We start from the raw sequence: 144,179 nt of genomic DNA on the forward strand, positions 1-144,179 counted from the left end.
GTATGACTGATAATTGACCGAGAAGTAAGCTAAATCTCAGTAGACATAATTGGGCGTTTGGAAGTTAAACTTTTTTATAGGGCTCTTTTTCAATTCCAAAAGAGAGGACGTTTGAAGTATTTTTTTTTCAAAATGCTAGAACTAGATAAGGAAGTTTTCTGTAGGGCGCTGCTACGCGTCGGCCGGCGAATGTTTTGGCTCAGGAAATTTCTATCATTGCAACACATGTCGTGTTGCAGAAAATTTCTGCAATACGGGTCATGTTACAGAAATTTTTGCAACATAAATCAAGTTGCAGATTTTTTTTGCAACATATGTCTTGTTACAGTTTTTTTTTTGCAACAGAGGTCTGGTTGCAACTTAGTTTTTTTACGACATAGATCTCATTTTAATTTAATTTTTCTGCAACATAGGTTTTGTTGCATTTTTTGCAACAGAGAGCTTCTTACAGAAACTATTTTAGGGGACAGTGAGCAGCGAGTAGAGGTCATGTTGACCGAAAAGAAAGGAAAGATGAAACCGCTCCAACAGGACACGTGTCGCGCGAACGAGCCGGGGATCGCACGCGAGCGTCCGACAGTTGAAGCCAAGCATTTTCCTTTTCTATAACCTTAAGAAAAAGGTAGTTTTGTTCTAGTTTATTACTCCGATCAAGAGCAAGAAATCGTTGATTTGGGATTGGACATAGAACGTGGACCCATCGTAGAGACGTTTAGTTCAAAAAAGAAAGGATGGTCAGCTCCGCCCAGAGCACGGCACCGTGCGCGGGCTCTCCTCCTGTGGGCGCGGTCAGCATGATTTCCACCTTGAATTTCGCCTTCTCTCCCGCACCGCCAAACTCCAGCGTCCACGGCATCACGGACACGGCCACGTTGCTTGGCGCTGACCACGATGCCCGGCATCGAAAACGAGGCCCGGTTCCATCACCGAATTTGGGCTGACATGACCCAAGGAGTTAATTGCACAGAAGTACCATAATAGGCATTACATGCAGATTGGTATCAGTTTTCGTAATTTTTATGTGTCAGTACCAAGTTTGAGGCTGACCGTTACAAAAAGGTCTAAACCGCGTATAAACATGTATTGACGGTGTATCTGACCGAAGGGACCCGCCCGTCAGATTCCGCAAAATGGCTTGAGGCCATGAAATCTGAGATAAGATCCATATATGAGAACAAAGTATGGACTTTGATTGACTTGCCCAATGATCGGCGAGCCATTGAGATTAAATGGATCTTCAAGAGGAAGACAGACAGTGATCGTAGTGTTACTATCTACAAAGCTAGAATTGTCGCAAAAAGGTTTTCGACAAGTTCAAGGTGTTGACTACGATGAGAGTTTCTCACTCGTATCTATGCTTAAATCTGTCCGAATCATGTTAGCAATTGCCGCATTTTATGAAATATGGCAAATGGATAAACAAAACTGCATTCCTTAATGGATTTATTAAAGAAGAGTTGTATATGATGCAACCAGAAGGTTTTGTCAATCCTAAAGGTGCTAACAAAATATGCAAGCTCCAGCGATCCATCTATGGACTGGCGCAAGCATCTCGGAGTAGGAATATACGCTTTGATAAGTTGATCAAAGGATATAGTTTTATACAGACTTGCGGTGAAGCCTGTATTTACAAGAAAGTGAGTGGGAGCACTACAACATTTCTGATAAGTATATGTGAATGATATATTGTTGATCGGAAATAATGTAGAATTATTCTGCAAAGCATAAATGAGTGTTTGAAAGGAGTTTTTCAAAGAAAGACCTCGGTGAAGCTGCTTATATATTGAGCATCAAGATCTATAGAGATAGATCAAGACACTTGATAAGTTTTTTTCAATGAGTACATACCTTAACAAGATTTTGAAGTAGTTCAAAATAGAACAGTCAAAGAAAGAGTTCTTGCCTGTGTTACAAGGTGTGAAATTGAGTAAAACTCAAAACCCGACCACGGCAGAAGATAGAAAGAGAATGAAAGTCATTCCCTATGCCTTGGCCATAGGTTCTATAAAGTATGCCATGTTGTGTACCAGATCTATTGTATACCCTACACTGATTTTGGCAAGGGAGTACAATAGTGATCTAGGAGTAGATCACTGGACAGCGGTCAAAATTATCCTTAGTGGAATAAGGATATGTTTCTCGATTATGGAAGTGACAAAAGGTTCATCGTAAAGGGTTATGTCGATGCAAGTTTTGACACTAATCTAGATGACTCTAAGTCTCGGTCTAGATACATATTGAAAGTGGGAGCAATTAGCTAGAGTAGCTCCGTGCAGAGTATTGTTGTAACATCCCAAATTTTCAATTTGGAATGTTATACATAAATCATCATTGCATATCATGTTTTATTGCATTTTGACAAATCCTCGATAAATCCTAAGCAACTCAAGGACCCTCGGAGAGAGTTGGGGATTTTCTCGAATTTTCTTATTTGATTTTTCAAACGAGGATTGGGAATTTTAATTATTTTTCTCTCCGAAAAAATATTTCATTCTAAATGAACGAGAGGAGAAAATATGACTTCTCCAAAACAATTGAAATACTGGAGGAAAAATGTTAAAAACATTATTTGGAATTTATTTGGATTTATTTGCAATTTTTATTGCATTTAAAAATATGCATGTTTCAAAATATTTATTTTTGATTTTAAAAAATGTTCACCCTATTCTAGATTTTCTAACTAGACGGGGCAAATTTATTTCGTATTTTTCTGATTTTTATTTATTTTTCTATGCAATTTTCTTCGCGGAACTTATTTAAAAAAACGCGCTTGCCCGACTGGGCCGAGGCCCAGCCGAAGCCAGGCCGGCCCGCCTCGTCGCCTTCCTCCTCCCGCACGCCGACGCGCCGCCGGAGTCCGCCGCCCGCACGCCTCCCGAGCCCGACCCCTTCCCCAAGCCTCCTAGCCCCCCTCCATATATATAGCCCCCCCCTCCGTTTTCGCCGCCACCATCGCCGGAGCCGCCGCCGCCGCCCCGCATCCCGCGCCCGCCGCCGCCACCTTTGCCTCGCCGCCCGCCCGCCGGAGCCGCCCGCCCCTCGCCCGCCGGAGCCGCCCCCGAGCCCCGCACCCCGCCGCCCTAGCGCCGAGCCCCGCACCCCGCCGGAGCCCCTCGCCGGAGCGAGCCCGTCGAGGTACTGTCGCCGCCGTTCGTCGAGTTGACCGGTTTTCTGAAGAAAAAAAAACCTTTTTTTAAAAAAAAACCCTAGATCGGTTTTTTTTGGTTTTCTTATTTCACGAGCGTCCACCGAACCGTTCGTTTTAACGAACGCGTTCATCGGTTTTTCCCTGTTAACGAACGTCCGTTATTTAACCGTTCGTCCGTTTTTCTTTTTCGTCGGATTTTTCCCGTTATTTTCTCAGATTCGATTTCCGATCGAAATTTCGAATCTGTTTAACTTCTCGCTCGTTTATCGGAATCAGGTGATTCAAGCGCCTAGAGTTTCGTCTCGAAATTCTCTTTCCGTTTAACCTACTCAAACAAGATTTTGCCACAGTAAAATTTGACCTAGATCCAGATTAGCAAACGAAGTTTCTTTCTTTAGCCGTTTGACTTTCGTTGCTTCTTTCGAGTTGATTCTTTTTGCAAACCGGAGTTCTTAAGTTGAACTTTCTGGTTGGATCTTTCTATCGAGTTTTACCTGTGCATTAGATGAGTACTGATTGTATGCTTGTTTGTTTTGCGATAGAGTACCCGGAGTGTGCCGCTTGTTACTTCGACTCGTTAGCTTTTGCGGATCATCAGCAAGGCAAGTAACACTTTGATCATACCCCGTTCATACCCAGTTTTTAATGCATTAGATCTGTTTTCCTCAATCACATTGCATGATTAGGATCTAATTAAATTTTTGGGTACTGGGAAGTAGTTGAGGTAGTACCTATTACCTGTTTTCTTATCAAACCCTTGGGAGTTACTTCTACGTTGCTTTTATTATTGCCATGCTATGCTCGTAGACGTGGATTGGGTTTGAGAGATATTCATGACAGATGTGAGTGTTTAATAATGGTTTAACGTAAGGTGGCAACTAAAACTCACATCTGGGTGGATTGAGACACCTGGAGAACCCAGTGTTGTCTGTATGTATAAGGTCCGCCACCCAGGCTCAAAGGGATCATAAGATTGTTCATACTAGAAACTTCCGTGTGCAGCCACAAGCTATTATGGGCTCTAGCATAGCTGAGTAGGTTACAGGATCTCTTGAAGAGGTGGACTAGCAGATGTAGGGGATCTCTTGAAGAGGTGTACCGGTCCATCCAGAGTAAAGAGTGATTGTTTCTGAAAGACTGTGTCTCGGTCATCCGTTTCTCAAACATCATGTAGTGCGAGAATCAAGCGGAGGCGATCGAGTCTTGTGGGGAAAAGTGCACAAACCTCTGCAGAGTGTACAAACTGATCATGATTAGCCGTGTTCCCGGTTATGGACAACTTGAGTATCTAGTACCTGGATTATCATTTGAATCTCATCACCGTGATACTTATAATTAATTTTGTTGGGTTAATGATGTTACTTAATTGGGATTGAGTTGGAGGTACCCTCTCAATGTTTCAACCACCATGATAGTTAAATAAAATTATTCCTTTGTAGTAGGATAAAATTGGCTTTTCGCAAAACTGTAACCATAGAGCTTTCCACCAGCCATATATGCATATAGAATAGCATTATTATTGTTCATTGTTCTCTATGTGTTACATTGCCAGCATATTCCATGTGCTGACCCGTTTTCGGGCTGCAACGTTTCATGTTGCAGACTTTTCAGACGACGAGTAAGGTGCCTTAGGTCGTGGTCTTATACTCAGTGATGCCGCTGGAGTTGATGGACTCACTTATCTTCCAAGTCTTCCGCTGTTATCGTTTTTAGATGGCCTTAAGCCATGTTTATCATACTTAATCTCTTTGGAGATATTCGATGTAATAAGTGTGTGATTGCTACTCTGTTATAAATCCTCCATTTGTACTGTGCGTGTCAGCATTACTGATCCAGGGATGACACTGGTGCACAGCAGCACAGGCCATTTGAGGTCTGGTCGCTACAAAGTTGGTATCAGAGCACACGCTGACTGTAGGACACGACCACTAAGCTTAAGCCCTAGAAGAACTTCTCTCTTCTCATTTCTGACTCCTCTCCACTTTCTACTCTTTAGGAATGGCGAATGCAAGGAGCAAGTTCATGCAACCCGACGAAGACACGCCATTTGGACGACACTTGAAGGAAGTCACCAAGTACTTGAACATAGGAATACCAAGCATCACCGGAACCTACAACGCTACATTACCTGAAGAGGAGAACTGGAAGATTCAAGTTATCATTCCAGGAAGAACGTTTGCGCCAATTACGGAACCCATAAGAATGGGTTTTGAAGCACCAACTTGGAGTTTAGGGAAGAGCATGGCCGCACACATCGCCATGGGACGCATTGGAGAAGTCTACCACCAGGAGCTTAAGGATACGATTTATCAAATTTGTGGACGTCGAGACGCGCAATGGGAGATGATCAAGACCAAGAAGGATGGATCAATTGCAGCTTTCATCCAGGAGCAGAACCAACATATTCGACGCCAGGAGAACCAGATATGCACGGACAAGGAAGAACTGAAGAAGGCATTCACGAAGATCAAGGAACTCCAAGAAGAACTCAAGACTACACGCGAAGATTATTTGGAGGAAATCAACGCGCTAGTAGGGAAGATTGACGACCTGGAGAATAAAATTGGATCATTCGTGGGAAATCCAGTGCCAAAAGCAGAAGTCGACGAATGCACTTGTCCGGATAACTACATCATCATCGACGACACCGACTCGGAACCAAGTGAAGACGATTGGATTGATGAAGCTGGAGCAGACATCATGGAGTCTTCAACGGATCAGAATTTTTAGTAGACTACCATATCAGTAGTAGTTTTCCCCCATTTAGTAGTATAGTTCAAGCACTTTGTAACGCTAGTTAGATCGATTGTTTTGCCTTGTTTGGATTGATTGAGTGATATTGATTGAATTTGTCTCATGAGCATATGGGTAGTGTTTTCTCTCTAGACCTCATTCTATTCTTAATTCTCATCTTTTCTAAACCCATCAGATGCCTCCGAGACGCGACACCGGATTTGTTTTCCCGCCAGAGATCACCCAGTTGATTCAGCAACAGAATGCCTTGATGCAAGTGTTAGTTCAGAACCAAGGCAACAACAACAACAACAACCCACCGCCACCACCACCTGTTGATCACCTAGCCCGTTTCTTAAGGCTAAACCCGCCGGTGTTTTCCAGTAGCACCGAGCCGATTGTTGCAGATGATTGGCTCCGCAAAGTTGGAAGGGAGTTGACCACTGCAGGATGCACAGATGCGGAAAGAGTGCGTTTTGCCGCACATCAGCTTGATGGACCCGCAGCCTCATGGTGGGAGAATTATACAGCCACGCACCCTATTGACACTGTCACATGGGACCAGTTTCAGCAAGCTTTCCGTACAGCACATGTTTCAGCAGGAGCTATGGCTATGAAGAAGCGTGAGTTTCGCAACCTACGCCAAGGAGGTCGCACCGTAGGCCAGTATGTGGAGGAATTCAGTAAGCTAGCACGTTATGCACCAGATGACGTTGCTACGGATGCTGCCAAGCAGGAGAAGTTTCTGGAAGGATTGAATGATGAGCTGAGTATGCAGTTGATGGTAGCAACCTTCAACAACTACCAGGAGCTAGTAGATAGAGCTCTCATGATAGAAGGGAAGCAACAACAGATCGAAAACCGCAAAAGGAAGTATGGACAAGGGAAGTATAATTCTGGAGCCCAGCAGAAGCCACGATTTACCCCGAAGCCGGGAGGACAGTTTCAGCATACCCATGGAGGAGACAGTTTCAGCATACCTGTTTCTCTTGGACTTCTCATACATATCCCACAACTTGGACAGTGCATTCTCCATTGTAGCTGGCCAAGATGGATCAACCCATTCAACTAGTCCACAATTTTTACCATCCTGTTAAATTACAGTGTTAAATAGCAAGATATGTCAAGATGAGTTCTTTACTAATAACAAGTAGGCACTGAAGGAAATATGCCCTAGAGGCAATAATAAAGTATTATATATTTCCTTATATCATGATAAATGTTTATTATTCATGCTAGAATTGTATTAACCAGAAACATAATACATGTGTGAATACATAGACAAACAGAGTGTCACTAGTATGCCTCTACTTGACTAGCTCGTTAATCAAAGATGGTTATGTTTCCTAGCCATAGACATAAGTTGTCATTTGATTAACGAGATCACCTCATTAGGAGAATGACGTGATTGACTTGACCCATTCCGTTAGCTTAGCACTCGATCGTTTAGTATGTTGCTATTGCTTTCTTCATGACTTATACATGTTCCTATGACTATGAGATTATGAAACTCCCGTTTACCGGAGGAACACTTTGTGTGCTACCAAACGTCACAACGTAAATGGGTGATTATAAAGGTGCTCTACAGGTGTCTCCAAAGGTACTTGTTGGGTTGGCGTATTTCGAGATTAGGATTTGTCACTCCGATTGTCGGAGAGGTATCTCTGGGCCCACTCGGTAATGCACATCACTATAAGCCTTGCAAGCATTGTGACTAATGAGTTACTTGCGGGATGATGTATTACGGAACGAGTAAAGAGACTTGCCGGTAACGAGATTGAACTAGGTATCGAGATACCGACGATCAAATCTCAGGCAAGTAACATACCGGTGACAAAGGGAACAACGTATGTTGTTATGCGGTCTGACCGATAAAGATCTTCGTAGAATATGTGGGAGCCAATATGGGCATCCAGGTCCCGCTATTGGTTATTGACCGGAGACGTGTCTCGGTCATGTCTACATAGTTCTCGAACCCGTAGGGTCTGCACGCTTAACGTTACGATGATAGTTTTATTGAGTTTTGATGTACCGAAGGAGTTCGGAGTCCCGGATGAGATCGGGGATATGACGAGGAGTCTCGAAATGGTCGAGACGTAAAAATCGATATATTGGACGACTATATTCGGACTTCGGAAAGATTCCGAGTGATTCGGGTATTTTTCGGAGTACCGGAGAGTTACCGGAATTCGTATTGGGCCTTAATGGGCCATACGGGAAAGGAGAGAAAGGCCTCAAAAGGTGGCCGCACCCCTCCCCATGGTCTGGTCCGAATTGGACTAGGGAAGGGGGGCGCACCCTTCCTTCTTTCTCCTTCCCCCTTCCCTTCTCCTACTCCCACAAGGAAAGGAGGAGTCCTACTCCCGGTGGGAGTAGGACTCCCCCCTATGGCGCGCCTCTCCCCTTGGCCGGCTGCCTCCCCCTTGCTCCTTTATATACGGGGGCAGGGGGCACCCCAGGGACACAACAATTGATCCTTGAGATCTCTTAGCCGTGTGCGGTGCCCCCCTCCACCATATTACACCTCGATAATACCGTTGCGGAGCTTAGGCGAAGCCCTGCGTCGGTGGAACATCATCATCGTCATCACGCCGTCGTGCTGACGAAACTCTCCCTCAACACTCGGCTGGATCGGAGTTCGAGGGACGTCATCGAGCTGAACGTGTGTAGAACTCGGAGGTGCCGTACGTTCGGTACTTGATCGGTCGGATCGTGAAGACGTACGACTACATCAACCGCATTGTGATAACGCTTCCGCTGTCGGTCTACGAGGGTACGTGGACAACACTCTCCCCTCTCGTTGCTATGCATCACCATGATCTTGCGTGTGCGTAGGAAATTTTTTGAAATTACTACGTTCCCCAACAGGCACTCCAACCAGTACCAACAATTAGGCAATCTAAATAATGAGTGCTTACTAACTAAAAGCAACTAGGCCAGCAGTACTTAATAACAATTTTTAATGAGTGCTTCCAAACCCATGCACATGCTTGACATATAAACAAACCTCACTTGTCCACACTGTCACATGCTGACATATTAACAAATGACCTCACTTATCCACACTGTCATATGCTCACATATAAACAAATGAACATGCCACAACACTCTGCACATATGCTCACATAAATACAATGACTTCACTGAGCCAATAAGCATTGGGCACATATTTAAACAGCCTAACTAACAAGACAGATCTGCTAACTACCAAAATCGGTACTAAACAATGACCAATATGGATGCCCACAACAGCTAATTAGCAGAAATTTGACACATACCTTCACAGCACAAGCAAGGAACCTCCTGCCAGTATGGATGCCCTCGAAAGCAACAAGTCTTTCTACTCGCTTCTGGTGTTCATGGCTCAAAACATAATCATTGCCCTCGAATTCGGAGTCATCCGTGGTAGCAGGGATCTGCACGTGCAAAGGAAAGCAAGAGATTTGGGAAGGAAACTTCAGATCTAGCTCAAGAGGAAAATCCCCAAATCCAAACCCTAGCCCTATTTCTACCAACTCACCTTCACGATGCCGTCGTCTGAACCTGAGGTGGAGTACTGGTAATACCTGCCGTGCTCACCTTCACTGCTGTCATCATCCTTACTCCAGGAAACCATCGCGACACGGTGGCGGCGGCGGCGGTCGGAGATGTGGACGGGTCAACGGCGGCGAACGAGTGGGAGCAGAGAGCGCGAGCGAATGACTTGGGTTGGGATGGGTGGGCCTGTAACGGCCAGCGGGGAGGGACCGGTCAACGGGTTCCGGCTCGGCCCGCGCACAGCGTCTCACGGCGTGAACTAGTGTAACGGTTGAACAGTTATGCCACGTCGACAAAAGCAGGCCCCACCTGTCATAATCCCACTTAAAATGAGCGAACCGAGCGACTTGTGGTTTCTGCAAAAAATTAGCCTGGGAATTAGTGTTTTTGGGCACAAAACTAGAGACTTGTGATTTCTGCAACACTAGCCTTCAATGTCGATGTTTTTTGCAATTCACTCTGTGTATTATCCTGTCTCGGAGCTTGTAATAGTGTAGCTAGTTTCTCTTTTATTTGGTCAGTATAGTTCCTAAAACAGGCGGCAAGATTCATTAAATTCTGTCTCTCTCTGTATATTTCGACGGTACACACTGGCAATGCAAAGAAAACATTCCTCGGCCGTTAAAAGTCATAAGTTGGTCACCTAAAGAAAACAGAGTTTCTATAGTGATAATATAACGGCCGATGCTACGCATCATCCGGCTGATCCCCGCGCCGGATCAGCCGCCTCTCCAGCCACTCGATCGGTTCCTCTGAAATCGTCACCAGCCGTGGGATCCACGGAGTCAGCTTTCCTTTGCATGGCTCCAGCCGTGGCTGGTTTGCCGCTGAAGCAGCAGCCTTTTTTCTGCTTTGGCAATCGGGCCCATGGGACCTAGCTTCAGAACCTAGCTAGCTCTTAAAAAAAGGCTAACACGCTGTTGTGCGCAATTCTAGAACAACTTAACCTAGCTAGTTTGCTTTGCATGAATCATTTTCTCTCAGACCTACGGTGTATGGGTGCAGTAGCTTGGTAAAAAATAAAAGAAAATGCTATGCGCCAACCGGTTGGTCTTTTGAACAGCCGGCCGTCACATAGTCGTCTAATTTATTTTTATTTTTTGATAAAAGATACTCCCTCCGTCCCATAATATAAAACGTTTCTTGACACTAGTGTATTATCAAAAAATGTCTTACATTATGGGACGGAGGGAGTAGCTCTCTCTCCGATTTCCATTAAGAGAAATCACCAAGTCTTACAGAAAGAAAAAAGAAGACGCAAAAGCTACTACAACAATCTCCCCGGCGAGCACTGGCTGTTGAGAAAGAGGGGGAGCCATCCCCCCCCCCCACATTTTTAGCCCCCAAAGCAGCACTACAAGTGCTTTGCAACATGAGTCATGTTACACTCAGGGGTTGCAACATGACTCATGTTGCGCTCGAGGGTTTTGTTATAAAGATGTTGCGACTATAACTTGGGAGATTTTGCGACGGCCGCAATGTCGGCGATGTTCACTGCAACATGAGCGATGTTGTGCGAGGACGATCGTAACTTGGGATATGTTGCAACGGCCGCAATGTTGGTGATATTCACTGCAACATGGGCGATGTTGTGCGACGACGACTGTAACTTGGGAGATGTTGCGACGGCCGCAATGTTGGCGATATTCACTGCAACATGGGCGATGTTGTGCGACGTCGACTGTAACTTGGGAGATGTTGCGACGGCCGCAAAGTTGGCAATTTTTTTGCGGTGTGAGTGTTTGCAACGCCCGCCCAGTTCCAAATCTCCCCGAGCGCACCATCAGTTGCAAACAGTGAGTGCAACATGACTTGTGTTGCAAACGGTGATCGCAGCTAAATAACTAATGTCAACAACCAATTGAGTGGTTTTCGATCGCTTTGAAACGTCAAGTGTTTCCTTGCGCTATTCCGTGCGGCCGACTTTGCAGCACGACAGTCTGGGTTTTCCGTTGATTGCCTTGCAACGTCAAGCATCCGGCTTGATCCATTCAACGTCGCGTGATCGACTTTGCAACACAGCAATCCTAGTTTGATGTCGATTGGTCTTGGACCGTCAATGTGTCCACCTTCAGCATGCAGCGCCATGCGGCGGGCTTTGCAACATGACCGTTCGGTTTTACAGGAAAAAAACGGTGAACGAATGGGACATTTTGTATGCCTTCATCATTACAAGTAGTCATCCAACTTTGCAACACCACACGTCTAGTTCGTAAATTAGGGGCACCCTCTCGATGTTGTTTATGATCAACCGGGTGTACATAATTTGGCAACTAATACAAATATACAACTGCTCAATCTTTGTACAATAACAATAACCATGGTGTTAATTCTCTAAATGCTAGTGGTGTCTTGTGGTTACTCCAACTGGCTATGTGGCAGCATATTATATTAGCATGTGGAGCGGCGGTGGAGATCAAAAGAACACATGCATGCAAAAGGAATCTAGCTATGGCAGCAAAGGGGCACACTCGTGTAAAAAGGTCAGGGACCAGCACATGTAGTTCAAAATGAACACAGACGAAGGGAACCCAGGGGACCAGAGTGCACCCGCGTCAAAATCGTGATTAGAGTAGACGATCTGACGGCCCAGCGCTGCGACGCGTCCGTCAAATCCGACGGCACGGGAGGAGGCTTACGTAGATAGAAAATCAGTCGGTTGATTCTAAGAGTTTTCCTAATATAAATCGGTGCGGCAAGGCGCTTGCTTGCTTTAGTGAACATTCAAGCTCGACCAATAACAGAAGGCGGCCAAATTTGGAAGCTAGTATAAAATTCCTAGAAACAATATGAGCGTTTTGTCTAATTCAAAGTCAGGCCTTTTTTTGTGTGGGAAAATTCGAAGTCAGGCCTGTCTTTGTGCTCTCTTACGGTCCCAACTCTGGTGGCGAAATTACAGATCCGAAATTTTTGAAATAATGGCCATATACCAGCATAAATTCTTGCGCTCCAGATTGTTTTTTCTTTGTTTGCTTACCGGTTTACATGTCTTATGACATTTTATTGTGTGGCTAACAAATGTGCGAAGGCAGAATACGTCGTACCTCAACTCAAGGGGACGTCGTACGTGTTATAGGTAGGGGCATACATCCCTGATAGCGCATACAGTTGAGGTTGTTACAGGAGAGATTACATCTTGGCTAGGATTACAAAGATGAGATATTCTCTAACTACCTAGCCGGACTACATAGCAAAGATAATGAAGACGTCCTGTCGTGTATGCTTCGGTCACGTACGGTATAAATCACGTTTAACAACAAAAACTGCGGAGAGCTGCGAAAGCATCTGTTGTTTCGAGTTGAACCTTCATGTGTTCCTAAGCTTTGTATTTGGATGGTGTCGCGTTTTGGATTGAAAGGAATAAGCTCCAGTGTCCAGTCTAATCCCTGCCCACACGCTTACAAAACAGTAACGGAGGAACTAGTAATAAGCACGAGCAACTACGAGGATGAGATCGGTTGACTGATAATTGACCGAGAAGTAAGCTAAATCTCAGTGGACCGTGACTGAGAAAGAAGCTACTCGTACTACTAAAAAGTAATAGGGTTTCTGATTACGTAACCTTAGTCAAGTTACATCATGATCCTTGAGCTAAACCTCAGCGGACTGTGACTGAGAAATAAGCTAATGAGATAATAGGATTTCCGATGAAGTGACCCAAGTCAAGTTGGCATCATGATCCTTGAGCGCGGGTCAAATTACATCATCCACCTGGTACCGAGCCAGCATAACCGGGCGTTTGGAAGTTAGACCCTTTTATAGGACTCTCTTTCAATTTCAGAAAGGAGGACGTTTGAAACTTTTAACAGGCGTAATCGTGAGTCAACAAGTGATTCGAACTGTGTGTAAAAAAAGAAGCATTTTTTTCTTCAAAATGCTAGAACTAGATAAGGAAGTTTTTTATAGGGCGCTGCTACGCGTCGGTCGGCGGATGTTTTGGCTCACGAGCCATCGGATCAGGTGGATTGACCGAACGAGCGTCATTTTCTATAATTGCAACACATGTCGTGTTGCAGAAAATTTCTGCAATACAGGTCATGTTACAGAAAATTTTGCAACATAAATCAAGTTGCAGATTTTTTTTGCAACATATGTCTTGTTACAGGGTTTTTTTTTGCAACAGAGGTCTGGTTGCAATTTAGTTTTTTTACAACAGAGATCTCATTGTAATTTAATTTTTCTGCAACACAGGTTTTGTTGCATTTTTTTTTGCAACAGAGAGCTTGTTGCAGAAACTATTTTCAGGGACAGTGAGCAGCGAGTAGAGGTCACGTTGACCGAAAAGAAAGGAAAGATGAAACCACTGCGACGGCACACGTGTCGCGCGAACGAGCCGGCGGATTGCACGCGAGCGTCCGACAGTTGAAGCCAAGCGTTTTCCTTTTCTATAACCTCGAGAAAAAGGTACTCCCTCTGTCCCATAATATAGGACGTTTTTGCAAGCTAAAATAGCTTGTAAAAACATCTTATATTATGAGACGGAGGGAGTAGTTTTGTTCTAGTTTATTACTCTGATGAAGAGCAAGAAATCCTTGATTTGGGATTGGACATAGAACCTGGACCCATCGTAGAGACGTTTAGTTCAAAAGAAAGGACGGTCAGCTCCGCCCAGAGCACGGCACCGTGCGCTGGCTCTCCTCCTGTGGGCGCGGTCAGCATGATTTCCACCTTGAATGTCGCCTTCTCTCCCGCACCGCCAAACTCCAGCGTCCACGGCATCACGGACACGGCCACGTTGCTCGGCGCTGACCACGACGCCTGGTACGTCGCCGCGCCCGCCCCAACGTTGGTCGCCGTCCTGCTGAAGCGCATCTTTCCGGAGGTCGCGTTGGCGCCGAACGTGGCGATGAGCGACGACTGGTTCACGTTGTTGCTCACGTCCCTTTTGGACGAAGCCGAGCAGTTGTACGTCGTGGACGACCGCGTGATCACCGTGATATGGGCGACGGTGTAGTTCAAGGCACAGAGAAGTGCGACAAAGTCCCGCGGCCTGGCATAAAAAACGAGGCTCGGGTCCATCACCGAGTTTGGGCTGACATGACCCGAGCCCATGGCCAGTGGGCTTGCCATGCCGTTGCCGTTCCCGCCGTCGGTGATGGGACGGAGCAGATTGTTGACCGCGCTCGCCGTGGTCATCATCGCGGACTTAATCATTGCCGGGCTCCAATCTCCATCCGGTGGTCGATCGCATGGAGACCATTATCACGGCACACGATTATGTTGTTTCTTTTTGCCGAAGGTCGAAGCAGAGTGGAGGAGTTGCACGCCGACCAAACGTCATTGTATACCAGCTTCAGTTCAGAAATCCAAGCCTTCGCTGGGTATGATGTGGCTCCGACGATTGTGGTGATGGCATGTGTTGTATCCCCGTAGCTCACGGTGCCGGCGAACAGTCGCCGGCCCACCGTGCCGGCCGCGATAGTGAGCACCCACGGGATGTAGCGAACCCGCCGTTCCCGACTGACGCGGACACAAAGATGCCGCGCTCCATGGCAGCAAAGGAGGCAATGGCCACATGATCCGTGTACAACGGCTCGTTGTCGAAGCTGAGGGAGATGGAGATGACGTCGACAACCAGGTGCAGAGCTATGTGTATTGCTGAGGGGGCTATGGCCCCCCGCCTAGGACAAATTCCTGAAGACTTTTTTTTTCTAGGGACATAGTTAAAAGAAAGTTTTCTCATTAGCCCCCACAAACATGCATGTTTTACCTTTTGCCCCCCCTAACATCCCAGTCAAGCTAAGCCGTTCAGCCTGTAAGAAAGGACATGCATGTTGTACGCGGCGACATGGGCACGTGGAGCAGTTCCACGCACCGTGCCACGCCCGTAAGAAAGGACGCACACGACACAGGGCTGCCCGCGGCAGTGGACGCCGTGTGCGTGTCGTGGCCGTCGTCGTCGCGCCTCGAGTTCAAGGAGATGGTGTCGTTAGGGTTCATGGCCATGTAGCCTCCATTGAAGTAGCGAGCTCCGATGAGCTTCCAGTTGCACGTGGTGGCGGGGAACGCGACGCCCGGCATGCACGCCCCGCGCCACCGGGACGGAACGGGAGGCATCCTATCGTCGTGGAAGCTGCTGCTCTCGGGCCAAACGCCGTTGTCGACCACGCCAATGATTAGGCCCTCGTCAAGGTTCGTGGCCGGCCAATGCCCGACGCCGGGGCGGAGGCCGAGGACAGGGCCGGTCCTGAGATTTTGGGGGCCCGGGGCGAAATTAGAAACCGGGGTCTCTAAATATAAACATGGTGATGATACAATTTCAACTTTGTAGAGCTTTTCTCAACATAAATTTGAGCAAGTTTGGAGATTTTTGCTTGAAGAACATACTATAGACAAAATATAAATATACAGTAGGAATCACGGACATTTTTCTATACAAATCGTTTGGGACTACGCTCCACTTGATTCATCGCTCCATTCGTTTGCAACATTAGAATTGGCCTCTTTTTTCTTACTTTACCACAGTCCTAATTAGTCCAACAAAATTAAGAACCAATTTTTTCCCGAGAGTTAATTATATAGCGTATTGGGATGTTTCCGCATTTTGTTAATGACTTCGCAAAAAAATGAAAGTAATTTTACATTGCAAGAACCCATCAAAAAAATTTGCTAGGCAGAGGGAAAAAGAAAAATTCTACGAAACTTTTCTTGTATCAAGAATTTTACATGGTATCTGTATACCTGTATCTGTATGTGGCAGATCGATGTAGTATTCATTCCCATACCCAGCTCCGAGGATTGAAGGCGACACTCAAGGGCGACCAACGATTTCATCCAGTCTGCCAGGAACAGGAACAGACCACAAGTTAAAGCTATCATCACGGCAGGATAGAGATCTTTTCTCACCGTGGTAATCGGTCAGCAGATCGAAGACGATGTAGACCTGCAGGAAGCAGCGCGGCGTACTGTTCCGGCTCGCCGGAGGGTGCTTTGGAGTCGGCGTACGCCGGTACCCACATATTTCAGGGGCGATGGAGGAAAATCCAGGAGACGACGACGCACAGAGGAGAGAATATCATATGATACCACCATTCAAGTGATACATCTATTAAAATATTGATAATTAATTGATGGTATCATGTGATATTCTTCTATGATATGCACATGATACCACTTAAGTGATGGTATCATGTGATATTCTCCCATGATATGCACATGTTGTCTACTAAATTGTTTTGAGAGGAAACATCCCATGATGCACCGGGCCATAAGTTAAAATATTGATAATTAACTAAATCTACAACTATTTCACTATGCATGTTAAACTTTGCTCTGTTTCTTTCTCTGCTTTTTTGAGGAACTTTCCTTTGTTTCTTCACTTGGAATGCTAGTAAAAGTTCTCTAGGATTGGGGATTCTTGCCGCAACGCGCGGGTTATCTTCTAGTTGGTTCAAAATGTGTGTTGCAGATTTCTCTTCCCCTTTTCTGTTCCTCTTCACAATTTGTACCGTCATCGGCCCATCATCAAAGAAAATCTCACATCCAGTACACATCACATGTGGCCCCTGAAAGTGTCAGTTTCTTTGCTGATGTACCCATTGCAACGACCCCCTCAGCAGCTGGGGGTGGGGGGGGCAACGCCCCCCTCAGCGGTGCATATAGCTCCGCCAAGGAGGCTCCGTGGGTGGTTGGGTCATCCTACCTACAAAGCTAAGTCAATATCACATGGTGCCAGTATTTTATTAGGAAAAAGATTCCCTTTTATGGGTCAGATAATCCAAATTGTACGCAGGTAAAGATGTACTCCTGCACGAGTATTTTGCAGCAGCAGCAACAACAACAACAGTTGAAGAACGCTTAACTAAAAGGATTTTACCACTGCACGATGTGGCCAAAGGGCTGGGGTGGCGGTGGTCTCTTTGGGTGCTCAGGATGATTCTCTTTCATGTGAGTATATGTTCGGCCACTGAAATTTCACGCATGGGTAGTACCAACAACGACAGTAGGTCGCGCAATTGGTACTACTTCTGGCTATGAAAACTGGTGGGTGTGCGTGCAACTAGCTCATGAGAGAAAGCGATGCCGGTGACACTGGCCACTCAGTAAGCGGTTGGGTTTTCATGCCTTGGTCACATGCAATCTTGCAAGAGCGATCTCGGACTTGATGATAACAACTTGGCCATTACCGGATAGCTCGCTATTGGTTGATACGGGCAACGAGTGAATTTTGAACGTGTTGGCAGGCTGTATGGAGAATGTGGGGGATATGATCATTTTGCTCATTTTGGCGGCTTGGGTTATTTGCGATCGGATATAGTTCATGGGAAGAACGTCCCTCCTCCTGAAGTCATAGCCGATTTTCCTGCAGAGCTATATGATCTCGCTAAATCTTGCAAGGATGTTTAGCATTGAGGAAATTATCAAAGGGAAAATGCCTATGGTGGCCAATGGTCAAGTTCCACAAATAAGAGAATTGCGTCTGCTTTGTCATGTCCTCTACCGCTATCGAATAGAGTAGTCCTCTGAGTGGATAGTGCCTTCTTGGCTGCTCATGGTACCGCGACACGTGCTCATGATCCTTAGGAGGCACAATGAAAGTGTGATATTTTCTGCATACTTGTCCTTATTTAACTGCAATGATGCCTTGAAGACGGAATTCATGATTCGATGTAGGGCATGATGTTGGCGATACAACATAGTGAAGGCCCAATCATTGTCCATGATGACTCCTCAGAGGCGTTGGTGACACTCTCCAGGGAGGGCTTGACACGTTCAACATATGGTCATATCATTGTTGGGTTACTATCGAGAGGTAGAAGCTCCTCAATACATGGCCGTCCTCTATGTAGCCATACAACAGTGTTACATTCATTGTGACTGTATAACACAATTCGATCTGCTATAGGTTCATTGAATAAACTCTCTCTCTCTCTCTCTCTCTCTCTCTCTCTTCCATCAAGTACTTTATGGAAGAAAAAAGTCCATTTTTACTCCCCTGAAAAAAGGGTGGTTCGCATAACCCCCTGAACTTTTTTCAGCTCACTTAACCCCATAATCTAACCAACACCCTTTGAAAATCATCATTAGTGGTTTTGCATGCGTGGTTTTGCTCACATGGACAAGGTCAAAATGATTTGTTGACTACTGGGGCCATTACTCCCGTGCCACCATCGTTGATGCGACGATGATACATGGAATGGCCATCTAGGCGTCTGTTTGGACCGGGACTTGGCCCTATGGGATCAGCAAGCAGTGCGGCGTCCGACTAAGGAGTTGGGCATGCTCGAGAGGATCCAGAGCATTGCATACAAGGACCTCCAACGGGTATGGGCGACGGACTGCGCGTGTAGGCTACAGAGTTGAGAAAGGAACGGAGAGGCTGCGGAGGAGTAGGGGGGCTCACCTAGGGGGTGCTGGCGCAGGAAGGGAGACTGAGGGTGCTCTATAACGACGCCATGAACGCTGAAGGCGGTAGCCGTAGCGCCGACTTGCTGGGAACGGGCTCGGGGTTGCGGGCCTCACCGAGAAGCTATCTAGAAGGTGTGTGAGGTGGTCCCGGGTCAAGAAAGGGGTTGTGGGGGTCGGGGGCGCTCCGGTGATCATGTATTTTGGTGAGGTGGCTAGCAGCAGTGGCGAGGAAGACTATGATGCCATGCCCGATTGGGGTGGCTCGGCACAATGAATTTGGCAGAGTTAACGAGGCAGATGTTTCGAACATCTGGCATGTCTCTATGCTTCCTTAGGCCACATGCACGGTGACGGTGGTCGTCGACCGAAGCTCGGACGCTCTCTAATGGCTACATATGTGGCAGGTAGGGGAGGGAGAAGAGAGAGCATTCCCCACTGGTCAACAAACCGCTTTGACCTCATCCATGTCAGCAAAACCTCCTGTGCAGACCCATCAATGATGATTTCGGAATGAGATGGGTTGGATTAGGGGGATAAGTGAACTGGAAGAAAAGTAAGGGGTTATGCGAACCACCCATTTTCTTTACATGAGTAAAATGGACATTTTTCTTTTGGAATAAATTACTTTCACCTCGCAAAAACCTTTATTAAGGAGTCCCTCCAGATTACAACTTTTTTTGAGACACCCGCCAGATTACAACTAGATGGAAATTAATCAGTTCTCATCTAAATGTTGTCACAGATGTGATGAGGCCCATTTGCCCCACCAACCCCGTTTTTGTGTTCGTCTGATTGATGGTGTGCATGTACAAACCTCCTATGCAACGCTGCCCAAGAACGTGGGCTGGTGCTGGTCAGTCTCTGTTTCGTTCGCTGGTTGTTTGGACGGTCCTCTCCTCCCTTGTTCGCTCGGTCCATGGTTGACTGGTCAAGTTTACTTTTGAAACAACGTTAGATCTATTTTTTGCAAATAAAAACAGCTCAGGAAATTGGAAAATTTTGCAAATTCCAAAAAGGTTCATGATTTTTTTTAAATCGCGAGTTTGGAAAATATGTGGATTTGAAAAAAAAAATCATGTACTTTAAAAAGGTTCACGTATTTGAGAACAGGTTCTCAAAATTGAAAAAAATTCAAAAAATTGTGCATGAATTTAAAAAATATTCACGAATTCTTAAAAGTTTGCAAATAAGAGAAACATTCGGTAGTTCCATGGATTCAAATAAAGTTCATGGGTTTGAAAAAAGGTTCACATGTTCCCAAAAAGAGTTCACAAAACTTAAAAAGTTTTTGAATTTGAAAAAAAGTTCACGGATTTAACAAAAAGGTATGTAAAATTCAGAAAAATCACAATTTTCTCTTGAATTTATAAAATGGTGATGAATTTCATAAAAATGTTCACAAATTTGCAAAAAAATGTTTGTTCAAAAGATTAACAAAAATCATAGGTTGAAAAAGGTCCATCAAATTGAAAAAAATCATGCATTTAAAAAAAGTTCAAAAATCAAAAAATCTTCATGAACTTTTAAGAAGTTCAAAAATATGATGATAAATTTTTTGAATATATAAACAAAAAAATAAAGAATATAAAAACATAAAAATAAATTGAAGAGAAAAAAGGAAGAAACAAAACAAAAGCTAGCTCATAGAAACCAGAAAAAACCTGGACCCAGTAAACCATGGAACCATCTAGAAGCTTCCCCAAATAGGGCTGCACCAGCAACTCGTGGATGCGGCTGGACCGTTGTGTGTGTACAGGCGCCCGTCTTCCTTATAATGAGACCTAGAAAACCGTCGCGTCAAACAATGCATGAGATAGGCCGGCCCAGGCGCAGGAAACCACAGCCACGTTTTTCTTTCACGTTTTTTGTTTCGTTTTTTTGCTTCTTATACTTTAGTTTATACTTCCAAATATTATAAATAAATAAATTTCAAAATTGACATAAAACATTTCAAAAATATATATTAACCAAACATTTGAAAAATGTTAGTTGTGTATAGAAAAAATGTTTCTCATGTACACAAATATATATGATGCTTGTGAAAAAAGTCGATCATGTATTTTAAAGATGCTAGACAAGTAAAATCCAAGAATTTAGAAAAATGTTAAACAAGTATTTGAAAAATGAGAATCAGGCATTCGAAAACTGTTAAATGTGCATTGAAAAAATGTTGACCATGTATTAAAAAAATATTAAATTTGTGTTTGAAAAATGTTAATCAAGCATTTGAAAAAAATGTGAAATGTGTATAAAAAAATTGTTGATCTTATATTAAAAAATTGCTAATCTAGTATTTGGAAAATCTTAATCATGCATTTGAAAAAATGTTAAATGTGTACAAAAAATGTTGAACATGTATTAAAAAAGTTAAACTTGTATTATATTTTTTAGTTTCTAATTCGGAAAATGTTAAATGTTTATAGAAAAGAGGTTGGCCATATGCTAAAAAAATTTATTTGGTATTTAAAAAATGTTAATAAAGCATTTTAAAAATGTTAAATACGTATAGAAAAAATATTGCCCATGTGTTAAATTAATGTTAATCTTGTATTTAAAAAATGTTAAACGTGTACTAGAAAAATGTATTACATATATACCAAAAGTGTATAGAAAAAGAGTGAAAACCCGAGAGAAAATAAAAGAAAACCGATGAAAAACAAGGAAAAGCAAGCAAAAGAAGATAAAAATAAATAAAAGGAAAACCAGGTGAAAAACAAAGAAAAACCGGTTAAAACAGGAAAAAATAAAAACAAAAAAACTCAGAAAACCAATGAAAAACCTGCTCTTTTCCTTCAAGTTTATCTCGACCTACTAATTTAGCACCAACCGGGCAGTGACTTAGTGGCTAGCAGGGCTACCCCGCGAGCTCCCTTTTTCTTCTAGAAGAAGAAAAAACACGGGCTAAGCCCAGGATGGAGGAGAGTGTGGGCTAAGTTGCAAAAATACTAGCAAACAACGCTATAAGCGTTAAATAGGATATTGCATGCATGTATTGTTGGAGGTTTTCGGCCTTTGTTTTTGTGTGAGCAAGCCCAATTGAGTCGGTCCTTTGTGTTGTCTGTGTTTTTTCTATTGTCCAAACTTTCAGTTGCTCGAGAACGCCTCCTAAAACAAAAGTTGATCGAGAACGATGGAATGTACAATTGATTGTCATATTTCTTTAAATAATATAATCAAATACTCCATCCGTTCACAAATATAAAACGGGAAAGCTAATTTCCTGCCGGCAGGAATTTAGCAACAGGCACGGACGATTTGCGCCTTGTTCGATTCCCATCGCGTGGTCGCGATTCATCTAGGCGCTTGAAGACTATCTTTGGGCTGCCTTATTTTAATCTCGGAAACAAAAGCGGTGGTCCTCTGAGCGCCCTCCCCCACACCCCGTGGTCCTTTTCACATGCAGTGCACACATGCAACCGATTTATGTGCCTTGATTAAGGCTGCACATCCCATGGTCTTTCCCACATGCAGTGCACACATGCAATCGGCTTTTCTGCCACGATTAAGGCTGCACACCCCGTGGTCCTTCCCACATGCAGTGCACACATGCAACCGGCTTCTCCCATGATTAAGGCGCAAGAGGGTGCTACGTATCAATCATCAGATGGCTTGGGCACAGTATGAGTGCTACAGTGCACCCTGCCATGCCTTCTGCATTTTTCACTGTGGTGTTTTCACAATGGAATATACTGTAGCATCCTGCACATGAGCCAGTTCATGTCTGCAATGCATGCAACACCTTCCCTTGCATATCAAGCTGCAGTTTTTTTTAACTCCACTAGAAAAATACTTTTTTGCATGGGCATGGTGTGAGGCAACGCACACACTAGCATGTCTTATCACCAACTCAAGTTTTGTTGGTTGTTGTCAGTTTGGACAAGACGCATCAATTTGAGTGGCTAAGTTTACTATACTTATGATAATCGACAAGCTAAAATCCGAACCACCTCATTTTTGCAACAGATCTGAACAATCTCCTCGTCGTCAGGTCGAGAAAAATAAAGGTGCAAGAAGGAGGATCAAAGACACAACCTCTTGGAATGAGGTGCATGGAGCTAGCCAACTCACCCACCATTAGTTGTTCTCAATAGTGTTCAGATCTTTCTTATACCACCATCTTGCTAACTTTGACACGAGGTGGGGGAGTTAATGAAATGTGGCCCGATATGTGTAAATAACATGTTAATAAACGCACCATAGACCTGATAATATGTACAAACACCGCGATAACTATTATCAGAATTTCTTTTTGATAAAAAACCTGATATCTTCTGTGTAGATAACTTGGTAATATACGCACAGCCAAGCTGGTAACTGACATACAAACATCACGGCAACTTTTTTGATCTGGGGAAAAAGTTGTTCAAAAATATACCACATGTATTTTCTATGTAAATAGCATGGAATACATGCAAAACAAAGTTGATAACCCACGTAGAAACACCGTGATTTTTTTGACCTGATTTTTTTGTTCAAACACCCCCCAATAATGTTGTGTGAATAACATGGTCATTAACGCATCGCAGATCTGATAACTTACATACAAACATCCTGATAACTCACACATCACAGACCTTGTAATTTATGTACCTTGGTCCTGATAACTTTGGGGGGGGGGGGGGGGGTGATCAAGTATCCCTCCAATAACTTTCGTGTGAATAGTATGGTAACTCACACATCGGAGACCCGATAACTTATGCACCCAGGTCCTGGTACTTTTTCTTGAGGGAGGGGTGATGAAATATACCCCCGATAACTTTTTATGTGAATAGCACGGTAGCTCACACATCATAGACCTGATAACTAATGTACCCCAGTCTTGGTAAATTTGGTGACCGGGTGGGGGGAGGGTGGTTGATGAAATTTCATATACCCTTGGTAACTTTTTGTGTGAATAACATGATAACTCACACATCGCAGACCTGATAACTTATGTGCCTTAGTCTTGGTAACTTTGGCGACGGTGGTGAGGGGTGGGGGAGGGTTGTTGATGAAATATACATTCGATAACTTTTTTGTCAATAGAATGGTAAGTCACACATCATAGACCTGATAACTTAGGTATAAACAATTGTGACACCCAAAATTTTTTTTGTTTGGTTTTATCAAATTCTTTATTTGATTTGAAGGAGGTTATTTAAAATTTTCTTCTAAAGGACTCCTTCTCAATTTTTTTCCTTTTATGACAAGTATTTTCCTTGAGTTCATCCAAAGCTTGATCTTTGGTCTTGGAGGTTTTTCATCTTGTGTTGACTCAACACAAATGTTTTTCATTGGGAAAGTTTTTGAAAATCTTTTCTTTATAAAATAGCTCTATGGCTTATGGGGTGATCCTTTCCCGTTCAAAACCTGTCTCTTGCCATAACCTAAGTTGAAAACTCCTCCCAAAGGCCATCTCCCCACTTTGTGTCAAGTCAAACTTCCAATCCAGCAAGTTTAACTTCCCCATGATTTTATCTCCATTTATTTTTAATCAAAAATCTTTTCTGTCTTCTATTTTGGCCCTTGGAGATTTGCAAAGGAACCACTAGTTTTCCTTTGAGTTTTGCCTCCAAACAAGTTTCCCTGGCTAGTCCTTAGAACCCTCAACCAAGATCCAGGAAGATCCACTGGTCCCCAGTTCAAAATTTTCAAAATGTGCTTGCTGCAAGTTTGGGCCATATTTGCAAAATTTGGTGAAATTCATTTGTTTTCTCCTCCTAAAAATCTGAGAAAATTCAGGCAGCCTCTAGATGCATCAAGAGGTCACCTCACCAAGTCCCAGCTCCAGAAAAATTTCCCTCGTGCCCAAATCATATCGTCGAACACCTGGCATGCACTGTACCTGTCGAAGTTCAGAGTTTCAGAGAAACAGTTTCAGTAGCAGATGTCGTTTTCTTCAGAGACTCTCTTCGATCTCGACAGTAACTGCAGTGGCACCTTGCGCCCTGTTCCTCCTTCTTATCCACCGCGCCGCACGATCGCCTGGACGCTTGCGGGCGTCGGCGGCGAGCTGGCCGAGGTGCATCGCCCCATGCGCGGCGGCAGCAGCGCCCGCTGCGGCTACCAGAGAGGCGCAGCGTGGGACTGCGCCGTCCAGCACCGCCCAAGCCACCAGAGGCCACCGCGTGGCCGTCCCCTCCTCTGTGCACGCTGCAGAGCCGTCGTCGTGAACTGGGAGGCACGGAGCGCGCTCCCTGCCGCCGTCGTGCCCGTACGGCCGTTCCGTCGAGGACCGAAGCATTACCCAAATCCGACCGAGGTTTTAGCTGAGAAACGGTGCCAGTGGACCACCACGGTGATGCCAAATCACCTAAACCTCCTGCCCAACCTCTGCCTCGCCGTAATTGCTCGCCGGCGTTATCCCGTTCACGGCCACCTCCTCGGATCGCCTATAAAAGGAGGTCCCGAGCTCGAACTCGACCACGCACCATCACTCCACCCCACAAGAACCACGCCAAGCCACTGGGAGGGCCTCGAGGAGGTCATCTTCCCCAACTCCGTCCGCCTCGACCCGCTTCGGGATCCGGCAAGATTCGCTCCAGTGCGTGCACCCCTGCCTCTCAACTCATGCCCGTAGCCTCCTAGTGCATCCACCTCTCTAACCCGCGCCCTAATTTGGAGTTTGCAGCACCCACCGGAGAGTTTCATCCTCGCCTGAACCACCGTCCGCCGGAGATAAGGCCGCCGTCGCCGTGGTGCTCGCCGACGGTCAAGTCCACCACCCACCGACGCGGAAGGACACCCTGAACCCGTAGGTACCCTCCGATCCCCCTACCTCGCCATGGATCAACGCCGGCGACCACCGCAGCCTTCGGGCGCCGGCGAGCCCTGTTCGGAGTTTGAACCTGACGGGTGGGACCCCCCGTCAGCCTCTCTTTCTTTTCCTTCGAACCGTTTTCTGAAGGCACCTTCGGGCAAAGTGTGTTTTCCTTCTGGGCTGGATTATTTCGTACCGAAGCGTTTTCTGCTTTTTCAAACAAGCCCCTGGATCTTTTCTGTTTCATCACAGATTAGTCCTTGGACTAAAACCCCTATATCTTTTAAACAAAAGATGCTTTTTGATTGATTCTTTTTTTGTCAGTCTTATATTTTTGTGTAGTTTTTTTATAGTATTTATTTGGAAAAAATTTGGAATAATTTTTATACACGCAACGGTATTCACGTTAGTATACGGTTTCTTTATACCGTAGATACCGGAGGAGGTGGCGGAGCCGCGAACTTCGCCGAGCTAGACTCCGACTTCTCCGAACCAGGCAAGCATGTTTGAACCTTTGATATGATGGGTGTTTTGCATGTTTGCTTGAATAGTTTGTGCATGGCATATGGGCATCGGTGAGTGTTACGTTGCATGCAAGGCAACTACCCGTGTTCTTCGAAGTTTGATGTGATCTTTTGATGGGAAATGACCTGATCATGTGGTGACATGAGAGGTAGTAAGATGGTATTGTTGTAGCATGCCAGTCTTATGTCAACCGTTAAACTCCGACGTTAACGTGGACCGAGCCACGTTACCGTTCGTCCCCTTCCGTGCTGCCACATGTTTTCTGCAAAGAATACGGTTTAGTAAGTTGCAAACCTCTTTCCTTGTACACACCAAATAGAGGGGCCGGGATGAGGGTTCCATGGCCCTGGATTAAAGCCAGTCATCCGGTCAGGGGGCATGGGTGTTTCCGGTTGGGACCGAGAGGGGGGCACCCCTTAGAGCGCGCGATATAAATTTGATCCCATGCTACGCGAGGTTGTAGCCTCCCCGTCTCAAGGTTTTTCTTGAACGTTGCTTAGGTTGATTCCTGGCAACGGAATGTGGAATGGGTGTGTACTGGTTAGATGTGTTTCTCCTAAAATACCGTAAACGGAACTAGTCCCTTGTGGCTACAGAAATCCGTTGGCTGTGGTTAAGAGTATAAACTCTGCAGAGTCAAAACCTTCCGAGTCATCGTGTCCATGGTCAAGGACCTGGGTCAATGTATCCAAACAGTATCCATACCAGTCTCAGTGTCAGTCCCTGTGTCAGTCTCCGTGGAAATCCCCGGTGAACAAGCTTGAGTGGTAAACCCGGTTGAATGTTATTCCTGTGGATGGACTAACCATTTTATTATTTCGTACCTGAGTATTTCCTTGAGATGATTTAACTTCATGAGCTACTGGAATATCGAGTTATGAAATATAAGCCCTTTATGTGATGTCGCTCAGACGTCCGACTGTGGCACTCTTGTTATTTACTTTTGATATAAGCCCTTTATGTGATGTCGCTCAGACGTCCGACTGTGGCACTCTTGTTATTTACTTTTGATATAAGCCCTTTATGTGATGTCGCTCAGACGTCCGACTGTGGCACTCTCGTTATTTACTTTTGATATAAGCCCTTTACGTGATGTCGCTCAGACGTCCGACTGTGGCACGCACTGTCGTTTATATTCCATTATAAGCCCTTTATGTGGTGTCGCCCTGACGCCCGACTGCGGCATTGTTAATTTATTTGTACCCTTTCGAGGAGTCATTTCAGACACTCGATTGGCCTTCAGTATTACATTGGGATTTCGGGAGGACTACCGTCCGACTTCCTTTTTATTTCCCATGCAGTGCAAGATTATTATCGGAGTGTGCATTATTAATCTGCTCATGTGCATCATGTTTGCATTTGTTATATCTTATGTCCAAACTGTCTTGCGAGTACTTTCATAGTACTCACCTGGCTTGTTGATTTGGCCAGATGTTGACGAAGGCGATCTCATGGATGATGAGTTTGAAAGCAAGTCCGACGCCTAGAGGAGTCCCAGTCAGTCCCGTGCGATCCTGGATTTGGTCACTTGTATTATATACGCTTCCGCCACCCAAATAAAATTCCTCAAGCCTCACTCCGACGCTCGATGAGCTGTAAGATTTAGGAGTCCTGTCACCCACTTCACTGTGACATATCCGCCACCACTTTTATTACGAGTCAGTAGTTATGCCACCATACCCCCTTGTGTCATATCCACCTTTATGTATAATATCGGCGTGCTTGTAATAAATTGTTGAACAGCCTCCGCTCAACCTTGTATTATATTTAGTACTCCTGGATATTTCTGTAATCAAGAATTTGTCTACCAGTAAGAAGGATTCTTCTCTACTGGTCCGTTAAAGGGATCGGGTTCTCAATAAATGTTTTATTGGAAAACCGGTCATGACAAACTTGGTATCAGAGCCAGGCTGACTATAGGAAGCCACTAGGTGCGATCGCTAATCGGTTATTAGCGTTTTTAGTGCTTTTTCAGCATTTTGCAAATGTAGCTATTTTCTGTTAGTCATCATAAATTTATGATTTGACTATTCGGAATTTTTGCCTACTTTTGTAGATGGCTGGCAACGACTGCGAGACACGGGTGTTCGCCAATGTGCCTGAGGGGTTTGTCAAGCTTCTCGTCTCCATCACCAAGCTCACGATCGGGCCGTCGACTCGTCCAGAGTTCACACTTTACCAGCACAAGCTCAGCGACGACGTGTCTATGCACCAGGCCGGGGTGAAATTCAAGGAGGACGTTCTGTGTCTCGTCACTTCCGTTTTGTGGGAAGGGCCATGCCTATGGAGAGGCATGCCATGCAGATGGCCGCCCGTGAGGCGATAGCTCGTCTTCGGGATGTTCTTCCTACAATGAAGACTCGTCGCTACCGCTACCTCCCATGCCATGTGCCATATACTTGTCACTATGCATTCGCCTGCCATAGGGGAGAGAGAGATGAGGCTATCGAGATGCTTGTTGAGTATCTCAAAGCTCTTGAGGCAGCTTTCGACAACCTCGTGGACGACCTTGTGGCTGCCCGTATGGACTCAGTTCAGGGCTGTTCCGCCAACAGGAGGGAGCTTCTCCACATGGCACCGCCACTGACTTTCGTCTCGTCCTCAGCATCCTATGCACCTGCCATTTTAGCCACCGCTCGCCGTCTGCCTACCACTGAGGAGTTTGACCAAGTCATTGCTCCTACTCCAAGTAGAGCTGCACCGCCTGTCGCACCCGCACCAACTCCTCAACGCAGTGCTGCGCGCCTGGAGCCTATTAGGGAGGAGGAGGAGGTTGAGTCTCCCGCACCTCTGGGTCTTACCCTCGGCAGGCCGAGGGAAGTTTTCACCATCTCCGACTGAGTGCGCCTAGCAGCCGTGTGATGTACCCACTTGTATGATATGTTTATATGTACATAGGTTTGGTGAGAAGTAGTTTGTGTGCGCATCATGTAGGAACTCGGAGAAGTGCACTAGCCAAATAACATGTCAGGAATGTGTACGCACATCCTGAGTGATGTATTGTATAATTACGAATCGCGTGTAAATTATGTACGGAGCAGTCCCTCTCCATGCGCAATCAAGTATTTTTCTTGAAAAATCTTGGGGTCTTTTAAATTTTCGCCTTTGCAAAATTTTCCTTGTGCCACACAGTTCTTCTCATGAGTTTTGCAAAAAAATACCCCAGAGTGGAAAATGCCTCGTCCCTGGACTCGTTCCATGCCAAACCCACCGGAAGAAGTTTATGGGACCCAGATAAGCAACAACTTCACACAGGGGCAGTCTAGTCAGCAGGGCAGCGAGGCAGCATTTTCTCAAGTATGCCGCCTTTTCGAACAAAGCCAGCAACAGCATCAAGAAATGATGAATCACGTTATCAATATGGGAAATCACTGTGAACCATACCAGCCGCATTCCAAGTTGTCTGAACTACAGAAGACACGTCCTCCAACGTTCGCTCACACTGATAGGCCGCTTGAGGCCGATGATTGGCTTCGTGACATCGAAAGGAAGTTGATTATTGCACAATGTTCAGATCGTGAGAAGGTGCTTTATGCACCTCACTACCTCACTGGAGCAGCTGCAGCATGGTGGGAAAATTTTCTACACATGCACCCCAATGAACATAACATCACCTGGGAAGAGTTTAAGGAAGGTTTTCGTGGGGCGCACATCCCCAGGAGCATTATAAAGATCAAGAAAAGGGAGTTTGATGACCTCAAGCAGAGAGGCATGACAGTGACTGAGTACAACAGTCAGTTTACTCAATTAGCTCGTTATGCCTACGATGAGCATATGACTGAGAACAAAAAAATGGAAAAAAAATTGGACGGCCTGGCGCCAGCACTTAAATGCCAACTGGTCGTACACACCTTTCCAGATTTCAAAACACTGGTTGACAAGGCTATTACATTGGAGAATGAGTGCCGCAGCCTGGAGGATATTCGCAAGCGAAAAAGGGACAAGACAACTCATGCTCGCAACAACCGGAGCAAGACTGATGTTCAGAGGAATGAAGCGAGAAAATCCACGACCACTGCTCTAAGGCCAACCAAACATTTTCATTCAAGGGACAAGGACTTTACGTACTGCCCAGGTGTTACTTGCTATGCTTGTGGAGAGGAAGGACACTATGCCAAACAGTGCCCAAAGCCGAGGAACTCGGCCCCCAAGCCGAACAATGGTGGAAATAATCCAGCCCCCAGGCGTAACAACTTCAACCCCAACAACAATCACAAGAAGGGTCACTTGAACCATGTGACCAAGGAGGAAGCACAGAATGCCCCAGATATCGTGCTCGGCACGTTCCCTGTCAACACAATACCTACCACGGTTTTGTTTGATTCTGGAGCTTCTCACTCGTTCATTTCGAAGAGTTTTGTTTTGCAACATGGTTTTCCGATACTCCCTTTGAAAAAGTCCATGATCATCAAGTCCCCCGGGAATAAGCAGATCACTCAGAGTTACTGCCAAGGTGTGATTATTGAGTTTGAAAGACTAAAGTTTCAGGCGAATCTCATCGTGTTGGAAAATAAGGGACTGGATGTTATCCTAGGAATGGACTGGTTAACCACCAACAAGGGATTTATCGACTGCTTCAATCGGACTGTAATCCTCACTCACCATCACGGCAAGACAATAAAAGTTGCAGCTCAAGAGAGACCACGGTCACGGCAACCAAAGTTGAACAAAGTGGACATTTCAGAATTAAGGAAAGTTCCAGTGGTGTGTGAGTTTCCTGACGTATTTCCCGAAGAACTACCAGGCATGCCACCAGACCGGGAAATAGAGTTCAGCATTGAACTAGCACCTGGCACCACCCCCATTTACAAGAAACCTTATAGAATGGCACCCTCCGAGTTGGTAGAATTAAAGAAGCAACTAAAAGAATTACTGGACAAAGGATTTATACGAGCCAGCTCCTCACCTTGGGGTTCACCAGTATTATTTGCCAAGAAAAAGGATGGGACACTGAGATTGTGTATAGACTATCGAGCTCTCAACATGGTCACCATCAAAAACAAATATCCGATGCCACGGATAAATGATTTATTTGACCAGCTCGCACAAGCCAAGGTGTTCTCAAAAATTGATTTAAGATCGGGGTATCATCAATTAAAGGTACGGACAGAAGATATCCCTAAGACAGCATTCACCTCCAGATACGGATTATATGAGTTCACAGTAATGCCGTTTGGACTGACGAACGCCCCCGCATATTTCGTCCACCTCATGAACAAAGTGTTTATGAAATTTATGGACAAATTTGTTGTGGTGTTCATTGATGATATTCTGGTATACTTAAAGACACCGGAAGAACATGCTGAACATCTCAGAATTGTACTGGGAGAATTAAGGAAACATCAATTATACGCCAAATTTAGCAAATGTGAATTTTGGCTAAGACAGGTTGGTTTTCTAGGCCATGTACTGACCCAAGAGGGCGTGGCCGTAGACCCGGAAAAAGTCAAGGCCGTTCTTGGCTGGAAACCACCAGACAACGTAACAGATGTACGAAGTTTCCTAGGAATGGCTGGATATTACCGAAGGTTTATTGAGGGATTCTCCACCGTGGCAAAACCAATGACACAGTTACTCAAGAAGGATAAGAAATTTGTATGGACTGAAGCGTGCGAGAAAAGCTTCCAAGAACTCAAAAGGAAATTAACAATAGCACCAGTTTTGGTTGTGCCGGACATACACAAAAGTTTTGAAGTGTATTGCGACGCATCCCGGAAGGGCCTCGGATGCGTATTGATGCAGGACAGCAAAGTTGCCGCATATGCTTCCAGGCAACTATGGAAGCATGAAGAAAATTATCCTACTCATGACTTGGAGCTAGCAGCAGTCATCCATGCACTCAAAGAGTGGAGGCACTTTTTGCTGGGAAATCGTTGTGAAATATATACGGATCATAAAAGCCTTAAATATATTTTCACACAACCAGAACTCAATTTACGACAACGACGCTGGTTGGAATTAGTCAAGGATTATGATGTCGGCATTCACTACCATCCAGGAAAAGCGAATGTAGTGGCAGACGCTCTTAGTCGGAACCCCAGCTCGGGCAACAACAGTCTACAGAACTTGAGGCCTGAATTTCAGCAGGAGTTCGCTAAACTCAACATGGTGATAGTCACTGAGGGCAACGTATCAAATCTGGAGATACAGCCCACCCTAATGGAACAGATTAAGAAGGCTCAGCATGGACATCCCAGCATCGAAGGTATAAAGAGAAAAGTGAGCCTTGGCAAGGCTTCAGAGTTCGTCGTAGACAATGAGGGAGTATTATGGTACGGGGACAGACTTTGCGTACCAAACATTGAGGACCTCAAACAACAAATTCTAACCGAAGGCCACACCGCCCCATATTCAATCCACCCTGGAGGAACCAAAATGTACAAAGACATTCAGGAAAGATTTTGGTGGCACGGTATGAAGAGGGATATAGCCACGTTCATTGCATGTTGTGATTCGTGTCAGCGCATTAAAGCCGAGCACCAAAAACCAGCAGGGCTGCTACAGCCAAACAGGATACCTGAGTAGAAATGGGATGAGATTGGAATGGATTTTATCGTCGGACTACCTCGATCACAACGCGGAAATGATGCCATATGGGTCATCACAGATAGGCTAACCAAGGTAGCACATTTCATTCCCGTGAAGACGACCTACTCCACTCAGAAGCTTGCTAAGCTTTATCTCTCCCGTATAGTTTGTCTGCATGGAGTCCCAAAGACCATAATATCCGACCGGGGCACTCAATTTGTCTCTAAATTTTGGGATCACTTACAACAAGCTCTGGGCACTCAACTAGCATTCAGTACAGCGTACCACCCCCAGACTGATGGACAAACTGAACGCGTGAACCAAATCCTAGAAGACATGCTGAGAGCCTCTGTTCTCACCTATGGAACCAGTTGGGAGGAAAGCTTGCCATATGCCGAGTTCGCATACAACAACAGTTACCAAACCAGCCTACAAATGGCACCTTTTGAAGCATTGTACGGACGGAGATGTCGTACCCCATTAAATTGGTCAGAAACAGGTGACAGTCGTATCTTTGGCCCAGGCATGCTCAAGGAAGCCGAGGAGAAAGTTAAACAAATCAGGGACCGACTCAAGACAGCTCAAAGCCGACAAAAGAGCTATTACGATCGAAAACATCGTAAGATCAGCTTTGAACCCGGTGAATATGTGTACCTACGAGTGTCTCCTATGAGGGGCCTGCAACGGTTCAAAATTAAAGGAAAGCTGGCCCCAAGATTTATTGGACCCTTCTGTATAGTTGCATGAAGAGGCACAGTAGCCTACCAGCTAGACCTACCCAAAAAGCTGTCGGACGTCCACGACGTGTTCCACGTTTCACAGTTAAGGAAGTGTGTGAGCAACCCAGAAAAACATGTATCTCATGAGAGCATTGATATGCAACCAGACCTCACCTACAGAGAGCGGCCAATAAAAATATTAGAGGAGTCTGAAAGGAGAACCCGTCAGAAAACAATCAAATTTTTCAAGGTTCAGTGGAGCAATCACACCGAGGATGAAGCAACATGGGAAAGAGAGGATTTTCTTCAGGTAGAGTACCCACATCTATTTGAGGATCAGCTGAAATCTCGGGGACGAGATTTTTCCTAAGGGGGTAGGTGTTGTGACACCCAAAAAAAAATTTGTTTGGTTTTATCAAATTCTTTATTTGATTTGAAGGAGGTTATTTAAATTTTTCTTCTAAAGGACTCTCCTTCTCAATTTTTCTTTTCTTTTATGACAAGTATTTTCCTTGAGTTCATCCAAAGCTTGATCTTTGGTCTTGGAGGTTTTTCATCTTGTGTTGACTCAACACAAATGTTTTTCATTGGGAAAGTTTTTGAAAATCTTTTCTTTATAAAATAGCTCTATGGCTTATGGGGTGATCCTTTCCCTTTCAAAACCTATCTCTTGCCATAACCTAAGTTGAAAACTCCTCCCAAAGGCCATCTCCCCACTTTGTGTCAAGTCAAACTTCCAATCCAGCAAGTTTAACTTCCCCATGATTTTATCTCCATTTATTTTTAATCAAAAATCTTTTCTGTCTTCTATTTTGGCCCTTGGAGATTTGCAAAGGAACCACTAGTTTTCCTTTGAGTTTTGCCTCCAAACAAGTTTCCCTGGCTAGTCCTTAGAACCCTCAACCAAGATCCAGGAAGATCCACTGGTCCCCAGTTCAAAATTTTCAAAATGTGCTTGCTGCAAGTTTGGGCCATATTTGCAAAATTTGGTGAAATTCATTTGTTTTCTCCTCCTAAAAATCTGAGAAAATTCAGGCAGCCTCTAGATGCATCAAGAGGTCACCTCACCAAGTCCCAGCTCCAGAAAAATTTCCCTCGTGCCCAAATCATATCGTCGAACACCTGGCATGCACTGTACCTGTCGAAGTTCAGAGTTTCAGAGAAACAGTTTCAGTAGCAGATGTCGTTTTCTTCAGAGACTCTCTTCGATCTCGCCAGTAACTGCAGTGGCACCTTGCGCCCTGTTCCTCCTTCTTATCCACCGTGCCACACGATCGCCTGGACGCTTGCGGGCGTCGGCGGCGAGCTGGCCGAGGTGCATCGCCCCATGCGCGGCGGCAGCAGCGCCCGCTGCGGCTGCCAGAGAGGCGCAGCGTGGGACGGCGCCGTCCAGCACCGCCCAAGCCACTAGAGGCCACCGCGTGGCCGTCCCCTCCTCTGTGCACGCTGCAGAGCCGTCGTCATGAACTGGGAGGCACGGAGCGCGCTCCCTGCCGCCGTCGTGCCCGTACGGCCGTTCCGTCGAGGACCGAAGCATTACCCAAATCCGACCGAGGTTTTAGCTGAGAAACGGTGCCAGTGGACCACCACGGTGATGCCAAATCATCTAAACCTCCTGCCCAACCTCTGCCTCGCCGTAATTGCTCGCCGGCGTTATCCCGTTCACGGCCACCTCCTCGGATCGCCTATAAAAGGAGGTCCCGAGCTCGAACTCGACCACGCACCATCACTCCACCCCACAAGAACCACGCCAAGCCACTGGGAGGGCCTCGAGGAGGTCATCTTCCCCAACTCCGGCCGCCTCGACCCGCTTCGGGATCCGGCAAGATTCGCTCCAGTGCGTGCACCCCCGCCTTTCAACTCATGCCCGTAGCCTCCTAGTGCATCCACCTCTCTAACCCGCGCCCTAATTTGGAGTTTGCAGCACCCACCGGAGAGTTTCATCCTCGCCCAAACCACCGTCCGTCGGAGATAAGGCCGCCGTCGCCGTGGTGCTCGCCGACGGTCAAGTCCACCACCCACCGACGCGGAAGGACACCCTGAACCCGTAGGTACCCTCCGATCCCCCTACCTCTCCATGGATCAACGCCGGCGACCACCGCAGCCTTCGGGCGCCGGCGAGCCCTGTTCGGAGTTTGAACTTGACGGGTGGGACCCCCCGTCAGCCTCTCTTTCTTTTCCTTCGAACCGTTTTCTGAAGGCGCCTTCGGGCAAAGTGTGTTTTCCTTCTGGGCTGGCGTATTTCGTACCGAAGCGTTTTCTGCTTTTTCAAACAAGTCCCTGGATCTTTTCTGTTTCATCACAGATTAGTCCTTGGACTAAAACCCCTATATCTTTTAAACAAAAGATGCTTTTTGATTGATTCTTTTTCTGTCTAGTTTTTTATAGTATTTATTTGGAAAAATTTTGGAAAATTTTTTATACACGCAACGGTATTCACGTTAGTATACGGTTTCTTTATACCGTAGATACCGGAGGAGGTGACGGAGCCGCGAACTTCGCCGAGCTAGACTCCGACTTCTCCGAACCAGGCAAGCATGTTTGAACCTTTGATATGATGGGTGTTTTGCATGTTTGCTTGAATAGTTTGTGCATGGCATATGGGCATCGGTGAGTGTTACGTTGCATGCAAGGCAACTACCCGTGTGCTTCGAAGTTTGATGTGATCTTTTGATGGGAAATGACCTGATCATGTGGTGACATGAGAGGTAGTAAGATGGTATTGTTGTAGCATGCCAGTCTTATGTCAACCGTTAAACTCCGACGTTAACGTGGACCGAGCCACGTTACCGTTCGTCCCCTTCCGTGCTGCCACATGTTTTCTACAAAGAATACGGTTTAGTAAGTTGCAAACCTCTTTCCTTGTACACACCAAATAGAGGGGCCGGGATGAGGCTTCCATGGCCCTGGATTAAAGCCACTCATCCGGTCAGGGGGCATGGGTGTTTCCGGTTGGGACCGAGAGGGGGGCACCCCTTAGAGCGCGCGATATAAATTTGATCCCATGCTACGCGAGGTTGTAGCCTCCCCGTCTCAAGGTGTTTCTTGAACGTTGCTTAGGGTGATTCCTGGCAACGGAATGTGGAATGGGTGTGTACTGGTTAGATGTGTTTCTCCTAAAATACCGTAAACGGAACTAGTCCCTTGTGGCTACAGAAATCCGTTGGCTGTGGTTAAGAGTATAAACTCTGCAGAGTCAAAACCTTCCGAGTCATCGTGTCCATGGTCAAGGACCTGGGTCAATGTATCCAAACAGTATCCATACCAGTCTCAGTGTCAGTCCCTGTGTCAGTCTCCGTGGAAATCCCCGGTGAACAAGCTTGAGTGGTAAACCCGGTTGAATGTTATTCCTGTGGATGGACTAACCATTTTATTATTTCGTACCTGAGTATTTCCTTGAGATGATTTAACTTCATGAGCTACTGGAATATCGAGTTATGAAATATAAGCCCTTTATGTGATGTCGCTCAGACGTCCGACTGTGGCACTCTTGTTATTTACTTTTGATATAAGCCCTTTATGTGATGTCGCTCAGACGTCCGACTGTGGCACTCTTGTTATTTACTTTTGATATAAGCCCTTTATGTGATGTCGCTCAGACGTCCGACTGTGACGCTCTTGTTATTTACTTTTGATATAAGCCCTTTATGTGATGTCGCTCAGACGTCAGACTGTGGCACTCTCGTTATTTACTTTTGATATAAGCCCTTTACGTGATGTCGCTCAGACGTCCGACTGTGGCACGCACTGTCGTTTATATTCCATTATAAGCCCTTTATGTGGTGTCGCCCTGACGCCCGACTGCGGCATTGTTAATTTATTTGTACCCTTTCGAGGAGTCATTTCAGACACTCGATTGGCCTTCAGTATTACATTGGGATTTCGGGAGGACTACCGCCCGACTTCCTTTTTATTTCCCATGCAGTGCAAGATTATTATCGGAGTGTGCATTATTAATCTGCTCATGTGCATCATGTTTGCATTTGTTATATCTTATGTCCAAACTGTCTTGCGAGTACTTTCATAGTACTCACCTGGCTTGTTGATTTGGCCAGATGTTGACGAAGGCGATCTCATGGATGATGAGTTTGATAGCGAGTCCGACGCCTAGAGGAGTCCCAGTCAGTCCCGTGCGATCCTGGATTTGGTCACTTGTATTATATACGCTTCCGCCACCCAAATAAAAGTCCTCGAGCCTCACTCCGACGCTCGATGAGCTGTAAGATTTAGGAGTCCTGTCACCCACTTCACTGTGACATATCCACCACCACTTTTATTACGAGTCAGTAGTTATGCCACCATACCCCCTTGTGTCATATCCGCCTTTATGTATAATATCGGCGTGCTTGTAATAAATTGTTGAACAGCCTCCGCTCAACCTTGTATTATATTTAGTACTCCTGGATATTTCTGTAATCAAGAATTTGTCTACCGGTAAGAAGGATTCTTCTCTACTGGTCCGTTAAAGGGATCGGGTTCTCAATAAATGTTTTATTGGAAAACCGGTCGTGACAACAATGCGGTAACTTTAGACCCGAATAAAAAGTTATTGAAACATACCAGGTTACTTCAGTGCAAATAGCATGGTAATGTATGCACTCGGAGCTAATAACTTAGGTATAAATACCACGGTAAATTTGACCCAGGGGAAAGAAGTCATTGAAAACATATCTCCGGTCACTTATGCATAAATAACATGTTAATATACATATAAGAAAACGTAACTTTTGACAAAAAAGGGATCAAAACATGTCAACATGAGATCTAGTTTCGAAGTTCTCATCGCGATGAATTTTTTATGTGAAAACAAATTTTCAATCAGAAACGACAGTTTGAGCTATAAAACATTTACATTTTCGAAATAGCGAGAATTTATAATGACATCAGGTTTCCTGTGCTCTACTGCATTTGCATGTGGAGAGAATGTTGGAGGAGTCATTTTTATGCCCCGGTAAGTTTCATATAAACAGGACAGTAACTAGAGTACCACACAGGTGATAACTTATTGAGCATAGGTCTGATAACTTTTGATCCTCAAAAACAAGTCATCGAAACATACCAATATGGGATCTAGTTTCGGAGGTCTCGTCACGACGAATCTTTTATGTGAAAACGGTTTTTCAATTGGACCAACGATTTGAGCTACAAAACATTTTAAAGTTTCATTTCTAATGGAATCTTTGCTGACATCATCTTTTTTTTTTATCTACGTGCGCTCCATGCAAATAAAAGAAGATGTGCATGTGAGATTGCAGCGCAACACTGCATGCGAGATTGCACCGAGACGTGGAATCGAGCAAAGAAGTATACACGCGATCGTCCGAATCTGTCGCTAACGACCAGTCAACTGGTCGTTAGCACAGTCCAATATAAAATATTCTGACATTTTTGTCAGATATATATAGACACGCTTTAGTGTGTTAATTCTTTCTCGTTTTGGGGGGAGTTAATTCTTTCATTCATTCCGTATGTAGTTCATCATAAAATATTCAAAAAAATGTTATATTTGTGAATGGAGGGAGTATACAACTGCATCGGTCCAACGCAGACCCTTCAAACGGACACCATATCTGTCTGTAGACCGGTCCAGGCCGGTGTTCGGACACTGATACCGGAGTCGCTTATTCAAAGCTAGCTGCATTTCAAACGGAATTTAACTAAAACAAACAAATTTGTTGCAAGTTTAAACAAACGGGACGACTTTCATTCAAACTTAAATGATTTTCATCTAAACCATAGCAAAGACATTACATTTTTTTACATATATCCGCGGAGACGGTCTAAGTTATTCTAACCTAGTCTAAATGATTGTTGACTGCAGCGACAACTGTTTCCCACGACATGGTCCGGCAGCAAGCTCGTCAGCCGTCCATGAGCCCCGGGATGTGAAACTTCAGGAGGAAGGAAAGAATAGCATCCGCCTCTGCGAAGCGGGCAAGCTCACCGGCTGTGAGGGCCGGCAAGACGGTGGTGGTGGCCTTCTTGGGACCCAAGCGGCGGTGGCCTTCCATGTTTTACTCTTCCTTGCTATCGGTGACGGTCTCGTCATTTATGTCACATTTAATATGGATCATAGGTTGCATAATTTATAACCGTGTTTTTGTGTGTGAAGTGCGACATTTATGCCAATTGAAATACAATGGATCAAATGAAAGCTTTCAAGGTGGCTGCAATTTTGATAGAAGTTTCTTTGCAAATAAAGAGTATGATTCGACATAATTAACACTTTGTTCGGCGCCATGGTACCGGGGTTTGTGATTCAAATGCAATTGCTCATATATATATATATATATATAATTTGACAGTAAACTTGCAATGGTCAACCGCAAAAAAAATTGTTGTGGTATTTCTGATGATGTAATTAACATTACATCATAAGTCTCGACATTCGACAAAGGATTGGTATATGAGAATTTATGACCACAAACTATTGAAGTGCAAATCAAACAGGCGACACACGGACGATGGCGTGCAGGTACAAGTCGTTCTTCCTCCGGACGGTGATGCCCATGTCCTCCACCATGTCGACCTCACCTGGCTTCAGCCCCGACGGGAGCTCCCAGTCGAAGTGGTAGAGAAGTGCGGCGAGAACAATCTCCATGCTGGCCTGTGCAAATGTCATACCAGGACACATCCTTCTCCCCGCCCCAAACGGTATGTACTCGAAGTCCGTGCCTTTGAAGTCGATGATGCCAGACTCGAACCTCTCTGGCTTAAATTCCTCGGGGTTGTCCCAGTGCTTAGGGTCCCTACCGATCGCCCACGCATTCACAAGCACGGTCGTGCCCTTTGGCACGTCGTACCCTAGGATTTTGCAGGACTCCATAGCCTCCCGTGGAATAAGCAGCGGGGCTGGTGGATGCAGCCTCAATGTCTCCTTGATGACGAGTCTGAGGTATTTTAGGTCAGCCAAGTCATCCTCAGTCACCATGTGCTTTTCTCCGAGGCAATCGCGTACTTCGGCCTGTGCTTTCTGCATGACGTTTGGGTATCTCATGAGCTCCGACATGGCCCATTGGAGTGTCGTTGCGGACGTCTCACTCCCGGCACTAAAGAGGTCCTACAAAGATAATACCAATGTGTGCAATTTAGGATAAGTATAGGAATTACGAATTGAAAACTCGATGATTTTCACCCGTTGTCTTAGTGACATGTGGTCCCTAGAACTAAAACCACATGCCAGCAAGTCATCGAATCGCCATCCTAAGTTTTCAACGAAGGGAATCGCGGAATAGTAAATCTTGAGTTCGAAGTCACGTGGAAACTAAAAGATATGATCTTGTTGCTTCTCGCAGGTTAAACCTAAAGTATAGGAACTGAAGCTAGCTGGGGAGCTGTTACACTCACCAGGATACTTGCTTTGATGATTCCCATGGTGAGAGGCACCTCGAGGCCGCCTTCTTTCTGTATCCTCAAGAGCACGTCCACCAGGTCCTCTCCATCCCCCACGGCCCTCTTGTCCTCGTGTTGCTTGATGGCATACTCCATGAGCTCGAAGCTCTTCCGGTGAACCTCCTCGGCCATCCGCGCCGTGCCGCTTATGAAGTTGGCGAGCCACGACGACGGGAACAGGTCGCCGAGGCTGAACCCGGTGACGAGCTTGACCCCCTCCTCGAGGACCTGCAAGAACTCCTCCCTCCTCTGAAACCTGTCCCCGATCATGGTGCGCACGGCGGAGTCGGTGATGAGCACGGCGATCCGCTCGCTGACGTTCACGAGCTGGCCGGGCGGCGCGGCCGCGATGGCGGCCACGAGGCGGCCGACCTCGTCCTCCCGGATCTGGCGGAACGACTGCACGCGGCGCGCGCTGAGCAGCTCCAGGATGCATATCTTCCGGAGCTGCCGCCAGAGGGCGCCGTAGCGGCCGAAGACGAGCCCTTGCCCGTCGGACATCATGATCTTGATGGTCGGGTTCCACGGCCGGCTCGCCAGGGCGACGTCGTACGTCTTCATGACCTCGCGCGCGGCCTCCGGGGACGAGGCGACGACGACGGAGACCTCCCCGAGCTTGAGGTACATGAGCGGCGCGTCCAGCCGGCGCGCGAGGTCGGCCATGACGCGGTGCGCGAGCGGGCTGCTGGCGAGGTGGTGCAGGCTGCCGATGACCGGCAGCCGCCACGGGCCGGGCGGCAGGCGCACGGCGCCGCCACGCTTCCTGCTCAGCTTGAGGAGCAGGAGCGGGAGGAGTAGAGCCAGGAGGAGGCACAGGTAGTAAGTAGCTTGCTCCATGACCGGCAGTGTGAGTTTGTGTGATCACGGCGCGTCAGGCAGGTCTTATATTGACAGAGGCGGGTTACTATCTTGAGCGGTGAGCACGCTACGACGCGCGTGAACAAACAAATTTGCGTAGCTTTCGGTGTGCGTCGCACACGCAGCTTGTCCAAGCGTTTCCCGATGCGAACATGGTGGGCATCGGCGTGGCCGATACGAGATGCCACTTTGGCGTTGCACGCCGGCATGTTATTTTGTATGCAGTGACACAGCTTGTCATAAGTAGTAGTATGGTCTGTAAGTATTCGTGACTGACAGTCAGTAACACGTTAGAACGATTCTCCAGCTTGATCAGCCTGCCGATTCAGAGCCCACACATGAAATTTTGAGAAGCTGCCACGTCACACACACCATCGACTGGTGACAGCTGATTGCATGCATCCTGTAATTCTTAGACAGTCCCGTTTGCGATTGACACCTCAACAATGGTCAGGGGATTTGGGTGAAGGGCGCAATCTTTCTGGAATGCGCGATAGGATAGGAATGCTGAGGCGCTCGTCCGTCTTCCTTCGCGTCTAGACTCCAGATCGAGTAAATTGCACACAAGTATTATAATTGGGGCATTGGAAACAGATTGGTATCAAGTTTGGTAATTTTTACACGTCAGTACCAAGTCTGGGGCTAGACGTTACAAAAAGGTCTAAATCGCGTATAAACGCGTATTGACAGTGTATCTGACCGGCAGGGCCCGCCTGTCAGCTGCTGACGTGGCATTTTTTTTGCAGAAACCCCCCGCACCTCCTTCGTCCTCACGCGCGGCGGCGCCCGATCTGGATAAGTCGCAGTGACCTCCGACTCGCTTCCTCCGCGGCCCTGGCGGCGGCGGCCAGCCTTGCCCTTCCCGGTGCATCGCCAGAAGAAGAAGGCGAGGAGCAGCGAAGCGGCGGCGCCGAAGACCCCGGCAGCATAACGATGCCGAGGCCGGTGCCCCCAAGGCCGCTGCCGCAGCGCGAGGACACGGGGTGGCCGCAGAGGCCCGAGTTCCCGGAGAAGGAGTCCTTGGAGAAGGCAGAGCCGAGCTGGGACGGGATCTGGCCCTCGAGGCGGTTCCCGGAGAGGTCGAGCGCCTTGAGGCGGTCGAGGCGCGCGAGGGAGGCGGGGATCTGGCCGGAGAAGGCGTTGTCGCTGAGCTTGAGCGAGTTGAGGAAGCGGCAGTTGGCGAGCTCGGAGGGGAGCGGGCCGGTGAGGCGGTTGCCGGAGAGGTCGAGGTTGACGACGAAGGGGATCCAGTCGCAGAGCGCGGGGGGTATCTGGCCCTCGAGCGCGTTGGAGGAGAGGTCGAGCATGTTGGCGGAGCGGCAGTACTGGAGCGCGGGGGGGATTTTGCCCTGGAGGCCGAAGCCGGAGAGGGAGACGGCGAGGATGCGCGACTCCTGCGGGTTCCAGCAGGAGATGCCGGAGAAGTCGCAGACGGCGCCCGCCGAGGTGTTGCTGGTCCAGGAGGTGAGGCGGCCCTCGGGGTCCCTGAGGTCGGCCTTGACGCCCTTGAGGCACCGCGCGTCGTCCTCCTGCGGCTCCGCCGCCGACCCCGGCGCCGGCTGCGGCGCGGCGGGCGGGAGGGTGAGGGCTAGGGCCAGGGCTAGCAGAAGGAGGTGCGGGGGGTTTCTGTAAAAAAAATGCCACGTCAGCAGCTGACAGGCGGGCCCTGCCGGTCAGATACACTGTCAATACGCGTTTATACGCGATTTAGACCTTTTTGTAACGTCTAGCCCCAGACTTGGTACTGACATGTAAAAATTACCAAATTTGATATCAATCTACTTCTAATGCCTCAATTGTGGTACTTCTGTGCAATTTACTCCTCCAGATCAGATCAGGCGACGCACCGAGTGCACAACCGGAGGCGGACTTTCCCTACAAGGGAAGGGGTGGTCCGTTTTGGCTTCGGTCCCGTTTGCATCCACACACATGTAATTTGCGCGGGAAGCTCAATTGGCCGGATGCATGCATGCAGCCAACCGAATGGATCGCGCGACGTCGACCGGTGCCGGCCAGGCCGCCGCTTTCGGAAGGCCGGCCGGCCGGCCGGCGCGGTGACCCGATCCTCTAGCTAGCCAAAACTCCCGATCGAGCTTGACAACTACGCAGTGATCGATGCCCAAAGAAAAGAAAAGGACAAGTAGGTACTCCCTCTGTTTCAAAATAGATGACCCGACTTTGTATTAGTTTTGTATTAAAGTTAGTACAAAGTTGAGTCATTTATTTTGGAACGGAGGGAGTAGCAGCGACTCGGTCGGGCAGCAGCGACTGATGAGTTCTCTAATCTGTACAGCCACACTCATCGATGGATGGATCTTGCTAGCGGCTTAGCACTGCACAACAACGTTACGATGGGATCGTGTGAATCTTTTGGTGCTCGATCGACTCGGTTTGATCCGTCCTGAGGCTACCGTTTCCTGAGTGCTCTTTTTAGCTTCCTGAATCCTCATTTGTCTACATCGGTACTTGCTCCAAAACCAAATTCATTGCAACAATTTTTGATTCCGGCAATGTAGTCGATATTATGTACTCCCTCCGTTTCTAGATATAAGTCATTTTAGAGATTTCAATATGGACTATGTATGAAGCAAAATAAGTGAATCTACATTGTAGAATATGTCTATATATATCTGTATGTAGTCCACATTAAAATCTCTAAAAAAACTTATATTTAGAAACGGAGGATACTAATATAATGGCTATCACTTGGGCAGTACTTTGACCGAATCCCCTGCAATATAATAGCAACGGAAATTCTATATGGCTGACGGATGACATGGGAGGTGGTCCTAGCGAACGATATGTTCGCACCAGGAGGAGCTATCGAGCGAACTGAATCGTTCGTTGAGAGAAACCCTCCTAGCGACCCCCTCCCCTTCCATGATGAAAAGCAGTCGCTAAGGCGAACCAAAACCTGTGGTTGCATGGATGTAAATATAACAAACAGAGAACAGAAAATGCCACCACAAAGGCAAATTGTTGGAAAAATTCATAAATGATCACATGGCAACTTGTTGGAAAAAGTTTTACTTATCACAAGGATGAATTTTGCAATCATGGTGCTTGGAAAAAAAAATCTACAATTTGCCATGGGATATTTTCAAAACATTCCTAAAAATATCCATAGGGATAACTATTTACAACTTGTCATTGGAAACTATTTTCGGGAAAAAATGCCATGTGTACAAACACAAAAAATCTTTAAAAGTTGCCATGAACCATATGGAACATTTGCCATGGATATTTGTTCTTTATTTTTGCCGTGGACCAATACAAAAATGCCACGTGACAGTTCCAAAAAATGGTAAACTAAAACAATTCTAAAATCACCATACATCATAGAAATAAAAAAGTTATAAGACAAAGAAAAATTGGGCATTACTAATTAATAAAATGGCCATACTCTAAAGAACAAAAAATGTCATGCTACATAAAATAAAACTGCCACGTTCTACTTAATAAAAATGCCATTGTCTGTTTACTGAAAATGCCATGCTCTAAAGAAATAAAAATGGCATGCTATCTAAATTAAGTATGCATGGTCTACTTAAATAAAAATGTCATGGTCTAATTACTAAAATTTCCATGGTAGCTCAAAAAATTTACCATAGTCTAAATAATAAAATTGACATGCTCTAAAGAATATAAATGCCATGCCACACAAAATTGAAATCGCCATGGTCTAGTTAATAAAAATGCCATGGTGTAATTACTAAAAATGCCAAAGTACCTATAATAAAATTGCACATGTCAAGATAATAAAAATGAACATCATAAAATCCGATTACCGTTCTAGCAATCAATCACCACTATCTACCACTACGAGACATGGCAGATCGGCACTCTGCAATACTACCACTGCTCATAGATGAAGGAAATATGCCCTAGAGGAAATAATAAAGTTGTTATTTTATATTTCCTTATTCATGATAAAGGTTTATTATTCATGCTAGAATTGTATTGATCGGAAACTTAAATACATGTGTGAATACATAAACAAACACCGTGTCCCTAGTAAGCCTCTACTAGACTAGCTCGTTGATCAAAGATGGTTAAGGTTTCCTAACCATGGACATGTGTTGTCATTTGATAACGGGATCACATCATTAGGAGAATGATGTGATGGACAAGATCTGTTAGCTTAGCATAATGATCGTTCAGTTTTATTGCTATTGCTTTCTTCATGTCAAATATATATTCCTTCGACTATGAGATTATGCAACTCCCGGATACCAGAGGAATACCTTGTGTTCTATCAAACATCACAACATAACTGGGTGATCATAAATATGCTCTACAGGTATCTCTGAAGATGTTTGTTGAGTTGACATAGATCGAGATTAGGATTTGTCACTCCGAGTGTCGGAGAGGTATCTCTGGGCCCTCTTGGTAATACACATCATAAGCTTGCAAGCAAATGACTAAGGAGTTAGTCACGATGTGATGTATTACGGAACGAGTAAAGTGACTTGCCGGTAACGAGATTGAACTAGGTATGAAGATACTGACGATCGAATCTCGGGCAAGTAACATACCGATGGACAAAGGGAATTACGTATGTTGTCATAACCGTTCGACCGATAAAGATCTTCGTAGAATATGTAGGAGCAAATATGGGCATCCAGGTTCCGCTATTGGTTATTGACCGAAGAGGTGTCTCGTTCATGTCTACATAGTTCTCAAACCTGTAGGATCCGCATTCTTAACGTTCGTTGACGATATAGTGTTATATTAGTTATATGATTTGGTGACCGAATGTTGTTCGGAGTCCCGGATGAGATCACGGACATGACGAGGAGTCTCGAAATGGTAGAGAGGTCAAGATTGATATATAGGACGATGGTATTCAGACACCAGAAGGGTTTTGGGATGCACCGGGTAGCCATCGGGTCACCGGAAGGGGTTCCGGACACCCCCGGTAGGTGATATGGGCTTAACGGGCCAAGTGAAAGTACATGTAGTCCCCATGTGTTGTTTTGGTAATTAAATGACAATCCTAATGGACTAATGTTTGCATTGAGATATACATCTGAAGGAAACTTCCATTTGCAATGCATGAAGAATATTGGATGAATTGGTGGATGAAATCCATCAACATAAATATATGCACCGAGACTTGATAATGAATGACAATTCCTATGAAGAAACAATGACATCAAGTTATATAGGAAGGTTTGTTCCATGGGTGATGCAAGAAGTATATTGAATGGATTCGGAATGAATGCCATATACATATAGTTGTGCATCAAGATTAATCATGGAGCAAAGATAAATGTTGACCAAGATGAAGATCGAAGATTGAACTCAAAGATGGTCAACACACAAGCACAAATCATGTTCCACATGAGATCTTGTGATATGGTAAGAATTTGTCAAATTGCGCTTTGTGTACTAACCCATACTATGTGTTGTCTATGTTTTGAGGGTTAGGTGATTCTCATGGGCTCGCATCGAGAGAGAGATTTCAAGTGTCTATGAGAGGATGACATCAAGTGTTGATGATCATGGTTAACAAGGGAAAGTTCAAGATAACTATCCTGAAGGATTACATGCTTGAAGCTTGTGGATGATCACATGATGGAAGAGTGAAGATAAATACAAAGCAAAGCTTCCCACATTGTGTATGGGGAGCTACTTGAAGACTTCACCAATATCTTGCCATTCAACTTGAGCCAAGAAGAAACATCAACTCAAGCTCAAGTGAAAGTCTCGAGTCAAAGGTATTAGTTCCTTCAACGTTAGTGTTGTGGAGTGATGACCACCGAAGGAACACATACACTGAAGAATGGTTTCTCGATAGCTATGTAGTGTAGCTATTTTATGATTCTTGAGTTATAGTTATCCCGCACTATTAAGAGGGGATCAAAGGGGTTCGTGATAGATTTGCTCAAGTCAACATCTTCTCTACACAATTCCACTCCTATCCTATATACCAAAGAAAATCCAAAGCCAAATAGGTTACCCAAATATATGATAAAACCTTTGCATATTTTGCATCCTCCATTTTGTTTATTCTTGGGTGGTTCTCTATGTGTGGAGCTGGGTTTTTTCCATAGCTTCAAAACAAGCTCAAGATCATCAAAATCGGAGTCCGGATGTAAAAGTTGTGCATGTTTCAGTTTCAGCGCTGCAGCAGTTTGGTTTGGCCGGATCATCCGGGTCCTCTCCCATGTCATCCGGGCTTTGCCTGGATCATCCGGGTTATTCGTAAAATTCACCACACTAACTTATTCCGCTAGCCGGATCATCCGGCTACCCACCCGGATCATCCGGGAATTGCCCGGATCATCCGGCTATGTCCCCGGACATCCGAGTATCCACTTCAGCACATTGTATGTTGACCTTCCCGGACATCTGGGCATTGCCCGGATCATCCGGGTATGCGTCCAGATCATCCGGGCAGGTCAACAACTGCGGGAAATGGCTCTATTTTCTTGGGGGTATAAATATCCCTCTCCCACTCCAGGAGAGGGTTGACCACTCCATCCAAAATCGCCCCAAGAACACAAGTGGCTCCCTCTCACTTCTCCTACACCAAATCTTAGATCTCGGAGAGATTAGTGAGTGTTCTTGAGAGTTGTTCCAATCAAAAGATAGATTCTCTCCCTCTCCCTCTTGTGACCAAAGCAATTCGTGATTTGAGCAAGTCTTCAGCATTCCCCACTTGATCTTGTTACTCTTGGAGGTTGGAGACTCCTAGGCGGTAGGAGTGCTCCGGTGAGGAATCAACTTGTGATTTGTCCCTCGGAAAGTTTGTGAAGGTTTGGAGGCCGCCTCAAGGTCTACCACTAGTGGTTGGGAATCGCCTTCGTGGTGATATCTCAAGGAGAATAGGGTGAGCCTTCGTGGTGTTGGTGTGCCTTCGTGCTAACACCCATCCCTCCAGCGGTGACTAGCTTCCCTCCAAGGAAGTGAACATCGGGATACGTCCTCGTCTCCGTGACTTTGGTTATCCCTAACCCTAACTCCTTACTTGTGGTTTAATTTAGTCTCTTCACCTTGCATTCACTATATCTTGTTGTTCTGATTGTATTGTGTTGGCTATTCCCTTGAAGAGATTATTTAGGCCTACACTTTATATTCACAATTCATACTTGCTACCATTGATATATCTTGTGATTAGTGTGAATTGCTAACTTGTGTCATTCACTCTCATATTTTGTGATATTGCTCAAGTAAGTTTGTGTAACTTACTTGTGCTTGGTAGTATCCTCGTCATCCTCGTTATATTGTGTTGGTTACCATATCGTAGAGATTATTTGGGCCAACACTTTATAGTCCGCAATTCATACTTCCTACTATTGTTCTATATTGTGCTCAGTGTGAATTGCTAGCTTGTAACATCCATTTCCATATCTTGTGACATAACTTGTGTAAGCTTGTAGTGCTTACTTGAGTTTGGTTGTATCATTCAATTCCATATATTGTGATACAGTTTGTGTAAGCTTGTATTGCTTACTTGTGGTTGTGTGTATTATTCATTTCCATATCTCGTGATATACATTGAGTAAGTTTGTGTAACTTACTTGTGCTTACTCATATCCTCGCTGTTCTCATCTTGTTTATCCTAAGTTGTAGTGCACTTAGTGAGCCTAATATATTTCTGATTTGTGCTTGAAAAGTATCCGCTTAGTTTATTTCCGCATTAGGATATAGCCAAATCCGTAAAAGTTTTTAAAACGCCTATTCACCCCCTCTAGGCGACATCATGGTCCTTTCAATTGGTATCAGAGCAAGGTCTCTCCTTATTAGGCTTCACCGCCTGGAGAGTATCGATGTCGACTAATGATTTAGTGCACAACAACACTTTTTATTTGGATGGCACAAATTATCACCTATGGAGAATTCACATGCTTTGTCACTTTCAGTCCATGGGTCCAAATGCTTTGCGAATTGTTCTTGTAGGAATTTCTATTGCAAAGGATGGACTTTCTCCATCTATTGAGGATATGTATCTTGATTGTGATACTTCTCTTATCATTCATCGAACTTTAACCTTTGAAGTGTTTAAGGCAGTCACGACTTGCAAGTCGGCTCATGAGACTTGGACCAAACTTGAAGATATATATGGTGGGTCCAAACTTGATGAAGATAATATTCTGTTTGGGGAGTTGATGGAGGAGTTCTCCACATTTTCAAATCAAGAAGAGCTCTCTATTGCTTCCACCTCCGATTACTTGCACACTTCAATATCTTCCACTTCACCAACATGTGGCATGCCACAAGGTAATGACTTGGTGAGTGAAGAAATATCTTTTGATGATGGTGTTAAGCTCATTAGTGATGATCTTCCTTGTGTAGATGCTAGTGATGTATATTATCTGGACTTGAGCATATCTAGCACCACAAATAGTACAAATTATTGTGTTGATAGTCCATGCATATGCGATAAGAATTCCTCAACAAATATCTGTGATGATATGCTTGATCTCCCGTGTTGCCATGATAGAAATGTTTTGGTTTCCTCTAGTTGTTCTATGACTAACAGTGTAGAGGAAATCAAGAAATATGAGGCACGCTTAATTGAAGAAGAACCCTCTTCTCCAAAAGAATCATCATCAACCTCCTTTGTTCACTTGTGCCTCATGGCAAAAGGTAATCATGAGGTATCATCTTCTCTTAGCGATAGCGATGATAGTTGTAATGAGGATGATGATGACTTGACTCAAAATCTCTATGAGATTGGGAAAACGCTTCATAGAGCTAAAAATAACACTTATAAAAAGTTCCAAGATGTTCTTGCTTGCTTTGAAAAACGTAATGATTTATTTCTTAACGAGCAAGCTAAAAGTGAACAACTTGAACATGAACTTGCTAAGGCTCATGAAATGCTTAGTGACTTGAGGTCTTCAAAAGAAGAGATTAAAGTTACTCATTGTAAGCTTAAAGAGGATTTTGAGCTCCTTCTCCTTGAATGCAATAGTGTCAAGGGAGAGCTCATAAAACTCTCTAAGTCGCATCAGGAGCTTCAATCAACTCATGAGAAGTCACTAAGTGCTACTTGCTCCTCTCATATTGACAATGATGTTTGTGCTACTAACTCGATTTCATGTGAAGCATCAATTTTGAAGGAGAATGCTGAGCTATGTGCTCAACTTGCTTTGGTAACAAGCAATTATGGGAAATTGAAAGAAAGTCATGAAAAGCTCTCGGACACTCATGAGGATCTTTTAATCTCTCATAGTAAGCTAAAGTTAGCTCACGAGACTATGGTCACCGAGGTAAAATCTTGTGAGTCTCATGTGAACATTAGCACATCTACTCTAAATGCTTTATTGCCATGTACTAATCCTTGCAATTCATCCACCTCTCATATTATATCCACTCATGATGAATTGCTCACCTTGTCTTGTTGCTCTAACCATGAAGTTTCTACTTCCACTAGTCCTCTTGTTCTAGTGTTGAGACTAACCATGTAGAGGAAATTGATGAGCTCAAGGCCCAAGTCACTAGTTTGAAGAAAGACATGGAAAAGTATGATATTGGACATAATTTTCACTCCAACAAGACGAAGTACAAGAACAAGAAGAAGGGACAAGGGTAATACAAGAATTCGACTAACATTACTTGCTTCAAGTGCAAAAAGATTGGACATCATATGAGATCTTGTCCATTGAAGAAAAGGGCTTATAATGAAAAGTTACATGGGAAGCAGCCTCAAGTTGAAGAACGACCACTATCCATGATGAAACATGTTATTGCTCCCCAAGTTGAGAAAATGAAGAAGAGAAAGGGGAGTAAATGTTGCTATGTTTGTCGTCAAAAGGGACACATAGCTTCATCATGCCCCAATGGTAACATATTTAAGCCTCCTATAGTCAATAATCATTATTCGCTAAGGAAGGATATTGTTGGCAATGTGTCTGCCAAGTTTGTGGGTGCCCAAAGTAGTTTGGAAGTGGATAAGACCATTTGGGTTGCCAAACCTATTGTTACTAACTTCTTAGGACCCAACTTGGTTGGGGACCATCAAACTCAAACTTGATCAATAGGTGTGTGGAGGGCATTGGAGACTTGGCTAGTTCATGAAGAAAAATGATTCTCACCATTCATTATGGTTCAAACAAAGTCAAGTGAATTATCATCATATTTGTCATTCCAATGCTTCTCGTGGCGGTAACTTGTATTTATATTGTCTACATTGAAAGTTACTAACCCCATGCATGTTTAGGTTTTGTTCCTAGCATGTGTTTGTATATGTTGTGCCTCCTAATATGCTTGATTCGTGTTATCTAGCATGTGTAGGTTGCTATGCACAACATATAGTTGTGTGTGTGGTTTCGAGCCTTTATTGCTTCATTAGTTGAATCTTCCTTGGCTCTTTTGAGATATTAATGGATCATCACATTATGGGGGAGTGCTATGTTTTACGCATATCACAAACCTTAAATGTGTATATATTTAGGATACCACCTAGTATTGTTAGTGCAATATTATCTAGTTATTATGTGGTATGTAAAGTTCATTTGAAACTCAAATCCTCATCCATTAATTATCCTTAGTTGGGTTTCATTTGCCTCTTGTGGATAATACATGGATTATCACATTATGGGGCAGTGATATACTTTGTGCATATCACTTCTCGTGTGAACATTAACAATAGAGGTTTGCCAGTTTGCCACTTAGAATTTATATTTGAGATTATCTTATATCTCTGTGGCATGCAATGCTTTGTTTGAGTATGGTATTCTTGTACGGTTTTGCCCATGGTTATCTTAAAAATCGTATTTGGAAAATCATTTGAATAAAGCCATTCCAATTGTTGCTTTGCATGATGATATATCTAATTAGAATGTTAATAATATGCTATCCAAGCATTCTGTTTATTTCTAAACTCTCATGTTATGCTTGTGTTAGTATAGATGATCATGTACTTATTTGGTTTCTACACCGAATGACAACTCGAAACACCATTGTGTTCGAGTTCATCTTATTGGTTTGTATGGAGTTATGGTAGTTTGTTATCTCATTGTTTATAGTGTCCTATATCTACTTGAGTGAGATATTCCCATGAGTATGTGTGTAATGCATATCTTATATGCTCACATTGGTTTTACTTGGTTCATATGTTGAACTTTGTGTGCTATCATATGTTGATTTGTCACTTTGAGTCATTTTGGACAACATGAATGACTAGTGATGTTATTGGAAGTATTAACGGTTATGTGTTCATTTGTCCAATTTGTATCTCCCTGGATTTTGGTAGGCTTGTGCATGTGTATTTACTATGTGTAAATTCGCATGCCTTGTTTGCTTTATTTGATCCAATATATATATGGTAAATCCATCAAATTCTTAATAGCTAAGATGTGCATGAAATTCAAATTCATATCGATATGCACATATTTAAGTGATTTTACCCTATGTTTTGTAGTTATGCTAACTACTTCAGACCCAATAAGTTTGGGGACCATATTGTACTTAAATTGTTTTAGGTACATTTGAGAAGCATTGGGTGCTTGGCTTATTCATGAAGGTGGTGGCACTATGAGGAAATTAGAGCCAAGCTTGAACCATTACCTACTACATCATTCCAATGCTATCTCGGTAACAAGTATCTACTTCATGCATACATTTCTTGCATTCAACCTTGTGTAGGTTGCACCATGGCATGAATTTCTTGACTCGTTCTTGACATATTTATTTCCTTTCTCAAAGCATCCCAACAATGATATCTTGTTGCTAGTTGTTATGTCTTTGATGGTTGTGTGTTTGGAGTTCATTAATATATGATAAGATTATATTAAGCCATGTGCTATACTTTCAAGCAAAGATCTCATTGGTATATTTTATGTCTCCCGTTTGGATATCTTCTTCTTTCCTTTTGTAGCTATATATCATCATGATATATATCATCATGATTGTCATCTACCTAGAATCTTATACGCGTGAGAGAAGTTACATCTCTAGTTGATATCCCTATTCTTTCATGTCCACCGTTTCATTCTCTTTTTATATCTTTGGTGGCTCTGTGGAAGCATATGTTGTATGAGTGTGTGTCTTACCTCTTTGCATCTTAGTGCACTCATGTCTAGGGAAGATTGTTATCATCGTGCTTGTCTTGACAAGCCTATTATTTCCTATCTTCATCATGGGTTGTCACAACCTTTGATTTTTAATTTGCTATTAGTGAGCTTGTGAACCCATTTGCTTGATGTGTGTGTGACCTTCTTAACTTCGTATGTGCGGGAAGGACATGTCTTGCCCCTTATATCTCATTTACTCAAGACTATGTTGATGCTTAATTCTCATCCTTATACTAGTCTTCTCAAGTGCTTTGACATGACTCACACACATCATTTTGGTTGTGCCTATTCTTAGGTTTCCTCATTTACATGTTGCTCAACCATATGTTTGTTGCAAATGCTAGGCTTCTTTTCTTATCTATGCTTGCTTGCAAGTGTTTTGTGTTCCTATTAATTTTGGGGGAGTGATGATCCTATTTTGTGCACTTGTATCCAAATACAAAAATTCTAAATAGTGCACAAATCATGGGGAGCTTCTCTATTTTCCTTAGAACACTCCTTTACCCAAATCGTAATATTCTTTTATCCTTTTGGCTCGTCGGATCTTTCGATTGCTTGCTTCACTTTGTGTTATGCAAATGAGATCAATTTGTGCCATGTGCTTTGTGCCATGTGCCTTGCTATTATGACTAGGCTCAAGTTGTATAATAGTGGATTCACTTGTGGATATCATGTTGTTATCAATTGCAACCTTTCTTTTGTGTATACGAGTTTCTTTGTGGATACATATCATGATTATTATTGGCCACTTAGAAAATTTTTATAAATGAAAAAATTCATATCTTCGTATCTGATTGCATTCTATAGATTCTGAGCTCCTTTAATTGTTCATCATTTTGGCATTTGTTGCCAATGGGGGAGAAGTTTAAAGGGTTTAAGATAAATATCTTTGGTAGTTCTTGTTGTCACTCATGCATATCTACCCTTGTTATATATTGTTATTGCATGGATGAGTATTGTATATAGAGAAATCTTGTCCTAGTTTATGCCAACCAATATATGCAATGACATTCAAAGTTCATCCACACATGCATATATTGTGGGGGAGTTTGCTCTATATACTATGGGTGTACTATCATCAAATGCTTGTGTAGTGTCTTGATGATAGTAGAACCATCCCAAGTATACAATTTATCCTTGGATAAATTGCATGCTTGTTTAAAAACTCATTATATAAACCCTCTTGTTGAGATTGTCATCAATTACCAAAATGGGGGAGATTGAAAGTACATGTAGTCCCCATGTGTGGTTTTGGTAATTAAATGACAATCCTAATGGACTAATGTTTGCATTGAGATATACATTTGAAGGAAAGTTCCATTTGCAATGCATGAAGAATATTGGATGAATTGGTGGATGAAATCCATCAACATAAATATATGCATTGAGACCTGATAATGAATGACAATTCCTATGAAGAAACAATGACATCAAGTTATATAGGAAGGTTTGTTCCATGGGTGATGCAAGAAGGATATTGAATGGATTTAGAATGAATGCCATATACATATAGTTGTGCATCAAGATTAATCATGGAGCAAAGATAAATGTTGATCAAGATGAAGATCGAAGATTGAACTCAAAGATGGTCAACACACAAGCACAAATCATGTGCCACATGAGATCTTGTGATATGGTAAGAATTTGTCAAATTGCGCTTTGTGTACTAACCTATACTATCTGTTGTCTATGTTTTTGAGGGTTAGGTGATTCTCATGGGCTCGCATCGAGAGAGAGATTTCAAGTCTCTACGATAGGATGACATCAAGTGTTGATGATCATGGTTAACAAGGGCAAGTTCAAGATAACTATCCTGAAGGATTACATGCTTGAAGCTTGTGGATGATCACATGATGGAAGAGTGAAGATAAATACAAAGCAAAGCTTCCCACATTGTGTATGGGGGAGCTACTTAAAGACTTCACCAATGTCTTGCCATTCAACTTGAGCCAAGAAGAAACATCAACTCAAGCTCAAGTGAAAGGCTCGAGTCAAAGGTATTAGTTCCTTCGACGTTAGTGTTGTGGAGTGATGACCACCAAAGGAACATACACTAAAGTATGGCTTCTCGATAGCTATGTAGTGTAGCTCCTTTATGATTCTTGAGTTATAGGGATCCCACACTATTAAGAGGGGAACAAAGGGGTTCATGATATATTTGCTCAAAACGAGCCCAAGATCAAAGAAAATCCAAAGCCAAATAGGTTACCCAAATATATGATAAAACCTTTGCATATTTTACATCCTCCATTTTGGTTATTCTTGGGTGGTTCTCTATGTGAGGAGATGGGGTTTTTCCATAGCTTCAAAACGAGGCCAAGATCATCAAAATCGGAGTCCGGATGTAAAAGTTGTGCCTGTTTCAGTTTCAGGGCTGCAGCAGTTTGGTTTGGCCGGATCATCCGGGTCCTCTCCCATATCATCCGGGCTTTGCCCGGATCATCTGGGTTCCAGCCCAGATCATCCGGGTTATTCGTAAAATTCATCACAGTAACTTATTCCACTGGCCGGATCATCCGGCTACCCAACCGGATCATCCTGGAATTGCCCGGATCATCCAGCTATGTCCCCAGACATCCGGGTATCTACTTCACCACATTGTATATTGACCTTCCCGGACATCGGGAATTGCCCGGATCATCCAGGTATGCGTCCAGATCATCCGGGCAGGTCAACAACTGCGGGAAATGGCTCCATTTTCTTGGGGGTATAAATATGTTGGGGAACGTAGTAATTTCAAAAAAATTCCTACGCACACGCAAGATCATGGTGATGCATAACAACGAGAGGGGAGAGTGTTCTCCACGTACCCTCGTAGACCAAAAGCGGAAGCGTTAGCACAACGCGGTTTATGTAGTCGTACGTCTTCACGATTCGACCGATCCGAGTACCGAACGTACGACACCTCCGAGTTCAGCACACGTTCAACTTGATGACGTCCCGCGAACTCCGATCCAGTAGAGCTTCACGGGAGAGTTCCGTCAGCACGACGGCGTGATGACGGTGATGATGTTGCTACCGACGCAGGGCTTCGCCTAAGCACCGCTACGATATGACCGAGGTGGAATATGGTGGAGGGGGGCACCGCACACGGCTGGGAAAGATCAACAGATCAACTTGTGTGTCTAGAGGTGCCCCCTGCCCCCGTATATAAAGGAGCAAGGGGGGAGAGGCGGCCGGCCAAGGAGGGCGTGCCAAGGGGGGAGTCCTACTCCCACCGGGAGTAGGACTCCTCCTTTCCTTGTTGGAGTAGGAGAAGGGAAGGAAGGGAGAGAGGAGGAGAAGGAAAAAGGGGGGCGCCGCCCCCCTCCTTGTCCAATTCGGACTAGAGGGGGAGGGGGCGCGCGGCTGCCCTGGCCGCCCTTCCTCTTCTCCCACTAAGGCCCAATATACTCCCTGGGGGGTTCCGGTAACCCCCCGGTACTCCGGTAAATGTCTGAAACCTCCCGAAACTCTTCCGGTGTCCGAACATAGTCATCCAATATATCGATCTTTACGTCTCAACCATTTCGAGACTCCTCGTCATGTTCGTGATCATATCCGGGACTCCGAACTACCTTCAGTACATCAAAACACAAAAGCTCATAATACCGATCGTCACCAAACTTTAAGCGTGCGGACCCTACGGGTTCGAGAACTATGTAGACATGACCGAGACACATCTCCGGTCGATAACCAATAGCGGAACCTGGATGCTCATATTGGCTCCCACATATTCTACGAAGATCTTTATCGGTCAAACTGCATAACAACATACGTTGTTCCCTTTGTCATCGGTATGTTACTTGCCCGAGATTCGATCGTCAGTATCTCAATACCTAGTTCAATCTCATTACCGGCAAGTCTCTTTACTCGTTATGTAATGCATCATCCCGTAACTAACTCATTAGTCACATTGCTTGCAAGGCTTATAGTGATGTGCATTACCGAGAGGGCCCAGAGATACCTCTCCGACAATCGGAGTGACAAATCCTAATCTCGAAATACGCCAACTCAACAAGTACCTTCGGAGACACCTGTAGAGCACCTTTATAGTCACCCAGTTACGTTGTGACGTTTGGTAGCACACAAAGTGTTCCTCTGGTAAACGGGAGTTGCATAATCTCATAGTCATATGAACATGTATAAGTCATGAAGAAAGCAATAGCAACATACTAAACAATCAAGTGCTAAGCTAACGGAATGGGTCAAGTCAATCACATCATTCTCCTAATGATGTGATCCCGTTAATCAAATGACAACTCATGTCCATGGCTAGGAAACTCAACCATCTTCGATTAACGAGCTAGTCAAGTAGAGGCATACTAGTGACACTATGTTTGTCTATGTATTCACACATGTATTATGTTTCCGGTTAATACAATTCTAGCATGAATAATAAACATTTATCATGATACGAGGAAATAAATAATAACTTTATCATTGCCTCTAGGGCATATTTCCTTCAGTCTCCCACTTGCGCTAGAGTCAATAATCTAGATTACACAGTAATGATTCTAACACCCATGGAGTTTTGGTGTTGATCATGTTTTGCTCGTGGAAGAGGCTTAGTCAACGGGTCTGCAACATTCAGATCCATATGTATCTTGCAAATCTCTATGTCTCCCACCTGGACTTGGTCCCGGATGGAATTGAAGCGTCTCTTGATGTGCTTGGTTCTCTTGTGAAATCTGGATTCATTTGCCAAGGCAATTGCACCAGTATTGTCACAAAAGATTTTCATTGGACCCGATGCACTAGGTATGACACCTAGATCGGTTATGAACTCCTTCATCCAGACTCCTTCATTTGCTGCTTCCGAAGCAGCTATGTACTCCGCTTCACACGTAGATCCCGCCACAACGCTTTGTTTAGAACTGCACCAACTGACAGCTCCACCGTTCAATGTAAACACGTATCCGGTTTGCGATTTAGAATCGTCCGGATCAGTGTCAAAGCTTGCATCGACGTAACCATTTACGACTAGCTTTTTGTCACCTCCATAAACGAGAAACATATCCTTAGTCCTTTTCAGGTATTTCAGGATGTTCTTGACCGCTGTCCAGTGATCCACTCCTGAATTACTTTGGTACCTCCCTGCTAAGCTACTAGCAAGGCACACATCAGGTCTGGTACACAGCATTGCATACATGATAGAGCCTATGGCTGAAGCATAGGGAACATCTTTCATTTTCTCTCTATCTTCTGCAGTGGTCGGGCATTGAGTCTGACTCAACTTCATACCTTGTAACACAGGCAAGAACCCTTTCTTTGCTTGATCCATTTTGAACTTTTTCAATACTTTGTTAAGGTATGTGCTTTGTGAAAGTCCTATCAAGCGTCTTGATCTATCCCTATAGATCTTGATGCCCAATATGTAAGCAGCTTCACCGAGGTCTTTCATTGAAAAACTCTTATTCAAGTATCCTTTTATGCTATCCAGAAATTCTATATCATTTCCAATCAATAATATGTCATCCACATATAATATTAGAAATGCTACAGAGCTCCCACTCACTTTCTTGTAAATACATGCTTCTCCAAAAGTTTGTATAAAACCATATGCTTTGATCACACTATCGAAACGTTTATTCCAACTCCGAGAGGCTTGCACCAATCCATAAATGGATCGCTGGAGCTTGCACACTTCGTTAGCTCCCTTTGGATCAACAAAACCTACCGGTTGCATCATAAACAACTCCTCTTCTAGAAATCCATTCAGGAATGCAGTTTTGACATCCATTTGCCAAATTTCATAATCATAAAATGCGGCAATTGCTAACATGATTCGGACAGACTTAAGCATCGCTACGAGTGAGAAAGTCTCATCGTAGTCAACTCCTTGAACTTGTCAAAAACCTTTTGCAACAAGTCGAGCTTTGTAGACAGTAACATTACCGTCAGCGTCAGTCTTCTTCTTAAAGATCCATTTATTCTCTATGGCTTGCCGATCATTGGGCAAGTCAACCAAAGTCCAAACTTTGTTCTCATACATGGATCCCATCTCAGATTTCATGGCCTCAAGCCATTTTGCGGAATCTGGGCTCACCATCGCTTCTTCATAGTTCGTAGGTTCACCTTGGTCAAGTAACATGACCTCCAAAATAGGATTAGCATACCACTCTGGTGCGGATCTTACTCTGGTTGACCTATGAGGTTCGGTAGTAACTTGATCTGAAGTTATATGATCATCATCATTAGCTTCCTCACTAATTGGTGTAGGAGTCACAGAAACAGATTTCTGTGATGAACTACTTTCCAATAAGGGAGCAGGTATAGTTACCTCATCAAGTTCTACTTTCCTCCCACTCACTTCTTTCGAGAGAAACTCCTTCTCTAGAAAGGATCCATTCTTAGCAACGAATGTCTTGCCTTGGGATCTGTGATAGAAGGTGTACCCAACAGTTTCCTTTGGGTATCCTATGAAGACACATTTCTCCGATTTGGGTTCGAGCTTATCAGGTTGAAGCTTTTTCACATAAGCATCGCAGCCCCAAACTTTAAGAAACGACAACTTTGGTTTCTTGCCAAACCACAGTTCATAAGGCGTCGTCTCAACAGATTTCGATGGTGCCCTATTTAACGTGAATGCAGCCGTCTCTAAAGCATAACCCCAAAACGATAACGGTAAATTAGTAAGAGACATCATAGATCGCACCATATCTAGTAAAGTACGATTACGATGTTCGGACACAACATTACACTGTGGTGTTCCGGGTGGCGTGAGTTACGAAACTATTCCGCATTGTTTCAAATGTAGACCAAACTCGTAACTCAAATATTCTCCTCCACGATCAGATCGTAGAAACTTTATTTTCTTGTTACGATGATTTTCCACTTCACTCTAAAATTCTTTGAACTTTTCAAATGTTTCAGACTTATGTTTCATTAAGTAGATATACCCATATCTGCTCAAATCATCTGTGAAGGTGAGAAAATAACGATACCCGCCGCGAGCCTCAATATTCATCGGACCACATACATCAGTATGTATGATCTTTAACAAATCTGTTGCTCGCTCCATTGTTTCGGAGAATGGCGTTTTAGTCATCTTGCCCATAAGGCATGGTTCACAAGTACCAAGTGATTCATAATCAAGTGATTCCAAAAGTCCATCAGTATGGAGTTTCTTCATGCGCTTTACACTAATATGACCCAAACGGCAGTGCCACAAATAAGTTGCACTATCATTATCAACTCTGCATCTTTTGGCTTCAACATTATGAATATGTGTATCACCACTATCGAGATTCAACAAAAATAGACCACTCTTCAAGGGTGCATGACCATAAAAGATATTACTCATATAAATAGAACAACCATTATTCTCATATTTAAATGAATAACCGTCTCGCATCAAACAAGATCCAGATATAATGTTCATGCTCCACGCTGGCACCAAATAACAATTATTTAGGTCTAAAACTAATCCCGAAGGTAGATGTAGAGGTAGCGTGCCGACGGCGATCACATCGACTTTGGAACCATTTCCCACGCACATCGTCACCTCGTCCTTAGCCAGTCTTCGCTTAATCCGTAGTCCCTATTTCGAGTTGCAAATATTAGCAACAGAACCAGTATCAAATACCCAGGTGCTACTGCGAGCTCTAGTAAGGTACACATCAATAAAATGTATATCACATATACCTTTGTTCACCTTGCCATCCTTCTTATCCGCCAAATACTTGGGGCAGTTCCGCTTCCAGTGACCAGTCTGCTTGCAGTAGAAGCACTCAGTCTCAGGCTTAGGTCCAGACTTGGGTTTCTTCTCTTGAGCAGCAACTTGTTTGCCGTTCTTCTTGAAGTTCCCCTTCTTCTTCCCTTTACCCTTTTTCTTGAAACTGGTGGTCTTGTTGACCATCAGCACTGGATGCTCCTTCTTGATTTCTACCTCCGCAGCCTTTAGCATTGTGAAGAGCTCGGGAATTGTCTTATCCATCCCTTGCATATTATAGTTCATCACGAAGCTCTTGTAGCTTGGTGGCAGTGATTGAAGAATTCTGTCAATGACACTATCATCCGGAAGATTAACTCCCAATTGAATCAAGTGATTGTTATACCCGGACATTTTGAGTATATGTTCACTGACAGAACTATTCTCCTCCATCTTGCAGCTATAGAACTTATTGGAGACTTCATATCTCTCAATCCGGGCATTTGCTTGAAATATTAACTTCAACTCCTGGAACATCTCATATGCTCCATGACGTTCGAAACGTCGTTGAAGTCCCGGTTCTAAGCCGTAAAGCATGGCACACTGAACTATCGAGTAGTCATCAGCTTTGCTCTGCCAGACGTTCTTAACGTCGTCAGTTGCATCTGCAGCAGGCCTGGCACCCAGCGGTGCTTCCAGGACGTAATTCTTCTGTGCAGCAATGAGGATAATCCTCAAGTTACAGACCCAGTCCGTGTAATTGCTACCATCATCTTTCAACTTTGCTTTCTCAAGGAACGCATTAAAATTCAACGGAACAACAACATGGGCCATCTATCTACAACAACATAGACAAGCAAAATACTATCAGGTACTAAGTTCATGATAAATTGAAGTTCAATTAATCATATTACTTAAGAACTCCCACTTAGATAGACATCCTCTAATCATCTAAGTGATCACGTGATCCAAATCAACTAAACCATGTCCGATCATCACGTGAGATGGAGTAGTTTTCAATGGTGAACATCACTATGTTGATCATATCTACTATATGATTCACGCTCGGCCTTTCGATCTCAGTGTTTCGAGGCCATATCTGCATATGCTAGGCTCGTCAAGTTTAACCCGAGTATTCCGTGTGTGCAAAACTAGCTTGCACCCGTTGTAGATGAACGTAGAGCTTATCACACCCGATCATCACGTGGTGTCTCGGCACGCCGAACTTTGGCAACGGTGCATACTCAGGGAGAACACTTTTATCTTGAAATTTAGTGAGAGATTATCTTATAATGCTACCGTCAATCAAAGCAAAATAAGATGCATAAAGGATAAACATCACATGCAATCAATATAAGTGATATGATATGGCCATCATCATCTTGTGCTTGTGATCTCCATCTCCGAAGCACCGTCATGATCACCATCGTCACCGGCGCGACACCTTGATCTCCATCGTAGCATCGTTGTCGTCTCGCCAACTATTGCTTCTACGTCTATCTCTACCGCTTAGTGATAAAGTAAAGCAATTACAGGGCGATTGCATTGCATACAATAAAGCGACAACCATATGGCTCCTGCGAGTTGCCGATAACTCGGTTACAAAACATGATCATCTCATCCAATGAAATATAGCACGACGTTCATGGCCCTAAGGCCACAGAGGACGAGCCAGATCGGCGGTGGCACCGGAGGGAGGCGGGGAAACCCTAAATGCATGGGCCTTTCTTTCTTTCTCGGGAAGAGAGAAAAGGAGCATGGTTCTAGTTGTTGGGGAACGTAGTAATTTTAAAAAATTCCTACGCACACGCAAGATCATGGTGATGCATAGCAACGAGAGGGGAGAGTGTTGTCCACGTACCCTTGTAGACCGAAACCGGAAGCGTTAGCATAACGCGGTTGATGTAGTCGTACGTCTTCACGATTCGACAGATCCGAGTACCGAACGTACGGCACTTCCGAGTTCAGCACACGTTCAGCTTGATGACGTCCCGCGAACTTCGATCCAGCAGAGCTTCACGAGAGAGTTCCGTCAGCACGACGGCGTGATGATGGTAATGATGTTGCTACCGACGCAGGGCTTCGCCTAAGCACCGCTACGATATGACCGAGGTGGAATATGGTGGAGGGGGGCACCGCACACGGCTGGGAAAGATAAAAAGATCAACTTGTGTGTCTAGAGGTGCCCACTGGCCCCGTATATAAAGGAGCAAGGGGGGAGAGGCGGCCATCCAAGGAGGGCGCGCCAAGGGGGGAGTCCTACTCCCACCGGGAGTAGGACTCCTCCTTTCCTTGTTGGAGTAGGAGAAGGGAAGGAAGGGAGAGAGGAGGAGAAGGGAAAAGGGGGGCGCCGCTCCCCTCCTTGTCTAATTCGGACTAGAGGGGGAGGGGGGCGCGGCTGCCCTGGCCGCCCTTCCTCTTCTCCCACTAAGTCCCATAAGGCCCAATATACTCCCCGGGGGTTCCGGTAACCCCACGGTACTCCGGTAAATGTCCGAAACCTCCCGAAACTCTTCCGGTGTCCGAACATAGTCATCCAATATATCGATCTTTACGTCTCAACCATTTCGAGACTCCTCGTCATGTCCGTGATCATATCCGGGACTCCGAACTACCTTCGGTACATCAAAACACAAAAACTCATAATACCGATCGTCACCAAACTTTAAGCGTGAGGACCCTACGGGTTCGAGAACTATGTAGACATGACCGAGACATGTCTCCGGTCAATAACCAATAGCGGAACCTGGATGCTCATATTGGCTCCCACATATTCTACGAAGATCTTTATCGGGCAAACCGCATAACAACATACGTTGTTCCCTTTGTCATCGGTATGTTACTTGCCCGAGGTTCGATTGTCGGTATCTCAATACCTAGTTCAATGTCGTTACCGGCAAGTCTCTTTACTCGTTATGTAATGCATCATCCCGCAACTAACTCATTAGTCACATTGCTTGCAAGGCTTATAGTGATGTGCATTACCGAGAGGGCCCAGAGATACCTCTCCGACAATCGGAGTGACAAATCCTAATCTCGAAATACGCCAACTCAACAAGTACCTTCGGAGACACCTGTAGAGCACCTTTATAATCACCCAGTTACATTGTGATGTTTGGTAGCACACAAAGTGTTCCTCTGGTAAACGGGAGTTGCATAATCTCATAGTCATAGGAACATGTATAAGTCATGAAGAAAGAAATATCAACATACTAAACGATCAAGTGCTAAGCTAACGGAATGGGTCAAGTCAATCACATCATTCTCCTAATGATGTGATCCCGTTAATTAAATGACAACTCATGTCCATGGCTAGGAAACTCAACCATCTTCGATTAACGAGCTAGTCAAGTAGAGGCATACTAGTGACACTATGTTTGTCTATGTATTCACACATGTATTTTGTTTCCGGTTAATACAATTCTAGCATGAATAATAAACATTTATCATGATATGAGGAAATAAATAATAGCTTTATTATTGCCTCTAGGGCATATTTCCTTCAAAATATCCTTCTCCCACTCCGGGAGAGGGTTGACCACTCCATCCAAAACCGCCCAAAGAACACAAGTGACTCTCTCTCACTTCTCCTACACCAAATCTTAGATCCCGGAGAGATTAGTGTGTGTTATTGAGAGTTGTTCCAATCAAAATATAGATTCTCTCCCTCTCCCTCTTGTGACCAAAGCAATTCGTGATTTGAGCAAGTCTTGAGCATTTCCCCCTTGATCTTGTTACTCTTGGAGGTTGGAGACTCCTAGGCGGTAGGAGTGCTCCGGTGAGGAATCAACTTGTGATTTGTCCCCCGGAAATTTTGTGAAGGTTTGGAGGCCGCCTCAAGGTCTACCACTAGTGGTTGGGAATCGCCTTCGTGGTGATATCTCAAGGAGAATAGGGTGAGCCTTCGTGGTGTTGGCGTGCCTTCGTGGTAACACCCATCCCTCCAACGGTGACTAGCTTCCCTCCAAGGAAGTGAACATCGGGATATATCCTCGTCTCCGTGACTTTGGTTATCCCTAACCCTAACTCCTTACTTGTGGTTTAATTTAGTCTCTTCACCTTGCATTCACTATATCTTGTTGTTCTCATTGTATTGTGTTGGCTATTCCCTTGAAGAGATTATTTAGGCCTACACTTTATATTCGCAATTCATACTTGCTACCATTGATATATCTTGTGATTAGTGTGAATTGCTAACTTGTGTCATTCACTCTCATATATTGTGATATTGCTCAAGTAAGTTTATGTAACTTACTTGTGCTTGGTAGTATCCTTGTTGTCCTCATTATATTGTGTTGGTTACCATATCGTAGAGATTATTTGGGCCAACACTTTATAGTCCGCAATTCATACTTCCTACTATTGTTCTATCTTGTGCTCAGTGTGAATTGCTAGCTTGTGACATTCATGTCCTTATCTTGTGACATAACTTATGTAAGCTTGTAGTGCTTACTTGGGTTTGGTTGTATCATTCAATTGCATATATAGTGATACAATTTGTGTAAGCTTGTATTGCTTACTTGTGGTTGTGTGTATTATTCATTTCCATATCACGTGATATACATTGAGTAAGTTTGTGTAACTTACTTGTGCTTACTCATATCCTCGTTGTTCTCATCTTGTTTATCCTAAGTTGTTGGTGCACTTAGTGAGCCTAGTATATTTTTGATTAGTTTATTTCCGCATTAGGATATAGCCAAATCCGTAAAAGTTTTTAAAACGCCTATTCACCCCCCCTCTAGGCGACATCGTGGTCCTTTCACCAAGGGAGGGACAGACCAGCCCACAGGGGGCTGTTGCGCCCCTCTCCCTGGCCGGCCAGCACTAGGGAAGGAAAGGAGGGAGGGCTAGCCCCTCCTGCCTTTCCCTCTCAAGGGAGAAAGGAAAGGGGGCCGGGGGGTACCCTCCCTGCCTTTCCCCCGCACCTATATAAGGCAGGGGCGCGGCTTGGGAGGGACTCCAAGTAGGATTCCTCCTACTTGGGCGCCTCCTTTGGCTGCTCCTCCCTCCCTCCCACCTGTATATATATGTGGGAGTTGGGCGCCTAGCACACAACAGACAATTGCCGAGCCGTGTGCGGCGCCCCCCTCCACGGTTTACACCCTAGGTCATATTTTCGTAGTGCTTAGGCGAAGCCCTGCGAAGATCACTTCCCCATCACCGTCACCACGCCGTCGTGCTGCCGGAACTCATCTACTACCCCGCCTTGCTGGATCAAGAAGGCGGAGGACGTCGCGGAGCTGAACGTGTGCTGAACGTGGAGGTGTCGTACGTTCGGTACTCGATCAGTTGGATCGCGAAGAAAGTTCGATTACATCAACCGCGTTGTGAAGCGCTCCCGCTTACGGTCTATGAGGGTACGTAGACACGCTCTCCCCCTCGTTGCTATGCATCTCCATGGATAGATCATTGCATGTGCGTAGAATTTTTTTGTTTTCCGTGCAATGTTGCCCAACAATGGCATCATGAGCCAGGTCTATGCGTAGATGATATGCACGAGTAGAACACAAATAGTTGTGGGCGGTGATAGTCATACTGCTTACCACCAACGCCTTATTTTGATTCGGCAGTATTGTGGGATGAAGAGGCCCGGACCAACCTTACATGTTCACGCACATGAGACCGGTTCCACCGACTGACTTGCAACTAGTTTTGCATAAAGGTGGCTTGCGGGTGCTTGTTTCTCCTACTTTAGTTGAATCGAATTTGACTACGGCCGGTCCTTGAAGAAGGTTAAAACAAAAAACTTGATGAATCACCATTGTGGTTTTTGCATAGGGTAAGAACGGTTCTTGTTAGAAACCCGCAGCAGCCACGTAAAACTTGCAACAACAACAAAGTAGAGGGCGTCTAACTTGTTTTTGCAGGGTATGTTGTGATGTGATATGGTCAAGACATTGATGTGATATATGTTATTGTATGAGATGATCATGTTTTGTAAGTTATCGACAACGGGCAGGAGCCTTATGGTTGTCCCTTTATTGTACGAAATGCAAACGCCATGTAATTGCTTTACTTTATCGCTATGCATTAGCAATAATTGGCGAGATGACCATGACGCAACGATGCAAATCAAGGTGTCGAGCCAGTGATGATGGAGATCATGACGATGCTTTGGAGATGAAGATCAAAAGCACGAGATGATGATGGCCAAATCATGTCACATATTTTGATTGCATGTGATGTTTATCTTTTATGCATCTTATTTTGCTTAGTACGGCGGTAGAATTATAAGATGATACCTTCACTAAATTTCAAGGTAAAAGTGTTCTCCCTAAGTATGCACCATTGCTACAGTTCTTCGTTTCGAGACACCACGTAATGATTGGGTGTGCTAGACTCTACATTCACATACAACGGGTGTAAGATAGTTTTGCACATGCAAAATACTTGGATTAAACTTGACGAGCCTAGCATGTACAGACATGGTCTCGGAACACTGGAAACCGAAAGCTCGAACATGAGTCATATAGTAGATATGATCAACATAGAGATGTTCACCATTGATGACTACCCCATCTCACGTGATGATCGGACATGGGTTAGTTGATTTGGATCATGTATCACTTAGATAACTTGACGGATGTTTATTTAAGTGGGAGTTCTTAAGTAATTTGATTAATTGAACTTAATTTATCATGACTTAGTCTTATAGTTTTGCATATCTGTGTTGTAGATCAATGGCCCGAGCTACCGTTCCCCTGAATTTTAATGCGTTCCTAGAGAAAGCTAAGTTGAAAGATGATGATAGCAACTACACGGACTGGGTCCGTAACTTGAGGATTATCCTCATTGCTGCACAGAAGAATTATGTCCTTGATGCACCGCTAGGTGAAAGGCCTGCTGCAGGAGCAGAAGCTAATGTTTTGAACGTCTGGCAAGCTCGATCTGATGACTACTCGATAGTTTAGTGTGCCATGCTTTACGGCTTAGAACCGGGGCTTCAAAGACATTTGGAACGTCATGGAGCATATGAGATGTTCCAAGAGTTGAAGTTAATATTTCAAGCAAATGCCCGGTTTGAGAGATATGAAGTCTCCAACAAGTTCTATAGCTACAAGATGGAGGAGAACAGTTCTGTCAGTGAACACATACTCAAAATTTCAGGCTATTATAATCACTTGACTCAGCTGGGAGTTGATATTCCAGTTGATTGTGTTATTGACAGAGTTCTTCAATCACTGCCACCAAGCTACAAAGTCTTCGTGATGAACTATAATATGCAAGGAATGAAAAAAATAATTCTCGAGCTCTTCACAATGCTTAAGGCCACGGAGGTAGAAATCAAGAAGGAGCATCAAGTGTTAATGGTTAACAAGACCACTAGTTTCAAGAAAATGGGCAAGGGAAAGAAAGGGAACTTCAAGAAGAATGGCAATCAAGTTGCCACTCCCGGGAAGAGCCCAAAGCTGGGCCCAAACCTGAAACTAGGTGCTTCTACTACAAAGGGACTGGTCACTAGAAGCGGAACTGCCCAAATACTTGGAGGATAAGAAGGATGGCAAAGTGAACAAAGGTATATTTGATATACATGTTATTGATGTGTACCTTACTAATGCTCGTAGTAGCGCCTGGGTATTTAATACTGGTTCAGGTGCTCATATTTGTAATTCAAAATAGGAGCTACAGATTAAATGAAGATTGGCTAAGGACAAGGTGATGATGCGCGTCGGGAATGGTTCCAAGGTCGATGTGATCGCCATCGGCACGCTACCTCTACATCTACCTTCGTGTTGGGAATCGTTGCATGGAAAACAAAAAAAATTCTACGCACACACAATGATCTATCCATGGAGATGCATAGCAACGAGGGGTAGAGTGTGTCTACGTACCCTAGTAGACCGTAAGCGGAAGCGTTTCACAACGCGGTTGATGTAGTCGACTTTCTTCGCGCTCCAACTGATCTAGTACCGAACGCACGACACCTCCATGTTCTGCACACGTTCGGCTCGGGGACATCCTACGCCTTCTTGATCTAGCAAGATGACGAGGTAGTAGATGAGTTCCGACAGCACGAGGTGTGGTGACGGTGATGGTGATGTGAGCTCCGTAGGGCTTCGCCTAAGCACTACGAAGATATGACCGGGGGAGTAAACGGTGGACGGGGGCGCCGCACACAGCTGAGACAATGTTGTGTCCTTGTGTGGCGCCCCCTCCCCACATATATATAGGTGGGAGGGGAGGGGAGGCAGCAAAGTGCGCCCTAGGGCTGGTCGCCGGCCCCCTACGGGCCCTGCCTTGCCCTGCGCCCCCTTCCATGTTTTCCCAGGGGGAAGGAAAGAGAGGGGAGAGGGAAGGAAGGGGGAGTCCTACTCCACACTTTCCTTTCCCTCCCCTCTTTCCTTCTCCTCCTAGGCCGGCCTGCTATGGGGGCGCACTAGCCCCTTGTGGCTGGTGTGTTCCGTCTCTTGGCCCATAAGGCCCATATCTTTGCCGGGGGTGCCCGAAACTCCTTTCCGGTGACCCGATAAGTACCCTCCGAAACACTTCTGGTGTCCGAATACCATCGTCCTATATATCAATCTTTACCTCTCGACCATTTCGAGACTCCTCATCATATTCGTGATCTCATCCGGGACTCCGAACAACATTCGGTCACCAAATCACATAACTCATATAATACTATATTGTCAACGAACGTTAAGCGTGCGGACCCTACGGGTTCGAGAACTATGTAGACATGACCGAGACACCTCTCTGGTGAATAACCAATAGCGGAACCTGGATGCCAATATTGGCTCCTACATATTCTACGAAGATCTTTATCGGTCGAACCGTTATGACAACATACGTAATTCCCTTTGTCATCGGTATGTTACTTGCCCGAGATTCAATCGCCGGTATCTCTATACCTAGTTCAATCCCGTTACCGGCAAGTCTCTTTACTCGTTCCGTAATACATCACCTCGTGACCAACTCCTTAGTCATTTGCTTGTAAGCTTATGATGTGTATTACCGAGAGGGCCCAGAGATACCACTCCGATACTCGGAGTGACAAATCGTAATGTCGATCTATGCCAACTCAACAAAAACCTTCGGAGATACCTGTAGAGCATCTTTCTGATCACCCGGTTACGTTGTGACATTTGATAGCACACAAGGTATGCCTCCAGTATCCAGGAGTTGCACAATCTCATAGTCGAAGGAATATGTATTTGACATGAAGAAAGCAATAGAAATAAAACTGAAAGATCATTATGCTAAGCTAACGGATGGGTCTTGTCCATCACATCATTCTCCTAATGATGTGATCCCATTATCAAATGACAACACATGTCTATGGTTAGGAAACCTTAACCATCTTTGATCAACGAGCTAGTTTAGTAGAGGCTTACTAGGGACACGGTATTTGTTTATGTATTCACACATGTATTTAGGTTTCCGATCAATACAATTCTAGCATGAATAATAAACTTTTATCATGAATAAGGAAATATAAAATAACAACTTTATTACTGCCTCTAGGGCATATTTCTTCAGTCTCCCACTTGCACTAGAGTAAATAAACTAGTTCACATCGTTATGTGATTAACACCTATAGTTCACATCGCCATGTGACTAACATCCGAAGATTTTACTAGAGTCAATAATCTAGTTCACATCGCCATGTGATTAACACTCAAATGAGCACTAAGGCGTGATCATGTTTTGCTTGTGAGAGAGGTTTAGTCAACGGGTCTGCTATATTCAGATTCGTATGTATTTTGCAAATTTCTATGTCTACAATGCTCTGCATGGAGCTACTCTAGCTAATTGCTCCCACGTTCAACATGTATCCAGATTGAGACTTAGAATCATCTAGATCAGTGTCAAAGATTGCATCGACGTAACTCTTTACGATGAACTCTTTATCACCTCCATAACTGAGGAACATTTCCTTAGTCCTCTTCAAGGCACCTAAGGATAATTTTGACTGATGTCCAGTGGTCCACTCCTGGATCACTCTTGTACCCTCTTTGCTAGATAAGTGGCAAGACACACATCAGGTGTGGTACACAGCATGGCATATCATATAGAACCTATGGCTGAGGCATAGGGAATGACTTTCATTCTCTCTCTATCTACTGCCGTGGTCGGGCTTTGAGTCTTACTCAACTTCACACCCTGTAATACAGGCAAGAACCCCTTCTTGGACCGAACCATTTTGAACTTCTTCAAATCCTATCAAGGTATGTGTTTTGTGAAAGTTCTATTCAGCGTCTTGACCTATCCCTATAGATCTTGATGCTCAACAGGCAAGTAGCTTCACCGAGCTATTACATCAAAAAAATCTTATTCAATTATCCTTTTATGCTATCCAGAAATTATATATCATTTCCAATCAATAATATGTCATCCACATATAATATCAGAAATGCTACAGAGCTCCCACTCACTTCCTTGTAAATACAGGTTTCACCGTAAGTTTGTATAAAACCATATGCTTTGATCACCTCATCAAAGTGTATATTCCAACTCCGAGATGCTTGCACCAATCCATAGATGGGTCGCTGGAGCTTCCACACTTTGTCACCACCTTTAGGATCGAAAAAACCTTCTGGTTGCATCATGTACAACTCTTCTTTAAGATATCCATTAAGGAATGCAGTTTGACATCCATTTGCCAGATTTCATAATCATAAAATGTGGCAATTGCTAACATGATTCGGACAGACTTAAGCATCGCTACGGGTGAGAAAGTCTCATCGTAGTCAACTCCTTGAACTTGTCGAAAACCTTTTGCGACAAGTCGAGCTTTGTATATAGTGATATTACTATCAGCGTGAGTCTTCTTATTGAAGATACATTTATTCTCAATGGCTTGCCGATCATCGGGCAAGTCCACCAAAGTCCACACTTTGTTATCATACATGGATCCTATCTCAGATTTCATGGCCTCAAGCCATCTGTCGGAATCTGGGCTCATCATAGCTTCTTCATAGTTCATAGGTTCATCGTGGTCTAATAACATGACTTCCAGGACAAGATTACAGTACCACTCTGGTGCGGAACGTGTTCTGGTCGCCCTAAAGTTCTATAGTAACTTGATCTGAAGTTTCATGATCATCATCATTAGCTTCCTCTCTAGTTTGTGTAGGCATCACGGGAACGGTTTTCTATGATGTGCTACTCTCCAATTCGAGAGAAGGTACAATTATCTCATCAAGTTCTACTTTCCTCCCACTCACTTCTTCCGAGAGAAACTCCTTCTCTAGAAAGGACCCATTTTAGCAACAAAGGTCTTGCCTTCAGATCTGTTGTAGAAGGTGTACCCAATTGTTTCCTTAGGTTATCCTATGAAGACGCACTTCTCCTATTTAGGTTTGAGCTTATTAGGCTGAAGTCTTTTGACATAAGCGTCGCATCCCCAAACTTTAAGAAATGACAGCTTAGGTTTCTTGCCAAACCACAGTTCATATGGTGTCATCTCAACGGATTTAGATGGTGCCCTATTTAACGTGAATGCGGCTGTCTCTAATGCATAACCCCAAAATGATAGTGGCAAATCGGTAAGAGACATCATAGAACATACCATATCTAATAAAGTACGGTTAAGACGTTCGGACACACCATTACGCTGTGGTGTTCCAGGTGGCGTGAGTTGTGAAACTATTTCACATTATTTTATATGAAGGCCAAACTCGTAACTCAAATATTAGCCTCCGCGATCAGATCGTAGAAACTTTATTTTCTTGTTACACTACAAGCAATCTGCTAATCCATGATGGACATGAACCGTCATAGGTGGGTGCAAAACTGTCAAGGATGGACGTCCATGACGGATTTGAAATCCGCCATGAATATCGCGTCATAATTTTAGCACGGAGCACTCCATGACTAGTCCTGGCCATGGGCAGCCCGGCCCGAACAGCCCAGCCCGACCCGGCCCGAAAAAGCCCGACCCGGCCCGGCCCGATGCCACTCCCGGGCCAGGCTCGGGCCTAGATTTTGAGCCCGAAGGCCGGGCCGGGCCCGGGCCCATCGTTTTCACGTTTTCCTGAAGGACGGGCCGGGCCGGCCTGAAGCCCGACGGGCTTTTACGTGTTCGGGCCAGGCTCGGGCCCAGAAAACAGGCCCGACGGCCCGGCCGGGCCGGGCTTGGGCCTGGGTTTTTTGCGTCGGGCTTGGCTAGGCCCGGCTCGGCCCGAGGTATGGCCAGGTATATCCATGACAGAATACCAAGACTGTCATCGATGTAGTCCCCATCCATGACGGTCATGCACCGTCACATATGGCATACTGTTAACGGCGTTAACGTGCATGCCAGGTCATCATCTAACATGGGAGCCAACGTGGATCTGACATGGCAGTCGATAAGGTTGTCGGCCCAATTAGGATTTTGGCCCAGTATTTTGGTTTTGGTCTATGTGAAGATTGGCCCATTTAGGGTTATAGGCCACTTATTGCCTGTATTGTAATTGGCCCAATAATCTCAGCTCATACTGATACGTCTTCAGCCCACTAATTCTATAAATTTTCATCACATAAATTATTTTATTAATATCTCTGGTAATACCATTCAAAAAAATACAAATGGCCTTAAAACAAAAAAAATATAAATGACAGAGACAAATGACAGCAAAAGCAAAATGCGCACCACGAAAAATAAAACTACAAATTACAGTACTCCCAAAAGCACTATGCATGCATTGCCACCCCTTGGGGTCGCCCAGCGCTCGCCGGAGATCGTGCGCAATAATCCCTCCATGATGGATGGTACCCTCAATGGCTGCGCTTCTTTCCATCTTAGCGCACGTCCACGCCATCCGTTTACACTAGATAAGCAGCGGTGGATGGGGATGGCGAGCATGTCACTGCCCGTATGCCATCGAACTCCAGCACGCACGGTGGATGGGGAAAACAATCACCGGCACGACATCCTCCCCCATAGTGGATAACGCTGACGATCGCCAGTCAGGAATAGGAGGCCGTCGTAGCGATTGGCACTCAATAGCAGGGGACACCACCAGACAAATCTCCGCGATGGGTCGACACATCTCCTCGGTGTCAGGTCAACGCAGCCCCACGGCTCCTGGTGGCCCAGAGCGGCACCGCTGGTTGATGGGGACGATATGCACTTCATGGTGGCGGTCCTTGCCTACTGCAGCATCTGAGCTCCTAGACCTGCAAGGCAAGAGGAATTAATTGGAGAATGGGCGGCAGAGATGAAGAGGAGCAAGGGCTGGATAATAATTGTCGGGTGGTAGGTGCGACATATGCCAACGGATGGCTTATCATTGTGGGAGCCAGTAAAACATCGCCGGTGCCTGGAAACGGGATGAGGCGAAGACATGCACGCCGGCGAATCTTACCCAGGTTCGGGGCTCTCCGTGGAGATAACACCCCTAGTCCTACTCTGCGGGGTCTCCGCATGATCACTAGATCAATACAAGTAGCTACAAGCGCTCCTTGAGCTGTTTGTCTAGAGGAGGAAGAAGGGCAAGGCTAGCTCTCCTTTTCTCTCTATGTGGTGTGTGGGATTCTCTGAGATCAACCCTTTGCATGGGTGTCCCGGGGGGTTTATATAGGCCTACCCCCCAGGGGTACAATGGTAATCCGGCTGGGCGCGGGTCCCAGCCGTCAGCGTCTATGCACGCCGGCTTCTCCGCCGGTCATTGGGGTCCGCCGACTGGTGGGTCCCGCCGGCTGCCGGCCTCTTGGCCGACAGGCCGGCCCCACCGCTTGGGGGCTTTGTCGGCGGCTGGTTACTGTTGCCTCGCCTCTGATGACGAGAGCTTTGTTGAGGTAAGTGTGGCTACAGTGTTGCCGCCTTGCGGACTCTCACTGTAGCCTTACCCCGTCTTGTCTCCTTAATGAGGCACATGTTTCGAGGGAGGGAGGTAGCCGGCTATTGGAAGCCGGCCACACCCCTGGCCGACTAGAGGAGGCCAGGCTGCCTTCGGGCGTCTCTCTGGCAGAAGCGGCCCGCCGTCTACGGGCCGTACTGGCGCCTGTCGTGGGTGATATCGAGGCCAACACGGCTAAAGTGCCGCGCTGGACGGGGGATGGCTTGCCCGTACGGCGCCCTGTGGCCATGCCTGTTCCGGGATTCGGGAGTAGTGGGCTGTACTGCGGCCATGCCCCATCCTATCACCGTTATGTGGGTACAGTCTTAGTGGGTGCAGCCTTGGCCGGCTTCTGGGAGCCGGCTTTCTTCATGGCCGACTTCTGGGAGTCGGCTTTCTTCATGGCCGGCTTCTGGGAGTCGGCTTTCTTCATGGCCGGCTTCTGGGAGTCGGCCCTGGGGATAGCCGACCGGGGGAAGGCGGCCCTATGCTTTGTATGCTTGAAGGGTTTGAATGGCCTGATAATTCTTCGAAGATCCAGGGGGAGTCGATTAGGCTACCCGTGGCCATTTACTCCGACAGTAGTCCCCGAAGCTGGTTGGGCTTCGAGGCTGAGAGGGGGTCGAGAAGCTCGGTCAGCTTCTTATCTTGATGAGCCAGCAGCTGGGAGCCGGCTTCGGTTGGGCGCGCCGTTTTGGCGAAAATTTTAAAGTCGGAAGGCGGGAGTCTGTTGGCACGTGCACCGGGCCGCGGGCCGGTCGCTCACCGCCTGGGAACCACATGGCGTCCCTTGGCTGAAAAGAGCCTGCCAACCCACGCGCACGACAAGACGTCGCCGCAGGCCAAGGGCCCACCACTCCAACGCCTGGGCCCAGGCACGGATTCTTTGTGACCCAAAGCTGTCCGCACGTCTTCCGGTGGCGGTTTCCGCACGCCGTTAGGGCGCAGTAATCGCGGGGCGTGGGGGAGTGGGCGCAGTTAATCCCACGTTCCTCCCCACGCCTCGCCTCCTCGGCTTCGCCGCACGAGGCTATAAGTAGGGGGAGGAGGGGAAGCGGCAGACGCTCGCACGCTCCTCTCCTCGCCGCCATCTTCTTCCTCCTGCTTTCTCTCGCAGCAGCGCCTCGCCGCCGCGCCGTCCCATCAATCTTCCTCCGCCCTGCAGCTTTGCCGCTGCAGGGCCGTGCTTTCTCTGCCGCCGCACTCTTCTTTGTTAGCTTCTCGCCACCATGCAGTATGGCGAGGACTGGGACGGCTCCAACGTCCATATGGACCACATCCAGTTCCTTCGCAAGACGCGGCGGTTGCCTGACGTAGACCAGGTACGGGTCCGTCTCGCACCTGCGAAGGAGATCACGCCGGCGCCGGAGGAAGCCGAGCGGGTAGTCTTCTGCTCGCACTTCCTGCGCGGCATCGGCTTGCCAGCGAGTGCTTTCTTCCGCTCCTTCCTTGAATTCTATCAACTCCAACCGCACCACCTCACTCCAAACACGGTGGTGCTGATGTCCGCCTTCGTCACCTTGTGCGAAGGCTTTCTTGGCGTTCTCCCCACCCTCGAGCTCTGGGGGGAGTTCTTCCAATCGAAGCTGGGCACCCGCATGCAGGGCGTGCCGGCCCAGAGCGGCGCCTTCATCGCGATGCGTAGGCTGGCGGCCGACAACCCCTTCCCCGTCATCACGTTAATGCAGTCAGTGAAGCTCTGGCAGAAGTCATACTTCTACGTGAAGAACGTCGCCCCACAAGGCGACTACGTCAACTTGCCGACTTACGTAGCCAGCCCGCCGGCTGGGAGGCGGCCCCAGTGGTCCTATCGGGCCGTGACGCTGTCGCAGGCTGGAGCCGCGGCCGTTGCCCGACTGCAGGTGATGATCCAGTCGGAGGGCCTGGCTGGGTCCGACTTGCTGGCCGCCTTCGTCGCGCGCCGGGTGCTTCCGCTTCAGAGCCGCCCTCACCTGATCTGTCAGATGAGCGGCCAACTTGATCCGAGTCGGATGTGCACCAAGGACATGCCTCACGACGAGGTGGCCCATATGGTGAATTATCTCGCGAACTGCAAGCTCTCCGCAGAGTCGCGGTTTGGCAAGGAGCCATATTCCCGTGCACATCCTCCGCCCACGGTATGTTTTCTTTTTCCCTTTCTTCTCTTAGTTTTGTCACCGAGTTCCTCTTCGCCGATTCTGACCAGTCGGCACGTCTTGGCAGAGCCCTCTCCTTCGACCGGCAGCCGGGTCAGAGGCGGAGCGCTGATTCCTCCCCGACCGGGCAGAGCATTACCTGGAGGACCACGACTTGGGGGCGGCCGCCATGGATGAAAACACCGAGGCGGGTGGCGGCGAAGCCGGCGGCAAAGCAGGCGGCTCCGGGCTCGGAGCCAGCTTCGACGACTGGCCGGATGACGACGAGGCGGAAATCGTCCCACGCCGCCAGTCGGTGCCCGGCCACGGCGCGGGTTCCTCCGCCGCGCCGCCTGCTCGGGGCGGCGGGCAAAAGCGCCGGGCCGCGTCGGGCTTGTTCGGCAGTCGGCCGAAGAAGCCCAAGGGCGGGGCGGCGGCGACCAGGCGGGATGAGGCGGCCGCGAAGGCGGCCCGCTTTCGCAAGGTGGTGAAGCAGCCGCAGACGGTGTTGGCGTAAGTGTATATTCCTTTGTACATTCTTTCTTCTTTTCTTGGTGATTTCTGAATCCTTGTCCTTTCTCAAAAATCAGGGCCCCGCTTTCGCTCGAGCGGGTTGCTGCCACCTCCGTCGTTGAATCGCCGGGAGGATCCGGGAGCACCCGCCGCGTGGACCCCCGCGCTGAGCTTCAGGCGGCGACGGAGCGAAACGCGCGGGAGGCGCGGGAGGAGCGGGAGGCGGAGGAGTTGAGGACGGCTGCCGCTAAGGCGGCACAGGAGGAGGAGGAGGAGGCGAAGGCGCGCGCCGACGCAGCGGCCAAGGCCCAAGCAGAGGCTGTGGCCGCGGCAACAGTGGAGGGGGCCTTGCTCGTCACTCCTCTGCGTGTTGCGGCGCCAGAGGCCCCGGAGCCCCCGCCGGAGGAAGCCGGCCGCGACCAGCCGGGGTTGGAGAGGGAGGACGACGTCGTCGTCCCGGAGAGGGAGGCGGCACCTGCCCCGCCGACTGGGGCGGCTCGAGGCAGCCGGCCTAACGTGCCGCCTGCGCAATCGGTCGGGAGCGAGCCGGCCGCGAGGATGGACCTGGTGGTCCAGTCGCCATCGCGCCAGCGCGCGGGGAAGGCCGCATAGGACCCGCAGAAAGCCGCGGGCTCCATCTCATCGGCCTGGGACGTGGAGGCGGCCAGCGCCAGCTCGGGGTGGACACTGGGTGGAGGGACGGCCATGGTGAACGTGGCAGCGCAGGACGTCCGAAACCGGCTTCAGTCCCAGGCTGCGGCGCTGAGGAAATACAACGACGAGTTCCTTGCGACGCGAGCGGCCATTCGGGTTAGTCTTCCTATTTTTGCTTTTTCGATCTTGGTTTCTTTCGTGGGGGCGCGTCAGCGCACCCACTGGGTTTAGTTCCCGAGTTCCGAGTCGGCTGCTGAGCAGGCGGCTTGGAACTTCTTAGCGGGCTTTGTTTTGCTATCTTGTTCTCATTCGCTCCTCCGCCTAACTTGCAGGACTACCACAACCTCCGCGCGGCTGCCTTCAACTCCCAGGCTCGGGAGCTGACCCAGAAGAATGCTGACCTATCTGAGAGCCGGGGTGAGTGCTTCGTCCTTTATCTCACGTGGGGGCGCGTCAGCGCACCCACTGGGTGTAGTCCCCGAGATTCGGGCCGACTGCGGAGCAGTTGGCTCGGATCTTCCTTGATGACTTTTTCCTCATTGCTTCTTTCTTTTCTACCCTGCCTGCAGCGGCCAACGCCAAACTGAGGGAGCAGCTGGGTGGGACTCAGGCCACCCTCCGCGCTAAGGAGGCCGAATTTGACGCCTTGGCCCAGGAGCGTGACCGCCTGGCTAAGAGGTTGGCCGACTAGGAGAAGAGCCATAAGGCGGCCCTGAATGCGGTGCAGGACAGCGAGGCCGCCCTCCCAGCCAAATATGAGACAGAGGCGGCAAGCTGGGCTGAAGCGAGGCAGTCGCTGATCAACGGCTACGGCCAGATCGAAGACTTGGTTGACGTTAGGCCGCCCTCTTCTTCGTCCTTGCTTGCCGCTTGCCGTTTGGCTAATTTTCTGACTTGGTGCTTTTATTTTCTTTCTCTTTCTTTCTTGCGTAGAGTACTTCCCTGGCTACTCTACTGCCGCCAACCAGGTCGTCGAGGCCCACCGCGAGTCAGAAAGGTAGGCTGGCGCCGAGATCGCGCCGGATGCTCGTCGGTCACTGGAAGAGCAGCTCTTGGCGATTCAAGCCCGCCTTCAGCCGGCTCCGCATGCTCCGCCGGCTTCAGCGCGTTGGGGCGCAGGTGTTGACCGCTCTCTGGCCTGGGGAGGTGATTCCCCGCACCTCCAGTCGGACTGCCGACTGGCTGGAGGTGGCGGTCGGCCGCTTCGAGGCCTGGAAGGCTTCTGCGGCTCGGTCCGGCGCCAGGCGGGCGCTGGAGTTCGTCAAGGCCTGGTATCCCGAGCTGAGTCTGGACCAGCTGGCCACCTGGCGGCAGGAGGCCGACACGGAGCTGGAGCCGGCGCGGCCGGCTATCATCCAGCGGGCTTCGGCGATTGCCGACTACACCGACACCAACGCCTTCGCCCCTGAGGTGGACGGCAACGGCGTTGCTCAGCCGGAAGAGTGGTTCGGGCTGAACCCAGCAGACGGCGAGGACTCGGCGGAGGAGATCAACTCCAGCGACGAGGGCGAGGAGGAGGGGGAGGGTGAAGACGCCGCGCCAGATGGTGGAGCGGCCGGTCAGCCTCAGCTTGACCGTGCCTCCAGCAACAAGGCACGCGCGGGTGCACCGCCTGCAGCTGGCGATGATCAAGCCGAGACCCGCCAGTCGGCCACTCCTCCAGCCAGCGGCGCCGTCTCCACCGACCAGCCTAGCTCTCCTGCTGCGCCCTTAGTCTAGTCTGTTGCCTCTACTTTCCTGTTTTACCACTCTTGGAACAGTATTTTGTTAAGTTTGCACAATTCCACCCACTGGGGGTGTATTCGAATTATATTGACTGCCGGCCTGTTGGGGGCCTTATGTGTAAATATAATTATGCATGCGTTTGGCTTTCCCTTGTTCTTTGATTTTCATCCTTCGGCTGTTTCCTTTGCCGCCCTCCCTTGGTTGCCGCCTTCCCAGCCGGACAGCTGCTCTACAATCTGTGGCTGGAGAAGTGCTTGGCCGGTCGAGAGGGCAAGTACTCTAGCTTTGTTGGATTATAGCGAAGTGACTGGGAGGCCGGCGAGCCGGCTGTTTTGACAGCCGGTAGGCGTGGTTGGAGGCCGTCTTTTCCGTTATATAAGTTCGTTAGTCCTTAGCCGTTTTTCGTGTGGGCATCCTTTCTGCTTTTGGCTCTTGTTAGTCGGACAGTCGGTTCTTCGAGCTGCGACTTTCAATAAGAGAGGGCTCGGGTGCCGGCACACTACTTGTCTGACTTCAGGTAGAACTTCTAATATAACTTAAGGCGGCCAGTCCCCGGGCCGACTAGTCGAACCCGGTGCCAGATAGAAAATCAAATGTAATAATACATTCATGAGTATGACACTCGTCATTCATAGATAAAGGAGGGCAGTCCCCGAGTGCGCCTCGGGGTGCCCGTTTGTCTCATATTTAATAAAAAAGGTAGCACGATACATACTGCTTTCAACTATAAAATCTTCTCAGGAGGTTTCTGTTCCATGGTCGTTCCGACTCCTTGCCGAAATCATCCCTCTTGCGTGCTCTTGGCTTCTGTGCGTCGATCAGGTAGTAGGAGTCGTTGCCTAGTGCTTTGCTGACGATGAAGGGGCCTTCCTAAGGGGCCGAGAGCTTGTGCTGGCCGGCTGTTCGCTGGATCAGCCGGACCACAAGGTTGCCCTCTTGGAAGGATCTTGGCTTGACCTTTCGGTTATGGTAACGGCGCAAACCCTGCTGATAGATGGCGGACCGGCTGAGTGCTAACAGCCGGCCTTCTTCCAGCAGGTTGACGCTGTCTTCTCGTGCTTCTTTGGCCTCCGCCTCCGTGTACATGGTGACCGGAGGCGAGTCGAACTCGATGTCAGTTGGGATGACAGCCTCGGCACCATACACAAGGAAGAACGGAGTGAAGCCGGTTGACTTGTTTGGGGTAGTACGCAGACTCCAGAGGACAGCCGGCAGCTCGTCGAGCCAGCAGCCGGCCGAGCGCTCCAGTGGTACGACCAGTCGGGGCTTGATGCCGGAGAGGATGAGGCCGTTTGCTCGCTTGACCTGGTCGTTTGACTGCGGGTGGGCAACGGACGCTAAGTCCAGTCGGATGCCCTGTGTCGCGCAGAAACGTGCCAGTGCTCCCTTGGCAAAATTTGTGCCATTGTCGGTGATGATGCTGTGCGGCACGCCATACCGACTAGTGATGTCGGCAATGAATGTCACGGCAGTCGGCTCGTTCAGCTTCTTGATCGGCTTCGCTTCGATCCATTTGGTAAATTTGTCCATGGCGACAAGCTGATGTGTCAAGCCGCCGTGGGCTGTCTTGAATGGGCCCACCATGTCCAGCCCCCAGACAGCAAAGGGCCAGGTGAGGGGGATGGTCTTGAGTGCAGAAGCCGACAGGTGTTGCTTGGAACTGAAGACTTGGCATCCTTTGCAGCATTTGACTATCTCTTTGGCATCTTCCAAAGCAGTCGGCCAGAAGAAACCATGGCGGAAAGCTTTGGCCACAGGTGATCTTGAGGCTGCGTGGTGGCCGCATTCATCTTGGTGGATATCCTTGAGGATTGCTACACCCTTCTCTGGCTCGACGCAGCGCTGGAAGACTCCAGTGATGTTGCGCTTGACAAGTTCTCTGTTTATTATTGCGTATGCTCCGGCTTGGCGTGGCACTAGTCTTGCCGAGATCTCATCAGTCGGCAGCTCTCTGTTGACTAGGAAGTTGAGGATGGGCTAGGCCCATGATGGAGCTGTGACTTCTTCTACTGTCAGTACGGCCACTGCGACCCGGGTGGGCGGGTTGGGTTGTGGAGAGTTGGAGTCGGCCACCGCTTCTTGTGTCGCTGCGGCCCCCGGGCCGACTGCTGCAGTCCCCGGGCCGGGTTCTGAAGTCCCCAAGCCAGGTGTGACTACGGCAGCCCCCGGGCCGCTTGTTGATGTCCCCGAGCCGCCTGCTGGGTTCCTCCAGTCGGGTCCGGCTGCATCGGGGGCAGGCGGTACGAAGATAGAGTCCGACTCTGGAGACGGCTTGATAGACGGTTTGAGGAGGCGCTGGAGAGAGACACCGGTTGGTATAGCCTGTCAGGTGGAGCCGATTCGTGCCAGGGCATCTGCTTGGTCGTTGTCGGCCCGTGGTACATGAAGGAACTCGCACCCTTCGAAGTACCCACTGATCTGCTGGACGAGGAATCGATAGCTCGCCATGTTTGCATCTTTGGCGTCCCAGTCGCCAGATGACTGCTGGACCACCAAGTCGGAGTCGCCATAACACAGGATCTGGCGTATGCCGAGCTCTTTGGCTAGCTGGAGCCCGTGTATGAGCGCCTCGTATTCAGCCACGTTGTTGGAGGCGGCAAAGTGGATATGCGGCGTGTATCTGAGCTTGTCGCCTTTGGGAGAGGTGAGGACGATGCCGGCTCCCAGGCCGGTGCGCATCTTGGACCCGTCGAAGTGCATCCGCCAATGAGTAGAGTCGGGAGCCGGCGGTAGGTACTGGGTCTCGGCCCAGTCGACGAGGAAGTCGGCCAATGCTTGGGACTTAATGGCGGTGCGGGGCTGGTAGAAGATTGTGTAAGGCGCCAGCGCAATGGCCCATTTAGCCACCCGGCCGGATGCATCTCGGCTGCCTATGGTCTCGGCAAGCGGGGCGGTGCATACGACCGTGATGGGATGCTCTTGAAAGTAGGGCTTCAGCTTCTTGGCGGCGAAGTACACTCCATAGCACATCTTCTGGTAGTGTGGGTAGTTTTGCTTTGAGCTGGATAGTACTTCGCTTAGATAATACACCGGCCTCTGGACTAGCTGGGCTCGGCCTTCTTCTGGGCGCTGAACCACGATAACTGTACTGACCACTCGGCTAGTTGCGGCAATGTAGAGGAGCATGGGCTCCTTCTCAGTCGGCGCCGCCAGGACAGATGGGGTGGTCAGCATCTTCTTCAACTCATGGAAGGCTTGGTCTGCTTGGTCATTCCACTCGAAATTAGTGGATTTCTTCATGAGTCGGTACAGGGGGAGAGCCTTCTCTCCTAGCCGGCTGATAAAGCGGTTTAGGGAGGCCAGACACCCAGTGAACTTCTGCACGTCTCGCAACTTGGTGGGAATCTCCATTCTTTCAATGGCTTTGATCTTCACAGGGTTGTACTCAATGCCGCGTTCGGAGACCAAAAAGCCTAGAAGCTGGCCGACTGGTACTCCGAACACGCATTTCTCGGGGCTGAGCTTGATCTGGAATTGGCGCAAGTTGGCAAATGCTTCCTTGAGGTCTTCCAGCAGGGTGCCGCGCTTCTCTGTCTTCACCACAATATCGTCTACGTAGACGTGGGAATTTCTGTCGAGTTGCTTGAGGAGGCATTTCCGCATGCAACGCTGAAAAGTGGCACCGGCATTCCTCAAGCCGAATGTCATAGTCAGGTAACAGAAAGCTCCGAAGGGTGTGATGAAGGCGGTCTTCAGGCGGTCTGCTAGGTCTAACTTAATCTGGTGGTATCCTGAGTAGGCATCCAAGAAACTCAACAGCTCGCATCCGGCTGTGGAGTCTATCACTTGATCAATCCGTGGCAGAGCAAACGGATCTTTGGGGCAGGCCTTGTTGAGGCTAGTGTAGTCTATACACATACGCCATTTGTTGTTCTTCTTCAACACCAAGACTGGGTTGGCAAGCCACTCTGGGAAAAACACTTCCATAATAAAGCCGGCGGCAAGGAGCCGGGCTATCTCTTCTCCTATGATCCTTCTTTTCTCTTCTGACAGTCGGCGGAGAGGCTGCTTGACCGGCTTCGTATCCGCTCGGACGTGCAACTTGTGCTCGGCGAAATCCTTCGGAACACCCGGCATGTCCTTAGGGGACCATGCAAAGATGTCTCGATTCTCATGGAGGAAGTCGACGAGCTCGCCTTCCTATTTACTGTCCATGTTTGCACCGATGACTGCAAACCTCTCCGGGTTCTCCAGGTCCAGAAGTATCTTCTTCGTCTCCTTGGCCGGCTGGAAGGAGCCCTGCGCATCATATTCCTTGGGGTTGGGGGACAAGGCCGGCTGTTTGCCGGCCATGGCCACAACTCGCTCCAGCATCTTCTTCTCTTCTGCCACTACGAGGGACTCGGCCAGCCGGCTGCTGGCTGCAGCACACTCGATGGACTTCTTGTAGTCGCCGGCTACAGTGATGATCCCCTTCGAGCTTGGCATCTTCATCTTCAGGTAGGCGTAGTGGGGCACAGCCATGAACTTGGCCAGAGCAGGTCGGCCAAGCAAGGCGTGGTAAGGGCTTTCCAGATCCACTACCTCGAACCAGATTGCTTCTCGGCGAAAGTGATCCTTGTCTCCGAAGAGAACATCCATCCTGATCTTGCCGATAGGGGAACAGGACAGGCCGGGTACGATGCCATGGAACACGGTCCGGCTTGGCATGAGCTGCTTCGCCTTGAGGTTCAACTTCTCCATGGTACCGCGGTACAGTATGTTGATACCGCTTCCGCCATCAATCAGAACGCGGTAGAATCGGGTAGCCCGCCTCTCTGTTGCGAGGGTGACATCCAATACCAATGCGTAGGAGCCAGGGGACGGCATCACCTCTGGGTGATCGGCCCGGCTCCAGTTGATAGGCCTTTCGGACCAATGCATGAACTCGGGGTTGCTGGGGGCGACTGCGTTGACCTCTTGATGCTGTCGGCGCCGGTTGCGCTTGTCTTCAACCTGGCTTGTGAAGACGACGTAGGAGGCGTGTTCATCAGGGAACTCATCTTGAATGGCTCCGACTGCTGGTCGAGCAGCCGGCTGCTGGGGGGCTGGAGGCGGCGGGCCTGGAGGCGGAGGTGGCACCAGCCCCTCGCCATTGGAGATCCGGGTGAGCGAGTGGCACTTTCGGGTCGTGTGGTTGGACGGCTTCGCGCCGCTGTGGAACTTGCAGGGGGCATCGAGAGTCTGCTCGTAGGAGAAGGCCGGCTGCCAAGCCGGCCTGCCGCCCTTCTTCTTGGGAGCGGGCCGCTCTTCGGGCTGCTCATCTTCGACCGTGGCCACCTGCCGGCTAGTGGAAGGCGGCATAGGGGCCTTGCGCTTGTGGTCGTTCTGGTTGGGGCGCCGATTGGGGTCGCCAGTCGGCGTCTTAGGAGCCGGAGTGAGCACCTTTCCAGAGGCGTCGACCCGGAGCTCGGTCTTCATCAAGGAGTCGGCCGTGGCGTTGTCTGCAATGACCAGCAGCTCGTCGAGGGTAGCCGGCTCGTCGCAGAGGAGTCGGTGCTTGAGGAGGGTGCCCTCTCAGCACCCGGCGGTGAAGTATTCGATGGCTTGAACCTCGTGCACCCCCTCGCAGGAGTTGCGGAGCTCGGCCCACCGCGTGAGGTAGTTGCGGGTCGACTCGCTGGGCCCTTGGACGCATAAGGAGAGCTGGCGGGGCTTGGGAGGCCGCTTGTACGTGCTGGTGAAGTTGCGGACGAAGACTTCCGTGAAGTCCAGCCAGCTGTTGACGCTGAAGGGCTTGAGGCTATTGAGCCAGGTGCGTGTCGTGCCTTGCAGCATGAGAGGGACGTACTTCATGGCTACGCGCCTATTGCCGTTCGCTATGCTGACAGCGGTAGAGTAGTCGATGAGCCAATCTTCTGACTTCACAGAGCCGTTGTACTTGGGCGTGTCTCTGGGGAGCGAGAACCCTTTGGGGAAGGGCTCGTCGCGGATGCGGGGGCCAAAGCATGGCGGGCCGACATCGTCTTCTTCTTCTAGCGCCAGGGATCGAGCTAGGCGGTCGATCCGGTGGCGGGCGTCATTCTCGCCGACTCCTTCGCGGTGGCCCAGTCGGCCACCGAGAGTCGGATGTGTGACAGGCGGCGGGGTGGGATGTCTCTCCCCATGAGGCGGGGGAGGTGGCGGATTGCCTTGGCGCTCCATTGCCCGAGGGCGGCCTTCTGCGTCGCACTCGATGGTGATTCGAGTCCGGCTGCGGCTAGCAGCCGGCTCCTTGTCTTTCCTTGCGCGGGCGCCGCTCGCAGTCGGTGACCGGGATGTCGCGGCGTGCTCTCGGTGTGGGGGAGGACTCTCAGCGTGGGCGCCGGCTTCATGCCGTTCTGCGGCCGCGTCGATCAGCTGCTAGATGCGCCTTGTCATGTAGGAGAGCTCATCAGCCCCCAGCCCATTCAGCTCTTCTGCGGCCGCCTGAGCGGCTCGCAGATTCTCAAGCGGTGTGGCGTAGACGGGGCGGTCTGCCCCCTGCATGCTGGCGATGGCCGCGCCACGCTTCCTGACGAGACCGGCCCGGCTCGGCCCGCCATGCGGCGGCGTACCAAAGGCGGCGCGGTCGACTTAGCGCTGGTGAGCCTCAGTGAGGCGTCTCATGGAGGCTATCTTCTGGCCCTCCGTGATGAGGGCGAGGCGGCGTGCCTCCAGGGTCTCGGCGTCGGCGTCAGCCGGGATGGGGATGGATAAGTCGTGCATCGCCGCTTGTAGGGCGTCGCGGGCGTTCTCGCCCGAGTCGGCGACATGGCTGATGACCAGCACCTCAGTGACAGCGCTGCAGCCGCTGTCAGCTCGAGGGAGAGGGTCGTCGAAGACTACCACATCGGAGGGGTAGGCATCGAGCGATGCCGTGTCGGAGTCGACAAGCATCGGGTCGGTGGAGCCGACCGACTCCAAGTCCACAGCAAGCTCGCTGGAGACGTGAAGCTGGTCGAGGAGGCTGACGAGGCGGCTCTCGGGGCAGTCCGTGCTAGCGTCGGACGCGGGCTCGTCGGAGATGCGAGTCTCGCCAAGAAGATCGGCGAGGCAGCTCGCTGCGTAGGCGCCGTCGAAGCCTAGCAGCGCGTCGGGGCAAGCGCCATCGGGCGCAGTAGGCTGGCTGCGCTCGCGGGGGAGGAAAAGGGTTCCCGTCCAGAACAGGTCTCCGGACGACGATGCACCTGGCCCCATGGTGGGCGCCAAATGTCGGGTGGTAGGTGCGACATATGCCAACGGATGGCTTATCATTGTGGGAGCCAGTAAAACATCGCCGGTGCCTGGAAATGGGATGAGGCGAAGACATGCACGCCGGCGAATCTTACCCAGGTTCGGGGCTCTCCGTGGAGATAACACCCCTAGTCCTACTCTGCGGGGTCTCCGCATGATCACTAGATCAATACAAGTAGCTACAAGCGCTCCTTGAGCTGTTTGTCTAGAGTAGGAAGAAGGGCAAGGCTAGCTCTCCTTTTCTCTCTATGTGGTGTGTGGGATTCTCTGAGATCAACCCTTTGCATGGGTGTCCCGGGGGGTTTATATAGGCCTACCCCCCAGGGGTACAATGGTAATCCGGCTGGGCACGGGTCCCAGCCGTCAGCGTCTATGCACGCCGGCTTCTCCGCCGGTCATTGGGGCCCGCCGACTGGTGGGTCCCGCCGGCTGCCAGCCTCTTGGCCGACAGGCCGGCCCCACCGCTTGGGGGCTTTGTCGGCGGCTGGTTACTATTGCCTCGCCTCTGATGACAAGAGCTTTGTTGAGGTAAGCGTGGCTACAGTGTTGCCGCCTTGCGGACTCTCACTGTAGCCTTACCCCGTCTTGTCTCCTTAATGAGGCACATGTTTCGAGGGAGGGAGGTAGCCGGCTATTGGAAGCCGGCCACACCCCTGGCCGACTAGAGGAGGCCAGGCCGCCTTCGGGCGTCACTCTGGCAGAAGGGGCCCGCCGTCTACGGGCCGTACTGGCGCCTGTCGTGGGTGACATCGAGGCCAACACGGCTACAGTGCCGCGCCGGACGGGGGATGGCTGGCCCGTACGGCGCCCTGTGGCCATGCCTGTTCCGGGATTCGGGGGTAGTGGGCTGTACTGCGGCCACGCCCCATCGTATCGCCGTTATGTGGGTACAGTCTTAGTGGGTGCAGTCTTGGCCGGCTTCTGGGAGCCGGCTTTCTTCATGGCCGGCTTCTGGGAGTCGGCTTTCTTCATGGCCGGCTTCTGGGAGTCGGCCCTGGGGATAGCCGGCCGGGGGAAGGCGGCCCTATGCTTTGTATGCTTGAAGGCTTGATGGCCTGATAATTCCTCGAAGATCCAGGGGGAGTCGGTTAGGCTACCTGTGGCCATTTACTCCGACAATAATGAATCGATATTGACTCACAAGAGGGTGAAGGCGGCCTCGGCGAAGATGGCCTTGGGCTCGCCGGAGATGTATTCCTCCTAAGGCCGACGCATTGGACGGAGAAGTAGGACTGCCCGACAGGTGGAGGAGCCATAAGGATGCCTCGACGGCTCGCCCCTCATTTGTGTGGCGCATGGTGGTGGTCGCGTTCCGGAACACCGAGATGGGGCCATCGAGATGGGAGGAAGGAAGGCACTGGGGGAAGAAGTTGGGAGGAATGGTGGCTGGCTTCTCGGCGGAAGAGGAGCTGGTGGCTGCGGGGTAGGGAATAAACAAGATAGGATAGGGGTTGTATGCCATCCGTCGGATCTTGGGAAATCGAACGGTTGCAATTGTGGTCCGTGGGCACGATGGTTCGACCAATCAGAGGCCACGATTTCACTCACGTTGGATCGACCCTCGGCTGAGATATAATGGGCCTTTTCTGCTTTCACCCCAATAACGACTAACTTTTACATTTATGTTTCATATTTTCCCAATAACTAAAAAGCCATCTGTGTGAAGTAACTTGCAAAACAATATCTTATGTACCCCGATTCATTTTAGATGAGATATATACTAAATATATGTTTTTTGGAGTTTCAAAAAAATCTAGATGGTATAATTTTTTCTATGGTTCAAATGAATTTTCGCATGTGTATTGAATATCCTTCCACTTTGAACTACATGAATTTCAAAAAAGTTATATACATTTAAAAAAATAGATATTTAAGTGTATATGTTTAATTTTAGGTCATATCCCAAAATGGAGGAAGTTTTGAAAAGTGTTTATGAACAATTCAAACTTCTATTTGCAACCTATAGGGGAAAGGATAATATATCTTAAAGTGGTAAAAAATCAAGTAATTTATAATTAAATAATATAATGGGTGCATATGCTTGGCAAAAAATTGGAAGAGTGTTTTCTTTTGTGTGGCACTACTTAGATATTTATTTGTATTTCCTCCTCTTTACTTGGACAAGGCATAAACATAGACATATTAACGGAAATACACAAAAAATGTCAAATTTGGACATGGAACACGTGATGGTGTACGTTGAGCATGGGGAAATTTTCAAGGTCAAACACTGAAGTAATCAACAACTCCCCTTCAAACCCGACTCGTCCCCTCTTGAAACCATGATTCTTCCTCGAAGATGTTCCACTTTCCAAGAAGTGTACATCATAACTTTTGGGAAACCTTCTAAAAAATTTACCATGCTCTCTAAGGATCATATGATAACACCATGCCAGGTTTCATGTGTTTTCAGACATTGATTAAATTTATAGACTAAAAAACGACGATAAGCTACACGTCCGGTGCGGAGTCTTGGCACCCCAATGTTTGAAATTCCTCCTCTTTTCTTGGATAAGGCCTGAACATAGACTTATTAACAAAAATGATAAATTTCAACCCATTTTGCCAACGTTTCATGCACTCGAAATTCAAAATTGAATTATATTTGTTAAATGCCTAGAAATACACTTAATGTCTTAAATATTGCAAACGAACTCTGAAAAGGGCAAAATGTTGACATGAAACATGTGACGGTGTATGTTGAGAATAGAAAAAGAATTAAATGTCAAACATTGAAGTAACCAACACTTCGGCTTCAAACCAGACACGTTCCCTCTCGTAACCACGATTCTTCCTCAAAGATGTTCAGGTTCCAAGTAGTGTACGTCACAACTTCTGTGAAACCTTCTCGAATTTTCATCACACTCTCTAGGGATCGTATGATAGCACCATGGCAGGTTTTGTGTTTTTCAAACTTGGTTTGAATTTTCTAAAATATAAAAAACCTGATAAGGTACATGTTCATGTTTTCAAATTGTTAACACGGTCTCTAGGTATCATATAATGACACCATGCGAGGTTTCATTTTTCCAAACATTGTTTGCATTATCTAGAATTAAAAGAAATGCAAGAAAAAATACATTTGAAAAAATGTTTGGAATGTTTTTGGAAAATGTATCACGTATATTTAAGAATTGTTAATATATCTTGGAATATGTAAGTCATGCATTCAAAAAAATTGAACATGTACTTCCAAAACAAATGTTCAACGTGTATTAAAAAATGTTCAAAATGTATAAAAAACTTGTAGTGTAAAATCACTCCGGCATTTTAAGAAACACGTTTATTTTTTAATAGAAGTTGAGCTATTTTTAATACATATCTAGAATTTATATTAATATCACATAATAATTTTTAATATACATTTTTAGTATTTTAATAATTGTTCTTAAAAAACCAGTGCATATACTCAATAATTATGTGTGCTTGTGGCCATGAATGAAAGTACATGATTTACTTATTTAAACGACATGAATTTAGGAAAATGTTCATACTTACCTCTTCAAGAAAAAGAAAACCAGTAGAATATACATCAGGAAATAGCTTGACTTTTTCTTTTATATTTTATGGGTTCAAGCGATTTTTACGACGTTGGTTTTCTTTTTATTTTCCCAAGTTCATATTAATATCTGTTGTTTATTTTACTTTTTCCCATTCAAAAAAATAAATATAATAGAAACTGACCATTGTCATAATAATACTTAAAGAAAGTGTTATTGCATTTGAATTTTTTTAAACATATTTTCGGAAAATGTCTCATATGTATTAACAAATTGTCTTTGTATTTTTCAGAAATGTTCACCATGCATTATTAAAAATGACAACGTGGATCCAATAGACATGCACATTTTTTATTCATTTTAGAAAAATACATTTTAACTTTATTCATTTTTGTATGGACAAATAACATTTTTTGATAAACGTTGACATTTTTTAAATACATGATGATTGTTTTTTTCAAAATACATGTTTGAACATTTAAAAAATACAAGTAGGACGTTTTTGTTAAGTGTACAAAACATTCTTTCGCACAAATATGATTGTTAGAAGCTACAGCTACCTCGTTCGACCCGCAGCCTTAGAAGTGTGGCTGTATATACTTTACTAATGAAAAAAGTCGCATTCATATCACAACAATATAGTTGCCAAGTGGGAAGGTGCTAACCGCTTAAAATTCATGTCTAGGGTTTGAGTTCCATTTATGTGTTGTTCTTCTTTTAATTAAAACATGCAGCGTACCCCCATTTCACATGTACTATAATACATATATTTTATTTTCTCGCAAAAAACAAATATTTTGTTTTGTAGGATTTTCAATGATTTTAGACATGATTTAATATTTTTTATAGTTTAAATAAATTTATGTGTTCCTACTGGAGGTAATGCCATTTTGATGTATATGCAAGTCAAATAAGGTTTAAACATTTCATTTTTTTAAGGAATTATGTTTTGTTTTAGCTCATATCCTAGAAATTGATGAAAATGTTGAAAGATACTTAGGGATAACTCAAACTTCTCTTTGCAACCTATTAGATAAAACGATAATAATATCCAAATATGGTAGACAATTCTTATAATTGGCATGGAACAATGTTATTAATTCTTAAGATGTCGGATTTAGGGTTCCGGCAAACCCTTGAGGTTCGAACACAGGGGTGCGCATGAAGAACTCTCTCTCTCTCTCTAGCTCGCACGCACAACGATCCCAAGGCCTAGCTCGACGAACCCAAAGAACAAAAGACACGAGGGTTTATACTGGTTCGGGCCACCGTTGTGGTGTAATACCCTACTCCAGTGTGGTGTGGTGGATTGCCTTGGAGGCTGAGGATGAACAGTATAAGGTAATAACAGCCTCCTGAGGAGAGGTGTTCTTGAGCCCGACGAACTGGTGCGTAGGAGGGTGGTCTCAATGATCCGTCCACCCTCCGTTGGTGGTGGCTAGTCCTATTTATAGAGGCCTTGGTCCTCTTCCCAAATGTTTAGGCGGGAAGGGATCCCACAACGGCCGATTTCGAAAGGAGACAACTAGTACAAGCTATCCTGACAAAATGTGGTCTTCGCCTGCCAAATGCTCTGGTGGTGATGTTGCTGTGGGCTCCATGGTGACCTTCGTCCTGCCGTCCTGCTGGTCTTGGTCTCGTCGCATCGATATGGAAACCTTTGCCTGACGCCTCGGGACTCCTCGCATATGCCTGCCTCTTTAGCACCAAAGAGGAAACTGGTACACTGCGCCCGCTGGCGCCCGCCTGGCCTTGGTCGTCATGGCTCACGTCACGTGAACCTCGCGAGGTGCCCCTTGCATAGATATCTCCGCTCCTCGGGAGCCAGCCTAGTGAGGTTGCCCCTGAGGAGTTGGTGTCGTCCGCCTCGCGAGGCTTGGCCCCTCGCGAGGGTCTTGAGTGGTTGTTGCCAAAGATGGGCCGCACCAGGCCGTTGTGGAGCCACGCCATGGGCCGCAGGCAGGCAGGTCTGGGTACCCCCGTTCCCAGGACGCCGACAGTAGCCCCCGGGCCCAAGGCGCGCTCGGACTTGGCTTTGAGGCAAAGCCAAGGGGAAAGTGCGGAGCGCGCGGGCCCCAACCGCCTGCGGCCTTGGCTGACGCGTGGCGACGGATGTTACGTGGGTGCCTCCACTTCTCCACGCAGCCTCGACTTCCGCCTGGCTAGGCAGCCGCCGTTGTCTACATAGCTCCACCTCCATTACTGGCAGCGTGCTTCGCAGTTCCCCCGTCTTCTGGAAAACAGCGGATCCTTCCCCCTGGTCTGACCCGACACCAAATCTCCTCGCCGCCATGGCGCCCAGCCGAAAGAAGAAAGGGAAGAAGAAGTCCCATACCTCGGCCCCTACGCCACCGGTCTTGGAGCCCGCCATCAAGCGGTCGGTGGTGCTTAACCAGGAAGCGATGGGCAAGGTTTGCCCAGCGCTTGCCTCCGATTTCAATGTGGGGGGCGACGGTGGCTTGGCCTGCTTCCCGTGCCTCGATTGACAGGACGGCCACCGAGATCCCCATCCATCTTCACGCCCTCTGGGCTGGCTTGGTTCCTCCTTTCTCCAATTTCTTCAACGCTGTGCTTTCGCATTATCAGATCAATTAGCTGCACCTTGACCCCCAATCCATCATTCTCCTTGCCTTCTTCGCCTTTGTCTGCGAGGCTATGGTGGGCATTGCCCCTTCCGTGGCCTTGCTTCACCACTTCTTCTCTCTGCATCTGACAGGCGCTCTCCAGCGCTCGGGGTGCGTATCCCTTCAGGCTGTTGCGGCGACGGTCGGCTCGGGGATCGACTTCGAGCTCTCGCCGGTCGTGGAGGGTTTTCGGAAGCGGTGGGTGTTTGTGGATGCTAGCGTGCTTAGCCCCCTACTATTGCTCCCGCGGATTCCGGCCGCCCCAAGCTCCAACTGGGGGCACGCGAAGCTTGCCGACCGACGGCTCGCCCATGTCTGGCGTCGGCTGGCCAAGCTGAAGGACCTTGGGGTGACGGAGCCGATGGTGGTGAAGGAGTTCATCCGGTGTCGCATCGCTACACTTTAGCACCACTCCCGACCGATGTGGGCCTTCTCCGGTAACGGGGATCCCATGAGGCTTCATGCACCTGCTCTTCCTCCCGAGGCGCGGTGCATAGCGCTTAAGCTCGTGACGGGCGACCCAGCGCCAGCTAATCTGCCAGAGTAGGGCTGCCTTCTGTACTGCTGCTCGAACAAGGTGGAGTTCGTGAAGCAGATGCCCCCTTCGATGAATGGGGACTGCGCCCAGTCAGCCTTGAGGGGCCGCGTGAAAGCCCCGTCTTTGTGTCCCCCTGCCTGCCGTCACCTCAACGCTCTCCCTACAAGCTGGTGTAGGGGGGCCAGCACCGTCGAGCGCCAGCGAAGTGGCCGCCGAGGACGTGACTCCAGTCGAGGCCCTTGAGGCTGCGGCTCCTGAGGCAGGTCATCCTGTGGTGGAGGTCGCGGGGCCGACGTAGGCGGGCGCTCCCGAGGCCGCCCCCTCAGGAACCACGCCAACTGCCCAAGGCGGCGGTGGCCGCGCCCAGGGCTTTGGGCAACTCCGCCTGAATTTTGAGGCACTCGCAAGAGGAAGGTGTCCCCAAGCTGCAATGGAGGCGCATAACGGCCGCTGAAGCAGAGGAAATACATTGCCAAAGACGAGTAAGTACCTCAGATGCGCGATTTCTTGAGTGCTGCATCATTTCCTGACCAACGATCTTCAGGTTTCCCTCGGCTGAGTCGGCAAAATATCTTGAGGTGCAGCCCTCACCGGCCACCGGCTCGCCATTGACCATGAGCTCTACCGGCCAGAACACCGCGCGGGGCCCGGGGCCCGCTTCGGTGGTGGACGCGTCTACCTGGAGCCTTTACTCGTCCTTCTTGGCGTCACTTCTTCGCGCTCCGGCCTGGGGCGGAGCCGGCGTGCCAAGGACTCCTTCGTTGATCATCGCTGGCAGCTGGGCGTCCCCAGCACCGGCCTCGTCTTCAGGTGGTGGGGCTGCGTCATCTAGCACCTTTGCCGGGGCCCGCGAGGCGGCGGGGAAGGCGCCGGCCTCGTGCCCCTTGCCGAGGACAAGCAGGACAGCTCAAACTTCCCCAGTGATCTCAGGCGCGGAGGACAGACTTGGCCGCGGAATGGAGCTTGCGCGTGGTCGTGGTGTCGTGCGCCACAAGCTCTTGCAGGAGGCGATGAGCGCGCTGAGCCGCCTTGGGGGAGAGCTCGCGGCAGTTGACGCTCGACTCGAGACAGAGGACTTCCGCCTGGCTCATGAGTGGCACCAATTGAAGGTCGCCATCAACCTTGGGCAGCTTCAGCTCGGGCATGACAAGGCAAAGGCCGCAGCAGAACTCGCAGGCTCCCGCGAGGCCAGCGCTCGGTCCCAGGAGGAAGCGAAGGAGGCCGACCACCGTCGAGAGAACGCCGAGAAGCGGGAGCGCGAGCTCCAGGCCTTGAGCGCCGCTCTGGAGGAGTAAATCGAGGCGCGCCAGATCGTCTTGGCATTGATGAGGGGAGCGCCCCTCGAAGAGAAGGAGATCCTGAAGCGTGAGGAAGCGCTGGCGCTGGAAGCCTCGGAGCGCAGCCTCGAGCTCGAGCGGCTGGAAACAAGGGAGCGCCAAGTGGCCATGGCCGAAGATGCCACCACCACGCGCGAAGCCAAGATCCAGGAGGAGGTTGATCGGAGAGTAGCGGAAGCTCACGCAGACCTTGCTAACAAGTATGATCTGAAGTCGAAGCTCACCGAGGCCGAAGCTGATGGTAGGACCGCCGCCCTCAGGGCGAGGTTGGACAAGGCAAAACAGCGCGAGAAGGCCGCTTCGGAGGCCCTGACCTCTGCCCAGGCTGACCTGGCCGAGGCTCGTGCGGATCTGCTCTCGCTCCAGCAGCAGATCGATGGCGCCGCGTCCCTCGCTCAGCAGAACAGGGAGGAGGCATGTGGCCGACAGACGCTGCACCGCGAGCACGCCCCCATGCTCCAGGATCTCAGAGTGAGGGCCAACGGAGCATTGGGCTCTATCTGCGAGGATAACGTCCCTCATCCCTGTGTGGAGGACTACGCCAGCCATCTCCGCTTCTTCACCGAGATCATGACACGCCTGGAGGACCAGGCCGTGAGGGCTCACGAGCTTGTTGAAGAGAGGGGCCGGAGCCTCCTTGGGCACGCGTTCTCCCGTGTCTTCAGCCACCTCCAGGACCGCGACCCCCATTTTGACATCGACGCCGCCATTGCCCCAGTGCCTGGAGTTATTCGTGACAACCTGGCGCACTGGGTGGATGATCACGTGGACGCCCTAGTCAGGGCGTTCACCACCGAAGACGACGCAGTGGTGGTCGCGGCGGATGAAGACAGTGAAGTCGACGACGGCGAAGACGACTCCAGCAACGGCGCCAGCAGCACGCACGAGGGCGACCAAGACGACGTTGCGAGCGAGATGTCCGACTGAGCCCGCGTCCCTTCGCTTGAACCTGCACGCAGAGACTTGAACACGACCCCGCATGGCGTGAGAGCATTTTGGAGGGGGAGCTCTCGTGCATGTAAATTGATATTTTTCATTTTCCTTTAGGCCGGGCTTGAAACGTGTTTGTGTGAACTTGCGAACCCCTCAACTGGGTTGTTGTTGTGATTTACCTTGGTCCTGGTAGGCCTTGTGCGGTCCTTGAGGTTGCTGATGCGCCCTTCTCCCGAGAGGAGCTCCTTCTGGGCTTGCGAGGTTTTAATCTCCCGAGGGGCCTGCCGTCTCGCCCGTGAGGGCCTCGCGAGGAGCGGATCCTAGGCTATGTCAGGGTGTGCGCGCGGCGGCGGCTTGCGACCACCCGGGTTTGTCCGAGCGCGACTGTTGTGTGCACACCACGCCCAGCCCCGATCGCGAGGCGCCCGCAAGGGGGAGGATTGGCAGGCGTGAGCCTCGGTACAAAGCACGCAACCAAAATGCAAGAAATCGACACAATAAGAGAAGAACCCCCCACGCTTGACGGCAGAAAAGACTCTGCGTTCAATCCAAAAAGGGCAGCGGCGAATCGAGCTACAGAAAATAGGGGGAATAAAAGCAAATGGCTACGTCCGGCACCTAGCTAGTCTTCTTGTCTTCTCACCAGCGTGGAGCTAAGTGCTTTCACTGGCTGTGAGCATAGTCATTGGGGGACAGTGTCGACGGCCAGCACGGAGCATGGTGCTTCCACTAGGACGTGGGCGGGAGCCCCCGAGGCCCAAGGGCGGCTCTCCGGAGACTCTGGGGCATGTACAGCCCCACTCATTATTACGTGAGAGTATCACGGGCGGAGACCTTCACAGGTGTGAGCCTTGCTTCATATCGTCAGACGAGGACCCCGCCCTGCGCCACCCCCGACCACCGTTGGGGCGTCCGGAAACCAGGACGGTGCCAAGGGGCAAGGGGGACGCTAGCGGCGCTCTCGGCGACCACGGGCCCTCTGCCGGGGGGAAGGGCTCGCCGGTGCCTCCCCGGCAGAGGACCTACCTCCGGGCAGCGCCTTGCTCCGCGCAGCATGGCGGAGGGCCTCGCCCAAGTCCCCTCCCGCGCTGCCCCCAATGCGCTACCCCCGGTTGAAGCGGGGTTGCCGCCCTGGGGCCCCCGTCCGCCGCCGTGGCCTGGTCCACCTACGACCCATGGTTAGTGTAAGCCTGCTCCTGAGATATCAGAGGTACCCTGCGATTGCTGTCGTTGGCGGGGTCAGTGAGGCTCCTGGGCGGCTCGTGGAAGGCCTCAACTTCCAGCATCTCATCTTCCCAGCCCGGCTCGAGAAACGAGCAGGGGCCGTCCTCTGGTGTCTACTCTTGGTCCACCATGCGGGGCACATAGGCTTCCGAAGCCGCCGCTCCGGAACCCTCGCCTAGGTGCCCTGTGCCTTGTGTCGCCTGGCCCTGCGCGTCCCCCTGGTGGTCGTAGGGTGGTGCCTCAGTGTGGCCGCGCGGGGGGTTGCCCTGGCCCGCGCCGCCCGGGGGAAGCGCAGGCGCGGCCAGATGAACGGCGCCGTCGGCCGTGCTGACGTCGTTGAACCCTGCTGGTGCGCCGGGGAGCATGCGAGCGTGACAGGGCCCGCCATGCAATCTGGCCACAACTTGAGGTGTAGGCAGGGAGCAGAAAGGCGGCGTACCCCTGGATGCCGCGTCCAACAGCTCAGCGACGTGCTCCAGTAGCGCGTCGCGGCCGCTCTCCGCTAGCCGGCACCGCAGCAGCTCCCGCGCCACGATGAGCGCAGCTCGCATGTTTGCTTGTTCCTGTCGGGTGTGTGGTGTCGTTGCCGCGGCGTAGCCTGAGGATCTCGCGGTGGCTCGCATGCGCCGCGGTGCGAGGGTGGGAGGTGTCGGTCCACGCCGCCCTCGTCCGGCGGCGTTCGGCAGGGTGCGGGCCGCCTGGAGTGCGGAGTTGAGGTCTTCTTGGGCGGACGAAGCCGCCCAGATGGGCCAAGCTGTCCAATGGTTGGCGTGAGTCCTCGGGTCGTCAGACATCAGAACCGCGGGGTGTCAGCGAGTCGGTCGACGGAAGAGGGGCTTCGGCGCACCCCCTACCCGGCTCGCCAAATGTCAGACTCTAGGTTTCGGCAAACCCTTGAGATTCGAACACAGGGGTGCGCATGAAGAACTCTCTCTCTCTAGCTCGCTCGCACAACGATCCCAAGGCCTAGCTCGATGAACCCAAAGAACAAGAGACACGAGGGTTTATACTGGTTCGGGCCACCGTTTGTGGTGTAATACCCTACTCCAGTGTGGTGCGGTGGATTGCCTTGGAGGCTGAGGATGAACAATACAAGGTAAGAACAACCTCATGAGGAGAGGTGTTCTTGAGCCCGACGAACTAGTGCATAGGAGGGTGGTCTCAATGATCCGTCCCCCCTCCGTTGGTGGTGGCTAGTCCTATTTATAGAGGCCCTGGTCCTCTTCCCAAATGTTTAGGCCGGAAGGGATCCCACAACGGCCGATTTTGAAAGGAGACAACTAGTACAAGCTATCCTGACAAAAGGTGGTCTTCGCCTGCCAAAGGCTCTGGTGGTGATGTTGCTGTGGGCTCCGTGGTGACCTTCGTCCTGCCGTCCTGCTGGTCTTGGTCTCGTTGCACCGATATGGGAACCTTTGCCTAACGCCTCGGTACTCCTCGCATGTGCCTGCCTCTTTAGCACCAAAGAGGAAACTGGTACACTGCGCCCGCTGGCGCCCGCTTGGCCTTGATTGTCATGGCTCACGTCACGTGAACCTCGCGAGGTGCCCCTTGCATAGATATTTCCGCTCCTCGGGAGCCAGCCTAGTGAGGCTGCCCCTGAGGAGGTCTCAGTGTCATTCGTCTCACGAGGCTTGGCCCCTCGCGAGGGTCTTGAGTGGTTGTTGCCGAAGATGGGCCGCACCAGGCCATTGGTGGGGCCACGCCATGGGCCGCAGGCAGGCAGGTCTAGGTACCCCCGTTCCCAGGACGCCGACATAAGATGGACACATTTTTTGGGAAAATTCATGAATGTTTATTATACAATGTCGTTAAGTAGTACAGTTCATAACCTATTGTTGTAGTTTTGCAAAAGAAAAAACATATTGTTGCCTACGCGTGAAAAGTACTACAAAAAGACAAGAAAAACATGGCTCGTTGGAACTTAGAGGTTAGTGCTACATGGTCCGAATCCCCGTTCAACCTCCTTTTTTTAACTAAAAACCTTGGCTCGTTTAGTCTAAGAACATAAAAAGAATTTTAACAAAAACGTAGATTTCCACGGCGGTAGCGACCTAGGTGTATAAGTGTGAGGTCCGTAGTTTGATCCCTCAAGAAGCTTCTCCTTTTTAGATTTACTAAAGAAACCTTACCGTTTTCTCTGTAAAAAAATTTACATAGCGCAGCCCAATGTCTGGACGTCACAGTAGCAGCATTCCGTTTTCCTACAAAAGAGCACCAGAAGGCCCATCATGTTTTTCTGTACAAAATAGACTTAGAGCAGCAGCAACGGTCTTTTTTTCCTAAATAAAAGCAACGCTGGGACACGCAGCACCAGCATTCCATTTTTCGTTAGAAAAAGCACGGCCGTCCATGACAGTTCGAACAACTTTAAGAAAAAACTAAACCTGACATATGTGGGTTGGACACACGTGGCACATTAGTATGAGCCATCCATGATGGTCTGTTTGGTCTACAACTATCTGATTCGTGACAGTACCCGTGACGGTCCATTGTAAGGGCGCCATTTTCGTACAGCTTGTTCTCATCTCATTAGTCCGTGACGGATTTCACGACGAGCCAGACAAATTCGTCATTGATCATGACGGTTTTTGAGATTGTCACCAGAAATCCGTCATGGATTAACACATTTCTTGTAGTGTTACGATGATTCTCTACTTCACTCTAAAATTCTTTGAACTTTTCAAACATTTCAGACTTTTTTTCATCAAGTAGATATACCCATACCTACTCAAATCATCTGTGAAAGTGAGAAAATAACGATACCTGCTGCGTGCTTCAACACTCATCGGATCGCATACATCGGTATATATTATTTCCAATAAGTCATTAGCTCGCTCCATTGTTCCGGAGAGCGGAGTTTTAGTCATCTTTCCCATGAGGCATAGTTCGCAAGTATCAAATGATTCATAATCAAGTGATTCCAAAAGTCCATCCTCGTGGAGTTTCTTCATGCGCTTTACACCAATATGACCTAAAGGGCAGTGCCACAAGTATGTTGCACTATCATTATCAACTTTGCATATTTTGGCATCAATCTTATGAATATGTGTATCACTATGATCGAGATTCAATAAACCATTTACATTGGGTGTATGACCATAAAAGGTTTTATTCATGTAAACAGAACAACAATCATTCTATGACTTAAATGAATAACCGTATTGCAATAAACACGATCTAAGCATGTTCATGCTCAACGCGCACACTAAATAACATTTGTTTAGGCTCAACACTAATCCCGAAGGTAGAGGGAGTGTGCGATGGTGATCGTATCAACCTTGGAATCACTTCCAACACACATTGTCACCTCGCCCTTAACTTGTCTCTGTTTATTCTGCAACTCCTAGTTCGAGTTACTAATCTTAGCAACTGAACCAGTATCAAATACCTAGGGGCTACTATGAATACTAGTAAGGTACACATCAATAACATGTATATCAAATATACCTTTGTTCACTTTGCCATCCTTCTTATCTGCCAAGTATTTGGAGCAGTTCCGCTTCCAGTGATCATTTCCTTTGCAGTAGAAGCACTCAGTTTCAGTCTTAGGTCCAGCTTTGGGTTTCTTCACGGGAGTGGCAACTTGCTTACCATTCTTCTTGAAGTTCCCTTTCTTTCCTTTGCCCTTTTTCTTGAAACTAGTGGTCTTGTTAACCATCAACGCTTGATGGTCTTTCTTGATTTCTACCTTCGCCGATTTCAGCATCGCGAAGAGCTTAGGAATCGTTTTCATCATCCCTTGCATATTATAGTTCATCACGAAGTTCTAATAGCTTGGTGATAGTGACTAGAGAACTATGGCAATCACTATCTTATCTAGAAGATTAACTCCCACTTGATTCAAGTGATTGTAGTACCCAGACATTCTGAGCACATGCTCACTGGCTGAGCTATTCTCCTCCATCTTGTAAGCAAAGTACTTGTCAGAGGTCTCATACCTCTTAACATGGGCATAAGTCTGAAATACCAATTTCAGCTCTTGGAACATCTCATATGATCCATGGCGTTCAAAACGTTTTTGAAGTCCCGGTTCTAAGCCGTAAAGCATGGCGCACTAAACTATTAAGTAGTCATCATATCGAGATTGCCAAACGTTCATAATGTCTGCATCTGTTCCTGCAATAGGTCTATCACCTAGTGGTGCATCAAGGACATAATTTTTCCATGCATCAATGAGGATAATCCTCAGATGACGGACCCAGTCCGCATCATTGCTACTATCATCTTTCAACTTATTTTTCTCTAGGAAGATATCAAAAAAATAGTGGAGCTACATCGCGAGCTATTGATCTAGAACATAATTTGCAAATACTATGAGGACTAAGTTCATGATAAATTAAGTTTAATTAATCAAATTACTAATGAACTCCCACTTAAATAAACATCCCTCAAGTTATCTAAGTGATACATGATCCAAATCAACTATCCCATGTCCGATCATCACGTGAGATGGGGTAGTTATCAATGGTGAACATATCTATGTTGATCATATCTACTATATGACTCATGTTTGACCTTTCGGTCCCAGTGTTCCGAGGCCATGTCTGTACATGCTAGGCTCGTCAAGTTTAACCCAAGTATTCTGCATGTGCAAAACTGTCTTACACCCGTTGTATGTGAACATAGAGTCTATCACACCCGATCATCACCTGGTGTCTTGAAACGACGAACTGTAGCAATGGTGCATACTCAGGGAGAACACTTTTATCTTGAAATTAAGTGAAGGGATCATCTTATAATGCTACCACCGTTCTAAGAAAAATAAGATGCATAAAATATAAACATCACATGCAATCAATATATGTGACATGATATGGCCATCATCATCTCGTGCTTTTGGTCTCCATCTCCAAAGCATCGTCATGATCTCCATCGTCACCGGCTCGACACCTTGATCTCCAACGTTGCGTCGTGGTTGTCTCGCCAACTATTGCTTCTACAACTATCGCTAATGCATAGAGATAAAGTAAAGCAATTACATGACGTATGCACTTCATACAATAAAGAGACAACCATAAGGCTCCTGTCAGTTGCTGATAACTTACAAAACATGATCATCTCATACAATAATGTTTATCACATCATGTCTTGACCATATCACATCACAACATGCCCTGCAAAAACAAGTTAGACGTCCTCTACTTTGTTGTTGCAAGTTTTATGTGGCTGCTACGGGCTTCTAGCAAGAACCGTTCTTACCTACGCATATAACCACAATGGTGATTCATCAAGTTTGATGATTTAACCTTCTTCAAGGACCGGCCGTAGTCAAATTCAATTCAACTAAAGCAGGAGAAACAGACACCCGCTAGCCACCTTTATGCAAAACTAGTTGCATGTCAGTCGGCGGAACCGGTATCATGTGCGTGGACATGTAAGGTTCGTCCGGGCCGCTTTAACACACAATAGCATCGAATCAAAATAAAATGTTGGTGGTAAGCAGTATGACTATCACCGCCCACAACTCTTTGTGTTCTACTCGTGCATATCATATTTGCATAGACCTGACTCTGATGCCACTGTTGGGAATCGTTGCATGGAAAACAAAAAAAATTCTATGCACACACAATGATCTATCCATGGAGATGCATAGCAACGAGGGAGAGAGTGTGTCCACGTACCCTCATAGACCGTAAGCGGAAGCGTTTCACAACGCGGTTGATGTAGTCGAACTTTCTTCGTGCTCCAACCGATCTAGTACCGAACGCACAGCACCTCCGCGTTCTGCACACGTTCAGCTCAGGTACATCCTACGCCTTCTTGATCCAGCAAGACGGAGAGGTAGTAGATGAGTTCCGACAGCACGACGGTGTGGTGATGGTGATGTGATCTCCGCAGGGCTTCGCCTAAGCACTACGAAGATATGACCGAGGGAGTAAACGGTGGATGGGGGCGCCGCACATGGCTGAGACAATGATGTGTCCTTGTGTGGCACCCCCTCCCCACATATATATAGGTGGGAGGGGAGGGGAGGCAGCCTGACGTGCCCTAGGGCTGGCCGCTTGTCCCATAGGGGCCCTGCCTTGCCATGCGCCCCATGCCATGTTTTCCCAAGGGGGAAGGAAAGAGGGGGGAGAGGGAAGGAAGGGGGAGTCCTACTCCACACTTTCCTTTCCCTCCCCTCTTTCCTTCTCCTCATAGGCCGGCCTGCTATGGGGGCGCACCAGCCCCTTGTGGCTGGTGCATTCCCTCTCTTGGCCCATGAGGCCCATATCTTTGCCGAGGGTGCCCGAAACTCCTTTCCGGTGACCCGATAAGTACCTGATACCCTCCGAAACTCTTCTAGTGTCCAAATACCATCGTCCTATATATCAATCTTTACCTCTCGACCATTTCGAGACTCATCGTCATATCCATGATCTCATCCGGGATTCCGAACAACACTCGGTCACCAAATCACATAACTCATATAATATTATATCGTCAACGAACGTTAAGCGTGCGGACCCTACGGGTTCGAGAAATATGTTGACATGACCGAGACACCTCTCCGGTCAATAACCAATAGCGGAACCTGTATGCCCATATTGGCTCCTACATATTCTACAAAGATCTTTATCGGTCGAACCGTTATGACAACATACATAATTCCCTTTGTCATCGGTATGTTACTTGCCCGAGATTCGATCATCGGTATCTCTATACCTAGTTCAATCTCGTTACCAGCAAGTCTCTTTACTCGTTCCATAATACATCACCTCGTGACCAACTCCTTAGTCACTTGCTTGCAAGCTTACGATGTGTATTACCGAGAGGGCCCAGAGATACCTCTCCATACTCGGAGTGACAAATCCTAATCTCGATCTATGCCAACTCAACAAACACCTTCGGAGATACCTGTAGAGCATCTTTATGATTACCAGTTACGTTGTGACGTTTGATAGCACACAAGGTATTCCTCCGATATCCGGGAGTTGCATAATCTCATAGTCGAAGGAATATGTATTTGACATGAAGAAAGCAATAGCAATAAAACTGAATGATCATTATGCTAAGCTAACGGATGGGTCTTGTCCATAAAATCATTCTCCTAATGATGTGATCCCTTTATCAAATGACAACACATGTCTATGGTTTGGAAACCTTAACCATCTTTGATCAATGAGCTAGTCTTGTAGAGGCTTACTAGGGACACAGTATTTGTTTATGTATTCACACATGTATTTAGGTTTCCTCAATACAATTCTAGCATGAATAAAAAACTTTTATCATGAATAAGGAAATATAAAATAACAACTTTATTATTGCCTCTGGGGCATATTTCCTTCACTTCGGGATTAGTTTTAGACCTGAATAATTGTTATTTGGTGCCAGCGTTGAGCATGTACATCATATCTGGATCTTGTTTAGTGCGAGACGGTTATTCATTTAAATCAGAGAATAATGGTTGTTCTATTTATATGAGTAAATTTTTTTATGGATATGCACCCTTGAAGAGTGGTCTATTCTTGTTGAATCTTGATTGTAGTGATACATATATTCATAATATTGATGCCAAAAGATGCAAAGTTGATAATGATAGTGCAACATATTTGTGGCATTGCCGTTTAGGTCATATTGATGTAAAGCGCATGAAGAAACTCCATGCAGATGGACTTTTAGAATCACTTGATTATGAATCATTTGATACTTGCGAACCATGCCTCATGGGCAAGATGACTAAAACCACTGGTGGAGCCAGGGTTATTCCTTGGTATTCCATGGAATACCAAAGATTTTGGAAAAGAAAAAATGGATATACATATATAGCCACAAGTTGAATTGAAGCCCACTGTCGGTGGAAACGATACCTATGGGACCACGAGGATCCCTTGTACGGTTAGCGGGCACGAGGTTGTGCAATGAGCGGGTCTAGCGATCAATACAAGGAGATTTTACACAGGGCCGGGCCGCGAGGATGCGTAATACCCTAGTCCTGCTTTGGTGTATATTTGAGTGTTCTTGAGTTCTTGAACTAGCTGCGGTGCATGCCTAGCCCAAAAAGTCTGAATCCTTCCTCAGTATGCCTTGGGCCTCCTTTTATAGGTCAAAGGGGTTGCCACAGTGGCACACAGGAGGTGGAAGGTATGTACAGTGTACAAGCTTATCGCCTGACATCACAGGACAAAACACATTTAGTGCGCTACTTAGGTGTCCTCTTGCTTTATCGGGGATGGTAATGAAGCCCGTCCTGTCCGTCGCTACCTTGCCTTGCTTCGACACGCGTCGAGGCCAACGAGGCATGCAGCGCCATGTAGGCTGGCTGGCTGCTGAGCTGGTGCGGTGGCAGGGTCTTCACGAGGATCTGTATGTCACCACACAGGTGCTTGACTAGTTGGCTTAGGATCCACATGCTGCCACGTGGGTGCTTGACCATTCGGTGGGTCGGCCGCTGAGCTGGGTCGACGATGGGGTGGCAAGTCTTGCCATGATCTTGCCGATGTCCTCGGCAAGGGTCTTGCTGGGGCCTTGCGTGTGCCCTCGGCAAGGATCTTGCCGGGGCCTCGCGGATATCTTTAGCAAGATCCTTGCCGGGGCCTCGTGGGCGTCCTCGGCAAGGAGCCTCGCCGTGGTCTTGTCTTCTGGTTCTCATCTAGGCCTCGATGGCCTTTTGTCTTCCCAAAGATCTGCATGCCACCAAGCAGGCGCCTCCCGAGCCTTGGTCCCAACGTTGTCGATGATGTTTGGAACTCTCAGGCTCAAGGGTGGTGGCCTTGCTGGTGTTGGGTAGGCTGCCCCGGCAAGGCTCTTGCCGGGGCTATGCAGGCCGCCTGACAAGGTTCTTGCTGGGGGAAGCCCATCTCGTCGCTTTGTCCTCTGCACCCTTGGTTTGGGCGCTACTCTGGTAGTCTTTATATCTTTGCTTCCTTCCTCTGCCCCGCTAAGCGTGGCCACAGGTGCGGCTCTGACTGCCCATGCACAAGTAAAGGGGTACAAACAGGGCCCCCACTTTTGTACACCAACAGGAGGCCCCGGTCCTGGGCCACACATAAGCGCGACGCGTTGTTGGGCTAGGCCCAGAACGGTGCGCAGGAACGCGTGGTAGAGTTTTACCGCAGTAACTCCCTCGCCAGTTGCGCTTCCCCATGACCCGTGTTGAATGCGTGACGTGGGGGTCGTGCGTGGGGCGGTTGCTGCACGCCTGCGTCACATCATGGTAAATGGTAAAGAGGCGGCCCGTGCCTTCCCATAAAAATAGAGGAAGCCGCAGGGGCACGACCCTTTTACCCCCCGCGTCTTCTCCAATCTCGGAACCGCCGTTCCTCTCTTCTTCCTCAAGCAAAAAATCGAAGCTCTCGCCTCTGCTCGCTGCCGCCGCGCCCCCATTTCTCTCGATCCCTTATCTCTTTCCCGGCCGCCATGGCACCCAAAACCAGCAAGGGCAAGGGAGTGGCCAAGGACGCCGGGGAGAAGGAGGCACCGGAGAGCGAGTTGGCGGCTCTTCGGACACAGCACACCTACTTCCCCTCGATGGTCAATGTGGTCCACCTCAGGGACTACTTCAGGCCCCTGTGGGGGAGGGAGATGACGGGGCACCCTGCCACGCGCATCGTCCCTGCCGATTTCGCCAAGGCCGGCCCAAATCGGTACCCCTTCTTCGTCGACTACTTCTCTTGCGGGCTCTGTCTCCCTTTCTCTGATTTCTTCAATGATGTTATGCACACCTACGACTTCCATCTTCTGGACCTCACGCCGAATGTCGTGGTGTGCATGGCCTTCTTTGCCCATTTCTAAGGGCTTCGCCGGAGTGCTCCCCAGCACGACGCTCTTCCGCCACTACTTCTACCCTCGCATCCAGCCAAGGGGCGCCATCTCCGGATGCATCACCTGGATCCCGAGGTCTCAGAAGAAAGGCATGTACCCGTAGGGCGCCCAGAAGGAGAGGTGGGAGGAGTGGCGGAGCCGGTGGTGTTGGATCGAGGAGAAAGATCCACGGGAGTTCTGCCGGGTTCGCCGGTCCGCCACAAGGACACCACAAGGACTGGAGCGACCTCGACGCCAATGAAAAGAAGCTCTCGGTCGCCACCACCATGATCCATCGCCTCACCGTGGCCGGGCTCACTCTTGAATTGATTGGAGCCGATTTCATCCGCCGGTGAATTGCCCCACTGCACAATAAGGGGAGGCTGGCCTAGGACTACAGGAATGCAGCCGACATCATGAGGCTCCGCCCTGGCTTGAAGCACAACTTCACGGTGATGGGGCATGCTCATTTTTGCCAGAGGCTCTTCCAGCTCAAGGTGGGTGACGACGGTAGGGCTGAGAGGACTGGTAGTGCCGAGAAGGCCGGCAAGGCGTCTCTAATTGGGTTGCCGGCGGTAGTGGTCCCGCTGAGCATTAATTCTCACCAGACCGACATTATCACCATGATGCTGGACTTTAATGCGCATGGCCTTGACCCAAGCTGGGCCGAGCCGGAAGCGGAGCGGGTGCAGGAGTTCTTCGACAATCTGTCGGAGAGGTACGTCCGCGACGAGCCACTGCTCATCAACGACACCACCAAGGAGGAGCTGGACTACATCGCCGCCAGGGCGGCGGAAGCGGCGCTCGCCAAGTAGGCCGGCAGCGCCGGCACCGTGGAGGACGAGGCCGACATGGCCGAGGAGGAGAGAGAGCTCGCCGGATGGGCGGAGTTTGCTGGGGAGGCCAGCAGCATCGGCGCCGGGGCCCCCCTCGCCGAAGACGTGGTCGAGGAGTCGGCCGAAGAGGAGGCCGAGACGGACGATCCCCCGGCCACGGGGAAGAAACGCGTCCTGCGACGGGCTAGCTCCGGCTCGGCAGGACCGCGCAGCGGCAATAGGCTCAGGAGCATCCCGTGCGCCAGACGAGGGCGATGAAGGCTGCGTCAGCGATGAAGACGGGGAAGGCCGTGACAGTGAAGAAGACGGCGGCTGCCTCTTCTTCGTCCAAGCGGCGCAGGACCCCATCCCCTTCCCCTCCTCCTTCGGATAGCACCCTGGAGGCCGAGTTTGACCTCGGGTCCTTTAGCCCAAAGAGGAAGAGGAAGCCAGTGGAGGAGGAGGTGGAGGACGAGTAAGTACTTCGCCCCCTATCATCTCCCGACCCCACGCCTGTGTTATCCTCCTTTGACTTGATGTTATCTTCACAGGGACATGGAGACGCTGACCCAGAGGGTGGCGAAGAGGGCCAGGGCCTCGACGAGTGATAAGCCCCCACTGGCGCTCCGCACACGCCGGTGGTGGTGGAGATCAGCCCGGACGACAGCCCCCGACGCAGCCCCCGCTTCAGCCCCCAGCGTGAGTTCATCACTTGCTTTCCGTTGACAGGCATCGGGACACAAATCCTTGGTGCTAACTTTGCCGGGTTTGCAGGAGGAGAGCGGTGGCAGGAGGAGCCACTGAGGGCCACCCCCAACACGCCGCCCCCATCGACCACGCTGCCCAGAGGGGCATCCCCGACAAGGGCACCAAGCACTGAGCCCATGCGCATGGAGGAGGAGGAGGCGAACTTCGGTGCCGGTGGCTCCGCCCTGGCGACGAACGTTGGCGGGGAGGGAAACCCTTCTTCTTAGCTCGGTACGGGTAAGTGGCCTGCCCCTTGTCCCTGATTCTTCTTCTTCTTCTTTTTGAACATTGATTTTGGCCTCGTCTCATTCTCCTTCTTGGTATCCAGGCCCTCCCTAGGCGGACCAGGAGGATATTGATACTGTCATCGAGGAGGTCGCCAAGGACGCCGAGGCCGAGGCCGACAAGATTGCTGCTGAGGAGGCCGCCAACAAGACTGCCGCTGAGGAGGCCGCCAAGGGGCCTGCCGGGGAGGCCGGAAAGGCCGCTGCCAAAGGGGTTGGCAAGGTTGCTGCCGAGGAGGCCGGCAAGGGGCTTGTCGGGGAGGAGGTGGCTGACGACCAACCTTCCTCCCCTATAGCCCTTGTCCTGGGCAAGTCCTTGAAGGTGGGTGACGACCTGTTCGTCCACCTCTCAGGGACGGCGAGCACCAGGGCGCCAGCCGAGGGGGGGGTGTTCGATGACGAGGCGCTCGCCACCGCCGGGCTCCAGGTTGTTGATGAACCGAGCACCGGCGGTGGCGGTTCCCAAGACGAACAGCTTCTCCGGGACATGAACGTCAACTTCCAGAAGCTCCAGGCGCTCCATCGTACCCGCCTAGACAGGGCGAAATCTAGGATGGCGGCAGCGGACAAGGCGGAGGCGGATCTTGAGGAGCGCGTCACTCAGATGCAGGCCTGGTTCCGCGAGGCTCGGGAAGAGCTGAAGGCTGCTTAGGGCGAGCTGGCCGAGCGCAAACAGGAGCTCATCCTGAAGCAGGCTGACGTCGTGAAGGCCCAGGAGGTGGCGAAGGAACATGCCGCCAAGGACGAGGCCGCTCGGCAACAATGATACGTCTCCAACGTATCTATAATTTTTGATTGCTCCATGCTATATTATCTTCTGTTTTGGACATTATTGGGCTTTATTATACACTTTTATATTATTTTTGGGACTAACCTATTAACCGGAGGCCCAGCCCAGAATTGCTGTTTTTTGCCTATTTCAGAGTTTCGCGGAAAAAGAATATCAAACGGCGTCCAAACGGAGTGAAACCTTCGGGAACATGATTTTCGGAACGAACGTGATCCAGAGGACTTGGACCCTACGTCAAGGAAGCTACCAGGAAGCCACGAGGTAGGGGGCGCGCCTACCCCTCCTGGGCGCGCCCTCCACCCTCATGGGCCCCACGTTGCTCCACCAACGTACTCCTTCCTCCTATATATACCTACGTACCCCCAAACTACCAGATACGGAGCCAAAAAGCTAATTCCACCGCCGCAAACTTCTGTACCCGTGAGATCCCATCTTGGGGCCTGTTCCGGAGCTCCGCCGGAGGGGGCATCGATCACGGAGGGCTTCTACATCAACACCATAGCCTCTCCGATGATGTGTGAGTAGTTTACCTCAGACCTTCGGGTCCATAGTTATTAGCTAGATGGCTTCCTCTCTCTTTTTGGATCTCAATACAATGTTCTCCCCCTCTCTTGTGGAGATCTATTCGATGTAATCTTCTTTTGCGGTGTGTTTGTTGAGACCGATGAATTGTGGGTTTATGATCAAGTTTATCTATGAACAATATTTGAATCTTCTGAATTCTTTTATGTATGATTGGTTATCTTTGCAAGTCTCTTCGAATTATCAGTTTGGTTTGGCCTACTAGATTGATCTTTCTTGCAATGGGAGAAGTGCTTAGCTTTGGGTTCAATCTTGCGGTGTCCTTTCCCAGTGACAGTAGGGGCAGCAAGGCACGTATAGTATTGTTGCCATCGAGGATAACAAGATGGGGTTTATATCATATTGCATGAGTTTATCCCTCTACATCATGTCATCTTGCTTAAGGCGTTACTCTGTTCTTATGAACTTAATACTCTAGATGCATGCTGGATAGCGGTCGATGTGTGGAGTAATAGTAGTAGATGCAGGCAGGAGTCGGTCTACTTGTCTCGGACGTGATGCCTATATACATGATCATACCTAGATATTCTCATAACTATGCTCAATTCTGTCAATTGCTCAACAGTAATTTGTTCACCCACCGTAAATACTTATGCTCTCGAGAGAAGCCACTAGTGAAACCTATGGCCCCGGGGTCTATTTTCCATCATATTAATCTTCCAACACTTAGCTATTTCTTTTGCCGTTTTTATTTTAATTTCTTTACTTTGCATCTTTATCATAAAAATACCAAAAATATTATCTTATCATATCTATCAGATCTCACTCTCGTAAGTGACCGTGTAGGGATTAACAACCCCTTATCGCATTGGTTGCGAGGATTTATTTGTTTCTGTAGGTGCGAGGGACTCGTGCGTGCCCTCCTACTTGATTGATACCTTGGTTCTCAAAAACTGAGGGAAATACTTACGCTACTTTGCTGCATCACCCTTTCCTTTTCAAGGGAAAACCAACACAGTGCTCAAGAGGTAGCAAGAAGGATTTCTGGCGCCGTTGCCGGGGAGGTCTACGCAAAAGTCAACATACCAAGTACCCATCAATAAACCTTATCTCCCGCATTACATTATTTTCCATTTGCCTCTCGTTTTCCTCTCCCCCACTTCACCCTTGCCGTTTTATTCGCACTCTCTTTTCCGTTCGCCTCTTTTTCGCTTGCTTCTTGTTTGCTCGTGTGTTGGATTGCTTGTTTTTCACGATGGCTCAAGATAATACCAAATTATGTGACTTTACCAATACCAACAAAAATGATTTCCTTAGCACTCCGATTGCTTCTCTTACCGATACTGAATCTTGTGAAATCAATGCTGCTTTGTTGAATCTTGTCATGGAAGATCAATTCGCCGGCCTTCCTAGTGAAAATGCCGCTACTCATCTAAATATCTTCGTTGATTTGTGTGATATGCAAAAGAAGAAAGATGTTGACAATGATATTGTTAAATTGAAGTTATTTCCTTTTTCGCTTAGAGATCGTGCTAAAGCTTGGTTTTCGTCTTTGCCGAAAAATAGTATTGATTCTTGGAATAAGTGCAAAGATGCTTTTATCTCTAAGTATTTTCCTCCCGCTAAAATTATCTCTCTTAGAAACGATATTATGAATTTTAAGCAACTTGATCATGAACATGTTGCCTAAGCTTGGGAGAGGATGAAATTAATGATACTTAATTGCCCTACACATGGTTTGAATTTGTGGATGATTATACAAAAATTTTATGCCGGATTGAATTTTGCTTCTAGAAATCTTTTAGATTCGGCCGCGAGAGGCACTTTTATGAAAATCACTTTAGGAGAAGCTACTAAACTCCTAGATAATATTATGGTTAATTATTCTCAATGGCACACTGAAAGATCCACTAATAAAAAAGTGCATGCGATAGAAGAAATTAATGTTTTGAGTGGAAAGATGGATGAACTTATGAAATTATTTGCTACTGAGAGTGTTTCTTCTGATCCTAATGATATGCCTTTGTCTACCTTGATTGAGAATAATAATGAATCTATGGAATAATTTTGTTGGTAGGAATAATTTTGGTAACAACGCGTATAGAGGAAACTTTAATCCTAGGCCTTATCCTAGTAATTCCACTAATAATTATGGTAATTCCTACAACAATTCTTATGGAAACTTTAATAAGATGCCCTTTGAATTTGAGACTAGTGTTAAGGAATTTATAGATTCGCAAAAGAATTTCAATGCTTTGCTTGAAGAAAAATTGCTTAAAGTTGATGAATTGGCTAGGAACGTTGATAGACTTTCTCTTGATGTTGATTCCTTGAAACTTAGATCTATTCCACCTAAGCATGATATCAATGAGTCTCTCAAAGCCATGAGAATTTCCATTGATGAGTGCAAAGAAAGAACCGCTAGGATGCGTGCTAAGAAAGATTGCTTTATAAAAGCGTGTTCTTCTAATTTTTATGAAAACAAAGATGAAGATCTAAAAGTTATTGATGTGTCCCTTATTAAATCTTTGTTTTGCAATATGAATCTTGATAATAATGGGACTGAATATGATCCACCTTTACCTAGAAGGCATTCCAAAAATTCGGAGTTTTTAGATCTTGATGCTAAAATTGATAAAAGTGGGATTGAAGAGATCAAAACATTAGATATTAATGAACCCACTATTTTGGATTTCAAGGAATTTAATTATGATAATTGCTCTTTGATAGATTGTATTTCCTTGTTGCAATCCGTGCTAAATTCTCCACATGCTTACACTCAACACAAAGCTTTTACTAAACATATCGTTGATGCTTTAATGCAATCTTATGAAGAAAAACTTGAGTTGGAAGTTTCTACCCCTAGAAAACTTTATGATGAGTGGGAACCTACTATTAAAATTAAAATTAAAAATCATGAATGCTATGCTTTGTGTGATTTGGGTGCTAGTGTTTCCACGATTCCAAAAACTTTGTGTGATTTGCTAGGTTTCCGTGATTTTCATGATTGCTCTTTAAACTTGCACCTTGCGGATTCCACTATTAAGAAACCTATGGGAAGAATTAATGACGTCCTTATTGTTGCAAATAGGAACTATGTGCCCGTAGATTTTATTGTTCTTGATATAGCTTGCAATCCTTCATGTCCTATTATTCTTGGTAGACCTTTCCTTAGAACGATTGGTGCAATTATTGATATGAAGGAAGGGAATATTATATTCCAATTTCCATTAAAGAAAGGCATGGAACACTTCCCTGGGAAGAAAATAAAATTACAATATGAATCTATCATGAGAGCCACTTATGGATTGCCTACCAAAGATGTCAATACCTAGATCTATCCTTGCTTCTATGCCTAGTTAGGGGCGTTAAACGATAGCGCTTGTTGGGAGGCAACCCAATTTTATTTTTAGTTTTTTTTGCTTTTTGCTTCTGTTTAGGAATAAATATTTGTTCTATCCTCTGGTTAGATGTTTTTTTATGTTTTAATAAGTGTTTGTGCCAAGTTAAACCTATAGGATCTTCTTGGATGATAGTTATTTGATCTTGCAGAAAATTCCAGTAACTTTCTGTTCACGAAAATAATTGTTAAAAATAACCAGAACATGATAAAATATCGATTCAAATTGCTGATGATCAATAAACAAATTGTCTAGGTCTTCCTATTTTTGCTGAATTTTTGGAGTTCCAGAAGTTTGCGTTAGTTACAGATTACTACAGACTGTTCTGTTTTTGACAGATTCTGTTTTTCGTGTGTTGTTTGCTTATTTTGATGAATCTATGGCTAGTAAAATAGTTTATAAACCATAGAGAAGTTGGAATACAGTAGGTGTAACACCAATATAAATAAAGAATGAGTTCATTACAGTACCTTGAAGTGGTCTTTTGTTTTCTTTCGCTAACGGAGCTCACGAGATTTTCTGCTGAGTTTTGTGTTGTGAAGTTTTCAAGTTTTGGGTGAAAGATTTGATGGATTATGGAACAAGGAGTGGCAAGAGCCTAAGCTTGGGGATGCCCATGGCACCCCCAAGATAATCTAAGGACACCTAAAAGCCAAAGCTTGGGGATGCCCCGGAAGGCATCCCCTCTTTCGTCTACTTCCATCGGTAACTTTACTTGGAGTAATATTTTTATTCACCACATGATATGTGTTTCTCTTGGAGCGTCTTGTATTATTTGAGTCTTTATTTTTTAGTTTACCACATTCATCTTTGCTGTACACACCTTTTGAGAGAGAGAGACATGATTCGAAAATTATTAGAATACTCTATGTGCTTCACTTATATCTTTTGAGTTATATAGTTTTTGCTCTAGTACTTCACTTATATCTTTTAGAGCACGGTGGTGGATTTGTTTTATAGAAACTATTGATCTCTCATGCTTCACTTAGATTATTTTGAGAGTCTTAAATAGCATGGTAATTTGCTTAAGTAATCCTAATATGCTAGGTATTCAAGATTGGTAAAAACTTTCTTATGAGTGTGTTGAATACTAAGAGAAGTTTGATGCTTGATGATTGTTTTAAGACATGGAGGTAGTGATATCAAAGTTGTGCTAGTTGAGTAGTTGTGAATTTGAGAAATACTTGAGTTGAAGTTGCAAGTCCCGTAGCATGCACGTATGGTAAACGTTATGTAACAAGTTTGAAACATGAGGTGCTCTTTGATTGTCCTCCTTATGAGTGGCGGTCGGGGACGAGCGATGGTCTTTTCCTACCAATCTATCCCCCTAGGAGAAAAAAGAGAGAAGGGAAAATGTTACTATCCTTTTACCACACTTGTGCTTCAAAGTAGCACCATAATCTTCATGATAGAGAGTCTCTTGTTTTGTCACTTTCATATACTAGTGGGAATTTTTCATTATAGAACTTGGCTTGTATATTCCAACAATGGGCCTCCTCAAGTTCCCTAGGTCTTCGTGAGCAAGCAAGTTGGATGCACACCCACTTAGTTTCTTTTGTTGAGCTTTCATATATTTATAGCTCTAGTGCATCCGTAGCATGGCAATGCCTACTCCTTGCATTAACATCAATCGATGGGAATCTCCATAGCTCATTGATTAGCCTCGTTGATGTGAGACTTTCTCCTTTTTTGTCTTCTCCACATAACCCCCATCATTATATTCTATTCCACCCATAGTGATATATCCATGGCTCACGCTCATGTATTGCGTGAAGGTTGAAAAAGTCTGAGATTACTTAAGTATGAAACAATTGCTTGGCTTGTCATCAGGGTTGTGCATGATGAGAGCATTCTTGTGTGACGAAAATGGAGCATGACTAAACTATATGATTTTGTAGGGATGAACTTTCTTTGGCCATGTTATTTTGAGAGGACATAATTGCTTAGTTAGTATGCTTGAAGTATTATTATTTTTATGTCAATATTGAACTTTTATCTTGAATCTTTCGGATCTGAATATTCATACCACAATTAAGAAGAATTACATTGAAATTATGCCAAGTAGCATTCCACATCAAAAATTCTGTTTTTATCATTTACCTACTCGAGGACGAGCATGAATTGAGCTTGGGGATGCTTGATACGTCTCCAACGTATCTATAATTTTTTATTGCTCCATGCTATATTATCTTCTGTTTTGGGCATTATTGGGCTTTATTATACACTTTTATATTATTTTTGGGACTAACCTATTAACCGGAGGTCCAGCCCATAATTGCTGTTTTTTGCCTATTTCAGAGTTTCGCAGAAAAAGAATATCAAACGGAGTCCAAACAGAATGAAACCTTCGGGAACGTGATTTTCGGAATGAACGTGATCCAGAGGACTTGGACCCTACGTCAAGGAAGCTACTAGGAAGCCACGAGGTAGGGGGCGCGCCCTGCACCCTCGTGGGCCCCATGTTGCTCCACCGACGTACTCCTTCCTCCTATATATACCTACGTACCCCCAAACTACCAGATACGGAGCCAAAAACCTAATTCCACCACCGCAACCTTCTGTACCCGTGAGATCCCATCTTGGGGCCTGTTCCGGAGCTCCGCCGGAGGGGGCATCGATCACGGAGGGCTTCTACATCAACACCATAGCCTCTCCGATGATGTGTGAGTAGTTTACCTCAGACCTTCGGGTCCATAGTTCTTAGCTAGATGGCTTCCTCTCTCTTTTTGGATCTCAATACAATGTTCTCCCCCTCTCTTGTGGAGATCTATTGGATGTAATCTTCTTTTGCGGTGTGTTTGTTGAGACCGATGAATTGTGGGCTTATGATCAAGTTTATCTATGAACAATATTTGAATCTTCTGAATTCTTTTATGTATGATTGGTTATCTTTGCAAGTCTCTTCGAATTATCGGTTTGGTTTGGCCTACTAGATTGATCTTTCTTGCAATGGGAGAAGTGCTTAGCTTTGGGTTCAATCTTGCGGTGTCCTTTCCCAGTGACAGTAGGGGCAGCAAGGCACGTATAGTATTGTTGCCGTCGAGGATAACAAGATGGGGTTTATATCATATTGCATGAGTTTATCCCTCTACATCATGTCATCTTGCTTAAGGCGTTACTCTGTTCTTATGAACTTAATACTCTAGATGGGATCTCACGGGTACAGAAGGTTGCGGCGGTGGAATTAGGTTTTTGGCTCCGTATCTGGTAGTTTGGGGGTATGTAGGTATATATAGGAGGAAGGAGTACGTCGGTGGAGCAACGTGGGGCCCACGAGGGTGGAGGGCGTGCCCAAGGGGGGTAGGCGCGCCCCCTACCTCGTGGCTTCCTGGTAGCTTTCTTGATGTAGGGTCCAAGTCCTCTGGATCACGTTCGTTCCGAAAATCACGTTCCCGAAGGTTTCATTCCGTTTGGACTCCGTTTGATATTCTTTTTCTGCGAAACTCTGAAATAGGCAAAAAACAACGATTCTGGGTTGGGCCTCCGGTTAATAGGTTAGTCCCAAAAATAATATAAAAGTGTATAATAAAGCCCAATAATGTCCAAAACAGAATATAATATAGCATGGAGCAATCAAAAATTATAGATACGTTGGAGACGTATCAAGCATCCCCAAGCTTAATTCCTGCTCGTCCTCGAGTAGGTAAATGATAAAAACAGAATTTTTGATGTGGAATGCTACTTGGCATAATTTCAATGTAATTCTTCTTAATTGTGGTATGAATATTCAGATCCGAAAGATTCAAGATAAAAGTTCAATATTGACATAAAAATAATAATACTTCAAGCACACTAATTAAGCAATTATGTCCTCTCAAAATAACATGGCCAAAGAAAGTTCATTCCTACAAAATCATATAGTTTAGTCATGCTCCATTTTCGTCACACAAGAATGCTCTCATCATGCACAACCCCGATGACAAGCCAAGCAATTGTTTCATACTTTAGTAATCTCAAACTTTTTCAACCTTCACGCAATACATGAGCGTGAGCCATGGATATAACACTATGGGTGGAATAGAATATAATGATGGGGTTATGTGGAGAAGACAAAAAAGGAGAAAGTCTCACATCAATGAGGCTAATCAATGAGGTATGGAGATGCCCATCGATTGATGTTAATGCAAGGAGTAGGGATTGCCATGCAACGGATGCACTAGAGCTATAAATATATGAAAGCTCAACAAAAGAAACTAAGTGGGTGTGCATCCAACTTGCTTGCTCACGAAGACCTAGGGCACCGGAGGAGGCCCATTGTTGGAATATACAAGCCAAGTTCTATAATGAAAAATTCCCACTAGTATATGAAAGTGACAAAACAAGAGACTCTCTATCATGAAGATTATGGTGCTACTTTGAAGCACAAGTGTGGTAAAAGGATAGTAACATTGTCCCTTCTCTCTTTTTCTCTCATTTTTTGGGCCTTCTCTTTTTTTATGGCCTTTCTCTCTCTTTTTTTATTCCTCACTTGGGACAATGCTCTAGAAAATGATGATCATCACACTTCTATTTATTTACAACTCAATGATTACAACTCGATACTAGAACAAAGTATGACTCTATATAAATGCCTCCGACGGTGTACTGGGATATGCAATGAACCAAGAGTGACATGTATGAAAGACTTATGAATGGTGGCTTTGCCACAAATACTATGTAAACTACATGATCATGCAAAGCAATATGACAATGATGAACGTGTCATGATAAACGGAATGGTGGAAAGTTGCATGGCAATATATCTCGGAATGGCTATGGAAATGCCATAATAGGTAGGTATGGTGGCTGTTTTGAGGAAGATATAAGGAGGTTTATGTGTGAAAGAGCGTATCATATCACGGGGTTTGGATGCACCGGCGAAGTTTGCACCAACTCTCAATGTGAGAAAGGGCAATGCACGGTACCGAAGAGGCTGGCAATGGTGGAAAGGTGAGAGTGCGTATAATCCATGGACTCAACATTAGTCATAAAGAACTCACATACTTATTGCAAAAATCTACAAGTCATCAAAAACCAAGCACTACGCGCATGCTCCTAGGGGGATAGATTGGTAGGAAAAGACCATCGCTCGTCCCCGACCGCCACTCATAAGGAGGACAATCAAAGAGCACCTCATGTTTCAAACTTGTTACATAACGTTTACCATACGTGCATGCTACGGGACTTGCAACTTCAACTCAAGTATTTCTCAAATTCACAACTACTCAACTAGCACAACTTTGATATCACTACCTCCATGTCTTAAAACAATCATCAAGCATCAAACTTCTCTTAGTACTCAACACACTCATAAGAAAGTTTTTACCAATCTTGAATACCTAGCATATTAGGATTACTTAAGCAAATTACCATGCTATTTAAGACTCTCAAAATAATCTAAGTGAAGCATGAGAGATCAATAGTTTCTATAAAACAAATCCACCACCGTGCTCTAAAAGATATAAGTGAAGTACTAGAGCAAAAACTATATAACTCAAAAGATATAAGTGAAGCACATAGAGTATTCTAATAATTTTCGAATCATGTGTGTCTCTCTCAAAAGGTGTGTACAGCAAGGATGAATGTGGTAAACTAAAAAATAAATACTCAAATAATACAAGACGCTCCAAGCAAAACACATATCATGTGGTGAATAAAAATATAGCTCCAAGTAAAGTTACCGATGGAAGTAGACGAAAGAGGGGATGCCTTCCGGGGCATCCCCAAGCTTTGGCTTTTAGGTGTCCTTAGATTATCTTGGGGGTGCCATGGGCATCCCCAAGCTTAGGCTCTTGCCACTCCTTGTTCCATAATCCATCAAATCTTTCACCCAAAACTTGAAAACTTCACAACACAAAACTCAGCAGAAAATCTCGTGAGCTCCGTTAGCGAAAGAAAACAAAAGACCACTTCAAGGTACGGTAATGAACTCGTTCTTTATTTATATTGGTGTTAAACCTACTGTATTCCAACTTCTTTATGGTTTATAAACTATTTTACTAGCCATAGATTCATCAAAATAAGCAAACAACACACGAAAAACTGAATCTGTCAAAAACAGAACAGTCTGTAGTAATCTGTAACTAACCCAAACTTCTGGAACTCCAAAAAAACAGCCAAAATAGGATGACCTAGAAAATTTGTTTATTGATCAGAAGCAATTGGAATCAATATTTTATCTCGTTCTGGTGATTTTTGACAATTATTTTCGTTAACAAAAAGTTTCTGGAATTTTCTGCAAGAGCAAATAACTATCATCCAAGAAGATCCTATAGGTTAAACTTGGCACAAACACTAATTAAAACATAAAAAGAAATCTAACCAGAGGCTATATCAAATATTTATTCCTAAATAGAAGCAAAAAGCAAAAAACTAAAAATAAAATTGGGTTGCCTCCCAATAAGCGCTATCTTTTAACGCCCATAGCTAGGCATAAAACAAAGGATAGATCTAGGTATGCCATAATAATAGGATAGATCATTAAAACTCATTTCATATTCTCTATGTTCAGCAGCAAGTTTTCTTTGAGGCAAGCAAAAGTAATCAAAAGAGCTAAATTGAATGGGACAAAAGTCCCCAAGATCAACTTTAGGAGGTATAGGTTCCTCCTTTGGCCCTTCGTATTGCACAACCAATTCATCATTATAAGCATTCTTTTGATAGAACTTTGTGAGCCTATACTCAAGAGAATATCCTAGCTCATTATTTCGAATAGCAAAATCATTATTAAGTTCAGAAATTCTATCGACTAGAACATTGGTAGGAACCTTTTTTCTAAGGTTCTCATTAAAAGCAACATAGTCTAGAGATTGGAAACGCATTATTTCCTCTTGATCAAATAGGATAGTTTCTATGGGAGGACGGCCAGCGTTCACCTTATAATGCGCAAAGATTTCTTTGGCCTCTTTTATTATAAATCTGAACTCATGAGCCAAAAAGATAGTAGCGGCACGCTTAACAGAAGAATGCTCAATATTAGAAAATTTTAGAAAAATCCTTTGTATGCAAGGGTGCATGTGCATAAATTGTCTTTCAAGTTCAACTACAAGCATGGCGATAGCGTCTGCAAGACTACTAGTTCTATGAAGAATAGAACTACCCATAGAAGGCAAAGCACTGGCACAAGTAAAGAAATCTTGAATAACCCCTTTCCCAATAATATTACCACTGCCAATTCGGAATTTTTTTGTATGCAAGATAGGGGGTTCTTCAGCAGAAGCATCAGGATTTTCCATGTTATTACTATTGACCATATCGACAATAGTTTCCCCAATTTCAGACAGAACGGCAAAAAGTGCGAGGAGTAAAAAAAGAAAGACGGAGGCAAGCGGAGAAGAGGCGGACGGAAAAGAGAGGGCGAATAAAACGGCAAGGGTGAAGTGGGGGAGAGGAAAACGAGAGGCAAATGGCAAATAATGTAATGCGCGAGATAAGGGTTTGTGATGGGTACTTGGTATATTGACTTTTGCGTAGACTCCCCAACAACGGCACCAGAAATCCTTCTTGCTACCTCTTGAGCATTGCGTTGGTTTTCCCTTGAAGAGGAAAGGGTGATGCAGCAAAGTACCATAAGTATTTCCCTCAGTTTTTGAGAACCAAGGTATCAATCCAGTAGGAGGCCACGCACGAGTCCCTCGCACCTACACAAACAAATAAATCCTCGCAACCAACGCGATAAGGGGTTGTCAATCCCTACACGGTCACTTACGAGAGTGAGATCTGATAGATATGATAAGATAATATTTTTGGTATTTTTGTGATAAAGATGCAAAGTAAAGAAAACAAAATAAAAAAATGGCAAAAGAAATAACTTGTTGTTGGAAGATTAATATGATGGAAAATAGACCCGGGGGCCATAGGTTTGACTAGTGGCTTCTCTCGAGAGCATAAGTATTTACAGTGGGTGAACAAATTACTGTTGAGCAATTGACAGAATTGAGCATAGTTATGAGAATATCTAGGTATGATCATGTATATAGGCATCACGTCCGAGACAAGTAGACCGACTCGTGCCTGCATCTACTACTATTACTCCACACATCGATCGCTATCCAGCATGCATCTAGAGTATTAAGTTCATAAGAACAGAGTAATGCTTTAAGCAAGATGACATGATGTAGAGGGATAAACTCATGCAGTATGATATAAACCCCATCTTGTTATCCTCGATGGCAACAATACTATATGTGCCTTGCTGCCCCTACTGTCACTGGGAAAGGACACCGCAAGATTGAACCCAAAGGTAAGAACTTCTCCCATTGCAAGAAAGATCAATCTAGTAGGCCAAACCAAACTGATAATTCGAAGAGACTTGCAAAGATAACCAATCATACATAAAAGAATTCAGAGAAGATTCAAATATTGTTCATAGATAAACTTGATCATAAACCCACAATTCATCGGTCTCAACAAACACACCGCAAAAGGAGATTACATCGAATAAATCTCCACAAGAGAGGGGGAGAACATTGTATTGAGATCCAAAAAGAGAGAGGAAGCCATCTAGCTAATATCTATGGACCCGAAGGTCTGAGGTAAACTACTCACACATCATCGGAGAGGCTATGGTGTTGATGTAGAAGCCCTCCGTGATCGATGCCCCCTCCGGCGGAGCTCCGGAACAGGCCCAAGATGGGATCTCACGGGTACAGAAGGTTGCGACGGTGGAATTAGGTTTTTGGCTCCGTATCTGGTAGTTTGGGGTACGTAGGTATATATAGGAGGAAAGAGTACATCGGTGGAGCAACGTGGGGCCCACGAGGGTGGAGGGCACGCCCGGGGGGGGGGGGGGGTAGGCGCGCCCCCTACCTTGTGGCTTCCTGGTAGCTTTCTTGACGTAGGGTCCAAGTCCTCTGGATCACGTTCGTTCCGAAAATCACGTTCCCGGAGGTTTCGTTCCATTTGGACTCCGTTTAATATTCTTTTTCCGCGAAACTCTGAAATAGGCAAAAAACGGCAATTCTGGGTTGGGCCTCCGGTTAATATGTTAGTCCCAAAAATAATATAAAAGTGTATAATAAAGCCCAATAATGTCCAAAACAGAAGATAATATAGCATGGAGCAATCAAAAATTATAGATACGTTGGAGACGTATCAGCTGGCCACCATGGGCATGCCGAATTTCAGGTATTCCCAAGAGTCGAACGTGAGCCCCAACGCCAGTCTGACCCTGTTCTTCGAGGGTGTCCTCGAGGCCCTGGAGCAGCTCCGCTCCAACCGAGCAGTTTATCTGGCCAACGAGTCCCGGAGGCTCTGCCGGGGTGCCTTGATCAAGGTGCTCACCAAGGTGGCGTTCTGGAACCCCACCATCGACTTCGCCGACGCGCTGGAGAGCTTGCCGGAGGATGTGAACCTCACAGCGCTCGAGGAGCGTATCGAGCCCATCATTAGCTGCATCGACGGGGTTAAGAGGGTGGAGGGCCAGCGTCGGGACTAGGCACCCCGTTCCTTATCGCCGCTGCGAGTTTATGACCAGGACGATTTTATCTTAAGTTAGAACCGCAGCAACAATTGATGTAATATAACTCTGCAGTACTTTGAAATGATGCATGCTATCTTCCTGTTCGATCTCTCTTTGTATGTATGCCCTATGCTTAGTTGGATAGGTTTACTGGTGCGTAAACCCAAGCCGCGGCGCTTTGAGGACGGATCCTTAGCGGCCTGCCGGGTGTGCTTGCCGCCAGGCGAACCACCTTACCGCTCTCAGCGTGGCCGCTTGAACTATTGAGCGGACTCGAAACAGAACAAGGGCGTTGCCAATAGCGGGTAGGCCACCCTGCCGTTCTCAACGCGGCCGCTCAAACTGTTGAGCGGACTCAAAACAGAACAAGGGCGTTGCCAATAGCGGAAGGGTCCCATTGCGCGTGGGTTTTCCATACAAAGAGCGAGATCTTTCGAGGATAATAACCTTATATAAAAAAAGGAATTGCTCAAAGTTTTGCATGACTTAACTTTTCTGTCACCGTGCGGACAGTTGCTGCATCTGTAGATGATGCTACTCGCTCGGTCCATCTTCTTCCATGGAGCCACGGCGATGATGAAGCCGCCATACTAACGACCAGATTTTCACAACTGCGCCCCCCTACCTAGCGCGCTAAAGATGTCGGGGGAAACGACACCTATGGGATCACAAGGATCCCTTCTACGGTTGGCGGGCGCGAGGTTGTGCAAAGAGCGGCTCTAGCGATCAGTACAAGGAGATTTTACCAAGGTTCGGGCCACGAGGATGCGTAATACCCTAGTCCTGCTTTGGTGTATATTTGAGTGTTCTTGAGTTCTTGAACTAGCTGCGGTGCATGCCTAGCCCAAAAAGTCCGAATCCTTCCTCAGTACGCCTTGGGCCTCCTTTTATAGGTCAAAGGGGTTGCCACAGTGGCACACAGGAGGTGGAAGGTATGTATAGTCTAGAAGCTTATCCCCTGACATCACAGGACAAAACGCATTTAATGCGCTACTTAGGTGTCCTCTTGCTTTATCGGGGATGGTAACGAAGCCCGTCCCGTCCATTGCCGCCTTGCGTTGCTTCGACACGCGTCGAGGCCAATGAGGCATGCAGCGCCATGTAGGCTGGCAGGCTGCTGAGCTGGTGCGGTGGCAGGGTCTTCACGAAGATCTGTATGCCACCACGCAGGTGCTTGAGTAGTTGGCTTAGGAGCCACATGCTGCCATGTGGGTGCTTGACCAATCGGCGGGTCGGCCGCTGAGCTGGGTCGACGACGGGGCGGCAAGTCTTGCCATGATCTTGCCGATGTCCTCGGCAAGGGTCTTGCCGGGGCCTCGCAAGTATCTTTGGCAGGATCCTTGCCGGGGCCTCGTGGGCGTCCTCGGCAAGGAGCCTCACTGTGGTCTTATCTTCTGGTTCTCATCTAGGCCTCGAAGGCCTTTTGTCTTCACAAAGATCTGCATGCCACCAAGCAGGCGCCTCCCGAGCCTTGGTCCCAACGTTGTCGACGATGTTTGGAACTCTCAGGCTCAAGGGTGGTGGCCTTGCTAGTGTTGGGTAGGCTGCCCCGGCAAGGCTCTTGCCGGGGCTATGCAGGCCGCCCGGCAAGGGTCTTGCCGAGGGAAGCCCATCTCGTCGCTTTGTCCTCTGCGCCCCTGGTTTGGGCGCTGCTCTAGTAGTCTTTATATCTTTGCTTCCTTCCTCTGCCCCGCTAAGGGTGGCCACAGGTGCGGCTATGACTGCCCATGCACAAGTAAAGGGGTACAAAGAGGGCCCCTACTTTTGTACACCGACACCCACCGTTCAGTGGTTCAGTCAGGTCCAACACACGCATGCAACAGTCGAGGCCTCATTAGTCTAGGTCCAGTACGCATCTCGGATAGTTCCTATTCTCCCCTACTTCCGACCTAGCTGCTGCGTTGGACGGCACCTGTAGGCAAGTGGTGGTGGTGGCGCGGCGGCAAGCAAGTGACTTGTTGCAATCTCCCCCACTGCAACATATTAACTAGACTAGATTTTGCAACTGACTTGTTGCAATCTCCCCACTGCAATAAGTGATGTGTTGTGGGAAGACATCTGTTGCACAAAAAAAATTGCAACAAGAGCTTTGTTGCCAAAAAAATCTAAAAAAATACTCGGCAACAGGACCTCTATTGCAAAAAAAATTCTGCAACACAACCTTTATTACAAAATATTTCTGCAACATGACTTGTTTTGCAAAAGGGTTCTCGCAACACGACTTTTGTTGCAGAAGTGACAATGGCGCTTGACCGGAGATTGCGTTAGATCGGATGGCTTGTAGACCGCAGATATTTTAAGATGATCCGCCAGCCGACGCATAGCACGGCCCGTAGGTTTAAAGAAATGAAAATCAATGTGAGCTATCAGTTATTATGGTTGAGTACCCGCAGCAACAAAACAAATTATGATGGTTGAGGAAAGAAAGCACAACAATATTATATTATTTACAAACTTCTAAAGTTGCTGGAAAGGGTATTTTCTACTTAATGAAATATGTGAATAATCAATGAGGAATAAAATGGGTGATGTATTTGAAGAATTGCTCGGTTAAATTTGCCGAGAGAGAATTCTTCAAGCAAGTGAAAGATGAGGATGTCGACAATCTATTCGAAAAAGGGACCATAGAGTGAAACCGTAATTTTCTTTTGCTGTTTTGTAAACTTTCTTAATTGTTAGAGATATTGCCACAGTGATATTTTGCTACTATTCTCGATAATGGTGATATTTTGCTACTATTATCGGTATATGGTCGTTGAATCATCGATGTTGCTAGCTTACAGTACATTTGTTGTCCTATCTAGTATATATTTACATTGCATTGCAAAAAGAAGAATACCGAGCAGCAATTTCCTGGCTCCGCCACTGACTGAAACTCCGTTCTTCGGAACAATGGTGTGAGCTAATGACTTATCGAAAATAATACATACCGATGTATGCGGTCCGATGAGTGTTGAAGCACGCGGCGGGTATCGTTATTTTCTAACCTTCACAGATGATTTGAGTAGGTATGGGTATATCTACTTAATGAAACACAAATCTGAAACATTTGAAAAGTTCAAAGAATTTCAGAGTGAAGTGGAGAATCATCATACCAAGAAAATAAAGTTTCTACGATCTGATCGCGGAGGCGAATATTTGAGTTACGAGTTTGGCCTTCATTTAAAACAATGTGGAATAGTTTCACAACTCACGACACCTAGAACACCACAGCTTAATGGCGTGTCCGAACGTCGTAACCGTACTTTATTGGATATGGTGCGTTCTATGATGTCTCTTACCGATTTACCACTATCGATATGGGTTATGCATTAGAGACAGCTGCATTCACGTTAAATAGGGCACCGTCTAGATCCGTTGAGACAACACCGTATGAACTATGGTTTGGCAAGAAACTTAAGCTGTCGTTTCTTAAAGTTTGGGGATGCGATGTATGTCAAAAGGCTTCAGCCTGATAAGCTCGAACCTAAATCGGAGAAGTGCGTCTTCATAGGATACCCCAAGGAAACAATTAGGTACACCTTCTACCACAGATCCGAAGGCAAGATATTTGTTGCTAAGAATGGGTCCTTTCTAGAGAAGGAGTTTCTCTTGAAAGAAGTGAGTGGGAGGAAAGTAGAACTTGATGAGGTAATTGTACCTTCTCTCGAATGGGTAAGTAGCACATCACAGAAAACCGTCACCGTGATGCCTACACTAACTAGAGAGGAAGCTAATGATAATGATCATGAAACTTCAGATCAAGTTACTACTCAACCTCGTAGGTCGACCAGAGCACGATCCGCACCAGAGTGGTACGAGAATCCTGTCCTAGAAGTCATGTTACTAGACCAAGGCAAACCTACGAACTACGAAGAAGCTATGATGAGCCCAGATTCCGAAAGATGGCTTGAGGCCATGAAATCTGAGATAGGATCCATGTATGAGAACAAAGTATGGACTTTGGTGGACTTGCCCGATGATCGGCAAGCCATAGAGAATAAATGGATCTTCAAGAAGAAGACTGACGCTGATGGTAATGTTACGGTCTACAAAGCTCGCCTTGTCGCAAAAGGTTTTCGACAAGTTCAAGGGGTTGACTACAATGAGACTTTCTCACCCGTAGCGATGCTTAAGTCCGTCTGAATCATGTTAGCAATTGCCGCATTTTATGATTATGAAATCTGGCAAATGGAGTCAAAACTACATTCCTTAATGGATTTCCTAAAGAAGAGTTGTATATGATGCAACCGGAAGGTTTTTTCGATCCTAAAGGTGCTAACAAAGTGTGCAAACTCCAGCGATCCATCTATGGACTGGTGCAAGCATCTCGGAGTTGGAATATACGCTTTGATGAGGTGATCAAAGCATATGGTTTTATATAGACTTTCGGTGAAGCATGTATTTACAAGAAAGTGAGTGGGAGCTCTGTAGCATTTCTGATATTATATGTAGATGACATATTGTTGATTGGAAATGATATAGAATTTCTAGATAGCATAAAAGGATACTTGAATAAGAGTTCTTCAATGAAAGACCTCGGTGAAGCTACTTATATATTGGGCATCAAGATCTATAGAGATAGATCAAGACGGTTAATAGGACTTTCACAAAGCACATACCTTGGCAAAGTTTTGAAGAAGTTCAAAATGGACCAGTCAAAGAAAGGGTTCTTGCCTGTGTTACAAGGTGTGAAGTGATACGTCTCCAACGTATCTATAATTTTTTATTGTTCCATGCTATTATATTACCTGTTTTGGATGTTTTATATGCATTAATATGCTATTTTATATTATTTTTGGGACTAACCTATTAACCTAGAGCCTAGTGCCAGTTTATGTTTTTTCCTTGTTTTTGAGTTTCGCAGAAAAGGAATACCAAACGGACGCGATGATTTTTCTTGGACCAGAAGACACCCATGAGACTTGGAGTTCAAGTCAGAGGAGCCACGAGGCGGACACAAGGGTGGAGGGCGCGCCCAGGGGGTAGGGCACGCCGCCTGCCTTGTGGGCCCCCGTGACTCCCCTGACCTAATTCCTTCGCCTATATATTCACATATATTCCCAAACCACCAGAAGTATCCACGAAAACACTTTTCCACCGCCGCAACCTTCTTTACCCGTGAGATCCCATCTAGGGGCCTTTTCCGGCATCCTGCCGGAGGGGGATTCGATCACAGAGGGCTTCTACATCAACTCTATTGCCCTTCCGATGAAGCGTGAGTAGTTTACCACAGACCTATGGGTCCATAGCTAGTAGCTAGATAGCTTCTTCTCTCTCTTTGATTCTCAATACCATGTTCTCCTCGTGTTCTTGGAGATCTATCCGATGTAATACTCTTTTGCAGTGTGTTTGTCGAGATTCGATGAATTGTGGATTTATGATCAGCTTATCTATGAATATTATTTGAATCTTTTCTGAATTCTTTTATGCATGATTTGATATCTTTGTAATTCTCTTCGAACTATCGGTTTGGTTTGGCCAACTAGATTGGTTTTTGTTGCAATGGGAGAAGTGCTTAGCTTTGGGTTCAATCTTGCAGTGTTCTTTCCCAGTGAAAGGAGGGGCAGCAAGGCACGTATTGTATTGTTGCCATCGAGGATAAAAAGATGGGGTTTGCATCATATTGCTTGAGTTAATTCCTCTACATCATGTCATCTTACTTAATGTGTTACTCTGTTCTTCATGAACTTAATACTCTAGATGCAGGCAGGAGTCAGTCGATGTGTGGAGTAATAGTAGTAGATGCAGAATCGTTTCACTACAAGAAATATGTCAACTTGTGACCTTCTCTCAGTGACCCCGGCTGAATTGGTCATAAATCCCCGGCTATTTCGCTTGGAAGGGCTCAAACCCTAAAATTGCCTACACCAAATGGTCATAAAGCAGACAAGAGTGGTCAACGACCTTATTTCTACCTGATTACGACCAATATAAATGGTCATGAGGTTGTGAACGTGGATGCATTGGTACTTGAGGTGTCGCTCAAGGTGGGCTTGGGCCTCGGTGGAACGAGGCCACCTTCTTTAAAAAAAATGTGTGCCATGTAGGCCTCGGCCCATCCAGGAAGAAATGTGTGATGCCCTCATGTTACTAAAAAAACATATGTTCGGCCCAACAAAAATGGGAAAATAACAAGTTTTTCAAGTATTTAAATTTTTCTAACCAATATCAACAATGTTTTATATGTATACAAAAATGTACAATGTGTAAAAATAAATATAGACATCAAAACGTATATATGAAAAGATGTTTTTTTGTTAGGAATATATGAAAAATATGTTAATCATGTATTTGAAAAAAGTTAAACATATATAAACAATATGTACAATGTGTCTTAAAAAATGTAGACATGTGTTCAAAATATTAGACATAAAAACATTTATTAAAAATGTTAATGATGTAACTAAAAACCGTTTAATATCTATAAAAAATGTTTCTAGTGTACACAAATTTGTTCATAAAATGTGGTCTAATGTTCTTGAAAAATGGAGAAGTTTTTTTACAAAAAATATTTGTTAGGTTCTTCACAAAAAAACTCATTTTGGGACCTCGAAAAATGGAAAATGAATATGCTAAAATTTGTCTTTTTCATGAGTGGTGGATCAAAAACTTTTTACACCCAACCATTTGGTCAATTGTACATTAAATATGGCCTAGTATTTTTGAAATTTCATTTGGTCCAATTATGCAATAAATATATGGTAGGTTCTTCACAAAAAAACTCATTTTGGGCACTAAAAAAATTGGAAAATTGATTTTTTGTCCAAATAAAATAAAAACTCCCTTAGGAAACATTGTTCGTCATTGCAAAATGCACCCTTGTGCACTATATGAGATCATTTGAACAAACTATGCCATGAATTTTCTATGCCCGTTTCAAAATGCGGTCAAAACGGCGGGCTTGACCGTTCCTAGCTAGTGGTTGAATCTTGGGAAAATTTTGATGTTTCTCTAATTAAATATATATTTATGTACCTATAAATGATTTTTGGAAAAAATAAAGAGCAAACTATGAGGCAGCTGCAGTTCAAATTTGACCCGCTTCCTCCTGAATCGGCAGAAATTTGTCTTTTTCACCAGAGGTGGATCAAGGCTTTTGACACCCAACCATTTGGTAAATTGTGCATTAAATATGGCCTAGTATTTTAGAAAATTATTTGGTCCAATTTTGCAACAAATATGTGGTAGGTCCTTCACAAAAAAACTCATTTCAGGCACTAAAAAACTGGGAAAAAAATGAAATTTCCATGCAAAGAAAATGAAAAGTCCCTTAGGCAACATTGTTTGGACAAGATGCACCCTTGTGCACAATATGAAATCATTTGAACAAACTATGCCATGAATGTGGCCAAAGACTGATCATTTAGCTTGAAAGCCATGAATCTTCACGCATGATAGTCATTTCTGAGAACACTTTTTAAAAATAATTGTCGTATTACAAGTTTATTGTTTTCTCTGGCAACTTTGTCACATATAATGACACAATGCGAAGGTTTTCCAATTTTTTTGATTTTTTTTTAATTTTTTATGCCCGTTTCAAAATGCGGTCAAAACGGCGGGCATGACCGTTCCTAGCTAGTGGTTGAATCTTGGAAAACTTTTGGTGTTTCTCTGATTAAATAGATACTTTTGTACCTAAAAATGATTTTTGGGAAAAATAAATAGCAAACTATGAGGCAGCTGTAGTTCAAATTTGACCCGCTTCCAATTAAATCGGTGGAAATTTGTCTTTTTCACCAGAGGTGGATCGAATCTTTTGACACACAAACATTTGGTAAATTGTGCTTTAAATATGGCCTAATATTTAAGAAAATTGATTTGGTCCAATTTTGCAACAAATATATTGTAGGTCCTTCACAAAGAAAACTCATTTTGGGCATTAAAAATGGAAAATGGATTTTTCGTCCAAACAAAATGAAAACTCCCTTAGGCAACATTTTTTGCCATTCCAAGATGCATCCTTGTGCACAATATGAGATCATTTGAATAAAATATGCCATGAATGTGGCCATAAGATTGATCATTTGGCTTGAAGCCATAAATCTTCACACATGATAGCTCATTTCTGTGAACAATTTTTAAAAATAATTGCCGTATTACAAGTTGATTATTTTTCCTGGTAACTTTGTCACATATAATGACACAATGCGAAGGTTTTCCAATTTTTTGATTTTTTTCAATTTTTTATGCCCGTTTCGAAATGCGGTCAAAACGGCGGGCATGGCCGTTGCTAGCTAGTGGTTGAATCTTGGAAAAAATTGGGTGTTTCTCTCATTAAATAGATACTTTTGTACCTAAAAATGATTTTTGGAAAAAATAAATAGCAAACTATGAGGCAGCTGCAGTTCAAATTTGACCCGCTACCAACTGAATGGCGGAAATTTGTCTTTTTCAACAGAGGTGGATAGAATCTTTTGACACCCAACCATTTGGTCAATTGTGCATTAAATATGGCCTAATATTTTAGAAAATTGATTTGGTCCAATCTTGCAACAAATATATTGTAGGTCCTTCACAAAAAAACTCATTTTAGGCATTCAAAAAATGGAAAATGGATTTTTCGTGAAAAGAAAATGAAAACCCCCTTAGGCAACATTGTTTGCCATTCCAAGATGCACCCTTGTGCACAATATGAGATCATTTGAACAAACTATGCCATGAATGTGGCCATAAGATTTATCATTTGGCTTGAAAACCGTGAATTTTCACACATGATAGCTCATTTCTTAGAACAATTTTTTAAAAGAATTGCCGCATTACAAGTTTATTATTTTTCCCGGTAACTTGGTCACATATAATGTCACAATGCGAAGGTTTTCTAATTTTTTGATTTTTTTTTGGATTTTTTTATGCCCGTTTCAAAATGCGGTCAAAACGGCGGGAATAGCCGTTCCTAGCTAGTGGTTGAATCTTGATTTTTTTGGTGTTCTTCTGATCAAATAGATACTTTTGTACCTAAAAATAATTTTTGTAAAAAATAAAGAGCAAACTCTAAGGCAGCTGCAGTTCAAATTTGACCCGCTTCCAGCTGAATCGGCAGAAATTTGTCTTTTTCATGAGAGGTGGATCAAAACTTTTGACATCCAACCATTTGGTCAATTGTGCATTAAATATGGCCTAGTATTTTAGAAAATTGATTTGCTACAATTTTGCAACAATTATTTGGTAGGTTCTTCACAAAAAGCTCATTTTGGGCACTAAAAAATGGAAAATGATTTTTTCGTCGAAAGAAAATGAAAACTTCCTTAGGCAACCCAACCATTTGGTTAATTATACATTAAATATGGCCTAATATTTAAGAAAATTTATTTGGTCCAATTTTACAACAAATATATTGTAGATCCTTCACAAAAAAACTCATTTTGGGCACTCGATTTTTTTAGTCAACTACGACCAATTTAGATGGTCATAACGTCGTACTGCATTCTAATTGGTCCGTGGACGTATCACGCGGGTCGTGCATCAAACACCGTCGGATGCTCGCAGATCCAACGGTAGTCCTCAACCCTTCCACACCAACCCCAAAACCCTAGATGGTCATTTTTCATCCACCGCCCCGCCTCCTTTCTTTCCACATCCATCCATCGATCCCCTTCCAGATCCCCCGTCTCCTCGCCGTCTCTCCCGATGGAGAGAGAGAGAGAGCGAGAGCTCGCCTCCTCCCTTCCAGATCCATTGCCGCCGCCACCTCCCTCCGGCGGAGCTCGCCGCCGTTCATGGCCTCCCCCACGCCCTCCTCCTCTTGCCCCTCCCCTTCCCTCACCACCCAACCGAACCAACTAGACCACCCCGCACCCTTCCTCCTCCTCCCCCCATTCCCCAACTAGCTGTCGGCCGCCTCTTCCCTCCTCCCTCCCACTACCCCTCTCCCCTCTGCCCCCAAGCGAGACAAAACACCGACCAGAGGGAGAGAGAGAGAGAGAAAAAAAATTCCTGATCAAACCCTCGAATCCTCCGCGGCCTCGTGAAATCCCACCCGCCGCAGCCTCGCGGTTCGGGATCAGGGCGGTTCGTACAGCCGGCGGATGGAGCGCGTCTTCTCCGTCGAGGAGATCCCCGACCCATTCTAGGGCCAGCCGTCGCCGCGGGCGGCGGGGCCATCGGACGCCGGGGCGTCCGAAGGGGGCGGCGTGGAGGGCGCAATGAACCGGTGCCCGTGCGAGTGGTACTTCCAGAAGTTCCTCAAGGAGGCCGTCCTCGAAAGCCCCGCCGATGGCCCTAGCCCGATGGCCGGTGCTAGCGGGGGCGGGGCCTCGCAGGTCAAGCATACCGCCGCTGCGGTGGCGGCGGCGCCGGCGGTGACGGGCGCGGTGGTGGACCCGGTGGAGTACAACGCCATGCTCAAGCAGAAGCTCGAGAAGGACCTCGCCGCCGTCACCATGTGGAGGGTACGACCCTCAGCTCCTATCATCTTATTAGGCGTTTCAAATGCCACGGCGTGCTCTGAAATGTTTAGGCATTTTATTAGATCCGTCATTGTGGCTAGCTTATACTACTAGTAATGTGATCTTATGGCGTCTGTGATCTGCAAAGCGCTGCATTGCCTGCTCCCTTCTAGGAATCTGCAGATGGTATACAATATGACTGCTTCGGTCCCTGCCTTGGCTTCACAAATAGAAAAATACCCTATCACATTGCTCTTCTAAGATATAAATAGATTAACGCCTTGCATCTTACCTTGTGTTCATGTCGAATGCAAGCATCAGTAGTACTGTTCTTTCTTTTTCTAGGAATGACAGCTTCATTATGCATCTGCTCTTAACGATTCAGTCTTAAACTCAAAGTCAAGTAATTAATGTTCCAAACACAAGAGATCAATCTTATGTAGAGTAGTACGTGTGGAACTAAATGTTGGAAACACATGCAACGATCATGAGTATAGTATTTTTTTACCTTGATCAAATTTCAACCGGCAGAGGTTTTATTCTTACCATCCACCAGTTTTGACAAATTGATAGTATTATTACTTGTAGCAACACAAGTGCAATCTTGTACTGCAAAATAGGTAGTGACCGGCTCGTGAAGGTAACCACGACCCCATCTATCCTTTAGTAGTAGAGGAGCATTCTGCAGCAAGGGCACCACGCAGACCTGTGACCATCAGTGGAGCTACCCGAAGTACCGAACCCATCATAACTATTCTACACTGAGAAGTTAAGAGTATACAGACCTGTTTTAATATTTGGTGACCAAGGCATATTCCAGTCGAGCGTCTATTAAACTTTGTATGTTGAATTTAAATTGGTTGTCACTATATACTTAGGAGGCAGTGACATAACAGTATATGCTTGTGCAGATTTATACATTGTTAAAGTAGAGGCTTGGCAAGAACTATTTTCTTTGTAGTAATAAGTCAGGAGTTGATTGTTGCTTCAGTAGCGTGTCATACATTATAATCATCAGCTCATGTCGTCTGGGATCAAACATAGCTTTGAATTTACAGGAGTAAAGATTTATGTGAGAAGTACAAACCATGTTCAGTTTTAAATAGTACAAAAATTATGCCCCTGCTATAGTGATACATTCTGTACTACACTGCTGCTTCTGTTTGCTTGCTTGATTACCTCTCTAAGGCAGCTTCGTTTTGTTCTTCTTCTTCATGTGCTACTTGCAGCATCAAGGGGATCTTCGACTGCTACCAGCAGGCCACCGGGACCAGCCTGTGGACCGAGCAGTATGAGGTTGGCTGTTGCTTCTCTATCTTGCCTCCATCCATCTTTTTCTTTAGCTGTATCACTTTCTCCTTTCTTTGATGTGGCTGATTTTCTTCGGTTTGATACCATGGCAGAAAATAATTAGGCACTAGGGAAATCATCTAGATCTGACTAGTTTGTACTTAGTCACTAGTGACACACTGCTCTTTTCCCTTGTGATGCCTGAGTACTGAAGAAACTGTTTTGGGTAATATGCACTGGTCCTTTGCTTATGCTCTTGTGAGTTTGGCAAGTGATTGTTTGGGGAGTAGATGTAGTGTGTGCTTATGCTCTTCTGAGATTTGCAGGAGTAGTTCATTCATGGGACATGTGTTAATCAATAATGTTCCTCAGTGTGTTAAATCAAGCCTGGCAGAGTACAATATACACACTAGATTGTTTTTGAACGTGTTAAATCAATGATGTGTATGTGTTACTGTATCCTAGTAATTCTGCTGTGCCACTGTATCCCAGTAAAGCAAGATGCTTGTTATACTCATGTTCCTGATGATATTGGTGTACACTCAATTTGGTTATTTCTTCTAGTTCTGCTACTAGTTGTTGTGTACTCCTAGTGCTGTAATTGCTGTGTAGTAATACAGAAATATTAATGCTCAAATATGATGATGTGGCCTGCAGTGTACATGGCATTTGCTGTCAATTCATGAACGCATACTGGTTAGTGTTAGTCATACTATTTATGTACATGGCATTTGCTGTCAATTCTTGATTATAAGTTATTGGATCCCTCATTGGCTACTGTTTGATGTTCTGTACCTATTCTTATCCTTATATGTTCATTTATATTTTTTGCACAGGTGAAGTGTGAATCCATGTCTGAAGCTGTGAAACATATCAGCAAAGAGTAGCATATTATGTGTTGTAATTGTAGGCAGTAGTAGGCATATCTGGTTTGTAATATACTGTCGATTGTAATAGATTAATGTAGTATTGTTTTGGACCAATTTCATTTGCTCTCTGGTCTGTTCGAAACAATGATTGTGTATGTGATTTGAATACCCGTGAAATGGAAACCTGACAAGTGGGTCCAAGTTATAATGGTTGTTTGACAAATTTTGAAATTTCTAATGTGTGGGACCAATTTTGAGCTAAGCATGACAAGTGGGACCTGTTGCAAAATAAAATGGCTGAAAATAGAAAATTAGTAGACTATAAAAGGATGCATTCTAGAATATAAAAGGCCAAATCGTTGGGCTAGGCCCATGTAGCTAGCGAAAATTAACAGAAAAAATATATATTAAAAAGGCTGAATAAATGGGCTCGGCCCATATAGACACCCAATTGGACCGGGTTGATTCTTATCCACGTCAGCTTGCCATGCTGGATCCTACGTGGCCTGGGGAGGCTGCTAGTGACCAAAAATTTGGTCAAAGAACCAACGACCTTTTACATATCACAAAGAGGGTCGTGAATTTCAGTTTACGACTGTCAGCTTTTGACCATCTGTTTTTGGTCGCAAAAAGGTCGCAAATGAAAAACAATGACCTTTCATCGACCAATAGTGATGGTCGCAAGTTGACATATTTCTTGTAGTGTTTCGGTCTACTTGACACGGGCATGATTCCTATATTTCATAATAATTGCCTTAGATATCGTCATAACTTTGCACTTTTCTATCAATTGCTCGACAGTAATTTGTTCATCCACCGAATTATTTGCTATCATGAGAGAAGCCTCTAGTGAAACCTATGGCCCCCGGGTCTATTTTCCATCATATTAGTTTCCGATCTACTATTTTGCAATCTTTTACTTTCCAATCTATAAACCAAAAAACTCAAAATATTTACTTTATTGTTTGTTTAGTTTCATCTATCTCTATCGAATCTCACTTTTGCAAGTAACCATGAAGGGACTGACAACCCCTTTATCGCGTTGGGTGCAAGTTGTTTGATTGTTTGTGCAGGTATTGGTGATTTGTGCATTGTCTCCTACTGGATTCATACCTTGGTTCTCAAAATGAGGGAAATACTTATCTCTACTTTGCTGCATCACCCTTTCCTCTTCAAGGAAAAAACCAACGCAAGCTCAAGAAGTAGCAGGAAGAATTTCTGGCACCGTTGCCAGGGAGATCTACGCCAAGTCAAGACATACCAAGTACCCATCATAAAACTCTCATCTCTTGCATTACATTATTCGCCATTTGCCTCTCATTTTCCTCTCCCCCACTTCTAAAACGATTTTCAAAAAGTTTTGCCCTTCTTATTCGTCCGTCTTCCATTCATCTTTTCGTTTGCCCTTATGTCTTACTTGGTTTGTTTGCTCGCTTGCTTGGTATAATTGTTTCTTTATTGAAAATCAGAAGCAAATAGTTTATGGATCCTCATCCACTTGCTAATCTTTTTAAGAGATCCAATTATTATGAACCTATTGCTAGTGAGTTGTGTGCACTAGATTATCTTTATGAAGTTTTGACTGAAATTCGTGAATCTAAAAATTGTGATGAAGTGTTGAAAGAAGAAATTTATGAAGTGATTCACGATAGCTCCTTGAATGAAAATCATGATTGCAATGATATTATTATAAATTCTATTAATGTTAATTGTGTTAGTGATATTCAAAACCCTAAGCTTGGGGACGCTAGTTTTGCTATGTCCACTACTTGTTGCAATGATCATGATTGGGGTGATTCTTCTTATAACCTTGAAAATTTATTTATGCCCCAAGATGAATATGAGATTGATAATAATGTTTGCAATAATACTGAAAGTGGGTTTGGAAGAGTGTCAACTTTAGATCGCACATATTTGGATAATGTTCAATCTTATGAAATTTTTGATAAAGTGGGTGTGGAGAGGTCATGACTTTTGATATTCCCACTATTTTGGAAGAGTGTCAACTTTGCATGCATGTGGGTCATGTAGAGAAAATTTTATGTGATAGCTATATTGTTGAATTTGAATATGATCCCACATGTAATTATTATGAGAGAGGAAAACATGGTTGTAGAAATTTTCATGTTACTAAATTACCTCTCGTTATGTTGAGATTGCTATTGTTTCTTTCTTCTTCCTTGCATATGCTAGTTTTTGCTTGCCTTGATAATTTGTTTGCTTATAAGATGCCTATGAATAGGAAGTATGTTAGACTTAGATGTGTTTTTCACATGCTACATGATGCTCTCTTCGTGTTTCAATTTGCTATCTTTCATGTGACCATCATTAAAATTATCAATGCCTAGCTAAAAGGCTTTAAAGAAAAGCGCTTGTTGAGAGACAACCCAATATTGTTCTTTCCTGTTTTTGAATAAATAATTCATCTAGCCTCTAGTTAGATGTGGTTTTTTGTTTTAATTAGTGTTGCGCTCAGGAAAACAATTCTCATTTTTAACAGAAGCATCATGAAATACTGATTCCTTTCGCAGAAGATTAATAAACAAATGTCTCAGGTTGTCCTAATTTTTCAGAATTTTTGGAGTTACAGAAGTATTCTAGAGTTACAGATTACTACACACTGTTCTGTTTTTGACAGATTATGTTTTCTATGTGTTGTTTGCTTATTTTGATGAATCTATGGGTAGTATCGGGGGGTATGAACCATGGAAAAATTGGAATAAAGTAGATATTACATCAATATAAATAAAGAATGAGTTCACAACAGTACCAAAAGTGGTGATTTATTTTCTTATACTAACGGAGCTTATGAGATTTTCTGTTGAGTTTTGTGTTGTGAAGTTTTCAAGTTTTGGGTAAGGATTTGATGTACTATGGAATAAGGAGTGGCAAGAGCCTAAGCTTGGGGATGCCCCGGAAGCCATCCCCTCTTTCGTCTTCGTCTATCGGTAACTTTACTTGATGCTATATTTTTATTCACCACATGATATGTGTTTTGCTTGGATCGTCTTGTATGATATGAGTCTTTGCTTTTTAGTTTGCTACAATCATCCTTGCTGTACACACTTTTTGAGAGAGACACGCATGAATCGTGATTTATTAGAATGCTCTATGTGCTTCACTTATATCTTTTGAGCTAGGCAATCTTGCTCTAGTGCTTCACTTATATCTTTTTAGAGCACGGCGGTGGCTTTATTTTATAGAAATTATTCAACTCTCATGCTTCACTTATATTATTTTGAGAGTCTCTAAACAGCATGGTAATTTGCTTTGGTTATAAATTTAGTCCTAATATGATAGGCATCCAAGAGGGATATAATAAAAACTTTCGTATAAAGTGCATTGAATACTATGAGAAGTTTGATTCTTTATGATTGTTTTGAGATATAAAGATGGTGATATTAGAGTCACGCTATAAGTAATTGTGGATTGTAGAAATACTTGTGTTAAAGTTTGTGATTCCCGTAGCATGCACGTATGGTGAGCCGTTATGTGATGAAGTCGGAGCATGATTTATTTATTGATTGTCTTCCTTATGAGTGGCGGTCAGGGACGAGCGATGGTCTTTTCCTACCAATCTATCCCCCTAGGAGCATGCGCGTAGTACTTTGTTTCGATAAATAATAGATTTTTGCAATAAGTATGTGAGTTCTTTATGAATAATGTTGAGTCCATGGATTATACACACTCTCACCCTTCCACCATTGCTAGCCTCTCTAGTACCGCACAACTTTTGCCGGTACCATACACCCACCATATACCTTCCTCAAAACAGCCACCATACCTACCTATTATGGCATTTCCGTAGCCATTCTGAGATATATTGCCATGCAACTTTCCACCGTTCCGTTTAGTATGACACGCTTCATCATTGTCATGTTGCTTTGCATGATCATGTAGTTGACATCGTATTTGTGGCAAAGCCACCGTTCATAATTCTTTCATACATGTCACTCTTGATTCATTGCACATCCCGGTACACCGCCGGAGGCATTCATATAGAGTCATATTTTGTTCTAAGTATCGAGTTGTAATTCTTGAGTTGTAAGTAAATAAAAGTGTGATGATCTTCGTTATTAGAGCATTGTCCCATGTGAGGAAAGGATGGTGGAGACTATGATTCCCCCATAAGTCGGGATGAGACTCCGGACAAAAAAATATAAAAAAGAGGCCAAAAAATGAGAGAAGGCCCAATAAAAAAAGAGAAAAGAGAGAAGGGGCAATGTTACTATCCTTTTACCACACTTGTGCTTCAAAGTAGCAGCATGATCTTCATGATAGAGAGTCTCCTATGTTGTCACTTTCATATACTAGTGGGAATTTTTCATTATAGAACTTGGCTTGTATATTCCAATGATGGACTTCCTCAAATTGCCCTAGGTCTTCGTGAGCAAGTGAGTTGGATGCACACCCACTTAGTTTCTTTTTGAGCTTTCATAAACTTATAGCTCTAGTGCATCCATTGCATGGCAATCCCTACTGACTCACATTGATATCTATTGATGGGCATCTCCATAGCCCGTTGATACGCCTAGTTGATGTGAGACTATCTCCTTCTTTTTGTCTTCTCCACAACCACCATATTCTATTCCACCTAGGGCTGGAATTCGAGCTGAGTCGAGCCAGCTCGGCTCGACTCGCTAGAGCTCGTTTCGTTAACGAGCTAGCTCGACTCGTTATTAGAACGAGCTCAAATCCAAGATTGGCTCGACTCGTATAACTCACGAGCGGCTCGTTCAACTTGTTAAGCTTGTTAAAGATATGAACATAAAACCCTCAAATATAAAAAAATATTATGTATATATTAAACATATATATCACTAAACAATAGTAATTTCCTTATAACACATGAGTCTCCTAGGCGGCTCGGCCTTCAACGTCCAGGCCTTGTGTTGTGTGCCTGGGACATAGGGTGCTGAGTGGGTGCTGAGTGGCTGATCTTTTTTTGTATTGGGAGTGGCTAATCTTTTGTATCGAGCCTAACGAGTCACACGAGTACTCGTGAGATTGACTCGTTTAACTTGGTCTATAAAAGATCTTAAACTAAAGCTCGGCTCGACTCGTTATTCTTCGAGTTCGAGTCGATTCGAGCCGAGTCATGAGCTACTCGTTTAGATCGCGAGCTTCGAGCTTTTTTTTCCAGCCCTAATTCCACCTATAGTGCTATGTCCATGGCTCACGCTCATGTATTACGTGAAAGTTGAAAAAGTTTGAGAACATCAAAAGTATGAAACAATTGCTTGGCTCGTCATCGCGGTTGTGCGTGATTTGAATATTTTGTGTGATGAAGATGGAGCATAGCCAGACTATATGATTTTGTAGGGATAAGCTTTCTTTGGCCATGTTATTTTGAGAAGACATAATTGCCTTGTTAGTATGCTTGAAGTATTATTGTTTTTATGCCAATATTAAACTTTTGTTTTGAATCTTATGGATCTAAACATTCATGCCACAATAAAGAAAAAATTACATGGATAAATATGTTAGGTAGCATTCCACATCAAAAATTCTATTTTTATCATTTACCTACTCAACGAGCAGGAATTAAGCTTGGGGATGCTTGATACGTCTCCAACGTATCTATAATTTTTTATTGTTCCATGCTTTATATTATCTGGTTTGGATGTTTTATATGCATTAATATGCTATTTTATATTTTTTTGGGACTAACCTATTAACCTAGAGCCCAGTGCCAGTTTTGGTTTTTTCCTTGTTTTTGAGTTTCGTAGAAAAGGAATACCAAACGGAATAAAACCTTCGCGGTGATTTTTCTTGGACCAGAAGACACCCAGGAGACTTGGAGTTCAAGTCAGAGGAGCCATGAGGCGGACACAGGGGTATCCTATGAAGACGCACTTCTCCGATTTAGGTTCGAGCTTATCAGGCTGAAGCCTTTTGACATAAGCATCACATCCCCAAACTTTAAGAAACGACAGCTTAGGTTTCTTGCCATACCATAGTTCATACGGTGTTGTCTCAACGGATCTGGACAGTGCCCTATTTAACGTGAATGCAACTATCTCTAATGCATAACCCAAATCGATAGTGGTAAATCAGTAAGAGACATCATAGAACACACCATATCCAATAAAGTACGGTTACGACGTTCGGACACACCATTACGCTGTGGTGTTCTAGGTGTCGTGAGTTGTGAAACTATTCCACATTGTTTTAAATGAAGGCCAAACTCGTAACTCAAATATTCGCCTCCGCGATCAGATCGTAGAAACTTTGTTTTCTTGGTACGATGATTCTCCACTTCACTCTGAAATTCTTTGAACTTATCAAATGTTTCAGATTTGTGTTTCATTAAGTAGATGTACCCATACCTACTCAAATCATCTGTGAAGGTTAGAAAATAACGATACCCGCCACGTGCTTCAACACTCATTGGACCTCATACATCGGTATGTATTATTTCCGATAAGTCATTAGCTCGCTCCATTGTTCCGAAGAACGGAGTTTTAGTCATCTTGCCCATGAGGCATGGTTCGCAAGTATCAAATGATTCATAATCAAGTGATTCCAAAAGTCCATCTGCATGGAGTTTCTTCATGCGCTTTACACCAATATGACCTAGACGGCAGTGCCACAAATATGTTGCACTATCATTATTAACTTTGCATCTTTTGGCATCAATATTAGGAATATGTGTATCACTACAATCAATATTCAACAAGAATAGACCACTCTTCAAGGGTGCATATCCATAAAAAATATTACTCATATAAATAGAATAACCATTATTCTCTGATTTAAATGAATAACCGTCTCGCACTAAACAAGATAGATATAATGTTCATGCTCAACACTGGCACCAAATAATAATTATTCCGGACTAAAACTAATCCCAAAGTGAAGGAAATATGCCCCTAGAGGCAATAATAAAGTTGTTATTTTATATTTCCTTATTCATGATAAAAGTTTGTTATTCATGCTAGAATTGTAATGATCGGAAACCTAAATACATGTGTGAATACATAAAAAAATACCATGTCCCTAGTAAGCCTCTACAAGACTAGCTCGTTCATCAAAGATGGTTAAGGTTTCCAAACCATAGACATGTGTTGTCTTTTGATAACGGGATCACATCATTAGGAGAATGATGTGATGGACAAGACCCATCCGTTAGCTCAGCATAATGATCGTTCAGTTTTATTGCTATTGCTTTCTTCATGTCAATACATATTTCCCTCGACTATGACATTATGCAACTCCCGGATACCGGAGGAATAACTTGTGTGCTATCAAACCTCATATCATAACTGGGTGATCATAAAGATGCTCTACAGGTATCTCCGAAGGTGTTTGTTGAGTTGGCATAGATCGAGATTAGGATTTGTCACTCCGAGTATGGAGAGGTATCTCTGGGCCCTCTCGGTAATACACATCATAAGCTTGCAAGCAAGTGACTAAGGAGTTGGTCACGAGGTGATGTATTAAGGAACGAGTAGAGATACTTGCCGGTAATGAGATTGAACTAGGTATAGGGATACGGATGATCGAATCTCAGGCAAGTAACATACCGATGGCAAAGGGAATTATGTATGTTGTCATAACGGTTCGACCGATAAAGATCTTCGTAGAATATGTAGGAGCCAATATGGGCACCCAGGTTCCGCTATTGGTTATTGACCAGAGAGGTGTCTCGGTCATGTCTACATAGTTCTCAAACCCGTAGGGTCCGCACGCTTAACGTTCGTTCACGATATAGTGTTATATGAGTTATATGATTTGGTGACTGAATGTTGTTCGGAGTCTCGGATGAGATCACGGACAATACAAGGAGTATCGAAACGGCCGAGAGGTAAAGATTGATATATAGGACGATGGTATTCGGACAACGGAAGGGTTTCGGGATGCACCGGGTAGCCATCGGGTCAACGGAAGGGGTTCCGGACACCCCCGGTAGGTGATATGGGCTTAATAGGCCAAGGAAGGGACAGACCAGCCCACAGGGGGCTGGTGCGCCCCTCTCCCTGGCCGACCAGCCCTAGGGAAGGAAAGGGGGGGCGCCACCCTCCCCTGCCTTTCCCCCGCACCTATATAAGGCAGGGGGGCGCGGCTTGGGAGGGACTCCAAGTAGGATTCCTCCTACTTGGGCGCCTCCTTTGGCTGCTCCTCCCTCCCTTCCACCTATATATATGTGGGAGGGGGGTGCCTAGCACACAACAGACAATTGCCTAGCCGTGTGCGGTGCCCCCCTCCACGGTTTACACCCCCGGTGATATTTTCGTAGTGCTTAGGCGAAGCCCTGCGGAGATCACTTCACCATCACCGTCACCACGCTGTCGTGCTGCCGAAACTCATCTACTACCTCCTCGTCTTGCTGGATCAAGAAGGCGGAGGATATCACCGAGCTGAACATGTGCTGAACGCGGAGGTGCCGTACGTTCGGTACTCGATCGGTTGGATCGCGAGGAAAGTTCGACTACATCAACTGCGTTGTGAAACGCTTCCACTTGCGGTCTACGAGGGTATGTAGACACACTCTCCCCCTCATTGCTATGCATCTCCATGGATAGATCATCGCGTGTGCGTAGAAAGTTTTTGTTTTCCATGCAACATTCCGCAACAATAGATCTATCCCCTGTACATGCTCATAGACGTAAGCTACAATGAGTAGAGAGGGGGGTGATAGA

The 144,179-nt window shown here is 46.3% G+C and overlaps 2 protein-coding genes across 2 annotated transcripts; both read right to left on the reverse strand.

Moving 5' to 3' along the window:
- Window positions 1-39,596: 39,596 nt before the first annotated feature.
- On the reverse strand, window positions 39,597-41,539 carry LOC109742999 (desmethyl-deoxy-podophyllotoxin synthase). The gene is made up of 2 exons (XM_020302094.3): window positions 40,625-41,539; window positions 39,597-40,337 (listed from the first exon to the last, which is right to left on the reverse strand). The coding sequence occupies exons 1-2, from the start codon at window positions 41,504-41,506 to the stop codon at window positions 39,720-39,722; spliced, it is 1,500 nt and encodes a 499-aa protein (XP_020157683.1). The 5' UTR covers window positions 41,507-41,539; the 3' UTR covers window positions 39,597-39,719.
- A 758-nt stretch (window positions 41,540-42,297) lies between these two features.
- LOC109742957 (inactive LRR receptor-like serine/threonine-protein kinase BIR2) lies at window positions 42,298-92,924 on the reverse strand. The gene is made up of 2 exons (XM_073501817.1): window positions 92,816-92,924; window positions 42,298-43,193 (listed from the first exon to the last, which is right to left on the reverse strand). Exons 1-2 carry the CDS (start codon window positions 92,922-92,924, stop codon window positions 42,298-42,300), a joined length of 1,005 nt encoding a protein of 334 aa, XP_073357918.1.
- Between the last annotated feature and the right edge of the window lie 51,255 nt (window positions 92,925-144,179).

Source organism: Aegilops tauschii, chromosome 6, assembly GCF_002575655.3.
Source record: "Aegilops tauschii subsp. strangulata cultivar AL8/78 chromosome 6, Aet v6.0, whole genome shotgun sequence".
In the NCBI taxonomy this organism is placed as follows: Eukaryota; Viridiplantae; Streptophyta; class Magnoliopsida; order Poales; family Poaceae; genus Aegilops; species Aegilops tauschii.

Bases quoted from the DNA above. Each gene is read 5' to 3' on its own strand.
- LOC109742999 (XM_020302094.3), bottom strand. From the start codon at position 41,506: ATGGAGCAAGCTACTTACTACCTGTGCCTCCTCCTGGCTCTACTCCTC. The intron at 40,338-40,624 runs GTGAGTGTAACA...TTATCTTTGTAG, and splicing joins TCATCAAAGCAAGTATCCTG to GACCTCTTTAGTGCCGGGAG.
- LOC109742957 (XM_073501817.1), bottom strand. From the start codon at position 92,924: ATGGCGGCGAGGAGATTTGGTGTCGGGTCAGACCAGGGGGAAGGATCC. The intron at 43,194-92,815 runs GTAGACAACGGC...TCTGACCGGCAG, and splicing joins AGTAATGGAGGTGGAGCTAT to GGCCCGCCTGTCAGCTGCTG.